Source organism: Hibiscus syriacus, unplaced genomic scaffold, assembly GCF_006381635.1.
Source record: "Hibiscus syriacus cultivar Baekdansim isolate YM2019G1 unplaced genomic scaffold, ASM638163v2 tig00111708_pilon, whole genome shotgun sequence".
NCBI lineage: Eukaryota > Viridiplantae > Streptophyta > Magnoliopsida > Malvales > Malvaceae > Hibiscus > Hibiscus syriacus.
This window is the reverse complement of record NW_024063159.1, coordinates 779,248-923,426: the sequence shown is the minus strand read 5'-3', so window position 1 is coordinate 923,426 and position 144,179 is coordinate 779,248. Positions and strand designations below refer to the sequence as shown.

General features: G+C 34.3%; 8 protein-coding genes, 1 non-coding gene and 3 pseudogenes across 12 annotated transcripts; 4 read left to right on the top strand and 8 right to left on the bottom strand.

Annotated features, from left to right (window-relative positions):
* Nucleotides 1-18,945: 18,945 nt before the first annotated feature.
* LOC120168109 (glucomannan 4-beta-mannosyltransferase 2-like) lies at nucleotides 18,946-23,324 on the top strand. 2 transcript variants are annotated; one of them, XM_039176937.1, is made up of 9 exons: nucleotides 18,946-19,102; nucleotides 19,177-19,508; nucleotides 19,592-19,690; nucleotides 19,812-20,064; nucleotides 21,626-21,736; nucleotides 21,832-22,082; nucleotides 22,159-22,358; nucleotides 22,445-22,663; nucleotides 22,753-23,324. In XM_039176937.1, exons 2-9 carry the CDS (start codon nucleotides 19,179-19,181, stop codon nucleotides 22,904-22,906), a joined length of 1,617 nt encoding a protein of 538 aa, XP_039032868.1. In that variant the 5' UTR covers nucleotides 18,946-19,102; nucleotides 19,177-19,178; the 3' UTR covers nucleotides 22,907-23,324. The 2 variants fall into 2 exon arrangements, with proteins under 2 accessions (XP_039032868.1, XP_039032867.1); XM_039176936.1 differs by having other exon boundaries at nucleotides 18,946-19,508.
* A 5,633-nt stretch (nucleotides 23,325-28,957) lies between these two features.
* LOC120168110 (histone deacetylase HDT1-like) lies at nucleotides 28,958-31,415 on the bottom strand. The gene is made up of 10 exons (XM_039176938.1): nucleotides 31,326-31,415; nucleotides 30,615-30,685; nucleotides 30,307-30,518; nucleotides 30,171-30,184; nucleotides 30,030-30,083; nucleotides 29,758-29,939; nucleotides 29,594-29,650; nucleotides 29,413-29,503; nucleotides 29,170-29,281; nucleotides 28,958-29,089 (listed from the first exon to the last, which is right to left on the bottom strand). Exons 1-10 carry the CDS (start codon nucleotides 31,336-31,338, stop codon nucleotides 29,029-29,031), a joined length of 867 nt encoding a protein of 288 aa, XP_039032869.1. The 5' UTR covers nucleotides 31,339-31,415; the 3' UTR covers nucleotides 28,958-29,028.
* A 7,138-nt stretch (nucleotides 31,416-38,553) lies between these two features.
* On the bottom strand, nucleotides 38,554-39,548 carry LOC120167918 (uncharacterized protein At4g22758-like). Of its 3 annotated transcripts, none has more exons than XM_039176800.1 (3): nucleotides 39,372-39,548; nucleotides 38,877-39,231; nucleotides 38,554-38,755 (listed from the first exon to the last, which is right to left on the bottom strand). In XM_039176800.1, exons 2-3 carry the CDS (start codon nucleotides 39,160-39,162, stop codon nucleotides 38,583-38,585), a joined length of 459 nt encoding a protein of 152 aa, XP_039032731.1. In that variant the 5' UTR covers nucleotides 39,163-39,231; nucleotides 39,372-39,548; the 3' UTR covers nucleotides 38,554-38,582. The 3 variants fall into 3 exon arrangements, with proteins under 3 accessions (XP_039032731.1, XP_039032732.1, XP_039032730.1); XM_039176801.1 differs by having other exon boundaries at nucleotides 38,877-39,225; XM_039176799.1 differs by having other exon boundaries at nucleotides 38,877-39,548.
* A 4,675-nt stretch (nucleotides 39,549-44,223) lies between these two features.
* Nucleotides 44,224-45,555, bottom strand: LOC120167891 (arogenate dehydratase 1-like). The gene has a single exon (XM_039176776.1). It carries the CDS (start codon nucleotides 45,524-45,526, stop codon nucleotides 44,231-44,233), a length of 1,296 nt encoding a protein of 431 aa, XP_039032707.1. The 5' UTR covers nucleotides 45,527-45,555; the 3' UTR covers nucleotides 44,224-44,230.
* Nucleotides 45,556-60,993: 15,438 nt separating this feature from the next.
* Nucleotides 60,994-61,076, top strand: TRNAL-UAA. Its single transcript has one exon. It is a non-coding gene; the product is annotated as a tRNA-Leu (tRNA).
* A 4,432-nt stretch (nucleotides 61,077-65,508) lies between these two features.
* On the bottom strand, nucleotides 65,509-66,153 carry LOC120168038 (plant UBX domain-containing protein 5-like). The gene is made up of 2 exons (XM_039176895.1): nucleotides 66,121-66,153; nucleotides 65,509-65,883 (listed from the first exon to the last, which is right to left on the bottom strand). The coding sequence occupies exons 1-2, from the start codon at nucleotides 66,151-66,153 to the stop codon at nucleotides 65,509-65,511; spliced, it is 408 nt and encodes a 135-aa protein (XP_039032826.1).
* Nucleotides 66,154-70,722: 4,569 nt separating this feature from the next.
* On the bottom strand, nucleotides 70,723-71,103 carry LOC120168037 (plant UBX domain-containing protein 5-like). The gene has a single exon (XM_039176893.1). The coding sequence runs from the start codon at nucleotides 71,101-71,103 to the stop codon at nucleotides 70,723-70,725; it is 381 nt and encodes a 126-aa protein (XP_039032824.1).
* A 1,141-nt stretch (nucleotides 71,104-72,244) lies between these two features.
* Nucleotides 72,245-73,645, bottom strand: LOC120168036 (signal recognition particle 54 kDa protein, chloroplastic-like). The gene has a single exon (XM_039176892.1). The coding sequence runs from the start codon at nucleotides 73,643-73,645 to the stop codon at nucleotides 72,245-72,247; it is 1,401 nt and encodes a 466-aa protein (XP_039032823.1).
* A 1,183-nt stretch (nucleotides 73,646-74,828) lies between these two features.
* Nucleotides 74,829-81,082, top strand: LOC120168035 (annotated as a pseudogene).
* Nucleotides 81,083-91,553: 10,471 nt separating this feature from the next.
* On the top strand, nucleotides 91,554-92,564 carry LOC120167976 (annotated as a pseudogene).
* Nucleotides 92,565-95,270: 2,706 nt separating this feature from the next.
* Nucleotides 95,271-96,254, bottom strand: LOC120167926. The gene is made up of 2 exons (XM_039176817.1): nucleotides 95,484-96,254; nucleotides 95,271-95,387 (listed from the first exon to the last, which is right to left on the bottom strand). The coding sequence occupies exons 1-2, from the start codon at nucleotides 96,190-96,192 to the stop codon at nucleotides 95,287-95,289; spliced, it is 810 nt and encodes a 269-aa protein (XP_039032748.1). The 5' UTR covers nucleotides 96,193-96,254; the 3' UTR covers nucleotides 95,271-95,286.
* Nucleotides 96,255-103,115: 6,861 nt separating this feature from the next.
* Nucleotides 103,116-104,117, bottom strand: LOC120167989 (annotated as a pseudogene).
* Nucleotides 104,118-144,179: the final 40,062 nt, after the last annotated feature.

The following is a 144,179-nucleotide window of genomic DNA, read 5'->3' as shown; positions in this document are numbered from 1 at the left end:
CTTAGTCCGTAGGTGATGGTGCTTCTACAAGATTTTGGCACGATAATTGGCTGCCAAAACTTGGACGTCTCTCTAACTGGAAGCAAGAGAGCATCACTATTGAAGACAACTTGATGGTTTGTGATGTTTCCCAATTGAACAGTAGCTGGAACTGGAACTTCATTCGGCAGACTCTTCAGCCTTCCATATTCCAACATATTTTGAATGTCCAGCCCCCTAATCCCAATGCTGGCACTGATCATTGTTCCTGGTTTCACGGCAAGAATGGTGAATTCTCCGTGAAATCCGCTTATAACCTTATTACTAAAGAACTTTGGAATCCTACAGACGTTAAATGGATTAAGCTCTGGCGTCTTCCTATCCCGGAGCGTATCAAGCACTTCCTTTGGATTTCCTATCGAGATCGATTACTAACGAATGTCAATCGATGTGCGCGTAACCTTACTGATGATCCTCTATGTCAAATATGCGGATCAGCTAATGAAACTTTGTTGCATGTGTTGCGAGATTGCAAACAAACTGCTTCTCTTTGGCAATTGATCATTCGACAGCAGCAACTTCAGGATTTCTTCACTCTAGAAACTAATGAATGGCTTAGGATGAATCTTGATTCCAATCGACTTTTTGCAGGTTCAAAAATCCCTTGGAAAACTTTATTTGCTTCCCTAGCATGGCAGATCTGGAAGCGAAGAAATTCATCCATATTCTCCAATCTGTCCCTCTCTAATGATCAATTACTCAACCACAGTAAAAACTGGGCTAATTATTTTATCACTATGACGCCTGATTCCTCGACCGGTACTGCTTTTCCTCGCCCGGAACTTATTCAATGGCGACCAGCGCCTGCTGGCTGGTTTATTCTCAACACGGATGGTGCAGTTCATCATACTTCCTCTCTAGGATCGGCAGGTGGCATCATCCGGAACAAGGATGGAGATTGAATCGTCGGATTTAATAAAGCGGTTGGTATTTCCTCCCCATTACAAGCTGAACTCTGGGGGATTCTTGAAGGACTTCAATTAGCGTGGTCCCAAAGACTCGAGCACCTCCAATGCCAAATGGACTGTGAGGAAGCTCTAACACTTATGACTTCTTCAACAGTCGCATCCAGCTCAGTATCTATTGTCAGATCTATCGCGAGCCTTATTTCAAAACAATGGAAGGTTGATTTCATTCTCATACGTCGTGAAGCCAACCCTGCAGCAGACTTCCTTGCAAAATCTACCGTTGTTTCAAATGATCAACCATGCATATACATTGAACCTCCCCAGGAGATAATACCTCATCTTGCTCGAGACCTTCATGGTCCTGCTTTTACTCGCTCTTAGTATTTCATTGTAATAGTATTCCTTTAATTCAAAAAAATGCATGAATTGTGTAAAGCGAGACTCGTCTCTCTCTCTCTCTTTTTTCCTTTTTTGAAAAATGAATTATTATTATTATTATTATTATTATTATTAATGTTGAAAAGTCAAAGGAATTTCGCTGGAGGAAAACTTTCGGTGCAATTTGCACCGAAAATTAGCAGCATTTGTTGAATTTTGCTAAAGGGTAAATTACACAATTTAGTCATTGTAATTTAGGATATTTACAAATTAGTTCTTAAGCTTCAACTATAAATACCCTAGCTCATTTAGCTTCAAAATCATCCCAAAACATTCTAGCTTTCTTCCAATACTAGAGAATTTAGGGAGTTTCTTGAGAGTTGTTTTCTTCTTTTTATCAAGAGAGAATTATCATTGTTTTCTCCTTGGTAGATCGAGAGAAGTTGTAATTCTTATTTTCTCATAGTGAAATTCTTCTACCGTTGCTCGTGGTTTTTACCTTATATTATTTAGGGGTTTTCCACGTAATTTTTTGTGTATATTTTATCTTTATTTTTATTTTCTCAAATTATTAATTACGATTTTACTCTATCTGATAGCCGTCTTTCGCAACAATTGGTATCAGAGCCAGATTAGAGTGTGTAATATCTACTTATTATCTTTTCGATTGCCACCAAAAGGTGTTTCCTCCAACATAAGAAAGTAAGAAGGTATTACTCATTCTTTGAAGGTTCCAAAGAACTATTCACGATAGTGAAATAGTGGGAGCTATCCGAAATAGAAGATATGTCAACAAAATTTAATATTGAAAAGTTCAATGGGATAAATTTCTCATTGTGAAAATTGAAGATGAAGGCTATCCTGAGGAAAGACGGATGTCTAGCAGCTATCAGTGAAAGACCGGTAGATTTCATAGATTACAACAAATGGATCGAAATGGACGGGGATGCTATGACAAACTTTCATCTAGCGTTAGCAGATGAAGTATTGTCAAGCATCGAGGAGAAGAAGACAGCTAAGGAGATATGGGATCTGTTGAGTTAATCGATCGTTGGAATTGACCAAGAGGAGGGTGAATTGGCAATTAAAATTTTGGTGGAAGCTTTTACAGAAAATTGAAAAGATTTGCACAGCGATTTAGAGTGGTTCGACTTTCTCAACCAAAGTCTACGTCCACTACCTTAGCTATCCACACTAAGGATTTTCCAACAAATTCACTAATTTATTCTTTCTTTTGAGGCCAAAGAGATAACCTTACAACTCCCTCAAGAATATACCCCAATTCTTGAGAACATTCTTTCTCAAAGAGAAGATTACAAATTTGCAAACTTATAAGGAAATCCTCACAAGGTAGATATTTTGCACAATTCTAGAACAAAGAAAAGAACATTAAAAAATAAATAAAATTGTGTACAAGTAGTGTTCTTGAAAGCAAAATGAATATTGAATGAAAAATAGGCTTGAAATGCTCAAACTTGAGGTTTGATGCTTTCTCTCTTTGATCCTCTCTTGATTCTTGTTTCTTGTGTTTTCTTGTTGTTGATCAATGGCTTCTAAGCTTATTTAAATACTCCTTCAAATGATTCTGAATGTTGGGGATAATTAGTGGAGTCAATACAGCCGTTTAAGTGTGAAAACAATTAATTAAATCAGTTGGGAGCGTCAGTGCATCGGTGAATACCCAAGGTGCATCAGTGCATCAAGTGTAAAATTCAAATATTTTGACCGTTGGACCCTTAATGCATCAGTGCACTAAGAGTGCATCGATGCATAAAATGCATTCGATGTTTCAAAATAGCCTGAGTGCATCGATGCATTGCTGGTGCATCGATGCATCAAATGCATTCGATGTTCTCATAAAACTCTGAGTGCATCGATGCATAGTATGTGCATCGATGCATGAAATGCATTCGATGTTTAATTTATTTCATGGTGCATCGATGCATGGATTGGTGCATCGATGTATTACTTTGAAAAATTGATTTTAGGCTTGATTTTGGTTCAAAATACTTTGTGAAAATTGTTTCAAAAATATATTAAGTATAAAACACAATTTTACACATTTAGTAAGGTTTGAAATTGATCTTGAAGACTTGGAGTAATAATTTGATATTCGAGTAATTAAATCGAATATACATAGAAAATCATTTGTAAAATCTTAAAATTCATTTATACTTAATTTGTTATATCGAAACATCAAAATGTTTTCAACAATCTCCCCCCTTTTGATATAACAAAACATGTGTGTAATTTTAAGATTTTCTTTGAAAATAAATTTTGAAAAAAAATTACTCCCCCTTACTCTAACACTTCTCTCCCTTTTTATTAAATCAAAAAGACTTTAAAACATTCTAAACAAGGTTTTGAAAAACATAGCCAATTGATTAATATATATATTATATATATATATATATATATATATATATATATATATATATATATATATATATAGCTTAAGCTGCTAAGATCAAAGATCAAAAGAGAGATTAACCATTAGCTTTCATAAACAATATTCATAATCAAATGTGAAATGGCATAATTGGTCATATATGTCTAATGATGCAAAAATAAGAAAATTCAACCAAACCAAATATGTATATATTAAGTTCAAATATCCAATCATCCAAATCTTAACAAATTCAAACATTTAACAAACCAAAACAAACACTCCAGAAACATCAAAATCAATCCAAGTTTTAAAATCAAGAAAGCATAACAAGGATAGATCTACTCCATCGGAGGATTGGGGTGAGGAGGAAATTGTGCTTGCATCTCAAGAGAGAGAGTATCCATACGTGCAAGCATCTCCCTTTGAAACTCCATCTGTCGAGCTTTCAAAGTGTCTAAGCGATGATTTACCACTTCGTGTATAGCAGTCAAGTGGGATTCGATGGAAGCATACCATAGATCAAATGTCTCCAAAAACGAACGAAAATATGGAGGCACTTGATCTTCTTGTAGAGCTTGTTCCGGTGCAGGCTCACCATCTGGTACGTGATCATCGATATCTTGCATAAGTTGTTGAAACTCGGGATCATCGTCAGCAGCCGGTGCCGGAGGCGGAGCACGAGAGGAGCTAGGAGCAACTCGTGAAGAACTCGCTCCCGGAGTTTGCTTACCGGGTCGAAAGACACAAAGATCGGTTTCCTCGTCTTGTTTCCAATCCACTTTCTTCAATGAAGTGAGATTGATTTGATTTTGGAGAGGGATGTGATTGTCGAGAGAGACGTTTAGACCGAGTTTGATAAAAAGGTTACTAAGAAGACATCTATAAACTAATGTTTCGATATGTTTTGAAGGAACAATGTTTATGATATCCACTAGTTGACTAAATATAATGTGGAGCAGATTTATTTTGTTCTTATTCTTGATACAGTGCATCCACCATAAATCCCTAGTACGAAGAGTGGAGTACCAACCTCCGGATGGTCTAAACCACCAAGAGATCATCAAATGAAGAAAACGATCATGATGAGATCGTAGAGTACTAACACTAGAGTTTGGAACATAGGGATATTCCACAGTTTCATTCTCATTATATAACCCATCATCATCTAGCCCGAAATGGAAAGCTATAGTCTCGGGGTCAATATTAATATATTGGCCTAAAAGATATGATATAATTGCTACAGTCCCACGTTGAGTTTGGTTTTGAATGCATACCGCATTGGAGTAGAAAATGTGGACTAACTGATGATAGACGATAGGTTTGAGGTGAAACATTTTATCAAACTTCTAAGTTTTAAGAATCGGAAGGTATTTGAAGTCAATATCTATCATGGCTTGAAGAGAATAAATACGCTCTTCCCAGATTCTATAGGGTTGGAAAGAATTTATGTACCTAGAGTACAAGTCGTCTCTACGACGTTCAGGCATATTAAAACAGGATCCCATAAGACTATTAGGTGGAGGAGGAACTAGATTATGAGGTCGGGTTGAACGACTAGATGAAATCCTAGGACGTTTAGGATTGGACATGGTTAAGGTATCAGAATAACGAATGAAACATACAATTTAAAACACATGTATGCACAATAATCAATCCCAAAGCTCAATTGAGTCTCAATAATTCAAGGTTCTCTAAACCGAATCCTAATGGGCAAGGTTTTGAAAACTATTTGAAAATAATTTTTGAAAAATCATAATATGTATACTTTTCATTAAAACAACATAATTAAATCAAAAACATCAAAATATGATAAACTAGTTTGTGAGTTTTTGATGAAATTGGTTGTGAAATCTAGTTTGAAATCATCAAACAATCAATGCCCGATATAATGTTCATCCTAGAACTAATTAAAACTAGTCCTAAGATCAAAATATGATAAACTAGAAGTTTTTAGAAAAATACCTTGAAAATTTCAGATTGATGAGAATGAGATGTTGTGTTGTACGATTTAATGATAGTAGCAGGACTTTGAGATGAAATGAGGATGAATTCCGATTAAAAATGATGATTTTGGAGTAAGAGGAGAATTTAGAGAGTGAAAGAGGCGTGTGGCTGATGAGGGTGTAGTTTTAGGGTTTGAAACAAATAAGAAAATAAGCCTTTTAAACCCAAAACCCGACGGATGCATCGATGCATGGCAGTGTGCATCGATGCACATTCAAGGCATGCATTGATGCACTGTTAAGTGTATCGATGAATGAAGCACAAAAATGTCAAAAATCCATTTTAAAACACTCATCATGCTAAATTAATTAGCTCTAGTGGTATTGGCAACTCATATATTGAAAATTAATCATGTTCAATCAATCAATTAATTATTAAACTATATTTGAATATAAAATTAATTTTCACCAAAGAACACATAAACTCCCCCTAACTAATAGCAATGAATGCAATAAAAAATTACTATTATAAGCATTTTTCATTTATTCTTAAAAGTGCTAAAATTATTTTAAACACTAAGTGAAGATAGGTCAATTAAACCTAATTCTCTCATAAGTGTCTAAAATCTTTCTTTGTCTAAAGGTTTTGTAAAGATATCCGCTAATTGGTGCAAAGTATCAACAAATTCTAGAACTACATATTCCTTAGCGACATGGTCTCTAATGAAGTGATGTCTAATTTCAATGTGCTTAGTTCTAGAGTGTTGGATGGGATTTTTAGTGAGACAAATAGCACTAGTATTGTCACACTTGATAGGAATAATATCTACTTCAATTCCATAATCAAAAAGTTATTGTTTCATCCATAAAACTTGTGCACAACAACTACCAGCTGAAATGTATTATGCTTCAGTGGTAGATAATGCAACACAATTTTGTTTCTTTGAAAACTAAGAAATCAGCATATTTCCAAGGAATTGTCAAGTACCGGAGGTGTTTTTTCCTATCTAATTTGTATCCTCCATAATCCGCATCAGAAAAGGCATGCAAGCTAAAGCTAGAGTCTCTAGGATACCAAAGTCCTAATCTAGGAGTGTCCTTAAGGTATCTAAAGATTCTCTTAACAGCTAATAAATGTTATTCCTTAGGGCATGATTGAAATCTAGCACATAAGCAAACACTAACCATAATGTCCGGTCTACTTGCAGTTAGATAAAGCAAAGAGCCAATCATTGACCTATATAATTTAACATCTACACATTTACGTCCTTCATCTATGTCAAGCTTTGTTGATGAGCTCATTGGAGTGTCATGAGGTTTCCCATTTTCCAGTCAAAACTTCTTGAGCATATCTTTGACGTACTTAGCTTGATTGATGAAGATGTCATCTTTTCTTTGCTTGATTTGGAGTCCCAAGAAAAATGATAGCTCCCCCATCATGCTCATCTCGAATTCACTTTCCATTAGCTTAGAAAATTCTTGGCAATGAACATCATTAGTAGAACCAAATATTATATCATCAACATAAATTTGAACTACTAATAAATCTTTACCTTTATGCTTTAAAAACAATGTAGTGTCAACCTTCCCTTTGGAAAAACCTTTTTTAATTAAAAAATTTGACAATCTTTCATACCAAGCTCTAGGGGCTTGTTTTAAACCATAAAGTGCTTTTTTCAATTTAAGAACATGATTTGGAAATTTTAAATCTTCAAAACCAGGAGGTTGTTCCACATACACTTCTTCTTTTATAAAACCATTTAAAAATGCACTTTTAACATCCATTTGATATAATTTAAATTCATGAAAACATGCAAATGCTAATAACATTCTAATTGCTTCCATCCTAGCTACGGGAGCGTATGTTTCATCATAGTCTATGCCCTCTTCTTGAGTATACCCTTGAGCAACAAGTCTAGCCTTGTTTTTCACTATATTACCACTTTCATCAAGCTTATTCCTAAATACACAGCTAGTACCTACAGTGTATTTATTACTAGGCCTTTCAACTAATGTCCATACTTTACTTCTCTCAAATTGATTTAACTCTTATTGCATAGCCATAATGCAATGTTCATCATTTAATGCTTCTTTAATATTCTTAGGCTCTATGCATGAGATAAATGCAACATAATTACAAATATTTCTAAGAGAAGATCGAGTTGTTACCCCTTTGGATGAATCACCTATAATCTCACCATCCTTGACATAGTTGTATTCCCTTGGGTAAGATACTTCCCTTTCTTCAATGGTTGGATTTTCGAGAGGATCTTGAGTTTCCTCATCTTTCGTTTCTTCCTTTGATGATGGTTCTCCAACGTCATGTCCAACGTCATTTATATTTATAATGCCTACATCATCATTCACACAAGAATTCTTCCTCGGAAGGGGATTATCATCGAAAACAACATGTATAGACTCTTATACAACTAAAGTTCTTTTATTAAATACTCGATAAGCTTTAGAATTTAAGGAATAACCCTGAAAAATTCCTTTATCACTTTTAGCATCAAATTTGCCAAGGTTTTCTTTACCGTTGTTTAAAACAAAACATTTACATCCAAAAGGATGAAAATAATTAATGTTAGGCATTTTATTTTTGAAAATTTCATATGGAGTTTTCTTTAAAATCAGCCTAATCATTACTCGATTTACATAACAAGCGGTATTTGTGGCTTCCGCCCAAATATTTTGGTAAATTGTTTTAATAAAGCATGGTTCTAGCCATTTCTTCTAAAGTTCAATTTTTCCTCTCAACAACTCCATTTTGTTGAGGGGTTCTAGGTGCTGAAAAATTATGGCTAATACCATTAGAATTACAAAACTCAGTGAATCCAAGATTTTTAAATTCAGTGCCATGATCACTCCTAACACTAGGTATAAAGTAACCCTTTCATTTTGGATTATTTTGAAAATGTGATGAAATGTTCTAATGCTTCATCTTTAGTGCTTAAAAATAGAACCCAAGTATATCTAGAATAGTCATCTACCAAGACAAATGCATATTGTTTTCCACCCAAGCTAGTAGTTCTAGTTGGCCCAAAAAGATCCATATGGATCAATTGTAATACTCTACTAGTTGATACATCATTAATGGATTTAAAAGAAACTTACTTTGTTTCCTTTAGCACAAGCATCACAGATTTTATTATTATCAAATTTTAGTTTAGGCAACCCTCGAACTAAATCTCCTTGAATTAGCCGTTGCAAAACACTCATACTAGCATGTCCTAGTCTCCTATGTCATAACCAACTATCATGCTCATCCTTAGCAACTAGGCATAAATTAGTCATATCAATAGAGTCTAAATGCACCATGTATATGTTTCCTATTCCATGACCAACAAGCACAATCCGATTAGATGCAATGTCAATGACTTTACAACCATTAATATAAAACATGACATTGAATCCCTTATCACACAATTGACTAATACTTAATAGATTATGATTTAATCCATTCACATATAAAACATTATTAATTTTATGGAAGAGGTATTACCTATAGTACCTATACCTTCAATGTGACATTTTGAATCATCACCAAAAGTCACTTCTCCTCTATTTTTGGCGTTGAGTTCTATGAACCGACTTTTGTCTCCGATCATGTGTCTTGAGCATCCACTATCAAGGTATCATGAGTTTAAATTTATTTCCCGTGCCTTGTAGAAATGCTTCTTTTCCTACAAACATAGATTAATTTTTTATTTTTGGTACCCAAATTCTTTTGGGTCCATATTCATTAGTTTCCAAAATCCTAGTCCCCTTAGGTATCCATTTGTGTAGGATATCCTTATCTTTAGTAGTAATTAGTCCTTTAGGAACCCATATACTTCTAATGATTTTTCCATTAGAGGTTCTTCGGGGACCTCTATGATTGTAGTTTTTAAAACTTTTTCTAACAAAGTTGTTTTTTTAAATTTTCCCCTTTTTCAAAACGTTTTGTTCCAACTTTATTAAAAGAAGTTTTAAGATCATTTATTTTCTTTTGATGATCATCATTGATATTTAAAAGTAAATTTTGCAAATCTAAATTTTTCTTTTCAAACTATTTTAGTTTGATTTGCAAATCACTAATTTTACTTTCAAAATCATTGTTGGTTTTGGATATGAGCTTATTTTCATTTTTTAATTTTGAAACATCATTTTTATATTTTAAAAACAATTTCTTATAATCCGAAGCCAACCCATTATATTCCTCTAATAACTCATCATAAGATAAATCATCTAATTCAAATGAGTTAGAGGTTACCTTAGAATCTTCCCCGAATGCCATCAAGCACAAGTTTGCTACTTCTTGTTCCTCTTCATTGGAACCTTCTTCATCGCTCTATGTAGCCACATGAGCCTTGTGCTTATTCTTTGATTGACCATTTCTCTTCAATCGTGGGCAATCATATTTGACATGTCCCGGCTTTTTGCATTCATAGCAAATGATAAGGTCATTCTCTTTTGGTTTATTTTGAGGCCTTTATTTCGTTTTAATTTTCTTCCTCGGTAAGGTCTCATCATTTTTTTGAACCGTTTGGCAAACAATGTCATTTCCTCGTCATCGTCATCGTCATCTTTATCCGAATCACTCTCATCTTTTGTGGATTTGAGAGAAACTCTAATGTTTTTCTTCTTCTTTTCTCCTTTGGTGTCTCGTCAATCTTATCGAGATCCACCTCATCTTCAAGCATCATTTCATGAGTGAGGAGGGAACCGATTAGCTCTTAAAGAGTTAAGGACTTTAGGTTCTTAGCCTCGATGATTGTCGTCTTCTTGGATTTTCACGATTTTGGAAGTGAGTAAACTAACTTCCTCACAAGCTTTTCGTTTGGAATGATCTCTCCATATGATTTGAGACCATTGACAATCGTTGAGAATATATCTGTCATAGCTTTGATATCTTCATTTGGTTTCATCTTGAAATTTTCATAGCTATGTGTTAGAAGACTAATTTATATTCTTTTACCTCGTCGGTTCCTTCATGAGTGACTTGTAGTTTATCCCATATTTCTTTGGCAGTTTTACAAGATGAAACTCTCCCATATTCATTTGGTCCAAGAGTACAAAATATGATATGGACGGCTTTGGAGTTGAGCTGGAACATTCTTGTCTCTCATTCACTCCATAATCTTGGATGAGTGAGAGGTTTGATATATTCGTCTTCTACAACATTTCATGCTCCCATGTCACTTGCTTGAATGAAATACATCATCATATTCTTCCAATAGGCATAGTTAGCTCCATTGAATAATTGAGGCATATTGACGGGCATCGAATCAAGACCGGAGTCGACGTTTGAAGTGGAGGCCATTGATGACTTAATTATCGATGTAACTCTTCCTGAATGGACTCAAGAGGCGATTAAACCTTCAAATAAGTGAGTCTCTAATATCAATTGTTGAGTTAATCGATCGATGAAATTGGCCAAAAGGGGGTAAATTGGCAATTAAAATTTTGGTGGAAGCTTTTGCAGAAAATTGAAAAGATTTGCACAGCGATTTAGAGTGGTTCGACTTTCTCAACCAAAGTCTACGTTCACTACCTTAGCTATCCACACTAAGGATTTTACAACAAATTCACTAATTTGTTCTTTCTTTTGAGGCCAAAGAGATAACCTTACAACTCCCTCAAGAATATACCCCAATTCTTGAGAACACTCTTTCTCAAAGAGAAGATTACAAATTTGCAAACTTACAAGGAAATCCTCACAAGGTATATTGTTTGCACAATTCTAGAACAAATAAAAGAACACTAAAAAATGAATACAATTGAGTACAAGTAGTGTTCTTGAAAGCAAAATGAATATTGAATGAAAAATAGGCTTGAAATGCTTAAACTTGAAGTTTGATGCTTTCTCTTTGATTCTCTCTTGATTCTTGTTTCTTGTGTTTTCTTGTTGTTGATAAATGGCTTCTAATCTTGTTTAAATACTCCTTCAAATGATTCTGAACGTTGGGGATGATTAGTGGAGTCAATAGAGTCGTTTAAGTGTGAAAACAATTAATTAAATCAGTTGGGAGCGTCAGTACATCGATGCATACCCAAGGTGCATCGGTGCATCAAGTGTAAAATTCAAATATTTTGACCGTTGGACCCTTAGTGCATCGGTGCACTAAGAGTGCACCGATGCATAAAATACATTTGATGTTTCAAAATAGCCTGAGTGCATCGATGCATCAAATGTATTCGATGTTTTCATAAAACTCTGAGTTCATCGATGCATAGTATATGAATTTATGAATGGATTGGTGCATTTATTTTAGGCATTTATGAATGGATTGGTGCATCGGTGCATCACTTTGAAAAATTTATTTTAGGCTTGATTTTGGTTCAAAATACTTTGTGAAAATCGTTTCAAAAATATATTAAGTATAAAACACAATTTTACACATTTAGTAAGGTTTGAAATTGATCTTGAAGACTTGGAGTAATAATTTGATATTCGAGTAATTAAATCGAATATACTTAGAAAATCATTTGTAAAATCTTAAAATTCATTTATACTTAATTTGTTAGCTCGAAACATCAAAATGTTTTCAACAGGATCATCTTACCAAATTGTACGAGGTCACATCGTTGCACAATAAAATTGTCCTTAAGAGGAAATTGTACACTCTCCGGATGTCAGAATCTACTTCAGTGATGGAGCACTTAAACACGCTGAACACTTTATTTTCTCAGCTTACATCCCTAAGATGTACAATAGAATAACAACAACATGTTGAACTTCTATTTCAAAGTCTACCTAATTCGTATGATCAACTCATCATCAACTTGACAAACAGTAATGTCACTAGTCTAGTCTTCGATGATGTTGCAGCTGCTGTTCTACAAGAAGAAAATCGGCGCAAGAACAAGGAAAATAGACAAGTAAATCTGCAACAAGCAGAAGCGTTGACAACGATGAGAGGGAGATCAACAGAACGTGACCAAAGCAGTAGTCACAAACATGGTAGATCAAAGTAGAGAAGTAAGAAGAATTTAAAGTGCTACAACTATAGAAAGATCACTTGAAGAAGGATTGTTGGAGTCTAAATAAAAATTCCAATCCACAAGGCAATACCGCAAACACTTCAGATGATGGAGATGCTCTATGTTGTGAAGCGTCAACCACCGTGGAAGGCAGAAAATGATTTACAGATATATGGCTCATTGATTCGGGAGCAACATATCACATGACCTCAAGAAGAGAATGGTTCCATCATTATAAATCTGTCTCAGGAGGATCTGTGTATAGTTGCAATGATCATGTCTTAGAGATTATTAGCGTGAGAACCATCAAATTGAAGATGTATGATGTAACAATTAAAGCTGTTCGAGATGTGCAGCACATGAAAGGCCTGAAGAAAAATTTATTATCCTACGGATTGTTGGATAATAATGCAAGCAATATTGAAACAATAAATGGAATCATGAAGGTGTTCCGTGGAGCGTCTGTGGTGCTGAAAGGTGAAAAGATAGAAGAAAACTTGTATATGCTGAAGGGGGAGACTTTGCTAAAAATAGAAGCCTCTGTTGCCTCATGTAGTTCAGATTCTGCAATGCTATGGAATCGAAAACTTGGACACATGTCAGAACAAGGAATGATAGTCCGTGTGAAGCAAAAACTACTTCCAGGCTTAACAAATGTATCACTTACTTTGTGTGAGCATTGCATAACAAGTAAGAAGCACCGGTTGAAATTCAACACATCAAATTCTAAAGGCAAAAGTGTTCTAGAATTGGTTCACTCTGACGTATGGCAAGCACCGGTTACATCCCTAGGCGGAGTAAAATATTTTGTCTCATTTATTGATGACTACTCCAAGAGATGTTGGGTGTACCCTATTAAGAAGAAGTCAGATGTGTTTTCCACTTTCAAAAACTTCAAAGCGCGGGTGGAACTTGATTCTGGAAATAAGATCAAGTGTTTCAGAACATATAATAGAGGAGAATACACAAGTGAAGAATTTGATGTCTTTTGCAGAAAAGAATGCATCAAAAAACAGTTCACATTGGCAAACACTCCTCAACAAAATGGAGTGGCAGAGCGGATGAACAAAACCTTGTTAGAAAGAACAAGAGCAATGTTAAGGGATACAGGCCTAGAAAAATCATTCTGGGCAGAAGCAGTAAATACCGCCTGTTATTTGGTTAATCGAGCTTCATCAACTGCAATAGAGCTGAAGACACCAATGGATATGTGGACTGGTAAACCAGCTGATTATTCAAACCTCCATGTATTTGGAAGTATTGTGTATGTGATGTACAACTCCCAAGAAATTTCAAAGCTAGATCCAAAATCCAGGAAATGCAAATTCTTGGGGTATGTTGATGGTGTAAAGGGGTATCACTTGTGGGATCCCACTGCCCGTAAAGTGATCATTAGCAGGGATGTTATCTTTGTAGAAGATAAGCTACAAAGAAAAGAAAAAGACGGTATCACTGAAAAGTCAGAGATAACACATATACATGTGGAAAAGGAGTTTAAACAAGGAGATTCTTATGAAGCAGAACCAACACATGATGAACAAGAACCAGAGAGTTCTGAAGCTCTAACAACTCGTCAATCAAATCGTGTGAGAAGACGTCTCAATTGACACTCAGATTATGTTATAGAAAGTAATATTGTATACTGCCTTTTAACAGAGGACGGTGAGCCATCAACATACCAGGAGGTAATAAACAGCTCAAATGTTTCACTGTGGATGATGGCGATGCAAGAAGAAATTGAAGCCCTTCATAAAAATAATACATGGGACCTTGTGCTGCTACTACAAGGAAGGAAGCCAATTGGTAACAAATGGGTCTTCAAAATCAAGCGAAATGGTGATGATCAAGTTGAGAGGTATCGCGCAAGACTGGTGGTCAAAGGATATGCTCAAAAAGAATGTATTGATTTCAATGAAATATTTTCTCCTGAGATTCGACTAACAACAGTTCGAGTAGTCTTGGCAATGTGTGCTACATTGAATTTACATCTAGAGCAGCTAGATGTTAAAACAACTTTTCTTCATGGAAATCTTGAAGAAGAGATTTACATGCTCCAGCCTGAAGGTTTTGAAGAAAAAGAAAAGAAGAACTTGGTTTGCAGGTTGAACAAATCTCTGTACGGTCTAAAGCAGGCGCCGATGTATTGGTATAAGAGATTTGATTCCTTCATTATGTGCCTTGGATACAACAGACTTAATGCAGACCCTTGTGCTTATTTCAAGAGGTCTGGTGATAACAATTTTGTTATATTACTGTTGTATGTGGATTACATGTTGGTTGCAGGACCCAACAAAGATTATATTGAAGAATTGAAGGCACAACTGGCTAGGGAATTTAAAATGAAGGACTTGGGATCAGCAAACAAGATTCTAGAGATGCAAATTCACCGAGACAGAAGTAATAGGAAGATTTGGCTTTCACAAAAGAATTACTTGAAAAAGATATTGTCACGGTTCAACATGCAAGATTGTAAGCCAATTTCTACCCCTCTTCCTATTAACTTCAAATTATCCTCCAGTATGAGTCCTAGTAGTGAATAAGAGATGATGGAGATGTCTCGAGTACCGTATGCATCGACAGTGAGAAGTTTAATGTTCGCTATGATATACATAAGACCAGACATTGCACAAGCAGTGAGAGTGGTTAGTCGATACATGGCAAATCCAGGCAAAGAGCATTAGAATACAGTAAAGAGGATCCTGAGATACATCAAAGGGACCTCAAATGTTGCATTATGTTATGGAGGATCAAACTTACTAATCAATGGGTATGTAGATTCTGACTATGCAGTGGATTTGGATAAAAGCAAATCTACTACAAGGTATGTGTTCAAATTTATTGGTAGAGCTGTAAGCTGGGTTTCAAAATTGCAGTCAGTTGTGGCTACATCCATAACAGAGGCAGAATATTTAGCAGCTACACAAGCCAGTAAAGAAGCAATTTGGTTGAAGATGCTATTGGAGGAGCTTGGGAAAAATTAAGAGTATGTCTCTATGTTTTGTGACAGTCAAAGCGCATTGCATTTAGGAAGGAATCCAGCATTTCATTCAAGGACAAAGCACATACGAGTTCAATACCATTTCATTCGTGAAAAGGTGGAAGAATGAACGGTAGATATGCAGAAGATCCATACCAAAGACAACATAGCAGATTTCATGACGAAGACGATCAATGCTAATAAATTTACTTGGTGTCGATCCTCTTGTGGCCTGTCAGAGACGTAAGTAACATGATGGTAAAAGGTAGAAAAAATGATGTGAAGATATGATTGTTCCAATCAAATCTTCAAGTGGAAGATTGTTGAAAAGTCAAAGGACTTTCAGTGGAGGAAACCTTTCGTTGCAATTTGCACCGAAAATTAGCAGCATTTGTTGAATTTTGCTAAAGGGTAAATTATACAATTTAGTCATTAAAAATTTAGGGTATTTACAAATTAATTCTTAAGCTTCAACTATAAATACCCTAGCTCATTTAGCTTCAAAATCATCCTAAAGCATTCTAGCTTTCTTCCAATACTAGAGAATTTAGAGAGTTTCTTGAGAGTTATTTTCTCCTTTTTTATCAAGAGAGAATTATCATTGTTTTCTCCTTGGTAGATCGAGAGGAGTTGTAATTCTTATTTTCTCATAGTGAAATTCTTCTGCCGTTGCTCGTGGTTTTTACCCTATATTATTTAGGGGTTTTCCACGTAAATTTTGTGTATATTTTATCTTCATTTTTATTTTCTCAAATTATTAGTTGCGATTTTGCTCTATCCAATAGTCGTCTTCCGCAACAATTAATTATTAGTATTATTTTGGTGAGAGAAGCAGCTCACACCGCTCTACACTCCTTCGACTCAGAGGCATGCGGCAGCCACTAGCAGGGGACTGAAGTCGATTGGAAGAGAAGTTTGTGTGAAATTAGGTTAAAAAGTTGATGGAACTTAAACGCCTGGTCGAGTGGCATTATGTGCGGAGAAATCACGTATAAAAGTACAAACGAGCCCACCATATATTATTCATCGTTTTTTATTATGATTGGAAATTACGTAAGTCTTGTTTATTAGACTATTTTCTCACGTCACTTTATATGGGTCTAATAATAAAGCATCCAATGATCATTTCTCACACTGTTTTCTTCTTTGTAACAGAGTAATTGTAATAGTTGTTGGACCAATCAAAGTTTTCAATTAAAATGGGAAAAAAATCAACGTAATAGACTTTTTATGTGAAATATTCAAAGAGTCATTCGTAATATTTCATTTTTCACATGTTTTAGTTATAAAATATTTCAAACCGTATTTATTGAATTCCAACAATACGAACTTAAATGAAAAAGACAATTTGGTTAGACATTAATATAAGGTTTAATTTAGTTATGTGGTATATTTAATTTATCATTTTCACTCTTATCGTATTTTCGTTTTAATTTAACCCTCAAAATTATTTATTGCATCATTATATACTCTACTCCTAACTTAAAATCTTAAATTATAAATTCTAAGTCAGGTTTAGGGTTTTATAAACATTGAACCCTAAACCCTAACCCCATAACCTCTGACCACAAGCCATAAAATAATTAAGGATTTCAACTTTTATAATTGAAATATTTATAAATAGAGATACTCCTACTAATTATATTTATTCCCTCCTAATTATTTTCAAACTATAAACCGTTCTCTGGACGTTATTTGCGTACATTGCTACTGATTTATCATTGAATCATTTTTTCTTCGACGCATTCATATTAAATTCCTTAATCAATCCATATAACATGAAATAATAGTCTTTTAAGCTTTCTTGAGGACAACGTAAAAGGCATTCATTCATGGTGTTTAAAAAACCCTAATTTACTACATTAATGTCACCAAAGTAAAGGTTACTTGTTTAAAAAGCATGAAATCATATGCTACATATGCTTATATAAATGGTAGTTTGTGTTGTAATTTCTTCTTGTTAAGCATATTTGGGATTTGAGTTCAAGGTGTTAAGGCACTAAAAAAAGCAAAATTGAGAAAAAGAAAAGGAAAGAAGAATAAGCTATTTCTAGTCATAAAAAAAAGTAGGAACCGAAGAATGGTTTTGGGTATGGTGACTCACTAATTGCATTTGATAATTTGATTTGGTCTAATTACGGAATTAGTCCTCTTACTATGATGAAAATTTTGTCTTCCATTTTAATTAGATATAATTTGATGTTATACTTTTATAATATTATGAGTATGTTCAAATTGATAATATTATTAATTTCTTGGGGTAAAGAAAAGTCCAGATTTTTGATTCGTCTCCTGTAATTTTTAACTAATAATCTGATGATGGTTTCTTGCCAGAGGAGGCAGCTTAAGTTAAACCCTTCTTCTTCAACCTTCCCCTTTTATTTTCTTACGTAAAAGAAGTAATGAGAATTTTCTTATAAAAGGTAAAAGTGATTTCTTGCTTGTTTTGGCTTTTCTCATCAGTCAATTTACATAATGACACATCCATATTTTAAAAGGGTAATGCAAATTTTTATTCTACAAGGACTATTTCGGTAATTCAATAAGACGAAACCATCTTTCCACTGTTCTCTATAGGGATATTTGGATTTGATTCTGCAATATATTCGCTTTTCAATTTTTTATATTAATTTTTAATTTTAATTTTATAGACATTATTTTAAAAAATGACTTTATTTTATTTTTATATTATTTAAAGTTTTAAAGTTGTTTTTATATATAAATATATATTTAGAAAATTAATATTTAAAAAAATAAAAATATCTAATACTTTTATATAATGTTTTTAAATTATTTTTGTTATTTAAAATATAAAATATTTATTTTTATAACATAAAAATAAAAAATAACTATAAATCAATTCAAAATTATAATAATACATTAGTAGAAGAAATGACTGCAGGTAAACATAGAACCAACAATTAATTAGTCTAATGGAATGATACATTAGATAATTCAAATCACGACGTTTATAAATAGAATAAATTGAGTTATAATTATTCTCATAATAAGATTCTACAAAATTTGATTCAAACTAATTTATTAATAAATTAGGTACCAAAAACTAAAATAATTTATTAATAAATTAGGTACCATTTTTTATATCTGTATATTTAATTTTGGGTCGTTTGTAGTATATTTTTTTCACAAAGTTGTTTGGTTGTCTGGACTAATAAAAGTGTCATTTACTCCCCCTAGTTGGAACAGTTAATGTACTGAACTATTATGCTCCAAAAGAAAATTAATAGGAGAAAGGAAAGACTGAAATTAAAAATCCAAAAATGGGACCGAATCTCACTATAAAAACACACCAGCCCTCTGTTTCTCATCATCCATCTTTCCATTGCCCTGTTTTTCATCTGTCTCTCTCCCTCTCTCTCTCGCATTGCCCTCGTTTTTCTTTCGTTTTCCATATTAAGAAAACGTAAGCTACATTGGCCGGCACATGTTGTATGAGAGATTTAAGAGGGGAGCAGCAGCAGATTTGAATTCTGTTATTGATCAGGTTTCATGTTTTAGAATAAGAAAACGCCTTTTTCGGTCATATTTTGTTTAACGGGGGAAAACCCGGTTTTACAGGTATGGCTCAGATTTCACCAAAGCTGCTGATTCCGGAGTCGTTTCAAGTGTCGAGAGATGATATCACGGGCCAACTGGGTTTGATTTGGGAGCTGATCAAAGCACCATTGATAGTCCCTTTGCTGCAACTCGGTGTCTACATTTGCTTACTCATGTCGCTTATGCTCTTCATGGAGCGGGTTTACATGGGAATAGTCATCATTCTCGTTAAGCTTTTCTGGAAAAAACCAGAGAAGCGTTACAAGTTTGAGCCCATTCAAGATGACGTCGAACTAGGCAGCTCGAATTTCCCTGTCGTTTTAGTCCAAATCCCAATGTTCAATGAAAAAGAAGTCAGTAAATCGGTGTTTTTCTCCTCTATTTTGGTATTTTCCTTTCTGGATTTCAGAGACGAATTCATTGTTCCTTGGAACAGGTTTACAAGATCTCCATTGGAGCTGCTTGTGGACTTTCATGGCCGTCGGATCGTCTCGTGATCCAAGTACTTGATGATTCAACTGACCCTGCAATCAAGGTAATGCAAGTCAAAACCCATCACTTTCAAACACTTACCAATACAAATTTTTCGGAAAAACTCATTGAATGCAATGATTAATTACCCATTTCTCTTCAAATTCGCGCAATGATTATCGCAGATGATGGTAGAGCAAGAGTGCCAGCGGTGGGCAAGCAAAGGGATAAACATAACGTACCAAATAAGGGAAAACCGGACCGGTTACAAAGCAGGGGCGTTAAAAGAAGGTTTGAAACGAAGCTACGTTAAACACTGTGAATACGTCGCAATTTTGGACGCCGATTTCCGACCCGAACCCGATTTCCTCCGAAGGAGCATACCGTTCTTGGTCAACAACCCCGACATTGCTCTCGTTCAAGCTCGCTGGAGATTCGGTAAAGCTAACCATTAAACATGACATTAATTTTGATTTAGGGTTAAGCTTCGCTGCTTAATTTCCTCAAACTGTCGGTGGTCTTATCTCTTGCGTTTTAGGTTGTTTTAATTGCGTTTTTGGTTTTTTGTCGGCGGAATTGGTTACAGACTGCATGGAGGGTTAAAGGGAGGGTCCACAATAAAATACCCACCAATCACGGGCTGTGGACCCCATCCCCTCATAAACCACCATCATCAGCCGTTCATCAATGGTCATGGGACCCATCTTTAGGAATATAGAATAGTGTCATAACACCTAAAAAAAAGTATAATTGAAAATAGTACTAGTATTGTAGTAAGCATATCGAAATTTTATTCCTATTTTTCATTTTGAGAAGTGGTTTTGTCACTTCAAGTGACTTATTTTTTTATAATTTTTTTCAAATTTAACATTGAAAGAAATATTTCACATTAGAATAAATTATATTTGCTGATTTGAATTTTGAGATAAGATCTGTTTGGTTCTTTTTTATTAGGATTAGGGTTTAGATAATGGATGATTTTGGTTTTTTTTTAATTTAATTTTCTTCATAGCAAACTGTATTACATTGACATTTTAGGGTTCTTTTTGTCTTTTTAAAATTAAAAAAAGGATAAATTACAAGTTTAATACATAAACTATTAGTTTATATATGTTTTAATAGCTAAATTTTCATTTTTTTAAATCATACATAAAGTTTAGTTTTTATTCATTTTAGTACCCATGTTCAAAATTTTACATTAAATTTTGAATTTTTTTTAAAATTTTAGTTACTAAAATAGATCAAAACTGATAGTTTAAGTACTAAATGTATTAAATTTTTAAAAGTGTGGTACTAAATTGAAACAAATATTAAATATTATTTAAAAAATTTAAAACTTAAATATTAAAATAAATCAGATAATTTAGATATAATTAATTAAAAAAAAAAGAAACGGTAGGAGATGGCTCCTTTGATTAACAACCCAGATTGAACAAGTCACGTGGTCTCTAAGTCCCTACTCCTCTAGTGGCTTGCGGGTCAAAATAGTCATTTCAAACCAATAACAGCCAATCCACTTTCCACGTGCCGTTTTAACCTTTCACAAGTAAAGAAATAGGGTCACAGGATAAAGCTAAGGTGCGGGCAGTACTATATATTCCTAAGCGGTGAGTCATAACTGGATTTCACCGACACCTGGATATTTTTTTTATTTTTTTAAATTAAATTAGAATAGCAGTAGAATTTTTTGTTTGGATTGAAGGAAGTAATAAAATTGTATAAAATATATGAGAGTCAGAGTCAGAGTTGCATAGATTTTAGATGCTCCCTCGTGTTGTTGTGTGACGTGTAGCATTATAATTTGGACCACACGAGGACAAAAAGGTCTAAACGTCTTTCTCTTTTGTTTTTACCAGCTTAGTTAACTGACTAATTAATGCCTTCAAATACAAATACAATGGAAACGATAATCATATGTATTCGAATCATCATAAAATCTTTAAAACAAATCGATACGTAGTGTAAAATGAATATAAGAATATCCGTATTTATTTTGCAGTGAATGCGGATGAATGCTTGTTAACAAGAATGCAGGAGATGTCGTTGGATTACCATTTCACAGTGGAGCAGGAAGTTGGATCAGCAACACATGCTTTCTTTGGTTTTAATGGTAAACAAATTTAAGTGTTTTATTTGATTCTGCCGATGGCTACGTGAATTTACACTAGTGAATCACTTAAGATTGTATGGATGAACCGAATGCAGGGACTGCTGGTATTTGGAGAATTGCCGCCATTAACGAGGCCGGTGGCTGGAAGGATCGAACCACCGTGGAGGACATGGACCTCGCCGTCAGAGCTAGTCTCCGGGGGTGGAAATTCGTGTACCTCGGTGACCTTCAAGTGAAAAGCGAACTTCCTAGTACTTTCAAGGCATTTCGGTTCCAGCAACATCGATGGTCTTGCGGCCCTGCAAATCTGTTCAGGAAAATGGCGTGGGAAATCATTCAAAATAAGGTACATTTACTGCGAATCGTATTTTAGAAATTTCACATCTCGGTTTATATCTTAACGCCGTTAATTTGTTTCGCAGAAAGTGAAATTCTGGAAGAAAGTATATGTGATCTACAGCTTCTTCTTCGTACGAAAGATCATTGCTCATATGGTCACATTTTCCTTTTACTGTGTTGTTCTTCCCCTTACCATTTTGGTCCCTGAAGTTAAAGTCCCAATCTGGGGAGCCGTTTACATTCCTTCAGTCATCACAATTCTAAACTCTGTCGGAACTCCGAGGTATGTCGATGGCCGCATCGGCCTACATTGTTCCTATGGTGATTTATCTTATTTATGCATACAATTTTTTCTGGTAATTCTTGCAGATCGATCCACCTATTGTTTTATTGGATTCTGTTCGAGAACGTGATGTCGTTGCACCGGACAAAGGCGACATTTATCGGTCTCCTCGAGGCAGGGAGAGCCAATGAATGGGTTGTCACTGAGAAACTCGGAGATGCTGTCAAGAAAGCAGCAGCAGATGCTGCTAAGAACAAGAACAACGCCAAATCAATCAGAAAGTTTCGATTCAAATTCACCGATAGGTAAAAAACATGTCATCCCTCTTAAACCGAATCGTCCTACTTATTTCGAACCATATACATCTAACTTCCGGTTCGTGTTCCATCGACAGACTGAATACCTTGGAGCTTGGATTCGCCGCTTTCCTCTTCGTTTGCGGATGCTACGATCTTGTTAACGGGAAGAACCACTACTTCGTATACCTCTTCCTGCAAACCTTTAGCTTCTTCATCACCGGGATCGGCTACGTCGGCACCATCATTTAGTAAAACATTTCAAGCGGAAAAGTTTATCTGCAACAACTGGACTGCAAAATATCAGTTTATAAGTTATTTTTAGTTGATTTTCAAACAGAAATAGCTCATTCAACATATTCAGCACTTTCGCTAAATCTCCCTCAAGAAGATTGCTGTTGATGGAAATCTTCAGCAGCAAAACAAAGAAGTGTTGTTATTGCCAATATATATTCATACGAGTCAAGGACAACAACAAAAAAAACATGCTTTTGGATAGTTGTCTTTAGACAATTCGCTTGTAATTGTGAGAATTTTTTCTTTTTGGGGTTCTTCATTTGTTAGTTTTACTGGAGCATTTTCAAGGGGAATAAAGTGACGAATAGAAGGGTGAACTTTGTAATCACAGTTAGTTAATTTATCAAATCCCAGTCTCTGCATGATTCAGTTATAATAGTATAGAGTTCTTTGGTCAAGTTATGGTTTTGGTCCCTATGTTTTGTTTAAGTTTGCAGTTTAATCGCTCTGCTTTCGTATAATATGGTCCCATCCTTTTATAGATTGCTCTCCCAGACCATGATTACAGCATTATTAAGAGATTAGAAACTATTAATGAGAACATTGGGTTCCCCCTCTGACATCATTTGCCTATTGTTTCTTTCATACATTCCCAGGATTTTCTTTTCTTTCTCACGTTAATACAACTGTAAAAAGCTATTACAGATCCTGAAATCATGTAAAGTACAGCTACAAATCAAATTACTGAAAATAAACTTGTTGCTAAAGTAACATGGATGCCACACTTAATTTATCTTGGAGTTCAAGCATTGACCTCAATTTCCTCCTTTCTTTAAGAATATATAAATAAATAAAACGTATAATATTGTATCCATCTGAACATTGGATTAAGCTTTTTCTAAGCTGTTCAGACCTGAAAACTTCCAACAATCATTTCTAGATCTGTAATTTTCAGACACTTTATCGCTAGGAAAGTTAATATAGAAACAATTTCAATGATAAACCTTATATGTCATGTCCCAATCATTTGCAGCTTGTGGGATGAAATTATGATTTCTGGATTCTTTTAATTTATCATATTTCTTTTCTGAATGCATGTTACTTTATGTACAAGCCTCATTATATCTCAGCCAATCCTTTTCTTTTTGTTACTTTTACTTCAAAAGAAAAAGAGGGGGACAAATAAACAAAAAGGGATAATATATATATATGGTGCTGCCTTATATATAATAGAGAGAGTAGGTTGAAGTTCACTTGAGTGAAGTGGGAGGCCTGCAAAATCTGTTTTTTAAGTAAATGTTGAAGGATTGGTACAACAATAATTGTATTATTAATTGCACGCCACAGATTAAGAGAAACTTCCAAATTAAGTTTTCTGACAGTTTGTTTAAAGGGAAAAAAAACAAGATTCTTCAGGCATTAACTGCCCTCTATAATCACTCTTTTTTTTTTATTTCCTTAACTTCATTTTTCATCTTCCATGATTTATAGGGATGAACTGAGGGAGTTAATGAGGATGGTCGTACCTTGAAAATTTGAAGTTCGTATATAATTTAGATATTTTTTATTGATAATCTATTTTTATTGGTAAAATTTTATAAATTAATCTCTCAACATAAAATCTTACATCCGTTCATGATGGTATATACTCACGGACAATGTTGATGAGATTATGAGCCTTAACTGGTGCAAACTATGTAGTGAGTGTAATCCCAAGACCCGACCTGAACTTTATATCTAAATCTAGGCGGCTACATATCGTATTCAGAAATTTCTTTTCATATTTAAAACAACGTTAAAATCCATATAACAGTATAATATGAAATTAGTCATAAGAATTGTTCATACGATAAACATATATATATATATCAGAAAACCGTATAAAACATATACAAAAATAAAATACCGGTAATACAGATATATCGAGATGGTAGCAAAAACACGTGAGACCAAAGTATAAAAAAAAGACATATAAAGATATACAATAGTACAAAAATAGGAGTAGTTGGTTCTCCTGATGCCAAGTCTGCTAGCTTACGGTCTATTACTATATGAAAAAGTTAGAATTTACACAATGAGCTAAAAAGCCCAATGTGCTCCTTACGGTGTATAAAAACATACAGATAAAATACTTCAGTAAAAAAATAGTTTATAAAACATATTTAAAAATATAACCACTACTCTATCCGATTACTAGAATGTGTAGGTTCCCCAGAACCATACACCCACCTGTACTCCCGGTATTGCCTTATACATATAGCATAAGGACTTGAGATAAGGACTTACCCTAAGTACAAAGCAGAGAAGCCTGCGGTAAGGACTTATCCTGAGCACAAAACAGAGTAGGGTCTTACAAGTCATAGACTAGGCCTGATATACTTCCTCCAATAATACCCCCAATGACAGTAATAAACATATATGTATTCGAGTGAAAACGATAATTTAATCTATTAAAACATGAAAATATTTCAGACTCCGAAATCATATACAGAAATACAAAAATCAAAGATCATATCAGAAATGTACAATAAATTAGATATCAGATAAACAATATTCAGAAAATCATGTATCATGTCATAAAAATATTCAGTATTATCATAAATCTAAAACAATTCATATTAATAGTTTAAAACAATAATGTAACACCATCAAGAAACATATATGTACCGGTCTGAGTAGTCTGATAAGAAAGCCTACTACTGAGTCTGTCAATCACGATCAGCAGCAGCGCTAGATCCTACGAATCAGAAAATCCATATCGAAATCCTAATATGAATAATAATAACCCATATTTAAACAATTTACATATACCTACGAGTAACTCTCAAAGAATGTAGATCATCTAGATCTGACGGACGGGAAGCATCGGATCTAACCGATCCTCGAACTGGTAAAACACGAGTACCTTCATAAAAATATAATCTCGAATCAATTCCATAATTAAATCCCAAATAAATAAGCAAAAAATGCTAAAATTACTAAGCATTTTCATATTAACGGGCTCGATTTGGGGCTTTCGGGTCAGAATTTGGTAAAACGAATTGTGGAATCGGAATCAATATGTCATAAAACATTAAGATGGAGGTTTTAAAAAAAAGTCAACATCGGTCAACAGTTAATAGTCAACGGTTAACGGCTGACCGATTCGGTTTGAATCGGGTCAGCCCATTATCAAGCAGCCCATCAGGCAGTAGAATTTTCCCACTCGCAACGGTGGCGCGTGCGGGGCCTTACGGGGTCAGAAAAAGTACGAAAAATATTTCGTAATATATTTTAAGGGGTTTTGAGACACTTACAAACCTCGGTTCACAGTGGTAAACGGCGGAGAGCTCGATTTTGAAACGTCGGAAACTTAACCTTTCTCACCCCTCACACGCCGGCGACAACAGAAAGAAGATGGACATCAGTGGACTCGGGATAACGTAAGGAACACGATGATGCAAGAGGTGTCGAAAATGAAGGAACGATCGGCGGCGAAATGACGATTGAAGTTTCTTGCTAAAAAAAAACTTGAATAGGGAGAGAATGGGGTTTTTAAATGAGGAAACTTTCTAAATTTGGTATTATATATTCCCTAAAAATAAAAATGGTAAAATTACACCATAGGTCTTCTAGTTTTTGATACCTTTTGAATTTGTATATGAATTTAATCAAAACTTCACTTTGGCCTCCGAATTTAATTAAAATTTTAATTTAGTCATCGGAAGAATTTAAAAAAAAATTAGGCCCTAAGTTAGGGTGTGACAGTGAGAGTGAATAGTATGATTCCATGGGCAATATGACATTATTATTGCGAAGCACATGGTCCTTCAAACCAATAAAAATTGCATTATAAATGGAACAGCCATGTTGTGTCAGTCAGCACTAATTTATGTGGGGAAATTCTGCCTTGGATTGAAAAAGAAAAAAGAAGAAAAAAAGCCAGTGGCTGGCCTTGTTTGTTGCAGCCGTTCATTTAAGAAATTTGTCTCCAGGACCACCGTGCAAAACAGTTGCAGCTTTCTTCATAGTTATTCATTTCAAAGAAAAGGAAAAGACAGCGTGAAGCAAAGTGGCAAACCGAAAATACCATGAATGAAGAAAAGGACCGATAATGAAAGACAAGTTAATTTGCAGTTACAAAACTGACAATTTAGGGGGTATTTGCATAATTTTCTTTCAATAATTGTCCTTGTAAAAAAAAAAAGTTCATTCCATTTTCTCAATTAAAGACCGGATCTTTAAAGAAAGACTGATTGTAAAGAGACAAAGAGATACAAGAATTGTTTGGTGGGGGAAATCAGCTCAACTGGGTGTCTTTGTGATATGATCTGATGTATAAAATTTTAACATGGAACGACGCACATAGGGATCCCCTTATGCAACACCCCCATCATTTGGGGACGTGTGAGGCCCCATTTTCTGAGACCATGGGGTCACCTTTTCATCGTTATGTTCCGCAGCATCAATCCACGATGCTCATTGAATAATTAGTAAGCCCCTCCGGCCATTTCCAAGTTTGTAACCCACTCAAGATATATGTGAAGTATAAAATAGTAAAAAGATTAAGCAATCTAAGTTCTCAGTCAACAATGCAGTTCATAGAGGTTTACAACTGCTCTAGAAGACAGAGATACAAAAACTTCTCAAGGTTTTATCTCCACATAGCTGCAAAAAAGCATGTAGTTGCATCCATCAAAAACTCATATCTAGGACTCCACTAAAGAAAGTAAGGAACACCCACAATGTATTATACCCAAACATTCTTATCCAATGAATGATAGATTTCTTGGATTCTAATGTAAGCTTTTGAAAAACAGTTCCTTGCGCAAACCATCACACTTGTTTTCCAGAGACAGGCAAGAGATGCAGGGTTGTGAACTGCTGTCCAATCCGACTTAAATGAGCTTAGGGAAGTTTTTGATAAGTTTGATTCCGACAAAGATGGGAAGATGTCTCAGATGGAGTACAAGGCCATGTTAAGGGTTCTATGGCAAGGAAACAAGGCTGAATATGTATTTAGGATCTTTTGGGTGGTCCATTTTGATGGAACCGGGATTATCAGTTTCAAGGACTTCGTAACAATGATGACTATTCAGAATGATTTCCGCACATTCCATCTCAACTCCAATAGAAAAATAAGGGTAGAAGAAGTGATGAAGATGTTCAAGAGGCTTGGGAAGAGTTGCACCTTGGATGAGTGCAAGAAAATGGTGATAGTGAACACCAATGACAAAAGTTGAAACAAGTAGAAAAACTTTTAGTCAAAATGCCATGTCATCACTCTGTTAATAAATTAACGGAGGAGTGGCCAAAAAAATTTAATGTATAAAGTTTAGTGATTAAATTAAAAACACTAAAAGTAAAATGAATGAACTAGAATAGAGAGTATAGTCTAGTGAGTAAATTTGTAATTTACCCATAAAACTTATATATTGCAAATTTCAAGTTCAAATCGTAAAATGCGACTCGAATAACTCAAAATTATTGGTAATTAGTGGATTTATTTTCAAGTTTGAGTCGAGTCCTTCAATTTTGTATGATATATGTATATCACATATGAAAAAAATGTATTTGTATTGTATTTATGGCTATAAAAAGTCATTTAAATTGGAATAAAAAATATTATAATATTATAAAATATGACTCATCAACTTGAATAACTCGAATTTTTTTTTACTCTAAGTTTCATCTCACGTAACATGATATTATTTAACAAATTTGAATTTAAAATAATTATCAACATTTATAGCTAATTACTTAAGTCTTACATTTATAGTTAATTATCAAAAGTATTACTAAAGGCCTTTGTGGTCCAAATGCTGATACACGTCGGATGTATGGCTGGTTAGTCCTCTGTAAAATCATGCGGAATTTGAGATTTTTTTCATTTGAGATAATGTTTTTCATTGTCCCAGCTGATAGTATAATAAAACATCGACATGCAACCCTTGGGCAAAACATAAATCTTCAATTTAATAAATTAAAATAGATAGAGATCCACAGCATAACGACCTACACATAATGGCCAAAATTATAAGCTTAAGAGTCTTAAATAAGGGCCTCAAAGAGACTTCTTTTTAAATAAATTAAAAAAAACCCGAATCCCTCATTTACTAGGAAAAACATAATCTACCAAAACCACGTTGGAATCAAGCTCATTTGCCACCATGTTTGGCCTTCTTGTGGGATTCTAGGCCCCCCTCTGAACCAAAGGACCTGTTAATAAAGCAGGGAGTTAGTAAAGCAAGCAAACTCGATCAAAATCGGAAGCAGTTTCGAAAGTTGTAGCTAACTACTTTTTACAAGATCCACAAGAGAATTGACCACCAGACTTGGGACTCTTTCCAGAAGATTTCCCAGCTTGTTTCGATGGGTGTGGTGTTGCAGCGTGACCGCCCTTCTTACCATCTGTCAACAGCAATGAACAATAATCAGAAGATCGTAAATGAATGAATGACCCAATCCTAGTTAACCATTCCCAAAAAGATGGAGAAATGATCGATGATACTGCAGAGTCTTCTGTAAACTACGAGAAAGACCTGTCTTCTGAGGTGTAGCTGCTGCAGACTTTGCCTTCTTTGCAGAAACAGGAGTGGAAGCTTCTGCCGGTCTCTTTTTGCTAGACTCAGCCTTGGAAACATAAGACATAAAATTGTATGTAATGAATCAGGGTCAGGCCAGATTAAACAATCAAATATTGCTTAAATCTACGGAATGTACCTTCTTAGGGGTCTCTTCATCCTCATCCTCATCATCTGAACTATCATCCATAGAAATCTGTCCAAATCAATTGACCATTCAGAATAAGTAATACTATAAGGAAAAGCATCTGTTTACAAGAATTAATGAAGTAAAGCTTTTGCCTTGTTTGAGGGGGGAAATACCTCGTCTTCATCCTCAGAGTCATCTTCATCATCAGAACCACTTCCATCTTCAGAATCACTATCATCATCATCCTCACTTTTCTTTTTATTGCTTGGTTCTGCTATCTTTACAGCTTGTTTTTTTACAGCTTCGGGTTTCCCAGCATTAGCCTTGGCTGTTTTAGCATCAGTCTTAGGTTCTCCTGGGACGGAGTAAAATGTTTGCCAGTTTAAAAATAGAAGTTAATAAAATCTTCGATATGTGACATAAATTACAGTACATGAGAACTAACCATTTTCAGCAGCAGCCACAGGAAGCTCATCATCGCTACTTTCTTCCTCACTATCTGTATATAAGAATAATATGCATGAGAAATACTTTATCAAACCAATTTGCAAGAGTGAAAGTAGGCCAAACATATAACAATACTCACCGAATCTGTCATCCGTGGTGGCAAAAGACAGCACTAAAGTCAAGGAAGCACAACATTGCACAAGCAAACTTCACTTTCATGAAGAACAAGTATGGTTATCAAAATTAATAAATAATTCATAGTAACAAATGGATATCCTTCCTCTGGCACCACAGTCTTGTAACCAAGGAAATATACGCTTCCGTTTTTCCAGTTGTGGGAGAGCTCAAAGTCTTGATCAAATACTAAATCAAAGTTTAATTGAGGGCAATTCTGGTGGGAAAGTGTTCCGAGAACAAGTTTCTTCCCATCAACATTCACATAGAGTGGAACAGACTCCGCTTTGTTCTTCAACTCACCAAGGGATGCCTAAATACAAGCATCATTGAAGATAAATGCAAACAAACAAAAACAAAAACAATAATCGAAAAGCATATGAACTTTTTCAAGTAAATCTTTTCGAACCTGGGATAGATGGATAACATGATTGGCACCAGGGTCTGTTTTAATAGGCTTTCCTGCTTTAACTTCAATACCTACAAATAACTTAAAGATTAATCAATCACCCAAACTACGAGTCCAATGTCATAAATATAAAGACAGAATCACATAGTTGCAAACAGGGTCTTTAGGGTTTGGACAATGGACTGAGCCCCAGAAATTTGAAATTCTCATATAGCTTAGGTATTTCTTTATATTTTCTATTGATCTAATTCGAAATCGCTCAAAATGTATAATTTCGCAACATTTAAATTTCTAATATAACTTCTTAAAAGCTCATACCCCTGGCACAAAATCTTGTTTGGATATAAACATAAGTATATGATCTTTTGCAACAAGCTTTCATTCAAAGACAACAAAATGAATTGAATGCAAAATCTACTAGCCACCCGACATTTGCTGAAATGTGTTTCAATGAACAACATTTAAAAAAAATCAACATATGTTGTATCATACCAATGTTCAGAGCAGTACACCCAAAACAATCAAGCATAAAATCGAAACAAAAACCACAACATTTAGAAAAACAAAAGAAACATGAACATAAAATCGAAGAGAACTAAGTAAAATAAAATATTATTGCAAGAAAGCGGCAACATCAACAACATAAAAGAAGAAACAAAAAGTGGAAGCAAAAGCCCAGAGCTTCAACATGTAAAGGGAATAGTGGCTTACCCCAGAACTCCATGGATGAAAGAAACTAGTGGAACGAAGGTTTTAGTGGCGTCGAACGACTAGGGTTTTAGGGGAAGCTCGACAGTGAATAAAATGGCATTTTAAAGAGAGTGGAAACGAGCGGCCATTGAAAAACTACTCGGGTAAACAACTCATTTGTTCACTCATCTATCCTCGCATTTATTCTTTGGTCATTCATTCAACTATTTTTGTTTTCAAAATCATAACTAAAATTATGTTTTGTTTTTGTTTTAGTCACCTACCTTTATGACATAAAAAAAATGGTGACGCGACATGCTATAATTAGAGGTGATCATTCGATCGAGCAGAGTCAAAAAAAATTTGAGTTGTTCGAGTTGAGGAGTCGTATTTTACAACTCGAACTTAACTTGAAATTTTTTCGAGTCGAGTTATTTGAGTTTTTGTGCTAATTTTATTATAATTATTTATAGTATAATGATAAGGATTGGTTCCAATTTTTTTGACTTTCTCTAACCATATATGATATATATATTTCATATTCTTTTCACATTATAATGTTATTTAATATATCAAATACAATCTAAAATTATAAAATATATTCACATATTATATTTTAAAAAAAGTATTTTGAGGGTAAAATGTTGTTGAGAATATAAAGTAGTCAAGGAATTGATGGGAAGAAAGAATTTACAAACAATTGCAGTCAAAAGACCAAATTGAGTAAAATGAAAAGTTAAGGGAATAAATAAAAGAGAGAGTACATTTTAGTTAAAAAAAATAAGAATTGAAGTTACATATGCATTCTATAATGGTGTATGAGCATGTGATTCAAATTTGGTAAAAGTGGACTTAAAATAAATGATGAATTGAAGAAATAAAAGAAATAATGAAAAATTAAGGGACTAAATTAAAAAAATAGAAAAATTATTATCAAAAAGAAGAATTGAAAGTACATATGTATCCTATGATGGTTTAGAAACATGATAGACTTAAAATGAAGGCAAAATTGAATGAATAATGAAATCATAGACTAAATCGTAAAATTGTCAAAATATTTAGTTAAAATTTTGATTTTTTGAGTAACTCAAAATTTCAACTCAATCGAACTCGAAAATCAAATTGATAATTCTAGTTGACTCGAATAATTCGAAATTGAAATATAAAATTTGATTTTCCGAGTCAAAACAAGTTTTACTCACTCCTAGCTAAAATAATAGTTTTACTCCCTATAAATTACACATTTTATCAAATGGATGCTAATTTAAAATAATTTAATAAATCCTCAATATTTAAAAAACTTAGAAATTTAATTAATCCCAAAATACACACTCTCAACCTTTAATCTTCCCCAAAACAGCGAATGACAAAACTCAACATTATCTTATGATGGGACCATTTTAAAAAATGTATATATTAACTAAATATTTTAGTGTTTTTATCAATATAAATTATATATTTATATATCAAAACATCATACTAATATAAGAAAATTTTATAAATCCTTAAAATTCTCATTTTCAAAAAAAAAAAAATTATCTAGTCTTTTATATAATATATCAATACAATTTTATAATAAACTCACGTAATATACAAATTTAATCAATAATTTTTAGAAATGTATCTATATAATCAAGATACTTAGAGACGTTTTGAAATATTTTCATATACATATATATATATATATATATATATATATATATTGTCTAAATTTTTATTTTTAGAGATGAAAATTCGTGAACTTGCATAATAAAAATAGATATTTGAAATAATATATATATATATATATATATATATATATATATAAATTCACTTGAAACATATTTAAAAAACTACTTTCAAGTAAAATAAAATACTTGATGACTTGATTGAAATCTCAACTTGAAAAAGATAAATAACTCAAAGAAGAAAACAATCAAGTATGAAAAATAGATTTTTTTTATTCATTGAAATCAAAAATAACAAATGCAAATAAATTTTCCTTCATTTATAAATAAAAATAAAAATACAAAAAAAATAAATGTTAACTCTTCTTAATAAATAATATTTAAGTGATTTTTAAATTCAGATAAATTTAATAATTTTTTATATGTTAGTCAGGAGAAATTATTTCATGGACCCGACTAACCACCTCATCCATGGTCCAGTGAATGACAACCACAAGTGTCAAAATAATTTCTAAATAACCACCCACATTTTATTTACATATAGGAAAGAGGTAAAAATTCACTTTAAAAATGATGTGGATAAATGTTATTCATTGAGACTACGGATGATATGGTGAGCCGAGACCATCAAATAATTTATTGTCATTTAGAGCATGCAAGTAGCATCTTTTAACTATAAAAAACACTTGGCCTGAGTCATGACCTTGTTGATGATCTAACGGTTGATGTTCATTCTCCTCTCAAGTACAAGGTGTTCTGCAACCACTTCACTGATAACATTAACTCGTTTTACTTGGATGAAGCGTTCAAACGAACCTTCTGCCAAGTCTGATTCTGGACTTTTGGGTTTGGGGCAGCCCTGGTTGCTCTTATGATCGTACAGAGACTTGCACGTGGCTATCAGTCTAAGCCATGTAAAGACGGGATGGGTTTTAGGCGTATGGTTTGTTTCTCAGGATCAACTATGGGTCTTCAACTCTGTTGATCCATACGATGGGTTCACCGTCTTGCCTGGTTCTATTTCTCCTTTGATAAGTCCTCGAGCTGAGTCTTCTCCCTGTTTTTCACCTATGGCTCAATCATTCAACTTGGGATTAGGTCAAACCTCTACCCTCTTCTTCGAACGTAAAAGTAGGTTGTTGATCTCATCTCATGTGTTTGTGTGAGAAAGGAGACATAGTGACCAAAAGATGAACGGAAGGTAAATGACACTGAATGAAAATGAGAAGCTGTGAAAGAGACAACTTTGTTTACTGAATGTGAAGAAATGAATTACAAAATGCTTGTGTCTTTAACCCATTATAAACATTACTTATATAGCACCACTAAACCAAGTTTAACAATTTGATCTAACAAACTAACCAACCTTTAACAAACCCAGTTAATTTTGACTAAACCAATTCCAATTATTCTATTATATTATATTTCTAACATTTTTCCTGCTGCTTCTTGGAAAAAAAATAATTAGCATGGCATCCAGAAGAAAATAGTGTCTTCTTCTTCTTTTTCCTTCATTCACCTTGCTTTTTCACTCTTCTTGAAATTCACCTTGTGATTTGAGAGTTGATCGAACAATGTTGCAAGCCTAGTGAGTTATAACTGTGAGCTAGAATTCATGTACATTGAACAATTTTTTTGTTGTTGAAAGAAGCTTTCTGCAACTTTTCTTTTCTTCAAGAGTTTTTTTCTCTTGTTCTTTATCTTTATTGTCATTCTTCTTCACTTATTCGGAAAATCTTTTTGTTGGAAGCAAGGCGGTTAAGCTACGAGCTCCCGAGTGTAATCTGAAGCCTTTCTTGGGCAAGAAAACACCCTATTTTGTCTGGTTAAGGAGAACAAGGTTGTTAAACTCTTGACTCTCCCTAGATATTTTCTACTATGGGCACTTGGTTGTTAAGCTTCAAGTTCCAACTACCTTGGAGAAGAAGCAACATATTACAAACAATACAAATTGTCAACAATTGAGCGAGCAATGTAATGCCATAGTATCCATTTTCGGCATTTAACAGCAATTTACAACCCACTCATATCACAGCTTCCAGAAACAAGCCACTAACAATGAGTGAACTACAATTCCATAAAATTTTCCAGAAACATGAAGATCAACCAACAAAACCAGTGCCAAGAACAACCCAAAACTATCACTAGATGCCAAACATTGAAGTAACTATAATATCCAAAGCAACACTAAAAATCAACCCAAAAACATAAGATGTGTTATTTAACAATTCGCAGGAGCAGAAATAGCAACTAGACCTCAACGCTTTACCCCTTTAAGAGCGAGAAATCCTGTAGAGAAAACAATTGCAATAGAAAGCAAGCAACGATAGTTGCATGCAACAAAGAATATGAGATCTGGTATTTTCTGATCATCAATGCAATCCGTGCATGTTAGACCACAGAAACGCAAGAAAGAGTCTGAACCACAAGGATGTCAAGCTATTACCAACGAATAACCAATTGTCAAGGAAGAACGAAGTCGATCGACGAACAAAAAGAGCGATGACAAAATTCATGATGGCTGAGGATGCATGATTTGGCGAATGAGGCGTCGGAGGAAACCTCGTTGTGATTGAGGAACCCAATAAAAGAATGGAACAACAACAATAGAATAAAGACGACATCATATTAGAGATGATGAGTGGCAAAGAAACAACGAAATCATGGATGAAGAAAGTGGTGGAGATGATAATTATGACGAAAGCAGCGGCTTCAGGATCTTCGGCGAATGCTACTATGTGATAAAGGAGACATAGTGACCAGGAGATGAACGAAAGGTAAATGATAGTGAATGAAGATGAGAAGCTGTGAAAGAGGCAACTATGTTTACTAAATGTGAAGAAATGAATTACAAAATGCTTGAGTCTTTAACCCATTACAAACAATACTTATATAGCACCACTAAACCAAGTTTAACAACTTGATCTAACAAACTAACCAACCTTTAACAAACTCAGTTAATTTTGACTAAACCATTACCAACTATTCTATTATATTATATTTCTAACAGATTGGGTCTCCAATATGGGCAGTGATCCAACCTAGTTTCTGCAGGATTGGGTACTTGGATTTATTGGATAAAGTGTGTGAAGAAGAACCATAAACGGAAAGAATTGAATTTACAAGGGATTTATGTGCAAATATGTTTAAGAAACTGAGTACAAAAAACCCTGTGGGAAGGTTTATCCCGAGGCAGTCTTCCTGTGGATGATATCATAGGCGCAACGAGGGTTGAAAATTTGCGATCTAGGATCACTTGGATTGATATGAAAATTTCATAGACTAATATTGTTATTACATCATGCCACATCATCATATTCATTAAATCAATTATCAAATTTAATTACAGATAACCAAAACATAAACAAAATGTATTGTTTAGCATGATTTTGAAAAATAAAATAGATAGGTGACCAAAATAGAAATGTAAAACAGATGAATGACCAATAGGTAGTTTACCCAAACTATTTTAAGAGAAAATTTAGGTTAGAGGAGAAACGTAACCCAATGTTTTGATATATTGAAAACCTAAAAGAAAGCCCATCATTCAAACTATTTATGGATATCTACAGATAAGCTGGGTTGACATAGCCTATATTCATAACGAATTTTTGTATGTTTATATCTATTTTCTTTTAATAATATTAATTTTTAAAACTTAGATTTAGTTTAATTTTCTAGCACACACTTAATACAAACATAGTGGCATAACCATGTTTTCTGCCAGGATTAACATTTTTCTTTATAAATTTGCATTTTTTGTATGGAAGGAGTCAACAGTGGAGGGTGATGAGTGAGGCAGAGTCGAAAACAAAACAGAACCCAGAATGTGCTGGAACAAAACCTACGAAGTGATGCCGTATAAACACGATATCTTTACTTTTCCACCCTAATTCTTGTCTCATCCATTCATTTTTTATTTTTAAAAGAACATGTATATTTGATCTATTTATTTCACACATATTCAAATATAAACATGTAATATTCTTTAGCTTCAAAAAATAGTAGTAATGGTTTCCTTTCCTCACAAAATCGTATCAAATATATTTGTGTTTTCCTCTTTAATCATGTTTACCCATCCACATGCACAAATGGCTAGAATTTGTGTTAACTTACATTATTTATTGTCATATACGGTAGTAAATCTTCCCATTGCTGCAAGGTCCGTTTCCTCTTCCAGGAAATAGCCCTAAGAATATCATTAGAAGTTTTTAATGCATATGTCTGCATGGCGGGAAAGGCCTCAAATATTCAAATCTACAAACAATATAATAACAAACATTAGTAATTGTTAAATAATAATTAATTATAATTTTGGAAACATTATATAAAAATTCTTACCTTAAAGGTCCAAATAAAGCCTGACAAAGTGTATTTGGAATCATCGCCACGCAAACTTTTTCGATCATCAAAGGCAGATGACAACTTATTCTATGTAGCTTTCCATAGATACGAACCCCACGGAAACAGGTTCCATGCATTTAGGTCCTCTACCAATTTAATTAGATCATTAGGAATAGGTTGTCTGGCCTCTCTACCTAAAAAGCTGGCATGCAAAAGTATTAGAAGGTATATATTGTAAAACACCATGAACATTCTCCTATGACCCTCCAAAACACAAATCTATTCAAACATGATCAACATTAGATGATTTCATTATTGTAAATTAATTTACTAAACAAACGAGCTGCGAAACTAAAACCTGTTGCCGGATGGGGAAGGATGTCGTTGGATATAAGAACGGATGTCGCCGGAGAGAGTGATAGATGGAGATGGAATGAGTTGCGATTTAGGGATTTAGGTTATGAGTTGCTTCTGCTGCGTAGTTATATACCCAAAACATTTGTGTTGCGAAACTAAAACCTGTTGCGAATTTGAAATTCAATGTTGCGATAGTCAGAATCGCGTTGCGATAGTCAGAATCGCGTTGCGATAGTCAGAATCGCGTTGCGATAGTCAGAATCGCGTTGCGATAGTCAGAATCGCGTTGCGATAGTCATAATCGCATTGTGATTTACATATTCTCATTACGATTTACATATTCGCATTGCGATAGTCGGAAAATCGCAAGGCGAATTTGGAAAATCGCAATGCGATAATCAGAATCGCGTTGCGAATCTGGAAACTGTTTTACGATACCGAAGATCGCGTTGCGAATTATCGATCGCATTGCGATTTAGTTGGTTATTTTGACAAATCTAAAAAAAGTTGGTTAAAATCATATATTATAAGGCATTTTTGGTCACTGAGGTTATTTTCTCTAAAAAAAACCTTTACTTTAAAGACACATTACATGCAACTCAATTGAAGTTTCCCACAGTTTCAGTCGGCAAAGATTAGGGTTTTGGAGTGGAGAGTCTTTGTAGCTTTGGATTAAAGACAAGGGAGTGCATGGGTAAGCAATGCCTCTCGGCCAATTGTACATCCATTTCATGATTAAGTATATAAAAGATACATGACATCCATTTCAATTAAACACTCTCTTCCCTTCCCAAGCAATTTCAAAATGAACCCTACATGCAAGTTTTACCCAAAATTGCATGCTTTTTAATCTAAGCTATTTTTAAATTGTTGTTTTCTTACAGAATACAATTCCCATAAAAAAATGCTTCTACAACAAGAAATCCATGAATTTGAGCCAAGGTATCGAGCTCTTTGTAACAATTTCAGCTTCATTGGAGCACGACGTCGTTCTATTCTCACCGTCCTTTGACGCCGCCGTTTTTGTGCACAAAAAGAAATTTCTGGACCCCAACGCCATCAGCTTCTCTTCTCTTTCCAAACCTGCGGCCAACCACACAAAAATATTTATTGGCAATCGATCTTGGCCGTACGTAAGTCTTAAAACATTATTAACTGATCTAACGGCTATGGAATCTTCGGAGATGGTTCGCTTTTCTCTTACTTTCTAAGCTGAATTGAGAATAATGGAGATCGAAAAGCGTGACGTCCGTTGGCCGCAAGATTGGTCTACAGCCTTCCTTGGAGTACTGCCTGATGGCGGCGGTTATCAAGTCTCTGACAGTGCTTTCCGGCGACATCACCACCTGAACGGCTCCGGGACTGTCTTGAATAGTCACGTTGAGTAGCAGCTTCGTCAACTTCGGCCTCACATTGGAGGAGGTGGAAATAGCCTTCTCTTGAAGTAGATCAGGCAGCGTCTTCGGCCACCTCAGCTCTTCCGGTGCCATCGTATGGATTCTCCCGTGAAGCGAAGACGCCTTTTCAGATAGCCTTCCCCTCCGGCTCCTCTCCTGTTCCTTTCGGTTATTTTTAGAATTCGGCATCGAATTGGATTTATATTCTGTAGTATATTATACAATAACACAAACAAACAAAAAAACAAGAAACTTTTCTTTGCTGCTGCTTGCGTCGGGTTGGCAAGTGGAAGAACGATTACCTTAATCGCCAGTGACGGTAAAACCCGAACCGAGGGAAACCGAGGGCGGGATCGGAGCGATAGCTCTCGGATTTCCAATCACAGTAAGCTATCATCAGCTGAATGGTATAGCCGTAAATAAACAGAGAACCTAAGGGCAAATGAAAAAGGTAAGAAAGCAATTAGATAGGAACCTCGCACCTCATTTATATTGGGAAGGAAAGCAAAGGAAAATAAAGAGAACCGGCTAAGATGAATTAATTGAGTACCTATTCTCTTGCGTTACCGGCTACGTCCGGTTGGTGAGAAATTTAAAGTATTGGTCAAATTTTAAAATGGTCCCCTACACTATGTTCTTTTGATGAATTTAGTCTCTCTATTATAATTTAATCATTTTATTTTTCGATTAACTACACTCATCATCACTTAACTATGGGAAGATTCTAATTTGGAAATTGATCATTCAAATTTGTTAATTAAACTATTTAATTGTTGTTAGTCAAATCATTAGTCCTTAACATTTAACGAAAATGATGATGTAATAATTATAAATTTTAATATAATTACTCATTTGATTTATCTAGGTATTTATTTGTGATATAAGCCTTTAAATAATTAATTTGCATGATTAATAAAATTAAAAGATTAATACTCAAGTTAAAATTTCCCCATAATTAAGTGGTCTTGGGTATAATTTACCCTTTTATCTTTTTGAACTTTTTTTAATTGTGTTTTTTTAGTTCAAGTAATATTTTCTTTATTGATTTGGTTAAATAGTTGTCTTAACATAAAAATAAGTGTCTAAATTATCCAATTTTTTTATTTAGGTCTCTAAGTTATTTTTCGATCAATCAAGGATTCTGATAATTTAAAAAATATTTGAAATAAAAACTTAAAAATATAATTTCAATTATCAAAAACCCAAAATTATCAAAAACCTTAAAAAACACACAACTTTGATAAACTTTTATATAAATCCCTATATACATGTCGACCATTGATACTTGTTGTTATTGTCGATCGAGCTTTCACCCGATCAAACCTCCACAGGTGACACAATCGCCTGATGACACAACTACTGTCACTAATATTTGAAATCATTCCAACTGCAGTCATCAAATATTAATATTTGGTAAAAAGGGATGATAGTATACTGTCACTAATATTTAGTTTTTTATTTTCACTTAATCCATTAAATTTTATTATTAAATTATATATGAACTAAAATTAAATATTTTGATTTTTTTATTAAGAGTTAATTTTGACATATTCTTTCATGGATTTTTCTTGTATCTTTAATGTTAAAATTAACTTTTAATACAAATAAATTTATCAAAATATTTAAATTTTAGTTCATATATAATTTAATAATAAAATTAAATGAATTGAGTAAAAAATTACATGAGAAAAAGATTAAAAAAAAAACTCATTTTAGCTTTTATCTCATATTACTAATAAACATAGCCTAAACATTCCACTATGTGTTTGTAGAAAATGAAGTCCTGGATAATCTTATTTTTTTCAAATAATGGATGATGAGGATTGTTTTCCTAATAAATGGTTTTTTGGGATTTTTTTATAATAAAATCGCCTTCAGTTTTACCATGAAAATGCATAATTCGGTAAATTTAATGTTGGAACTCCACAAGACTGCCACGTGGACTAATGGAGCTTCCTATTTTTATGTTTAAAATCTTAATTGTTATTTTTATTTTGTTTTAATTATTTAATAATTTTTTTTAAAAAAATGTATTTAATATTTTATTATAAAGGATATCAATTAAAATGAAAAAGTTATTTAATGTTGTATCTAGCAAGCTTAGACACCGAAATCAACTTTTTAGTGATGTGAGGAACATGCAGTAAATGATTGAGTTTTAACTTACGAGAAGAGGTTGGTAAAGAAGTTTGCCCTATTTGCACAATACTTAAAGCATTACTGTTACCAACTAGAACCTTACCAGCCCCGTTGTATGCCGAGCCATCCACAATTTCACCAGCATCGGATGTCATGTGGTGAGTCGCCCCCTAAGTCGACAAACCACTGAGTAGATTCCGCTGATACACCAGACCCTGAAACACGGTCGTTCTCATAACTTGCTTCTGCAGCCGAAGGTTGCACACCTCAGTGACCAACACAAGACCAACACATCTGAGCCGTATTAGCTTTGACTGAACTGACAGTAGCCGTGGGAGCTGAACTCGGGTGCTTGGAGGTGGAACCAACATTCCTAACACTCACCCCAGGAAAGGTTTTATCAAACCTATACCAGCACCTATCGACCAGGTGCCCAAGTTTGCCACATAATTGGCACTGCAGCTTGACTCGACCACGTCCTCGGCCTCAAAAAATGACCGAGGAATGATCATTCTGGACATTCGAAGCATCATCGGAGCCATTGTGACGTTGGTTTCCTAGAGATAGATTCGCAACACCTTGAGCAACATTAGCATTAGCAATAAAACTATCATCGTGTTCAAAGCTTTTCAACTAAGTTTCTGCATCAATAAAAATAGAAACAAGAGCATGTAGACTGTACGGTTCTCTATTCATCGTAATAACAGCAATAACAGGCTTGTTTTCCGACGGTAGACCACCCAAGATCGTCACCACTCGCTCATTCTCCGAAACTAGACTGCCACACGCCGCCAAAGCATCTCATATCTCTTTAATGTAAGAGATATAAGCCCACAATGCTTAGCTCACCCTTCTTCACCATTTTCAACATATACAATAAACTAATGACTGTGGTTGTAGATCGACTCGGAAAAAAATGGTTAACAGTTCGTCAGACATCAGTCGCCGATTCGGCACCAACAAATTGAGGTAACACCAAGGGACTTACCATGGATAGGAGCCAGGAGGCCAGAGCACTGTCTTGTGCCATGAAGGTCTCATAATCCTCGTTCTCAACCACCTCGCCACTGTCAAGAGTCACTGTGGCCGGAGGCGGCACAACAGCTCCAACCAAAAGCTTCTCCAAACGATGACTGCGAACGGCCAAGAGGATTTGCTGTTTCCAGAGAAGGAAATTATGCTCATTTAAATCGGCACCTGCAATCGAAAAAGCTCTCTGATTACCATGTTGAGAATTATTCAAGAATATAAACTTTGTTATTCTCAAGAAACTGCTTACTACGTACAGCTAGGAAAGGTGCTATTTAAGCTGCACGCGTGCATGCAGTTACCCAAAGGGCCTAATTTCCTAACAACCTTCAGCCTAAGATACAATCACCTTCTAGAACACGCTACCTCAACTACTAGAGTATACTATCTCAGTATACTACAATAGTTGCATATAAACTATAAATATATTATGAAAAAAATATGAAAATAAATTAAATATAAATTATTTTAAAATCCTACTCTAATGCATAAAATCAAAACTTCTAAACCTTGTGTCGTAACTAGACGACTCTAGCCTTATTTAGGCTAATGAGATCCATCCTAATGTCAAATAGAGAATCATTATAACTGATATTTTTAGATTTTATGGCCTAGTGCTATAATATATGAATTTATATGCCTTCATACTTAATTTTATTGGTAATTGATTTATTTACTTTTTAAAATAAATTTTAAATTTAATTCTAATCTTATTTAGAGAGTAGAGGATATGAGACTCTAGGGAAATGAAAATAAGTATTTCTAGTGGGTCTATAACCTATGACCTAAGGGAATATATGGGAACAAAGATTAACGGTATCGGCCAAATATATTTACTTAATAGTTGAAGTTCTCACAGTTGGAGTTCTTACTTGAGCAGAAAATGACCACAGAGCGCACGAGCGGCTCCAGTGGTGACAGGGAGTGATCAGCGGTGGTGAGAGCTTTTGGAATCTCAAACGGCAACAGCGGAGGATGATATCATCTATGGTTAAGAAGCCCTAATTTCCACGCAATTTGGACCATTAGATCTCAGACATATCCAACGGCTAGGGAAGGGCGGCGCCACATCAAAGCTAGAAATCCTAGCTGTGTTGAGTTTTGCACATGGGCCACCGTTGGGCTAGGTCTATTGAATTTCATATATTGGACTCGGCTTCTGTAATAAGACCTGTACAAATAAATAAAATATATGTTAGTATTTATTTATTTATAGCATTAGTATATGTATTCAATATTTATAAATATTACTTAAGCTAAAACCGGAACTTACAACTTATAAGCATATATAGTTATATAATATAAAACTGAACCATAATGTATATTTATAATTAATATTTAATATAATTATAATACGAATAATAATAGACCTATATATGATAACTAATGGAAATAAGTAGTAGTGCAGTGATACTAAGTAATAATATATAATATAAATAAATAGTAGTGGTGGAAATAATAGTAGTGCAGTGATAATAATAATAATAATAATAATAATATAATAAACCATATATATATATATATAAGAAAGTGGATCCAGAAATGAGTTCTACAAGCTTTATATTTTATTATTCAATTTATATTATTAATAATATTAAATTTTAAGTTTTAAATAATAATTTACAAAATAAAATCTTATATTTCTAAACCAAATGATAATGAGTATGATTGTAATTTTTAGTTAATCATGTTATTTTATTATTTTATAATGTAAATATTATCAGCCATTATTAATTATTTAACCCTTAAATATTAGATTGATGAAAATGATAATTTCAAATTTAGAAAATGAAACATAAAAGAAATAAAGAATAAAATACAGATTTGTGTGAACAAAAGTAAAGAAAGATGGGGATAATTATTAATTTTGGAAGGACTTAATTAGGGAAATATTTACCAAACAATAACATCAGGACGGCAACAACAAAACCTTTTGGTTTGTTGTGAAATCCATTGATGAATTTATAATTATTAAAAAAAAAGAAATTGATTTTCATGGGATTTGATCATCTCCCCTGGAAGGGCACCAAGGCGTCATATCCATTGGGTAACTGCCCAATACCCTCAAAAACGAAGTGAATTCCTGAACCTCAGCCAACGCGTTCTGAGCTCTAACCTCCGCCATTGAAGCTTCGAAATCCACGTAGAACATATACTCGAAATGCTTGGCTGTTCCGACATTGGCGTCGTCAACCAAACGGATCGGCCTATTGCGGTGCGGCCGCGATTCGATTTTCGTCAAACTGATATTCCTAAACGCAAACGCCGATAGCACTTTGAAAAGCACGCTCGTCCCTTTATCGTGAGCGAAAACGATGCTCGTTTTGAACGGCCGGTCCGTGCGTGGGATAATTGGATCCCGAGCTAACATAACGAAGCGCGTCACGTTACTTGAATCGTCTTGGATACCGTCGGCTAGGATTTGGAGTCCGTAAAGATCGGCGGCACGTGCGCTCGCTATGGCAGCGGTGTCACGGAGGTTGTTGGTAGCTATGTACTCCGCGGCTCCGGCGGTGTCATCGACGGCTTCACGCGTGACGTTGAGTCCGAGTTTGGTGAGCGTGTGTTCGCACTGGGAGAGAGCTTGTGGGTGAGAAATGACTCGTGAAAGGTACTCCTTCCTCACTCCTGGTAGAGCTAATAGACAGTGGTGGACTGGGAGTTGCACTTCGCCAACGATGTGGAGACGGTGCTGGAGGAGAAGATCATAGTTCCGATGAATAGAACCGCCTAGCGAGTTTTCCACCGGTAAGACAGCTCGATCTGCGATCCAAAGCTCAACGGCCTGGAATGCGACTTCGAACTGGTCACAAGGGATAGCTTCACAATTAGGATAAGCTTTACCCGCTGCAGCTTCGGAGTATGCTCCGGGAACTCCTTGGTAAGCCACACGCAGCTGAGATCCGTGCATCGGGGCAGGGGAGAGATCGGTGATGGACAACGGTTTCTGCGCAGGCGGTTGCGGCTTGTTGTTTTTGTCGATTGGGACAAGGTTAAGATCTATGGAAGTCTTGTGGCCGTTGACAGCGGCGGCGATGTGATCGGAGTTGGAAGGAGGGCTCGAGTTGTCGCCGGAGCCTTGATCTTGAGAGAAGACTTTGCTGGAAAGAATAGCGCAGGAGCTCTGCCAATCGGCACGGCTTGAACCGACTCCGTTAGGGAATTGAACCGATTCATGGCGGTAGACGCAACGGATGGCGAGCCGAGTAAAGTGGTTGAGCCGGCGAGGGTTTGAAGGACGAATGATAGAATGAGAATTGAGATTATGCGAAGGAGAAATCGCCTGCATATTCGATCTAATTCGTAACGAAAAGGAAGGGAATTAAGAATTGTAGTTAAAAGCTTGGTGTTCTGTGGAAGAAGCGAACGTCAAGCTGAGGGAAAAGGAAGGGGTAGAGAAGGGATTTTATATGAATAGAAGAAACATGTGCAGCGGATGGTTCTGTCAGTCTCACACCAACCTACCCTTTATTTATTTATTTTACATTTTCCATTCTTTGAATTTAGTTTTACAAAGTAAATAATTTCAATTTCACACTTACCTACCCTTTCCTTGGCATATTTACTGAAAAATCATTCAATTTTTTTTATTTACATATTAGACATTGTTAGAAATGTTTTTATATACCTGGTAGAAAGGCGAGGATGATTTAATGTGGCACACATCATTGTAAGTCGCGGATGATGATTCGAGTCTTTTTGGAACGAGTGGTAGATTCTTAAATTTTTTTAAAACAATGTTTAATTGGTAATTAATTTTTGTTAGGTGATATTTGTGTAAAAAGGCCATGAAATATTAAGAAAGTAAATATGTTTTGTTTGTTGGGAAAAAATAAAATTTAATTAGCCAATCATTTTTATTTATTGTTTCAATTATCAAAATAAAACGAATTAAAAGTATGATAATAAAAAATAATATTTTAAAAAATCAATGATGAAAATAAAATATATTAAAATATTTGGTATAATTTTAACACATGTATTTTCAATTATCATATTAAAAATCAATTATAAATTATGATAAAATATTTTTCATTATTTCTAAAATAAAAGTTAAAGATTTTCATTTATTTTGTGTTACTTTTTAAACTTATAACAAAATTCAATAAAAAAGAAGGTAAAGATAAAAAAAATATCACATATATATTTAAAATATTCTTTCTAATATTAATTTTAAAAAATATTAAATAAATATTAAATTTTATTAAAAATAAATATACATTATTAACTGTTGTTAAAAATAATAATTAATGAATAATAATTCATTTGATCCCTCCATTGTAATTAAAAGTTTATTTTTAATATTTTTAAATAATTAATTTTAAAAGTCAAGAAAATTTTTCAAAAATATATTAAATTTATAATTTTTTAAATTATAAAATATTTCTTATTATCATCATCATCATATTCATCACTATTTTATAAAAGAAATACTAGTTATAAAACTTTTATAAAATTATTCATATTTTAAATTACTTACCCTCAAAGTTTTCCTATACTAGATTATACGTATAAGATTTTGAAAGGGTCAAAAAGACATTAGAAAGTGACAAGTGGTCATTGGTAGACATAACTATATTATGTAATTTCATGCAAAAACCAAAATTTGTCGAGTTATAAAATAATTTGAAAAAGAAGATTTAATGATTTTAATGCAATTATTTTTTTGAAAATAAATAAAGTTGACATTTTACAAAAAAAATCAAACTAACATAAATTAATTATCTATTAGGTATTGTTTTAAAAAAATTTACGAATCTAGCATCCGTTCAACACGTGGCACCTATAGGTTTTTTGCAAATGGTGCTAGATTCATAAAAAAATTTCTAACGGTGTCTGACGTAAATAAAAAACTGGTATTTTTTTGTAAATACGCCCTTTTCCTGGCCTTATCTTTTCCATTTTTCCTTTTATGGAAAAAATCCAATTTGATTAAATTTAATTATAGCTCTAATACTTTTATTATACTTACATTTAAATTAATTTAATTTAGTTTTTTGGGTTCTTTGATTTATTAATCAATAAACTTCACTCGTAGGCCTGTAAATGAACTGAACGTTCAGTGAACCGTTCATGAACTGTGCGGCAGGAAGTTCGGTTATGTTCGTTCGGTTATGTTCGTTTATGTTCGCTTATGTTCATTCATTTATGTTTAACCCAATCTTCTTAAATCAATTTTGGTGACCAATCTGTAAGTATCTTAAAAATATTAATTAATCTGATATTCTGATGACCAATTCCATAATTAACCCAATTTTATTCGAAGATTAAATCCAATATATTAACCCGTGAGGAACCTCACACCTATATTCATTTCCCCCATTTTTCCCAAACCCTAGTGTTCACTAGAGAGTGGAGACGATCGCTGAAAGCTTCAAAACAAGTTATATTATAGTGCAATCTGAAGTTTTACAGATATGCTTTCATCTCTTTCTCTGTTTTATTTGACTTAATAGTTGATATGTAAAGTTATTGCTGGTATCTTCACATCTAAAACTCAAGAAAACATTATACTTCTTTCTAGAAATAGATGGGAAGATAAAGGTGACAATCGGAAGTATATGAGCATCAGTAAAGAGAAAAATATATAGAATTTTCCAGAAAACAAAACAAAGGTTTCTATGTAATTTCTGCAAAAGAGTGTAATAGCGGAAGTAATGAATTTTCTAGGAAGAACCCATTAATAAGTAGAAAATACACTTTGACAATGAACTTTTGTTTTCATAGTTCTTGTGTGACATTTAGTTGTGGAGTAGACTTTAGGTACGTTAAAATTTTGAATGGTGATTTAGCAATAATATCAGTTACGATATGTAGCATCGAAGGGATTTCGGATCTATGTTTTTGCCTTGTAGTCCAATTTGTACCGTTCGAAATCTTCATGCTGTTAAATTTTCTACTCTTCCAACGGAAATGACATTATTAACAAACCTCACTAAAGTCTGACATTGATGTCACAAAACTTTTAGCCGACGAATTTATTAGAATAACGTAGTGGAAAATGATTGTTCATATGTAATCATGGACCACTAAGATAAATGTTATATCGTTAAATTAAAGTCGTGTGAATCATTTAATATCTTTAAAAGATCGATCGAAATATTTGATATCTTCAAATATTTCATCACTGCTAATCAACTCTTACGCTATTTATCACTGTAGATTTAGTTGATTTGCATTGTCGACTATTTTTCATGAAAGAACAATGGAAGGTAGGGTCTCCAGCGTTTATGTTCGTTTATGTTCGTGTTCATTTATGTTTGTGTTCGTTTATGTTCGTGTTCGTTTATATTCGTTTATTTATTAAATGAACGAACATGAACAAGTTATATTCCTTAATAAACGAACATGAACAAAAAAAAATTTATTCGTTTATGTTCGTGTTCGTTTATGTTTGTTTATTTATTAAATGAACGAACATGAACATACCTCCGTTCGTGTGCGTTCGATTCGTTTACAGGCCTATTCACTCGCGTGTTAAGGAGGCGAGTGTGATTCTCTCTATTTGGTTTGTTTCATTTGCAAACATTAAGATTTAAACTATTGATTTTACTTAAATAATTTATTGTTCTATCTCATTAGATTAATTGATTGTTAATATTAATTTAATTTAATATAATAGGATTTTACACTATTTGATATTATTATCAAATCTAAATTAATAACGGCATTCATTATTATTGTTGATGCTAATGTGTTATTCTTTACAATTTCCTTATAATAAAGTCAAATCAGATAATTTTTTATATTTAAAAAATGTCATCAGAACCTTTAAACTGACTTTAGTAGAAAAATATTATTCTTTGTAAAAATTATAATTTTAAACAATTATATTTAGAAGTATGTATTTTATCAATAAATTAATAAAATTTTAAATAAATATTATCTTTAAATTATTCTAAATTATTTAAAAAATTATCATCATTATTCGACAACAAATTGAGTTTGTTAATAAATAATAAATTTACAAAAGTGAATTGTTAAACTAAAATAACATGGGTAAGTTTTAAATTATTTAAAAATATATTTAATAAATAGAAAGTTTAATTTCATTTTATTTTGGTTAAATTATTCTATTTAAGATATTAATTATTTTCTAATAAAGAGTTTGATTTTGATTTTAAATTTCATTTTTTAATTATAATTCAAATAATAATTATCATATGTTTGGAGAGTCGATTTAAATTTGATTTTTTTTAATAAAAGTCGCTAGTTTTATTAAAAATAGAAAATATCCAAATTACAATGTAGAGTTACCACCACAATTATAAACTAAACATGTAATAAAAATATTTTCCTAAACATGAGAAAACTGACCACTTAAGATCACAAGGACAATAAAAGAAAATGTTAAAAAATCTAACCAAATAAACTCGGATAAAAGGTACATATGAACATATCTGACTGCATCAGCAAACGAACCACAAAAAGGGATGAAACTATTGAAAGATCACCGATAAATCGTAAATCAGAATTGAGTGACGTGAAAATACCATCTACAAACGTAAATCACATATCCAAATCCAATCTAAGTGTCAAAAGTAGGGAAGATCAACATAAAGTACCATCTCGATCAGTCGTGTTATGTCAAATCCAACCTTGAAAAAATATAAACGAAATGATCGAAAACATGTCATAAAGGTAGAGAAAAACGTGTCATAAAGGTAGAAGAATACATGACATAAATGCAAAATTATTAAAAATAAAAAAAATAAAATACACTATAATAAAACAAAAGAAAAACAATGAATACCGATGGCCGACGATCAACATCAAAACTGATGCCGTCGTCGATCATAAAAGTAAAGACAAAACTAAACTAATTAACACTAAAAAAGGAGAAAAATAGTACAAACCCTAAATATACATTAGAAGTAATATTTATATATAATATTTAAATATAAAATGATGGCTTTAAATTTGATTTGGATGCATTACACACTTATGGTGTATATAAAATCATTATAATTTGATTGAATCAAATGTAATTATAGATAGTTAATTTTTTTAGAGGTGAGAATAGGTATAATTACGTGTGTAATTATAATTTTTAACGTAACACTTTAAACTCGATTCATTGCATGATGGATTTAAATTGTCACATTGGATCGTCAAAAAAATTAGTCAAATTAAAATTTCTTTCTCTTTTCAATATTCAATCATATCGTAAATTTCGTATAATAAAATAATGACATTCATGTAAGTTATAAAAGTGTTATTATAAAGTTGGAGCTCCCTGACAATTTAATATAAAATCAAATAAGTCAAAATATCAAAAGAATTACAAATAAAAAATATAAATAAGGATCTTTTGAATACGCATGTCCTTTAAAGTAATCCAATATTATACTTAACAGAGAATGTGTTGGAAGTCATGTTGCGACAGTGCTTCTCACACAAGCATGTTATACTAACTTGCAAACGAAAAAAATCAAATGCTAAGCTCAGTATGTCACTTCTACTCTTCTATTCTTCGTGAAATTCATAAGCGTATGAATGCTAGGAAGTATAAGCAAAGAGGAATATATCTAAGCATACAATGTCATTAATAAGGTAACATGTTTACCATCATCGTTCTATGATTTGCACGATAGGAACATCATTCAAGGTTTAATTTATAGCTTTAGGTCTTATACCCACAATATTAATATTCTCTGTCGATTCTTAGTTTCACATAGCATGAATTAACATTCAATTGATATATTAAGCATATGTATATAAATATTATAAACAATATTAGTACATGATGTCACATAACAATCAAGTACTTATAATAGAAAGGGAAACCTAATTTCACTAATACATCGGTAACAATTTTCACCAACATAATGCAAGAATCTATTACACGATCTCACATAAGCAATCAAACATAGATAATAGAAAGGAATCACGTCTCACTAAAGCAATTAATAATAATTCTCACATTCAGTCAAGAAGAGGTTTACTGATCTCATTAAACAATCAAGCTAAGCAAGTATAGATATCTAATAATATATGGACATACATTGTTATAACATACATAAACATGCACATACCACACATATCAATATTTGTCATATAATGGCAATCAAGATACTTTAACAACACAATCACATCATTATACATCAATCATGTGAAAACATTTCCTATCATATCACTAGGTGACTCATTTTTTCTCTCTTGTGATGATGTTATGCAATGGCATAATAGTCTTTTAACACTTTATAACATTTTTAGATGATTTAGGCATTAAACATTTTCATTATTTTTGACCCATATGATTCTCTTAACCAATTACGAGTCTTTAAAGGTATATTACACGATTTATACATCAAATACTCATTTTTTTTGTTGGAACATTTAAGGATATTTTCCTAATTTTATCTACATAGCAATATTTTAGTAATTTATCCCTTTTAAGAATATTTTAGTCACTTGATGTATTAAGGCCTTCCTTTAGGTTTATTCTCTCACTTTAAGTGATCCATCATTCCCTTGAATATTTTAAAAGTTAAACTTTGATATTTCAAGCAATATGTATCGATATCAAGGTAATGAGTATCAATATTCTTAGATAGTATCGATATCACAATGACACGCCAAAATTTCAACTTTTATATTAGTATTGATAGTTATATTTTAGTATCGATATCGAATGGTCAAACTAATATCTCAAGCATGTGCGTCGATACTTCTAGAATATTTTACCTAGATATTAAATATAATTTCATACACCATCAATACCATAAGAACAATATCAATATCAAAGTTAAGAAATAGCCATTCAAGTTCAAAAAACACTCCAAAACCTCTCTAAACACTCAAGTTAAGGTATCACTCTATGTAAATGATTTGTATTCAGATTTCTTTGATTGTGAAACAAGATCCCATGTGTGATTGCACATTAAGGAAGTAAATCTTTATAGCTTGCCTCCATAACATATCTTTAAGAGCCTTAGAAACATTTTTCGACTCTAATGTGAAAGGAAAATGGTTACATGTAGTGGTATTAACAAATGAATTACCAAAATACCTTGAATTTAGCCGATAAATACACGGTTGTTGAGTATTTTCCTGTGGAAAAGATATGTTCTAGCAACAGATACATCATTATGCTATGATATATAAACTAAGAGTGCTGGTGCATCAGGTAGACCATTAGGTTGTTATGTCGGCACTGCAACTGGTTCATTATTTTGCCATAACATCTCAACCAATAGAGTTAGAGGAGAGGATGTTGAGTTAGCAAAAAATAGTTTCAGAGAGAAATAATGTGGCATAGTGATTGTACTTCTTGCAACAAACGAGAAAATGTGAGGAACAAATTGAACATGATGAGAGACATAAATTTTGTTAGTATCTGGATCAAATATTTATAACCACACTCCGTCATGGAGTATCTAAGAAAAACACATTCAACAAATTGTGGTTCATATTTATGATGTGTGTAAGGTTGTAGCCAAGGAAAACATAATCATTTGAATGGTTGAAGTTTATCATAGTTTGATGATTGTTGATAAAGTATGGAGTATGTTGACATGTTATCCAGTATTGGTGTTGACATCTGATTGATGAGATAAACAATCACTTGAAAAACATGAGGTCAATACTTTATTGGAAGGGATGCACAAAGAAACAGATAAAGACAAACCTTCACTATGTGACGATATCTCTGTTTAGCAGTCCCTTTTTTTCATGAGTATAAGGCGGTGAAGTGAAGTATGAAATACCTTTTAAATTCAGAATGGGCAAAAGCTTAACAAACTCAACTTTATTGTTAAAGAATAGGGACACAATGGTCCGATTGAAAAAGTTTTCAACAAGCCTCTTAAATTGAGAAAAAATTGCTACAACATTAGATTTTTTCTTCATCGAGTATAACCAACTATACTTGGTGAAGTGATCAACAAACACCATGTAATATGAATATCCATCATATGCCATATGTTGCTCCAAACATTAGAATACAATAGTTTAAGAAGGTGTGAGTTTGCATTAACATTTTAGCCAAATGACAATTTATGACTTTAATTGATAAAATATGTAGAATAATAAAATTCTTTCAAACTGGCAGAGTCATAAGGTATATTACATATACGTAATATAGAGACCAAGATTTTATCAGAAGGATATCCAAACTTGTGATGTAACTGATGCACAGACAATCAACTAAGTGAATTGACTTAAGAAAGAAAATATTGTGGAGCATATTAGACACCACCAATTTTATTGCCCCGGAGAAGAGAAGTTCCTGTATATTGATCCTTAATAACAAAATATGAGTCAAATAATTGAACATATACACTATTAGTATGGTATAATTGAGAAACCGACATCAAGTTTGCATGTAATTGAGGAACAAATAAGACATTTATAAGAGAGAGAGAAACTTAGTAGTGGTAGGAACAGTGCATCAACCAATATGAGATATAGGTAAATAATTTCCAATACCCAATTGAACTATATCAGGATTATCATAAGTGGAGAGATCCGTAAGAGTTGTAGTAGTAATGGTGGTATGACATGAAATACCACTATCAAACATCCAAAGAGCATGTTCAGATGATGGACAAGTTGCAACAACATTGATAATTGGTGAATTAGTCATTGATTGTTGATAAAAGTTGTTGTCCTGAAGAAATTAAATAGGCTTAAAACAATCCCCAACAATATGTCTTGATAAATTACATAATTTATACACAAAATTATTCCCTCTAGAATAACTACCACCATTTCCTCAAGAGTGGTTGATCGAATAACTACGAGTCTAATTAGGTTGTGACAACGTATGAAATGAGAGGTTGGAGTATATCATCACAACTGCTAAAAAGAGCATTGATAAGGATTTGATTCATACGACACCATTACATATATTTTGGATTAGAAATCTTTGTTGTAGCATCAGTAAACTGAGATGGGAAAGTCTATGAACCATCAATATAACCGATGATCCCAAAACCAATGAGAGTGGCCTCCACTCATAAATGTCAAACAAGAAAATTGGCAGACATAAGTTTTATTGGAAAATTAGTCAGTGCATTGAGATGTAAAAGATTGTTAGTGGTGGAAAATAGGCCATGAAAGGATATCTGATTTGAAAGAGAAACAAAAAATATATAGAAAGATATCAAGTTGATAAAAAAACATGTATAGAAAGATAACGTTCCATTTATAAGTGAATAGCTCGACTTTGCTATAACATAGAACCTTTCATATATTTTGGATAAGTGAAGAAAATGGTAAATAATAATAAGATCATTTTTTTTCTATTTTGGTTATTTTTTTAGATGTATAACAATCCGAGACGAAAAGAAAACATAAAATCAAATACTTAATAGATTCATAATTTGCTTCTATGGTGATTCACACAAGTTGTGGTAAATAACATTTAATTTCACGGCATGATCTCGTCGCAAAATTTGTGTACATGAAACAAGAATAAAACAAAACAATTAATAACATGGAAAGTATTCGATTAAATAATACGAATAGAAAACCATAAATATATAAATAAGTTGAGACCTACAATTATGTAGTTTTCTTAAGACAGATTCCTTAGTGCTCAAGATCTTTGGTCGTCTGTCTCCTAGGATACAACAACGAGATGAACATCGCACAGTAGCACAACTGCCAAGATCACGAACTATTCCTTGTCTTCACCTATCATCAAAAACTAGAGAAAAAAATTCATTTGAATTGGTTTTTGAGTTGTTTTTTTAATTGTGTTTAACCTAGTATGTTAACAAGATATTTATAGGGAGTTCACATTGTGAACAATTGGAATTTTTTGACCTAATGAAACATTAATGAGAATCAAGCAATTAAACAATTTCCAAAATACTATTTTGATTAAATGAACCTTTTAATATTTATCTTTTAATTCCAAAATAGATTTTTGAAAAGGTTTTCTCTATTTAAGGAAAATATCTCATATTTGGGTTACAATATCTGCAAGCCCACAAAGAGCTAGACCGGTTCTGACATTCACATTACCCACATCGTGCACATTTACGAACCAATAATCGGTTCCACATTTTCCTCAACAACGTTTGGATCAGTTTTTCATTCAAAACTCCAAAATTATCAATTTTTTCCCAACAATCGCCCACATGAATAAAATTGATCATTTATCAAAATCATTTTGACTCGATGTGGTGATAGAATCTACGATCGATAGTTGCATAGGATAGGTAGGTGTCCTCCTTTGAACCTCCCTTTGTGATATCATATTTACTTTACTAGCAACCAGTAGACATGATGTCCTTGAACTGTTTTGCCGTTTGTGTAAACAATGATATACTTCACACAACTAACCCTTTGAAAAGAATTTTAGTTCTCATGGATATATCCTTAAAGCCATGTACATCATCTGGCTCTGCAAGAGTTTGAAATACCTGTGCCTAATAGTATCCTTGAAGTGGCCCCATTTCACTCTTACATAGGTGACTTATGTTGCTTGACTCACCGAAGCACACAATGGTCATTAAAAGTTTTACTTAGGGTTTTTCTTCACATAAACCCTTTCATTTCACTGGCTTTAGTCACATTCCTTTTGATGTTTTCTCAATTTGATCTCAATATTAACCTTTCGGTTAGTGAATCTGCGATGTTATCCTTTGATCTTACAAAGCTAACAGTGATAACTTCATTTGAGATCAGTTGTCCAATTGTATTGTACAGATGATGTATAAATCACAACTTACCATTATACATAACGTTTTATGCTCTACCAATATATGAATATTGTGGGCACAAATTTTTGCCATTCAACTTATTCTCTAGACTTGTCTAGAGCTACAAACGTTTATTCCATTTTGGATTTGGCTATAACCATTTTCTTGAGGATTTCTATGACATGACTCCTCTTTCCAATATGAAACATATTCACTTGTGCCTTTGATATCATGAATATCAGACATTCAATTGGCATCAGAATATCCTTTTAAAGAAGCATGATCTTGGGATAATACAATCCATACTCTTGAGCATATATGAGATATCTCATTTCTCTCATAATTACTTTTCAGTGGTTTGTCATAGTAACAATATATTTGTTTCAACCTTTCGTTGAACATCTAGACTTATCTTTATTGATAGTCTTCAATCATCTTCCTTAGTTATATAAGGAAATATATTTTCAAAGAATGAGATATTCTTTGATTTCGTTAACGTGTTCTTGTGAATCTCGGGATTCTTTGATTCATACACAAGATGTCTATTTGTCTTGCTATAATCTACATAGCCAATATAATCCACCAATTTGGGATTTCGTTTCCTTTGATAATGAGATCATTATCTTTACAAGACACCCCACATTTTTAAGTAATTGTAAAAAGATTTTCTATACTTCCATAACTCATATGTTGTCTTGTCAATTTTTTGGAAGAACCTTATTTAAAAGGTAATTATCTGGAAAAACAGCTTCCCCCACATGTTCTGTGATAATCGAGAACTTCTTAGCATTGCGTTCATCATTTTCTTTTTAAGAATTAATTCTTCCTCTTTGTTATCCCCATGATGATGTCACTTTATGAATAATACCATGTTGTGTACAATATTAACCAATTAATGGTTCAATTTATTCACCACTATTATCACTTCTTACTACCTTAATGATTTTATTAAGTTGGTTTTCAACTTTGAATTTATGGAGAACATATTACTCTCTAGCTTCACCTTTGCTCTTTAGCAAATATATAGTAATTTTTTTTGCTATCACCAATGAAGGTAATAAAATATTTATTCATCCTTGTTTGTAAACGTAGATAAGGTAAACTCATTATTACGACAATAATTCAATTTCAAAAATATATTTACTTTCAAGATCTCACTTTACAAACATATTGAGATTTTAAAAAATAAATTTAACGATTTATTTCTTTCCTTCAAAATAGAATCATACTTGATTCCCAATAAAATAAATTTAATCCACTGATTTATTTTCTTTTGCAAATCATGAAAATAAATGCAACGACCTTCATAAATAAGAATCATACAAAATTCTCAACAAAAAAATCAAATGATTTATTCCCTTTTACAAAATAGGAAAATAAATCCAACAATTTATTTCATTTTATAAAATAGTAAAAATAAATTCTACGATTTATTTCTTTTACAAATAAGAATTATATAAGATCCACAGGAAAATAAATCCATCAACTTATTTCCTTTCGTAAAAGAGGAAAATAAACTCAATGATTTATTTCCTTTCATAAAAGATTTATTTTCTTATACAAAATAGGAAACTAAATTTAACGATTTGTTTCATTTTCCAAAATAGGAAAATAAATCTGACAATTTATTTCATTTTAAAAGATAGAATCATATAAGAAAATAAATTTAACAATTTATTTCTTTATTCAAGATTCCTGAGAAAATAAATTTAACAATTTATTTTTTTAACAAAATACAATAATTTAAGATTCTAAAGAAAATAAATTTAACAATTTATTTCTTTTTAAATGATAGAATCATCTGTGATATTCAAGAAAAAAAAATTCGACAATTTATTTTCCTTACAAAGTTAAATCATTTAAGATTTCAAGGAAATAAATTCAACAATTTATTTTTCTTACAAAGTTAGAATCATTCAATATTCTCAAGGAAATAAATTGTTAAATTTATTTCTCTAACAAGGTTAAAATCATTCAAGATTCTTAATATTTCCATTATAAAGTTAGCATCAACACAAGATTCTACGATAAAATAAATACAGTGATTTATTTCTTTATATTCTGTTAACCGATATGATTAGTAACACTAAAACCCAAACAAATATATCACAACGACTCGATTCTTTTTAACAAACAAAAATCAAAAGGAATTGATCATTTAATTTTACCGACTCAATAATCACAAGGAACTAATCCTTTGATTTTAATTTTCACAATCTAATAATCAAAAAGGAACTAATCATTTGATTTTACTTTTTGCAACACAATAATCAAAAGTAACTAATCTTTTGATTTTACTTTTGACAACCAAATAATCAAAAGACTTGGATTAAACTTTAAATCCGTTTGTATCTACAAAATTTGCTTCCATGCTGATTCACACAAGTCACGGAGAATGACATTTAATTTCACGGCATGATCTCATCGCAAAATTCTTGTACATGAAACAAGAATAAAATAACATGAAAAATATTCGATTAAATAATTTGAATATAAAACCATAAATATAGAAATAAGTTGAGGCTTGCAATTACGTAGTTTCCTTAAGACATATTTTCGACCACTCCTTGGTGCTCAAGATCTTTGGTCGCCTGTCTCCCAAGATACAACAACGAGATGATCAGCGCACAGTAGCATAACTGCCGAGATCACGAACTATTCATTGTCTTCGTCTATCACAAAAAACTAGAGAAAAGAATTCATTTGAATTGGTTTTTGAATTTTTTTAATTGTGTTTAACCTAGTAGGTTAACACGATATTTATAGGGAGTTCACATTGTGAACAATTGAAAATTTTTGACCTAATAAACCGTTAATGAGAAACAAACGATTAAACAATTTTCAAAATTACTATTTTGATTAAATGATCCTTTTAATATCTATCATTTTAATTCCAAAATAGATTTTAAAAAAGATATTCTCTATTTGAGAAAAATATCTTATATTTGGGTTAAAATATCTGCAAGTTCACACAGAGCTAGACTGGTTCGGACATTCACGTTACCTACATCGTGCATGTCTGCACATTTACGAACCAACAATTAGTTCCACATTTTCCTTAACAAATGTTTGGATCAATTTCTCATTCAAAGCTCCAAAATTATCAATTTTTTTCCAACGTATTCTTTTTGAAATTATTTCTTTTATTAATATTATTATATTTGTATAAGATGAATCGTATATTATTAGAAATAAGTTAATATTATTTTTTATAAAATTATTTAATAGTATATAAATTACGTATTATTGATACATTAAATATAAGTGTTAATTATATAATTAATAATTAGAAAATACGAAATGTAAACTAAATATAAGTCTCAATTATATAATTAATAATTAGAAAATATTCAGAATTTTAAAAATAATTTTTATTGACCTTTATTTGACTTTTCCAGAATCTCTTTGGTACAGTATTTTAATTATTTAAAAAAAATTAAATTTCCATTAAATAAAAAGATAATGTCTAATTATCACAGTATAATCTCAACATGAAAATTTAAAGAACGTGAAGGAAAATATAACCTTCCCTTAACTACATGCTTTATTTTCCACAAAAATCTGACAACTATAAATAATTTTTCTATCTATTGAAAAGTAGATATAATATTGATGTAGATGTGGAGAACGAGAGAATCAATTTAATATATTGTTTTGTGAACGATTTTAAATGCATTGATAAATTTCCATGAAATGAGGTCCAATTATATAAAACTTCAATAATTTCTGATCATGAGATGCATCTTAATGAATGTAAGTGAAACGCTAATAGATAGAAACGGTGTCATAAAAACAAAACAAACATACTATAATAGCAGACAAAAATTAACACTTTAATAATATGTGAAAAGAAAAAAAAATTAAGGCTTATATATGTCATATGAATCATTGAATTGCGAGATTCAGACCACCCCGATTAAATAGGCCTACGACTTTGTTGTGACCGAATCATGGTCAATAATGGTGCCCTACATTATTACTCCATTTATTATTAGTTAGCACCACTTATCAGACCAACGTATATAAATACAAATATTAACATACAAATACTTTGTTGTAACCGAATCATGGTCAAGTTCTGTTGTTATTATTCACGACGATGATGAGAAATATGTGATTCAAATTTAATCGAAATAAATTTTGAAATAAAATTAAAAAATTAAAGATTAAATTATAGAATAATTAACTTAATTAAAAAAATTTTAAAATAATGTTGTAAGTGGCATTTTCCTGTTAAAACAAAAAACACATCAATGAATTGAAAAGCAAACATAAGAAAGTAAGAAAATGATGAGAGTATAATATATGCTATAATACAAGCTAGCTTTGATGGGGGCCCAAATGAAATATGCCCATTTTGGTACAATGGACAAAATGTCATGATGGGTCAGCCCAAAATGCAAATTCAATAAAACTACAATCAGATTGAATATGCATCCATCATGATATGCTTTCTTTTGCTATGAGCCGATCTCCTGAATTTATGGAAAATAATTTTTTGCTTATGCAACTGCACTAGTTCTTTAGGCAGGATGGATCGAGTGGGGGCGGTCGGGGCAGTCATCTTCTTTAGAATTTTATATGTTCATCATTTCATAAAATTTTAAAAGTTCGACCCTTAATATAAAATATTTCGTCCGTCCCTAGTTTTAGGGAACTGCAACGACTGCAAGTTTTTTAACCTGAAAGCAACAGCATAGTTAACGGTCATGCAGAAAAGCATTGATTTGTCAACGTTAAAAGAAAAAGAAAAGAAGGTAATAATGCATTATTAGTATTTTCATCTTTGTTGCTGGAAGTGCAAAAAGTTAGGTGGCAAAGTTTAAGTAATAGAAAACATTTGCAAATGGTAGGTGTTGTACTGCATGCCAATATTGAATGATACGTCTTATTCAACAGCATCAATGACTCTCTTGCTAAATCCCGTTCATGTTGCGACAAAATGAGAGTTCTGTTTGCAAATTCCCCTAACGCAATTTGGTGGATAATTGTTTGGGATATTTAAAAAAATGTATTAATGGTTGCGATATAAATAAAGGTAGTAAATCTTTATAATTATTTATTTTATTAATTAACTTGTAGTTAAATAAAATATAAAACATCGGCTGGTTTGCCCGAGAGGTTAAGGGGGCAGACTTAAGATCTGCTGCACATAAGTGCGCGTGGGTTCGAACCCCACAGCCAGCAGTTTTCTTCAAAAATGAATCCTTTTTTGATAGATTATGATATGTATAATTTATATTTCAGTTCTTAGAAATTAGCTGCTTTGCCCGACATGTTACTGGACGGAATTTAGATTGTTATCGTCTATGAGTTGAGGGTTTGTGTTCCTCTGTTTATTTATTGTTTGGTCTATTCCTTGTTTTGGTCCCTCTGCTAAAATTGGTTTAATTTTAGTTTTTAATCCTTCAACTTTGTTTTATTTTCATTTTAAAAATTGGTGTTCCCTACTTCCTAAGGTATGTAAAGCTTTGATTAAATAACTCTGGCAATTGAGCATTTAATTCTTTGAACTTTGTTAATCTGAAGTTAATTAGACGTAGGTTCTAATGTTGTGTGATTCAAGTCTCATTCGATATATATCTAACTTTTATGTGGTTCGAGTACTTATCAAATGATAATTATGATGTTGTGTGGCCAAGGATATCACTATCAAAATCATGTGGATTTGTTAGATGTAGATCTTGATGTTGTGTGATCTGTCTCATCTGATTTGTATCTAATGTTATATGGTCCAAATACATATCAAATGATACTTCCAAATGATGTGTGGTTTGAGACATCGTTGATAGTATATTTTGATGTCGTGTGATCCACGATCTATCCTTACTTTTATGATGTTGTGTGAAATTGTTATAGTTGCTATGTTTTGTATTGTGTGAATTAAAAATATGATGTGCTTTTACCTTAATGCTTATATTTAACTAATATGCTTATATTTATGAATCTTATAAAATATAGTAGGTAATTGTGTATTACTAAATTTTGTTAGTTTAATGTTCGAATTGTTTTCATGTGCAAGTTATAGATTTCATGGTTCATGGTAGGACACCAACATTATCAAAGAAGTCTTATTAATATTACCCAAATATAATTACTTAGGTGGACTTGTAATAGTTGTTTTTTGTATTGAATAGATTTATAATTTATTGTATATATTATTTTAGAAAATAAAGGAATTTTGAAATTTGTTGTAACCCCTTCAGACCGATGCGGGTAACCCGATCCGATCTGGAGTGTCACATTAGGGCCACCGGAGTGACCCACTGTAAATATAGCAGAAAATTTAAAACTTTTTATCAGAACATGTAAACTCATAAAATCATTTATCAGTATTCAGAAATAAAACATATTTTCAGACTCGTATATAAAACAAAATACAATTACATGCCCCCTAATCACAAGTACCATACTGTGCAAGTGACGCCGGAAGAACTCTCTTACTTAAATCGATAGCTGCACTGGTACAATTCTTTTAACATGCAATGGTGAGTAATAGAGTGAGCTTCGGAAAGCTCAGTAATACAGAACTACCAGATGATGCTATAGGTCATGCAGATAAATGAAACACCATATAATTTCCTTTTAAAATTAAACGTATACTGGTTTCCAAAATAATCTCGAGTTCCACTGGAGATTCATCAAGTAGAAGTCATGAAGATCTTAGGTCATAGGAGCATTCATAGTATGACATTTTCAGGAGATAGAATAGGATGATAGTGTGTTCCAACAATACAATAAAATCATAATAGGTACACTTATCAAATGATAGCTTAACTTTTGAAACTCGTAGTTTAAACCATTCTCTTGTACACCATCCGCAGTTCCCAGAACTGCGTCCATAGGGCTTACCTTAAGCACACGGCAAAAAGGAAGCCAACTTAAGGATATGCTTTGGGGCCTGTATCCTTAAGTCTGTAAGTCCATAGGGCTTTCCCTAAGCACACAACAAAAGGGAGCCAACCTAATGGAGTATCTTGGGGCCCATGAGCCTATCCAAGAGTCACATTAGGTCCGTAAGGTTTACCAGCTTGATCAAAGCTATACTCAAATCAATCCATCCAAAATCAGTATTTCAAAAGTACAATTTATGCAGTAAGCATATTTTCCATAAATCCGAAATCATCGTTATCATATATCATTGAAAACCAATAATCATATATCAGTCATAGTCTATAAACCATCACCAGTAAGTCGGTGTATTAATAGGCAGTAAACCGTAGATTTCAGTGTACCATATTTCAAAACAGATAAAATAATTAAATAGTACTTAGGGAACACACTAGAGGATCCAAGTATTTTCAGAGGCCATGTAGTTATCAGTATGGATAACACGAAACTTATGCAATTTGATTGGATTCCAGGAACGAGGTCATATTGAAGAGAATCGATTAATAATCAATCTAATCCGACATTTAAGGTTGATACTTTCAAATCCTTCTATGATTCATATATCTCAGGAAAGTGTTCAGGTATGACCAGAGTAATTTGAGCTGATAAAGGAGAAACGAATATTCAGGGCACTTACCATCCATGCCAATCGATCAAACTATCAACAACTCCTAAAACTGATGTATTTCAACTGGTCAATTCAATGCCCTTCTAGGGTATTCACACTTTAATACCAACAATTCTTGTTTATAGATCATCTTCAGAATCATCGTTGAATACATCTAAAGGAAGCAATAAAGGATCCAAATAATCTTTATTTCTATCCACATGGCAACAATATCACGAATTGTCAACGTATTTAATTCTTGGTTCATAACCCATAGTAATCATACATCATGCAATATCATTGGAGTTCTCAGACTCATTCAATCACTTACTAAATTCTCAGTCATTAAAGTTACTTGGTTCACTTAGTAGTCAAATCAATATCTCATTTACTTTAGAGTCTTTCCGAGTAATTCAGATGCTTTTGCGTTTCAGATACATGTTGTACTTCTGTTTAGTTCACTTTGGTCATTTATTAAAATCATTATTTTGTATTCCTGGTTGATTTATCTCACGAATATCCACTTCTTAATATTGAATGTGCTCTAGCGTTGAGCTGAGTACTTCCACAATTATCATCAATCCCAATTTGAGGAGACGAACAAACTTTCAAATGGTATTTATGTCATTCATGTACTGATATAGCATTAACGTTGGTCGACCGACTTAAACTATGTTCCATAACTTTTAAAGGCAATGCAATATCCATGTTTATTTAGATTCCTTAATGAATCCAATTCATTTACATATCATGGGTCATAAGGGTATTTTAGTCATTTTGGTGCTCAATGTTGTTCCTGACATTTCATAGCTTGAAGATATCCAATCTTTTCTGAACTTGATGAAATTCGTGGGTCATTTGCATTCCAAGGGTATTTTGGTCATTTTACAAATACAAGATATTTCACTCATTTCTTGCCGTCCGATATTATTATTTAATTCATACTTATCATCTATTTCATTCCCTTCCAACAATTCTGACATAAGAGCACCCTTGATTAATTTATTCTTCAAGTATTTACTCATAACTCGGAGATTTACGGATTATTAGGAATTTTCTGTATAAACGTATAACTTAACGATGAAACTAATAATTCATCGATTTAGACATGACTTCTTAAGTACTTTTCCATTAAGGGTCAATTCAGGCTATTTTCCCTCTCAAGGGTAATTTTATAATTTCTTAACTATATAATTTCGGTATTAAAAATCTTAACAAAGATAATTATAATTTAGAGATTCTAGGGTTTATCTCTTTTCCGGATAATCTTTAAACTTTAAATTATTCCATATCAAACTTCTAGTATCTTGTACAAGCCATCTTGAGTTTAGAAATCGGTTATCCAGATCTTCTAAAAGAACTAGTATTTTCTATACACATCAGTAGTTTCATCATATTAATATGTCTTTACAAACTTGTTATCCAACTTCCCGGGTTAATTCTTGTCTTTTTACAACATAATGGTATTTTCGTAATTTTACCAAATCGAAGTATTCTCATAATCTATCACTTAAATTGTATTCGGTTCGAGTCCATCAATAATCAAACATGCATAACAATCTAATCATATACATCCATGCATTTATCCATTATCAACATGTTCCATAAAGCATAAAGAGGTAGTAATGTATTACCTCGATTTTCGTGCCATACCGATCGACCATTTAAATTCCATTTGAACGCCCTCGATCTTTAATTCAACTTCCAATATTTTCCTAACGATCCAAGCCATTAAAATTACTAACTCGTATCCAAATAATTTCTCTCGCCCTAAAAAATAACTTATTAGAATCTAAATAATAATTTGAGGACTCAATTGATAAAATTGAAAATTGACGTTGCCATCAGAATAGTTAATTACTTAAATTAGTGACTAAATTGATCTTGAAAAAAATATTATATCATAACTATAATCACTTGGAACTAAGAGACAAGGTAAAGATCTCACCAAACTTGGGTGACTTACCTTGTGATTTACCACTTTATTTTCCTAGACATCTCCCACATGATTTTTCATATTGGAATCATAACCCCATTTTCCTTTGTCTTCATGTGCATTCATAAACTTATCTCTTTCATCAAAGGGTATTGAAGCACTTATCACCAAGAATAAGTTTGACACTAACTCAAGCTTTGCGGCAGAAACCATGGCCGTTGTGCATCAACGAACCCACAGACATCTCTGATTGTATGATGGTAATTGAAGCGTGAGACCATGAGCGTAACCTCCGAAAACCTTATCTGAATAGAGGTTGTTGGAAACGTTGAATCCACAATAAGCCCCATAGATGGGGGTAGTGCATTGGTAATACTACTGGCAGCAACAGTTGGCTTAGAAGGAGTAGAGCTTGAGTTGTTACTTCCAAGAGTTCTTCCAATACCATGAAACACACTTTGGGGCTTATTCGGTTCAAAATAGTTTTCATCCCGTCTAAGGAAATGAAGTTCCACTTTTGTTCTCGGATTAGCTGGTTGAAACTCTTTTGGACATTGAGACTACATCACACTTTTGGTGTGATCCCATAACCGAGAACCAACTGGTTATGTGTTGAGACATGAGCAACTCTCAATCTCCCTCCAACCTCGCTGGCGACTACCTCGTGCTCCCACTGTCAAGGTAAATTTTGATACTTTATTTTTGTTCCATCAGAAGACAGCTTGGTCATGGGTGCTTGTAAGAAATGAATGAGGTCATATAATGGGAGCTTGTCGTATAAGGGTGCCGAGGGTTACCTCCGTTTTCATGGCCGAGGCATATGCTGCCATGCCTGTGATAATTTTCTTTCTTCTTCACGAATTTGGTTTTCGATGATGTAGAGATTGAAGGGGACTCACGAACAGTGGTTTCAAAGCTCTCCTCGCCTACTCAAGACATATCAGAGATCAGTGCGCTGTTTTGGGAGGCACGATAGCAGGCGTTAGCTTTTCGTCGGTGTAGTTTTCGTCATACTCCTCGTGCCGATAACCAGGCAACCTATCAGTTAGCTGCTGCGAATGGATTAAATGGCGAGAATAGCTACTGGATTGAAGAGGCACCTCGAAGTGTTGAATGGCAAGCTTATGAAGACCGACGATGGTTGGATCCCCCTAGCTGCTCTATGTTTTGTGGAGTTCTTAAGGCTCGATTCTTGTTTGTTTTCTCTCTTCGCTTATCTCTCGATTTTTTTCTTTTGTCAACAAATTCACATGTGAATCAAACATGTAGGAAATAAAATAAAATTTCTTCTAAGATGGAAAGTAATGGATTCCAACCATGCCGACAATGCCATTATCCTTAATTTAATCCATCTCACCCAACAATTTGTCCACTTTTACCTACTCTATCATCCTCATTCACAATTTTCTTTTAAAATTAATTTACCCCATTATTGAGGTGTGACAATTCTCCCCTTCTTAAAAGAATTTCGTCCTTGAAATTCATTCATGTCACATAATTGTAGAAATGGAAATTCCATCAGTTCTTTCATATCTTTCATTATCTTTTAGAGAAGTATCGATACTGTATTAATCTTTAACCAGTTAAGTAGACATTTTTTTCAGAACTCTCCATAATTCTAAGAAAATAATCAGAACAAATTTATCCTTGTGAAATCAATTCAACATTAGTTACGAAAATAGGCTTATAGAGCTATAACATATCCCAATTTATTTCTGGAATTAGTTCAGAATTTCTCCAATGAGTAACTATCACATGGCTTGTGAAGTACTTTACAGAATTAGACATACGTTTCTGATATTTCTTTATGCCATGGTAGAGTCCTAACGAATAGAAAACTTAGGCTCATTACAGATTAGGGCTCAACCTTGGAGTTTAGACTCAGAGAAGTACGAATGAAGTCTAAGGGCATGTATTGATCAAACATCTTTTAAAGTTCGACCGACCAGTTTATCATGAAAATTTTGACTCAAACCAAAGCTCTGATACCACTAAATGTAACCCCTTCAGACCGATTCGGGTAACCCGATCCGATCTGGAGTGTCACATTAGGGCCACCGGAGCGACCCACTGTAAATATAGTAGAAAATTTAAAACTTTTTATCAGAACATGTAAACTCATAAAATCATTTATCAGTATTCAGAAATAAAACATATTTTCAGACTCGTATATAAAACAAAATACAATTACATGCCCCCTAATCACAAGTATCATACTGTGCAAGTGACGCCGGAAGAACTCTCTTACTTAAATCGATAGCTGCACTGGTACAATTCTTTTAACATGCAATGGTGAGTAATAGAGTGAGCTTCGGAAAGCTCAGTAATACAAAACTACCAGATGATGCTATAGGTCATGCAGATAAATGAAACACCATATAATTTCCTTTTAAAATTAAACGTATATTGGTTTCCAAAATAATCTCGAGTTCCACTGGAGATTCATCAAGTAGAAGTCATGAAGATCTTAGGTCATAGGAGCATTCATAGTATGACATTTTCAGGAGATAGAATAGGATGTCTAGTGTGTTCCAACAATACAATAAAATCATAATAGGTACACTTATCAAATGATAGTTTAACTTTTGAAACTCGTAGTTTAAACCATTCTCTTGTACACCATCCGCAGTTCCCAGAACACGGTAAAAAGGAAGCCAACCTAAGGATATGCTTTGGGGCCTGTATCCTTAAGTCCGTAAGTCTATAGGGCTTTCCCTAAGCACACAACAAAAGGGAGCCAACCTAATGGAGTATCTTGGGGCCCGTGAGCCTATCCAAGAGTCATATTAGGTCCGTAAGGTTTACCAGCTTGATCATAGCTATACTCCGATCAATCCATCCAAAATTAGTATTTTAAAAGTACGATTTATGCAGTAAACATATTTTCCATAAATCCGATATCATCGTTATCATATATCAGTGAAAACCAATAATCATATAGCAGTCATAGTCTATAAACCGTCACCAGTAAGTCAGTGTATCAATAGGCAATAAACCATAGATTTCAGTGTACCATATTTCAAAGCAGATAAAATAATTAAATAGTACTTAGGGAACACACTAGAGGATCCAAGTATTTTCAGAGGCCATGTAGTTATCGGTATGGATAACACGAAACTTATGCAATTTGATTGGATTCCAGGAACGAGGTCATATTGAAGAGAATCGATTAATAATCAATCTAATCCGACATTTAAGGTTGATACTTTCAAATCCTTCTATGATTCATATATCTCAAGAAAGTGTTCAGGTATGACCAGAGTAATTTGAGCTGATAAAGGAGAAACGAATATTCAGGGCACTTATCATCCATGCCAATCGATCAAACTATCAACAACTCCTAAAACTGATGTATTTCAACTGGTCAATTCATTGCCTTTCTAGGGTATTCACACTTTAATACGAACAATTCTTGTTTATAGATCATCTTCAGAATCATCGTTGAATACATCTAAAGAAAGCAATAAAGGATCCAAATAATCTTTATTTCTATCCACATGGCAACAATATCACGAATTGTCAACGTATTTAATTCTTGGTTCATAACCCATAGTAATCATACATCATGCAATATCATTGGAGTTCTCAGACTCATTCAATCACTTACTAAATTCTCAATCATTAAAGTTACTTGGTTCATTTAGTAGTCAAATCAATATCTCATTTACTTCAGAATCTTTCCGAGTAATTCAGATGCTTTTGCGTTTCAGATACATGTTGTACTTTTGTTTAGTTCACATTGGTCATTTACTAAAATCATTATTTTGTATTCGTGGTTGATTTATCTCATGAATATCCACTTCTTAATATTGAATGTGCTCTAGCGTTGAGCTGAGTACTTCCACAATTATCATCAATCTCAATTTGAGGAGACGAACAAACTTTCAAATGGTATTTATGTCATTCAGGTACTGACATAGCATTAACGTTGGTCGATCGGCTTAAACTGTGTTCCATAACTTTTAAAGGCAATACAACATCCATGTTTATTTGGATTCCTTAATGAATCCAATTCATTTACTTATCCTGGGTCATAAGGGTATTTTAGTCATTTTGGTACTCAATGTTGTTCCTGACATTTCATAGCTTGAAGATATCCAATCTTTTCTGAACTTTATGAAATTCGTGGGTCATTTGCATTCCAAGGGTATTTTGGTCATTTTACAAATACAAGGTATTTCACTCATTTCCTTTCGTCCGATCTAATTATTTAATTCAAACTTATCATCTATTACATTCCCTTTCAACAATTCTGACATAAGAGCACCCTCGATTAATTTATTCTTCAAGTATTTACTCATAACTCGGAGATTTACGGATTATCAGAAATTTTCTGTATAAACATATAACTTAACGATGAAACTAATTATTCATCGATTTAGACATGACTTCTTTAGTACTTTTCCATTCAGGGTCAATTCGGGCTATTTTCCCTCTCAAGGGTAATTTTATAATTTTTTAACCATATAATTTCGGTATTAAAACTCTTAACAAAGATAATTATAATTTAGAGATGATAGGGTTTATCTTTTTTCCAGATAATCTTTAAACTTTAAATTATTCCATATCAAACTTCTAGTATCTTGTACAAGCCATCTTGAGTTTAGAAATCGGTTATCCAGATCTTCTAAGGAAAACTAGTATTTTCTGTACAGATCAGTAGTTTCATTAGATCAATATGTCTTTACAAACTTCTTATCCAACTTCCCGGGTCAATTCTTGTCTTTTTACAACATAATGGTATTTTCATAATTTTACCAAATCGAAGTATTCTCATAATCTATCACTTAAACTGTATTCGGTTCGAGTCCATCAATAATCAAACATGCATAACAATCCAATCATATACATCTATGCATTTATCCATTATCAATATGTTCCATAAAACATAAAGAGGTAATAATGTATTACCTCGATTTTTGTGCCATACCGATCGACCATTTAAACTCCATTTGAATGCCCTCGATCTTTAATTCAACTTCCAATATTTTCCTAACGATCCAGGCCATTAAAATTACTAACTCGTATCCAAATAATTTCTCTCGCCCTAAAAAAATAACTTATTAGAATCTAAATAATAATTTGAGGACTCAATTGATAAAATTGAAAACTGACGTTGCCATCAGAATAGTTAATTACTTAAATTAGTGACTAAATTGATCTTAAAAAAAACTATTATGTCATAACTATAATCACTTGGAACTAAGAGACAAGGTAAAGATCTCACCAAACTTGAGTGACTTACCTTGTGATTTACCACTTTATTTTCCTAGACATCTCCCACGTGATTTTCATATTGGAATCATAACCCCATTTTCCTTTGTCTTCATGTGCATTCATAAACTTATCTCTTTCATCAAAGGGTATTGAAGCACTTATCACCAAGAATAAGTTTGACACTAGCTCAAGCTTTGCGGCCGAAACCATGGCCGTTGTGCATCAATGAACCCACGAACATCTCTGATTGTATGATGGTAATTGAAGCGTGAGACCATGAGCGTACCCTCCGTAAACCTTATCTGAATAGAGGTTGTTGGCAACGTTGAATCCACAACAAGCCCCATAGATGGGGGTGGTGTAGTGATAATACTACTGGCAAAAACAGTTGGCTTAGAAGGAGTAGAGCTTGAGTTGTTACTTCCAAGAGTTCTTCCAATACCATGAAACGCACTTTGGGGCTTATTCGGTTCAAAATAGTTTTCATCCCGTCTAAGGAGATGAAGTTCCACTTTTGTTCTCGGATCAGCGGGTTGAAACTCTTTTGGACATTGAGATTGCATCACACTTTTTGTGTGATCCCATAACCGAGAACCAACTGGTTATGTGTTGAGACATGAGCAACTCTCAATCTCCCTCCAACCTTGCTGGCGACCACCTCGTGCTCCCACTGTCAAGGTAAATTTTGATACTTGATTTTTGTTCCATCAGAAGGCAGCTTGGTCAGGGGTGCTTGTAAGAAATGAATGAGGTCATATAATGGGAGCTTGTCGTATAAGGGTGCCGAGAGTTACCTCCGTTTTCATGGCCGAGGCATATGCTGCCATGCATGTGATAATTTTCTTTCTTCTTTATGGATTTGGTTTTCGATGATGTAGAGATTGAAGGGGACTCACGAACAGTGGTTTCAAAGCTCTCCTCGCCTACTCAAGACATATCGGAGATCAGTGCGCTGTTTTGGGAGGCACGACAGCAGGCGTTAGCTTTTCGTCGGTGTAGCTTTCGTCATACTCCTCGTGTCGATAACCAGGCAACCTATCAGTTAGCTGCTGCGAATGGCTTAAATGGCGAGAATAGCTACTGGATTGAAGAGGCACCTCGAAGTGTTGAACGGCAAGCTTCTGAAGACCGACGATGGTTGGATCCCCCTAGCTGCTCTGTGTTTTGGGGAGTTCTTAAGGCTCGATTCTTGTTTGGTTTCTCTCTTCGCTTATCTCTCGATTTTTTTTTCTTTTGTCAACAAATTCACATGGGAATCAAACATGTAGGAAATAAAATAAAATTTCCTCTAAGATGGAAAGTACTGGATTCCAACCATGCCGACAATGCCATTATCCTTAATTTAATCCATCTCACCCAACAATTTGTCCACTTTTACCTACTCCATCATCCTCATTCACAATTTTCTTTTAAAATTAATTTACCCCATTATTGAGGTGTGACATTTGTACAATTTCTTAAATTAAATATATATTTATATTTAATTAAATTTTATTTTGATATTACTCCGATGAATGAATGTGACATTCATAGATTTATAATGCATAAAAAAATATTGATTATCATATTTGAAGTAAAAAACAATACCATATTTTATGAATTAAAGCTATTCCTAAAATATATGTTTAACAAATAGATAGATTTACCGAGCCATATTGATTATAAAAAAATATTACTATTTTGTTTTTGAAAAAAAACTCAAATTTAAATAATTATATCTATGAGATATACGTGCATCAACAATTGTGCATCATCAATCCCTCTCTTGTAGAGGAACCTTGTCCTCAAGGTTCGAAGAAGATGTTGAACACGATTTGTTTTTCCAACAAAGATAGTGGAGTGACTTCTTGTTGATGAATGCGTTAACATGACTTCAAACATCGACTCCCTTAAGTTTAAATTCTTCTCTACTTCTCGAACTTGGGCTGAGGTAACCTTTCCCTTACCAGGAATCATACCAATAACACGAGTCAGAGAACTCATCCGAGTAATTGCATGAGTCTGCTTTAAGAAATAATTGAGGTCAAACTTTGTACTCCTTATCTTCCTTTGCAAATTTTCAGCATCTTCTTGGCATATAACTTCTTGTGCCTTCTCAACCAATGAGAAAACATCTCCCACCCCCGAGAGGCATCCAACCATTCGATCAAAATAGAAAAGTTTAAGGTCCTCCATGTGCTCTCCATATCCTGCAAGTTTGATTGGCTTTCCGGACAGCTCTTTATCACTCAAAGCTGCATCATCTCTAGAACCTCTATCTAGCTTTGTTAAAATGGCACCTACAATCCCTATCTCAACATTGAATGTCGTGACTTTAAATATGTCGGTCATGTTAAGGACATCTTGTCGAGCAGCAACATTCACAAAAATCATTGTTAACATCAATTCTCGTTCAGCCAATGACAACTGGTTACTATCTTGTACCTCATGAATGTCCACAAGCTTATAGAGTTGTTTCACCAATTTGCAAATTGATTCATCAATATCAGGGACAAATGTTGTTATGAGGGATAGTCTCTCTGTTTCAGCATGCCCGAAAGCCAAGCTAACATTGTTAAGAACTCTGAAAAACACATTTATACTCATAGAAAAAGTGTGAGATTGAAGTACACTTTTCCCGGCTGGTGCACCACCAAAATTTGTAAACACAAATTCAATAACCTGTTCTCCCATCACTTTTATCAACTCATCACGTACAATTTTAAATAATTGTTGATTCGGGTTCACCCCTTGAAATAAAACAACTCCCACAACCAGGTCACTTATAGCTTGGACAACCTGTCTAATAACAAGACTCGCATCTACTTCAAAAAGTGCTCTTCTAATGTCACACATTGGTCCCATAATATTTTCATTTGTCAAAACCTCATCTCCTTTAAGTTTGATCCAAGAAACTTCTAGGCCACTTGTCAATTGACCAAACATTTCAGCTCTCACAACCCCTCGTGTTTCTTTTTGGAAATTTTTTGGATTGCGACGAAGGCCAAGCCATAACTTTCGATTGGGTTGTAACGTGTCAAACTCCAAATCTCTTGTTACATTTATGTAATGCTTGACATTATGAACTTCGAAACTTCTAATGAATTGAGTCACACTCTTTCCCATTAACAAAGGCCTAAACTTAGAAGGATCATCAATCTTAACCAACACTTTCACATGAGTAAGCAGTAATAAATAACCCCTTATATCTAACACCTAAAAGCTGTAATTTATCCCCGAAATTAGCAACGTGCGGTGTACACAACATCAAAGAGTATAATCCCAGATATTTGGCAGTATGGAAATTGAATTCAAAGCGAAGGTTTTCGCACTTACTTCCATTAATATGATTCAGAATGCCAATTACATGCAGATTCCCAATTTTCTTCGATGGTTGCTCTTGTATTTTAATATTCTGATCTTGAACATCATTTTATGTTGTCTCGACGGGTTTAGATGAACCTATGATTCTCCTGATATCACTTGAAAAATTAACTCTATCACTGCTTTGATTTGTTTGGTCTTCAACATCATTTTCCTTTGGTGTTGACAAATCGTCGAACACTTGGGGATCTTTGTGCTTGAACTGTCTTGCTTAGTAACAAGTTTACCCGACAGTCCCAAATGCAATGATATGACTTCCAATTGACGTTCCACATATTTAAGTGTTTGTTGGATCTCATCGTTCACCTGTTTCTGCTGATCAGCATGAGCTTGAAGAGATCCCAATAGTTTGTGTTATCTGAGTTTAAAAACAGATGTTAAATACGAATATTTTGTATATGTATACATATTTAATTTTCCATTATATACATAGAAAGAGGATCTACTATTATATTCATACTAAAAGATATTTGAATATATACGAATATTTTTAGAATGAATGAAAGATAATTTTGTACAATGCTATGGAAAAGTCTAAGAAACGATAACCTATAAAAAATGTGATAAAAAAATAACATTTTAGGTCGAACACAACCTAAAATATTACATTTCTCATAATATTTTCAGTTGAACTTAAAATATTATTTTCTTCATAATATTTTCGGTTACGTTCTTCATAAAATTTTAGGATCAATCGAAAATGTTTGGGAAAAGAAAACATTTTAGGTTCGAGTTTGCCCAACCTAAAATGCTATGGTTTTATCACTTTTTAATTGCATCTATTTTCACCTGTTTTTAACTTTAATATAGGGTGTCGTACTGCAGAACTACCGTAATACTATGCAAAATGACCACATCAATTATATCACGGGGAATTTGACCATATGAAGATAGGAAAGTAGGCATGTAAACGAATTGAATGAACATGAACGATGGTATGTTTATGTTCGTTCGTTTAACTTTAATCGAACAAACGAGTAAACACAAACAACTAAACGAATGGAGTTTCTTGTTTATATTCGTTCATTAAGAAATTTAATTCATTTGTGTTCGTTCATGTTCGTTCATTAGAATGATAAACGAACACAAATGAACTGACATAAACGAACGTAAATGAACATAGACGAACAAATACAAAATTATTAATTGGATTATCTTTGAGAAGATTTTTTTCTTTCCAAATAATTTTAAGATTTATATTTTTTTTTAATTGATTTGAATATAAACGAACAAACATAAATGAACGGATTACCAAACGTTCACGGACGTAAATGAACAAATGAGTCCTTTTTCCATGTTCTTTCATTTAATTGAATACAAATAAAATCTTATTTATGTTTGTTCGTTCATTAAATAAACGAACATAAATGAACTTCCCTTCGAACAATTCGTTCAGCTTTCGGTAGTTTACATGCCCATGAGAAAGGAACGTTTTATTTATTTTTGCGTCTATATTTGGTATTGTCAAAACTAAAATTCGATAGTCGCAATTAAGTATTCTATTAACTAAATAAATTATTGATTTATTTTTTTTCTAGGGCAAACTATGTCAATAGTCCCCATTATTTTTTATTTGACTGACTTTAGTCATCGTTTTTAATTATATCTGATCTTTTATATTATCAGTTCGTTAGGTTTAAGTCACACAACCGTTAACTTTCGTTAACACATTAACAGAAGTTTCCTTTACTCGGTTTGTTCAGTTTAAGTCACCTAAGTCTGAGTTGTAATTAAAATTTTAAATTTTTTAAAACCCACACTTCTTCTTCTTACATGGATTTGGAGGAAAAAAGCTACGAAGAAAATCATTCTTTCAACTGACAAAGTAAACCTGTCAGCAGAAGACAATAAAGACGAGGTGAACTGTTTTCAACGAATCTCTAAATTTAATGATGTTGAGGATTTTCAAAATTGCATTGACATTCTTGGATCATATTAGAATGCCTGTTTTCTGGGGAAAATTATAGTTTGGAATAGTTTTATTATACTGAAGTTTTTTTCTGGTGATTTGGGGTTTATATGGTTTTCCCCCAGATACAGACACTTGTTGAGGATAGAAGAGCATTGGAGAATGAGCTGAAAATTTTGAATAACAAGCTTTCTTCTGCAGTTTCTGAATGTAATTCTAAAGATGAATTTGTGAAGAAACATGAAAAGATGGCAATGGAAGCTGTCGTTGGTATTTTTTGTTATCCTTTTAAAATTTTGATGTATTAATGATCCACATTTACTTGGCCGCTTTTTAATCAACCAATTATATGAAGGCAAGGAAAAGGTAGAAATAGAAGCAGTTCTTCTAAAGCAAGAAGGTGATGAAGCATTGCATATCAGGGTTGCTTGCGAAGAAATGCTAACTTGTGTCGATGCAGCCCTCAAGGGATGCATGCAGCAACTACGGTTCGTTCGAGAAGAGTAGGAGCGAAGGATCCATGATGTTGTAACGAAGGCCTCGAATGAGTTCGAGAATCACAGAAAATTTTAGAGGTGCGATTGGCGAAATCTAGCAAAAGGGTTACGAAATTAGTAGCTGAGCATACTAATCTCAGTAAGGCTCTGTTGGCAAAGGAAAAATTGATTGATGATTTAAACAAGCGAAGGGCTCAAATGGAGACAGATTTAATGCGCTGATGACAGAAAGATAATGCCTCTCTGAAATACGAGATTCGAGCTCTTGAGAAGGAACTCGATATCAGGAATGAAGAGAGAGAATTCAATCGTCAAACAGTCGAGGCATCACACAAGCAACATTTAGAAAGTGTGAAAAAATTGCCAAGCTAGAATCGGAATGTCAAAGGCTACGGCTCCTAGTCCAGAAACGGCTGTCAGATCCTGCAGCATTGTAACATCTTAAATTCCGGGTTAGTAGTTTCGAATTTATCCGAAGGATAAGTGGACCCCGTGAATTTTATATTTTAAGTCGTTGGGCTGAGTTGAGCTTAATTGAGTTGGTCTTAGGCCCAATTACCCATAAAAAAGAGAGTTTTTGAATAGTGGGAAGATGGAAAGGACCAAGAGTGTAATTTTCCCATTTTATAAAGATGAAACCCTTTTTATTTCATTCATCTTTGCTCCCCCATTACTTCATTTTTACTTCTCCTTCTTCATCTCCAAATTCCATAGCTCAAAGGTAAGCTCTTAAATCTTTCTCATACTTCAAATTCGTCCATATTGCTTCCATCAACGTTGTTTTAAGGATTCAAGCCTTAGGTTTCTCATTTTGCAAGAGAAAATGGTTTTAGAGTGTTCAAATGCAAATGGAGAAGAGAAAGACGAGTAATTGAATAAACAAACTTCATTTCAAATTCCTAAACTAAGGTAGTGTATTTCTAATCCTTTGTTGTGTTATGAAACTCCTAACCATGATACTTGTTGGGGGATTTAGGTTTTGAGCATATTTGGGGGGTTTTGTTTAATTTATGTCTAGATGATGTTTTTGTGTAAAAGTAGTGTTCTTAAGGTGCTAAATAACCCTAAATAACTTCCTAAGACATTATCATATGATTTGAAACCAAACTATGACCTTTAGAGTGATTTTAGGTGTTTTCTTGAGCCTAAATAAACCATTTTAGGGTTTGAGTGTCGATACTAGATGAACATTATCGATATTGGTTAAATTGGGGCAAAATTTAGGGTTCAAGCAAGAAATATTGATACTACCCCTACATTATCGATACTCAGGGTGACAATATCGATACTAAGCCTATTTTTCAGAAACAAAATGCATTTTTGGTACCGATACTTATTGGGGTATCGATACTGCAAGTAGAGTATCGATATTACTCACTTTGAATGGTAGATTTGACCCGATCAAGACCCGTAAAAGCTATGGACGATCCGTAATAGTAAGACATAGTTCTTGGGGGACATAAATGAACAAACATACCTAGAAACACTCATAGGAGTGGATTACAACTGATGTAACCATACTAAGCATAATACGTCGAAGTATCTTCAGTAGAGCACGTATCTGAATAGTTAAGTACGAGGACGTTGTAAAGTATGTACCAAAAATGGCACGATGAGTAAGCCAGATTTAGTAATGATGAAAAGCGTGGTGCTTCGAAAACATCAGTGAACCGAGAACATATAAGTCTTTCCACCATTTTAAGGGGTATTGGAAGAAGTACGATAAGAGCGTTGGGAGTGTTGCTGCCCAGCTGAACCCGAGCCAAGTATTGAGCTAACTAATGATACAACCATTGAACAACAAGCACAATAATCGTCATAAAATCATGAAAGCTTAGAGATCTCTATGGAGACGTAGATGACTAAAATACCCTTAAAGTGCTAATGATCAGAATAAAGTTGTTAAATAAATTATCAACAATAACATACTAATAAACCTTTCCATAACATCCTAGGTAAGATGATGAGCGAGATAGTGTCGGGTGAAGGGGGATGGCCTCACCTAACTTCAATAAGTTTGGTAGCGAGTAACCGAGCTACTTCGATTACCTTAGTGTGGCATCAGTTAACGTGTATTGAGACGTTAGCTCTAGAGAAAAAAACTTATAATAATTTTAATTGTGTGATAACCATCAGAATCTTATGAGGTATGATTCCATAAGACTTATGCTTTTGTTTGCCACTCGGAAAACGATGAGGACACTCGAGTTACTTTATCAATAGGATGATCGTTTTGTGTGCATAAAATATGCAGATATATCCAAGTCAGTGCGATAGCACTTTAGTCGCTAGTTGAACATTGTACTGATGCTATGTGACCCATACACATTTTGAGTACTCTAGAGGAGTAGACTAACTTGGCATGGTACGGACTCTATGTGACTCGGACTTAGCTTATGATACCATTGAGGTGCTGATGCTTTTTGATCCAGACCTCACCTAAGTTACTCGTGAGATGCTGATGCTATGTGACCCAGATCTTACCTAAGGTACATTTAGTAAGCAAATAGGGGTGTCAGTTTCGTGATGCTATGTGACCCCTGAGCTATATCATGATGCTTATTTGTTGTTTGTGTGATGGTACCAGGTGTCTTTGTGATACCAGGTACTATCATTATGTGTTTTATGGTGATGCATTATAAGATGATACTGAGGTTAGAGACCTAGTATATGTTTACTCATGGCGTGACCCTTAGCGGAGACTAAGGGAAGCGTGAGACTTACACTAAAGAGGTAGAACTATTGAGCCTTAAGTTGGTAGCACTTGATTAGGATCATGTTTGTACCTACTGCTTATTGTCATGTCTTCTAGCACACTTATGTTTATGAGATTCATATGATGCTCTAGATTAGCGATTATACTGTTGGGCTTCGTAAACTCAACCTTCGGATGTTTTTCGTTGGTGGGTTAGTAGCTTGAGTAATTCGTGGAGCACTGTCGCAATAAGACTTCCAGCATCTCCTTCAAAGTACTATATTGTAGCTTTAGTGAGCATGTGTATTCATAGAACCTTACTTATGTATTTTAGTTGTAAACCTCAAGATGTATTATTTTGGTTTAAATTATGTGTCATGGAGCCCCGTTTTATAAAATGCTTTTTAACAGTTATTTGTGTTTCATTTATGATACCATTCAGTCAGGATTTCAAATAGCCGCTATTTTGCGGTAGTGCCGCCGTACAAAATTGATAATTGTGATTTTAGCAATGGGTAGCGGCTTCACGCCGATAGCAGTCCATCGCGCCCGTAATTTAATGGCTAACGGTGGATGGCGCCGATAACAGGACATTATTACCGTTATCATCCAGTGATTGTGGAAAAAATAGAATTAGAAAAATAATCCAAAGTGCAAGGATCATACTCCCCTCTAAAAGCAAAAGAAAACCACAAGCAAAATCCTAAGGGTATGAGAACCAAATCTTCATCGGAGCCAAAATCTTACATACAAGCCAAAATCTTCAAGGGTTTGAAGCAAAGTAAGAGAGGGATAATCAAATCGAAGGTAAATCTTAAAAATCCATAGGCTAAAGATGTAGATTGGGACTCGAGAGTTTGGAATTTTAGGTCATCTTTTGAGGAAGAAAAAAACCCATAGAAGCAAACTAAGAAGAGATTTCACCCAGCTTCGATTTATTAGGATTAATGGCAACATAAAATGAGGATTATGTGAAGAAGAAAAACCATAGAAGCAAAGTACTTTGACAAGCAACAAAAAATCCCGTGGGATTTTTGAGACTGTAGAAGAGAGAAGTTAGAGAGGGACTGAAGAGATTTTCTTTATTTCTTCTTCCAGGCAGCATAAATGAAGAAATAAAATAAGGATAAGGGTTAATCTTAGCCGAAAAGGGTTAATCTTTACCTTGTTTTCATATTTATGTTAATATTGTGATCATGTACCTTGATTTGAAAAATATTCATATTAGTCACTTGTTTATTTGAAAAAATTATATTTTATGTTTCTGATCCAATATCCTGCTTTGTATTCAATTTAACCACTATTCTTAGTTTAGTATTCAATATAGCCATTTACATTAGTTTAGTATTTGGTTAAACTATATTATATATATATCATTTTTGCTTAGAAAACATTTTAAAAATCATTAAAAATGATTCCTTATAATTATAACTATAATTATTATGTTCTAGGATAAGTTATGCGAAATTTAAAAAAATTCACGACCTCGACACCCGCAGTGAACGCGATAACATCCGTTATGTCTACAATCGCGATAAACGTGACGTGATCACGAACGTTATTTAAATCCCTGCATTTAGTATGTTTGGAAAGAAATAAACAAAATTTTAAAATCATGGTTGCCTCGATAGCCCAATGGGGATTAGGGTGTTACAACCTTGGCTAAGATGAAAAATGAAGTTGAAGTGCTGGGAAAGGACTCTATTGAAATGAGTAAGAGAAAGTTAGATACTAATCTCAGACAAGACTTCGTAATCAACAGTTATTTAGACAATCCTAGGAAGATGATTAATGTCCTAAATAAGTAGTTATGTGCTATGGAATAAGAAAATAAGGCTCTCAAAGAAGCCCTAAATAAGAAAACGGGTGAACTTCAATTCTCGAGAGTCATGTATGAACGCACAACTTCAAAATTATCAGAAGTCGAGACACAGATTGAAGAATCATCAAAAAGTGAGGCAAACAATGAAGCAACCAGGAATATTGCAATGCTAAATGAGGTTTCTCTGGCATCAATGTCTGATGTTGGTATCGATCGTAAAGCCGAATCTGCAGAGGCCTGGATTTTTTTGTTTTAAAGAATGAGAAGAAGGAGACACGGGGGTTTCTTTGAATTATTTTATGTTTTAATTACAAACTCAAACTTATGTTAATATATTAACGGAAGTTAACGGTCGAGTGACTTAAACCGAACGAATTGATAAAGTGAGAGACCAAACGTACTTAATTAAAAATTGGTAACCAAATTCGGTCTACTATTGGTACAATTTACCCTTTTTTTCTATTATTTCCAAAGTCTCTCTTTCAATTATGCAGTTAATTTTTTGAGCAAACACTGATGGATGGTGTGGGTGTTGAATACAATTAATTGTCCTTGAATCCAAGTTACAATAAACAAGTATGGTAATTCATTCCCTCAACAGATTTATTATAAATCTGTTAGCTGTCTTCAACTGATTCATAACCACTTGACTAACAGTGCAGTTACAATAGAAATCTAACTTGACTATCCCGCCACTACAGTAAAAGTGTAATGCAGCGGCATTTTTAGCGGCGTTTTTAGGGAAAACGCCATAAAATTTAAGGATGTAGCGGCATTTACAATCGAAACGCCGAAAAATGAAACTTTAGCGGCGTTTTTTCAACAAAGGCCGCAATAGGGTGGTAAGTTAGCGGCGTTTATAGCTCAAACGCCGGAATATAGTTGTTTATAGTGGCGTTTTCTAAAAAAACACCGCAATAGAGTAGTAATTTAGCGGTATTTTTATATAAACACTGCAATAGAGTTGTTAATATTGGCGTTTGTGCTAAAAACGCCACAAAAGAGTAATAATTTAGCGGCGATTTTCCTACAAACGTCGCAATATGTTTGTCTATAGTGGCTCTTTTATAAAAACGCCACAAAAACATGTACTACAGTGGCGTTTTTATAAAACGCCGTCAAAGGGTCAATATATGCTTCACCCTTTTCTCCTGCCCGATCCCTAAAATCATTTTTACGCTTCTTCCCTAAAAGGGATTTCTCTTGTACTACAACAGCCCTCACCTATTTCCAGGGGACGTCATCTTCTGTCTGTCTCGGCGACCAAATTAGGCCTCTCACCGGCGAACAGTTATCTCATGATTGCACGGTTTGATCCCTTTTCTCACTACTGAATTTTTTCATTTATTCTTTGTTGGTATTTTAAAAATGGGGAAAACCCAGAAAGCTAACATAATGGAGAAAAATAATAGCTTTCGAATAGGCAAAATAATAATTTTCGAATATCTATACATATTGTTTTACTGGTTTACTACTTGGGAGCAGTGTTTTTATGCTTTCGTGGAGAAAAATAATAGCTTTCGAATAGGCAAAATAATAGTTTTTCAAAACGTGAACAAATGGTTGTGATAAAAAGAGCAGGTGTTACATTCAGTAAGAGAAATTTTCGTCGGAATGTCCACGTGGCGTCTTTGCTCTGACGAGTGACTTATGTTAATATATTAACGGAAGTTAACGGTCGAGTGACTTAAACCGAAAGAATTGATAAAGTGAGAGACCAAACATACTTAATTAAAAAATCGGTAACCAAATTTGGTCTACTATTGGTACATTTTACCCTTTTTTCTATTATTTCCAAAGTATCTCTTTCAATTATGCAGTTAAATTTTTGAGCAAACACTGCTGGATGGTGTGGGTGTCGAATACAATTAATTTTCCTTGAATCCAAGTTGCAATAAGCAAGTATGGTAATTCATTCCCTCAACAGATTTATTATAAATCCGTTAGCTGTCTTCAACTGATTCATAACCACTTGACTAATAGTGTAGTTACAATAGAAATCTAACCTGACTATCCTGCCATTACAGCAAAAGTGTAATGCAGCGGCGTTTTTAGGGAAAACGCCACAAAATTTAAGGATGTAGCGGCGTTTACAATCGAAATGCCGGAAAATGAAACTTTAGCGGCGTTTTTTCAACAAATGCCGCAATAGGGTGGTAAGTTAGCGGCGTTTATAGCTCAAACGCCAGAATATAGTTGTTTATAGTGGCATTTTCTAAAAAAATACTGCAATAGAGTAGTAATTTAGCGGCGTTTTTATATAAACGCCGCAATAGAGTTGTTTATAGTGGCGTTTGTGCTAAAAACGCCGCAAAAGAGTAATAATTTAGCGGCGATTTTCCTAAAAACGCCGCAATATGTTTGTCTATAGTGGCTCTTTTATAAAAACGCCACAAAAACATGTACTACAATGGCGTTTTTATAAAACGCCGCTAAAGGGTCAATATATACTCCACCCTTTTCTCCCGCCCGATCCCTAAAATTATTTCTACGCTTCTTCCCTAAAAGGGATTTCTCTGCTACTACATCAGCCCTCACCTATTTCCAGGGGACGTCATCTTCTGTCTGTCCCGGCGACCAAATCAGCCCTCTCACCGGCGAACAGTTATCTCACGATTGCACGGTTTGATCCCTTTTCTCACTACTGAATTTTTTCATTTATTCTTTGTTGGTATTTTGAAAATGGGGAAAACCCAGAAAGCTAACATAATGGAGAAAAATAATAGCTTTCGAATAGGCAAAATAATAACTTTCGAATATCTATACATATTGTTTTACTGGTTTACTACTTGGGAGCAGTGTTTTTATGCTTTCGTGGAGAAAAATAATAGCTTTCGAATAGGCAAAATAATAGTTTTTCAAAACGTGAACAAATGGTTGTGATACAAAGAGCAGGTGTTGCATTCAGTAAGAGAAATTCTCATCGGAATGTCCACGTGGCGTCTTTGCTCTGACGATGGATCAAATTATCGTTGGGAGGCTATCAGTCCGAACTTGCCGTCGAAACTCGGTGATGACCCAAAAGACCCTTCTATTGCAAAATACCCTTCCATGGCCGATCTCCTAATTGAAGGTAATAATTAATCGCTGAAAGTTTATGCCGCTATATTTTTATTTTATACTCTAAAATTTCATAGATCGCACGCATGTAGGATGTTCAAAGCTTATTGAGAACGATGATGATAAAAGAGTGGATAAATACCCGATGTTTAGAACCGAAATTGGTAACTCTGTGTCATTGAAAGAATCTTCAATTGCAAAAGCAATATCTATCCTAAATGAAGACGACGTTGCCTCTACTGATACTCCAAGTAAAAGTTTCTATCTTCTATTTATTTTTTTTAATGTTTGATTCAGTTCCAAAGCCACCTCCAATCAAGTTTCATACTGTAGGTGTAAGTTCGTTATATGTTTCAAGTGAAGCAGTGTAACGCGCAAGGAGTCTTCTTGGTGAACCGGATGTAGGGGATTTATTTGGTGAAATGGATGAAGAGTTTTTTCATATAGAGTATACACAGAGGAAAAACTTAACGATGCGTCGTCAAACAAAGAAAACAACTTTCCTACGTCCTTTCCCCACGAAGGAGCACAATTAAATTCTAGTTAACAATATGGTGGAGACTTTTTATGCAACACTTTAATGTTTCTAAATTTTATGTATAACTTATGTCTTATATTAAAATGTATGGTTGTTGCTAATTAGATAAAACTACATGATAACTTCTGGCTTAATTAGAATGTATGATTGTTGTCAAGTTTTTTTAAAACGCCACTATGTAGTAGAGAATAGAGGCCTTTTTATAGAACTTTAAGCATATAGCGGCGTTTGTAGCTCAAACGCCACAATAGAGTAGTAATATAGCGGCGTTTGTAGCTAAAACGCCGCAATAGAGTAGTAATATAGTGGCGTTTATAGCTAAAACGCCGTAATAGAGTAGTAATATAGCGGCGTTTGTAGCTTAAACGCCGCAATAGAGTAGTAATATAGCGGCGTTTATAGATCAAATGCCATAATAGAGTTGTAATATAGCGGCGTTTATAGCTCAAAACTGCAATAGAGTAGTAATATAGCGGCGTTTATAGATCAAACGCCGCAATAGAGTTGTAATATAGCGGCGTTTATAGCTCAAGCGCCGTAATAGAGTTGTAATATAGCGGCTTTTATAGCTCAAACGCCGCAATATGGTTAACATATAGTGGCGTTGTTTGATAAACGCCGCCAAAAATTTATAAATTTAGCGGGGAGCTTTGGTAAAAACCGCAAATGGGTCGGACTTTAGTGGCGTTTTACAAGAAACGCCGCAAATGGGTCGTACATTAGTGGCATTTTTCTGTAAACGCCGCAATTGATTTTAACAAACGTGGCATTTTTTAATTAAAAACACCGTAATTAGTTACACATCAGCGGCGTTTGTAATGTTAAACGCCGCAAAGCCAGTTTTAAAACTCCTGAAGCCCTAGCCATTCTTCCTTATTGATTTGTCTACGATTTTCCGATTACAATTTACCCAGAAAACACCAGTAGCCATCTCCTTCACTGCGTCGTGCCTTCTTCGTCTCCGGCATCGTGCCTTCTTCGTCTCCGGCGTCGTCACATTTCGCCATACCCAAGTTAGGCTTTCTTTCTCTCCGGTCGTTTGCCCTCTCAGCGGCGTGTTGATTCCTTAATATTTTTTGCCCTTTTCTCTTAGCCTCGGTTTACCTAGCTAAAATCAAAGCTTTACTCTCAAGGCTTGGCCTTGAACCCTCCAGAAGATGCGTAGCTGAAAGAGACGATGAAACAGAAGTGAACACGCTCTTCACTGGTAGACTACATTTCTCTCATTTTCCTCGATTTTTCCTTCCATTTTCTCGCTCCTTCAACCCCGTATCTTGCATTACCTCAGTGCATTTCTTTTCTTATTCTTAATTTTTTTTTGTCAAGATTGCTCCTTGAGTGGCTGGGTTATAACTTGTATTCTGCTAAGGATTTCAACTGAGAAGAAATCGGGAAACCATCGGTCTTTAACTGGGTTATAACTCAATCAATTTGATTAATCAGTTTTCACCTTTTATCGTTGAATCCTTGTTTTACATGTCAGTGTCATTTGTGTGTATAATCTTTATGCTAAACTTATTTGTGTACTTTGTACGATGATTGTTGTATGCCACTGCTTGTATTCTTAATATGTAATTATGATAATATAATAACACTATATGTCTGATTGAGTTGTATGAATGATGAGTATATTTGCTTAAATTATATGTATGAATGAAATGCATGTTTAATCCATACCATTTGTAACTGTTTATGGTTGACCACATATCTGTTCCAATTGCACAATTGATAAGATTATTCGTTCAATCTGTATTACCTCACATCCTTATGTATAGCACATAGATAACTTGATTAAATTGGTATAATTTGGAACATGTATGTATGACATTTTGTATTCTGCACTAGGATTGGTTTAAACTGAGGAAGTTACTGTTTTAGTTTGTTTTCTCTGTTTCATACATTGTTCCTCAAATTTTTGTCAAACACAGATATGTATATGGAAGTCCAAATTAAAAAAAAAAATAGTTTGTTTGCCTCAAGAGTAACATGTGCATCGAAACATGAAGTCAATAATAATGTTGCTTATGAACCCATGGGGTCGCGTATAGAGAATGGGTTAAAATCAAAGCAATTTTTAGTGGTGAAGAACACAAAGAGGATGCCAAAATTTTAACTTCCTTAAATTGATTCCTTGGTTAAATTGAATTGTCATATGGTTTAGGGGTGAAATAAACTTAATAAACCAGTTAAATTCCTTGTTTAAATTGAATAATCATATGACTTTTGTTGTGCTGCTCCATTAGGAGCTTGAATTCGAAAAGAGGGAATTGTTTATTCTCTCATGTATTTATTGTTTTAATTCTGTTTTTGTGTGTATGCTATTAAAATATTAACTTGGTAGGGAATTGGATTATCTTCAAGTTATGTACTCTCATTTTGTCGTTTTGATGGTTAGAAATATTATGGCTTTTGCTTGTAAGATACATTTGTTTAATTTATTTAAGAATCTTATAATATTTGTTTAGTAATCATGTTTATCATGTACGATTACTGCATGTTTATAATTGAAGAGGAGGTGTGAAACAAATGAAGAGTCAGAAGAAATTTCAAGTTAACTCTTAATCAAGGATCCATCTTTGGTTCTGTTAACGACATGGTTAGTGACACAAGACGAGGGTCTTCTAAAATTTGCATGAACTCTGCTATATTGGAACCATCTTTTCTGTCCTTAACGATCCCTAAATGGTTCTATTTTTATTTCAAAGACATGTCTACTGTGTTGTACACAATAAATGGCTCTTAATTCAGTTCACTTCACTTGTGAAGACATGTATTCGTGCTCACCTCTTTGGTTTAGGTTCTTTAAATCATTTAACGTATTAGCCCCCTTTTCCCTTATGATGATATATAATCGTGGTTTATTTGCTACAATATACTTGCTTTGCCTGCATGGTTGTCAGAATTTGCAAAAAAAGTTACATAAATCACTGTTGTTGTTGGAGTTTGATCGAGTTGCACAGGTATTAGTGACATGCATATATTATTCTGATTCAGATTAATATATTAAGTGGTTCTAATTCGAATTCTCAAGTTCATGATAGATAAATACAAAGTGGCATGCAATGTTTAATTCTGGCCTTTACTTTAGAATTAAGCTTAAATGTAACTATTTATGCTCTCTCAGGAAAGCCTCTGTAAGGTTAGTTGTGGATTGTCCTTGGAATTCTAACTTCTAACAATCATAATTAATCACTGAGATATAGTAAGCATTTCACTGAGAAATTGTTGACTACGACTTAAGTCGGTTGTCCTTTTGTGTTATTCTTTTTCTTTATTTCTTCAACCCTTCGCTAATGGGTTAATTGGGTTTATATTTCGTTCTAAGTTCTTAATGCCTCTCTCGGTAACAATGAAACATGAGTCTGTTTAGATGTAAATGCTACATTTCGATGAAACATGTGTAAGTATTTAGTTCTATAGTATGCAATTGTATATAATTCTCGTTATAATTTTTATAAATTAACTGAGATACATTTGCTCCCATACAATTTTATCAATTTAAAAGTTGTATAATTTAGGAGTGATTAGTTTTATACTATGCAAATATTATTATGCACTAAATATGATAATTTAATGCTTCTGTTTAGGTTCTAATTTTATCTATATTATTAGAAATTAACATTTGAAATTGAAACTCCAGAAATACGAAATGGATAAGAGTTGGATGGATTTCTCAAGGGTAAGCGTCGAATATCGAAATGGAGTCGAAAACTTTATAAATTTAGCTTTTCTGAATGCAAGCCAAGAAAATATGATTCTTTGCCCTTGTAAGAATTGTGTGAACATTAATTGGCACATTCGTGAAGTTGTGTACGAGCATCTAGTTATTTTTGGATTTGTTCGGGGGTATAGAAAATGGATCTTTCATGGAGAGATTGTATCAGATAGATCTGCTTCCACGAGTTACTCGACTTATCATGCTCCTTCTCCCCATCCAACTTTTAGAGAAGATGACATGGAAGAGATGTTACGAGATGCATTTAATATGCACAATCATCAGTCGTATGATACAGAAAATTATTGTCAGGATGATGTTAATGATTTCATTGAGATTGGAAGAAGCGGATGTGATGAAGAGCCAAATGGAGAAGCAGCAAAAATCAACACCTATTGCGGCGTTTGTCTGCCAAATGCCGCTAAATATCAACACCTATTACGGCGTTTTTCTGCAAAACGCCGCTAAATATCAATACCTTTTGCGGTCAACAAACGCCGCGAACTTTAACAGCGCTATTTTCAGCGGCGCTTTTAGTGGCGTTTGTCTTTACGCCGCAGGTGTTTTTAACAGCACTTAAAAAAGGCGCTATAAATAAAAAAAAAACGCCGCAACAAGCCACTTTTGTTGTAGTGTGCACTCGTTGCAATGGAAAGCAACTAACCTATATTCTTATACTCATAACATGGCCAACTAGTTTTGGTAATTTCTTGCGGGATTTTCCTTTCCCAGAATTGCAAGAAAACCAAACCATGCATGCAAGTAAATTAGTGATATTAGGCATCTGCTCCATATATCTTCTTTAATTAAAACACTAATTAAAAAATTCGAATGCGTTGAAAAGTTTTAATAATAAAAAGATAATATTGTTTTCCTTAAAAAATCTCATTTCGAGCAATTACTCTGCAAGATGTATGTACATAATTAATTTGATTAAATTTTTTTAACATGTATTATCTTATAGTCATTTAGCTAAAAAAACAAATTATTCTTTTCCAAATAATACGAGAATCTAGGGAAAAATCTCAAGCCCCACAATGAAACAAATAACTTTCATCTTGGAACGTGTCTATTGAAGCCTGTGAAATACCTTTTCCTGTTTCTTGTGCAGATTCAGTTTTCATTTATTTGCGCAAATGAAGGAACATGCCCTAAGGCCAGTCCTTTTCTTGGGGTCCATACCCCACAAGGAATGGCAAACCCCACTTAATCAATTCTAAAAGCATAATATAATTTAGAAATCGTTTGTTTAATTGTTCAATATTTCTTATTCAATGAAAGGTGTCTCCATTCCTAGTTACAACATTTTTGAAAAAAGAAACTCTTGTCTTTTCTTTACATAAAATAAAGGGTAAATTATGCGTTTAATATCTATCAGTTTTGATCCGTTTTAATACCTAAATTTTTAAATTTTTCAGAACCATTCCTAAAGTTTAATTTTTGTTTCATTTTATTACTGGTTAAAAACTCAACATTAAATTTTGAGAAAAATTAAAAGTTTAGATACTAAAACGGACAAACATTGATAGTTTAGATACTAAACGCGTTAAGTATTTAATGACTGCGTACTAAAATAAAATAAAAACTAAACGATATGTATGATTTTGAAAAAAAATAAAAATTTATTTACTAAAACAGATTAAAATTGAAACTAATTTAGTTGTTAAATGCACAGTTTACCCTAAAATAAATATGTTTGATTAAAAACCTAATCATAGTATAAAAGCCACATGCATGTTCCAATTAACAGGCCTTTGCCTCTCTCCTCCCTTTTTAAAGCACTCAAGTGGTGGGTTCTTTCTTTTGGTGACATATCAACAAAGCTTCAACTTTACTCAGTTTAATAAAAAAATATAGGGCATTTATTTTTATTGACCTAAAAGCCAAAACCCTAACTTGATGGGTGCTTTGAAGCATTGACTTCAATGTTGCTGCTTAACTGTAACACCATGCTTTAATTAAATTAGTCATAGAATAAGGTGTAGTTAGTTCGATATATTTAATAGTAAGAGGGTAAATGTATAAAAAAGAGAATAATAAAAGGATGAGAGTGGTTATTTTTCCTCACACACCATGCCTTTCTTTTTGCGGATCTCTCGTTCAATATCAATCATTCCACCGTCCATACAATATTATTTTTAGTAAAATATATACTTTCAAATTATATTCTTTTAAACGAGTTCATGTTTTTTTTTTTTATATTTAAATATAAATATAAATATAATAACATTAGTAAATACATTATGATTTACATAAGAAGAACACAAGATAGTACACCACTAGCGAAGATATAACTTCATAAGTAATATTGAAACAAAAAATGTTTAAATATATCAGTAACTTTTGTCCTATTTACAAATTTATTTTAAATCTTTATATTTTAATTTTATAATATTAAATTTTTATTTTGTTTTTATCTAAAAATATTGTCATTTCTATAAAATTCTCATCAATTTACTATTAACTGTTGATTTAATAATTATAATTTTAAAGTGATTTTAATCTATCTTTCTTTATCATTTGATCATTAATCCTCAATCCTTAAAATAGATAAAAAGTATTATTGTTTAAACAAGATCATTTTTAAATTATTTGTGTTTATAGTTTCTTAAAATTTAAATTAATAAAAAATATAAATTTAGAAAACATAATTTTTTCTATTTTAATATTGTTAAACCAATAATTATAACAAATTTCAAAATTAATAAATTAAAAGATTAGATTTTTAAATAAAAATATAATAAATAATAGATATCATAAAATAAAAAATAGAAAAATGAAAAGTTAAGTTATTATAACAACTTTTCAGTTGTTTAAATAGAATAAATATAATAAACTCCATAGCATTTGGTTAAAATCTATAGTTAACACTCCCTTAAATGCACGAACCAACTTATCTTAGTAGTTAAAGAAATCGTTGTTATTTTTAAAAATTACGAGTTCGAGTACAAGTAGCTGCAGCAAATTAATTGAACGTTTACTGTCAAATAATTATTAAAATAATTATAACATATATAATTTTATAATCATTTAGCTTAATAATAAAAATTCAAATAAATACCGCTTTCCAAGGAAAATAAACCATTTCCCTTTCCATGTTAGCAGCAGTATCTTTCTACACTTCAAAAACAGTAATCACTTAGTATTTTTATTTACTTTTTAATCACTTAATAAGTCACAAAAGCCAATTGTAAGGAATTAAAAGCATCCATGATCATCTCACAACCAGACCAGCACCATGTCCAATTTCTCCTCTTTTTTGAATTCTTTAATATATGTGATGAACTGCCAAAATAGAGTAAACAAAACACAGCTTCACCTTCTTTTACCTTGAGTGAGAGACCCATATTTGTTTAATACGCATGCAGATGCACCTGAATTCCCTTGCTGCTGCTCGTCTTCATTTTCTTCACAATGAGAGATATGGTTTCTTGTTTCAGTGAAAACGCAGTAAATGTTTCACAATCTTCATGTTCTAGCAGCTATTCAAGCAATGCTTGCATCTCTCCGAGCCTAGCGCCTTCGGTCCAGAATTCCGTCACTGGCGTTTACAAAGTCATTCTTTCAACCCAGAAGCAGTGTTTAATCAAGGTCACTTGGTACAAGAACCAAACCGGTTCTGGTCAAGGCCTTGCCATAAACTTCGGCGATGACCACCCTTCAATATGTTTCAAACTCAACACCAATTTAAGGTTCTTCAGGAAGAAGAAAGGAAGCAAGTGATCGAATCCGACCATTCGAAGATCGAAGTCTTTTGGGACCTTACCACCGCTAAGTACGACACCGGACCCGAACCGGTCGACGGGTTCTACGTTTTAGTCATGGTTGATTCAGAGATAGGCCTTGTTTTAGGCGATATGGACGAAGAGACAGTCACCAAGAAGCTCAAAAACACAACCCCAGTTGCTAAAGCTGCCCTCATTTCCAGGCAAGAACATTGTTCGGGGAATACACTTTATTCCACCAAGGCTCAATTCTGTGATACGGGCATTGTACACGATATTACAATAATATGCAGCGGGGAACATGAAGGCTTAAAGCACCTGGTTTTATCGGTTTGTATCGATAAGAAGACGGTGATAAAAGTTAAGAGGCTGCAATGGAATTTTAGAGGAAACCAGACGTTATTCGTTGATGGGTTGCTAGTTGATCTGATGTGGGATGCGTACGATTGGTTCTTCAAGCCTGTTTCTGGTTCAGCCGTGTTCTTGTTTAGGACAAGAAATGGTTTGGATAACCGGCTTTGGTTTGAGGAGAAGATGGTGAAGAAAGACCAAGACAGAGTCGAGTTCTCGTTGTTGATTTGTGCCTGTAAGAACACATAAACAAACTCATGATCACTTGTTCATGTTAGGTTTCTTGTTCTATTTCAGTTTTTTTTGGTCCAAATTTACTTAGATTCTTTGTTCATGTGAGAGAAGAAATAACTTGCGCTGTAGAATATTTTAGTTTCTGAGAGTTGCAGGCTGGATTTTCTTTTGTTTGTGGTAAGAAAAGATTTCGAAAATTAATTACAGGAAATGGAGCTGCTAATAATGACTTTGTTGCGAGGTTGAAATAATTGAAAAGCTGGTGAATTTTGAATGAAATGACATCTCAAATGGAAGGGCATCAATGAAGATTTTGCTAAAAAGTAGTATTTGGATATATTGAAAGATATGAAGGCAGATTTGTAGCTTTTGCCTTTAAAAGGACAAAATGAAGTGGGGAATCTCCTGCTAGTGTTCGGTAACAATTTGACCATAGAATATTTTCATTTAAATTATATAAGATTTCATGGTTTATCAGTCATAGAGTATGCATTTGTTACCTTTATAATGAAGATACATAGTGATCATAATTCTAGCTTGCTTTGGTTCTGCTAAGACTAATGTGCATTAGGCTATGAAAACAAGTGAGAGCATGTGCATGGGTTGTTTGAACCAGTACATGCTTGACACCTTTCATAAAAGGATAGCAGCCCATGTTTTAGGATGGTTCTATTAATGGTCTAATTTTGCACCTGCTTAGGACCCTTATTTAGCAAGAAGCACGTTCCACAGGCAAGAAGCAAAAGCTTAGCAAGGGTACTTTGGGTTCATTCAGATGCCACTAAAAGTGCAGGCATTAAGTACCCCTATAGTCAAGCTCTTCTTCGTTGGACCATCAGGAAACCAATTAGGATAGAGAAGGCATACATGTGCCCCTGATAAAGAGAAACATTAATTTAAATGAAGACAGCTAAGAAATCCTCATGAAATTGAACTGTTACTGGACCATCTGAAAGAGAGAGTTTGAATTTAAGGATACAAACATGGGGTGGCATCGATTTTTTTTATTAACACATAAATTAGACAGATATCTTTTATGGACATTCAATCTAAAAATAAGACAAACTAGAATTGAGGTGGCCAACACCATGAATCAATGTCCCATGTTGGAAATGTATTGCAAAATTCACACATTACCAGGACAAATAAAAAAAATGAACAATCGAATTAGATGAATCGTGTAGTGGTGATAACTACTACCTTAGAAATAAATTCACCCTGATATGTGTAATCGCTATTACAGGTCGATTGTCGCCCGAGGTTAACACGGTCGCTCCGAAATTTCGTACACCTGAAAACGTAGTGAATTGTGGTTGTATTGCTCCTCTGATTACCTGAAATATTTAAAAGCTTAGAAAGCTTTGAGAGAATGAGAGATGTTTGAGAGTGAATTGGTAGGTTGAGAAGCTTGCAAAGCCTCTCTATTTATAGGCTGAAGTTCAGGGACAAAATAGTCAAACGAAAATCAGATACAATTCTGATTTAATTGCCGGAATTAAACTCTGTTGTAATAGTTGAATTAAACAAATAAATATGGCCTCAAAATAGTCTAGATTCGTAGTCTAATTTCCAGCCATTTGTAACTCCTTATATTATTATTGTAACTCCTGTAACTGGCAAAATAATCAGCTGTTAGTTCCCTTTGAACAGAGATGTAAAATAGTCCAGATACATCCAACGTTACACATGTTTAAATTCCAGAAATTGACTATTTATGTTTTAAATTTCAGAAATCAAAACGACAACTAATTAATCTCATCTGTTACACTCTAAAATTTAAATCAAACGCAACCTATAAATATCAGACTAAAAATTATTTCACATTTTGTTTGCTCATAAGGAATTTTCTCCAAAAAGATAAAATCGTGGATGTGTCGAAGATCATATTGCCATGTCCACGAGCCAAGATAGATAGCAGTGACACACAAGTTTACCCCTTGTTCTCTATTACTCAACAAAGGAGGGAATAATGCACACTATAAATACCCAAGTCAATTGTATTTTCCACTCAACGTGGAATGGTATATTTTCGCGTTACCAACACCCCAAAGTAAAGACAAACTTGCTTTATGGTACATAAAAGAGTGTTGGAGGGGAGGTTTCAAACAGCCAACTAAACTCAAAAACAGCAAAAACTTTGAAAATCCATCTGCCATTCTTCTTTTCTTTGTCTCGCTGCTTTAACTGAAAAGGGGTCGTTCTAAGATCTTCACAGCATCAGACTTTCCTTTTTGCTTTGTCTATGGTTTCTTTTCTTCATGTGCATTTAAAAGATTAAAAACCAAGGTGTTTCTGGGTTTAAAGTACAAAGTGTCGGAGGCTGTGCGTTCTTGGATCTGCCTTGTGGCTATGTCAGATTCTTCATGTGAATTTTACAGGTGCGGAGTGGAGAGAATTCTTTTACATTTGTTAGTTGGAAAGTGAAAGTGATGTACATAGCCTGTGAAGATAAATTTAATATGTACTTATGCAGTTAACATCTCAGTTTTCTAACCATCATTTTTTCCATATTTACCATATCACCTATCAAAATAATCTCACGGAGGGTCACATTCATAATGAGTATATGCGGTACTGGATTCGAATTAAACGTTTATCTATTTTGGTAAATTGGGGAATCATGTGTTTGTCACTGCAGTAACCATGTGATTATAAAGGTGTAAGGTCTGCTTTCATCGGGAATCATTTCATACTGGAACTCCAAGCTAGGTGCATTTTCTGTATATATATGTGCACATAGAGATGACAAAGCAATTGTGTGGGAAAATAAGCATGTAATATACCTATTTAACAACCATGAAGAAGAAAATAACATACATTTCAAGTTCTCCAACTTCTCAAATAATCCATAAATTCATCTGATCAATGATCGAAAACGAAAGAAACAATAAATTTATACCAGTGTTCAGTGATCCGGTAGCTGAAAGGACCTTATCTTCTACAAAAGAACACCATCAAATTAAATCAATCAAAACATAGTAAGATCCAGAAAAAATGCAATATCGATCAAATATAAACAATAGGGGGCACTTACTACACTCTTTTGCGTGACAAATGCACTTCAGCCCAACACCACAGCTGCCATTAGGCTTTCTACATTCATTGCAGATATCCGGTACATGGTCGGGAATGTCGAATGAAATCCTTGTCCCCAAATCAACTCCTCCATACTCTTCCTCACTCAAAGACCTTCTATAAACCCTCTTGTAACTTGAGCAACCCAAATCTTTTGGATGAAAATCAGGGTCAAGCCTTTCAATATCATTAACTACTAGACAATAACGAGAATCTTCAGAAGAGGGTCTACACATGTGCAGGCGACTGCAGTTACGGATAAACGCCGCTGCAGGATGCCTTTTGTGTGAGCAGTTGAAGAGGAGGAGTGAGTTGGGGTTAGGAGGAGAAGGGAAACCAGCTGAAAGGAGTGTTGGGGATACAAACTGCTCTGAAGAAGAACAACTACCGTGAAACACTGTTAGTGTTTTACTTGTGTAATCAATTGAAGAGATGGGAAAAAGACCCAAAGAGGTTCTAAAGTATAGCTTCTGAGATTTGCATATGATCATGCGGTTTAATGGGAATGGTTTTGTGGAATTTGGAGACAAGAAAGGCCCTTGAAGCTGAATATTACCACAGTGCATAGTGGGAGTGTGTAGGGCTGTATAGGCGTTCAAAAGGAGCATCTGGGAAAGGAGAAAATACTGAATCTGGAGGTTGTTGAATGTTTGCATGATCTTTTCCATTGTTCCTTTGCTTGTTTGACTGTTTCAGATGATATAAATGAAATTGCAGAGATGGTGATAAGATAAGAATATATGAAAACAGAGAATGTTAATTTTTATATTTTTCACATGGACCATTTTCGTTTTACAATGTTATCTTTTTTTCAGTGGTATATTGCTTTTCTTCTTTAAATATCCTTTTGCATCTTTCTACTTGTTCCTCCACGTGGCTGATACTTGATTTTGATCGTGCTTGGTCGCTTTCTTCATGTATATTCGTAGACCATCAAGTACATGTCCTTTGGTGCCAATTACATGCAGAGTTAAGAGGGTGTTGATGAAAATTGTGGAGTCTTTTGAGCCTCTTTTTGCCATTGTGGGATGATTATGGCAGACATGATTATGGGATGGAACCAACTTGATCATGCCTAATTAACCTATCCGCATCGTAGGTTATCGATTAATGTGGAAAAATCTTTTCATACCCATTTGAGCTAACAGTTCTACACGATATAGGTAACTCAACTAAGAAAATCAACAAGTATTTTCCAAACAAAAATGATATAAAGGCAACACCTTTTGGTCATTGTCCTGGGAACTTTGCTGGTGAGGACATCAATACCTTTGATAGACTTTCCTCACCCAGTTGGGCTCATGATTACTAGTACCTTATATTCTCCTTCCTTTTAAGGGTTCTATTGTTAAAAAGAAGCTAGCTTTATGGTGGGCTTGATTTGGGGGCATTCTCACAAATTTAGCCCAACAGAAAAACATAGGTTTTTTCTTCTTCAAAAGAATCTATCATGTGTATGCGAGTAGGAGTCCGTCGTATTTTCTGGATAATTTCTTGGTTTTGTGTTTTTATATGTATAATTATTCGAATTTGAGATCTTTTAATCACTGAATTCGTATAATGGTTCAGCCCATCAAAGCCATAAGTAGGATGCTTTCTTATACAACAGAATGTCAAAGTTATCCTCCAACATTTATTGAAATAATCATTTTGGTCTCTAACGTTTTATGTTGAGGAAAACTCTCTCTATGAATGAAAATCGTTAGTTAACACACGATTAATGCTCTAAAAAAGAGTCTTTTATCTTAAAATGATTCAAAATGCTCTAGAAAAAAAGAATAAAAGACAGTAACTATTTTACCAAATGATAGGATTTTTTATCCTAAAATAAAACGTTAATGGATCAAAATAATCATTTTAATAGACGTCGATGACCAATTTCAACATTATACCTTTTTTCTGTTGTTCTTGATTTTGTTTAAGGATCTTACAACTTCAATACAATAAACTAATTGATAATTGATATTTATTTAATTAATTCTAATTGAATTAAACTGATCATACAAATTTTAACGTTAGACTTTTTGATAATATATTATAACTAGAGAAATCCATTTACTTAATATCTAGAGTATAAATTTGATTTCCAACGCAATATGAAGGTTAAATATAAAATGGATTTAGTGTGCAACTGCATAATCCAAAGAAGATCTTTGTCGCGAATCGAATACATGATTCTTGCTGACAATTAGTAACATCGACCTTAGCAAAACATCTGCGGGAATTGCTTTCATAAACCACAAATCATGGATGCACGTAATTGCAATATAGTACTAATAATAAGAAGAAAAAAAGTCATTCAAAGTCCCTGAACTTTTTAAAGAAAATAATGTAGTCCTCATCCTATTTTTAGATCAATGTGGTCCTCTAATTCAAAAAAAAATCTAATGTGATATTTTGATCAACGGTTTAATCATTTCCTACTGTTATAAGTTGGGTAAATTACATCATTCCTCATTCAACTATTTTCTTTTCTTCTATTTTGGTCAATAAATTTTAAAAATTTTCAATTTCGAAAACACTAAAGAGTTCAAGGATTAAGCTGTAGTCAACCCAACCCGCGTTATATCCTCCGGCTGCATTATATATGTCCCATCGACCGCGTGCTAGTTTCATTAATATTTTTGGTAGTCATGAACTTAAATGCATTTCAAGTCAATTACATTATAGACCTTCAAGTATAATGTTTTAAAGTTGATTGGACTAATAAAAATAATGTCAGAAAAAGACATTAATAGTTGATGTCGAGAAAATACTAATATCTTCGAATCATCGATAAGTGATAGTGTTTATTTTAGTTAATATTTTACTTTTAAATTATTCTTTAATCATTAATTTTTATGGTTTATTTGTTTATTTTAATTCATTTTTTGTCCAGGACGTACGATTATGAAAATTACACAAAAATGATATAATTCTACATATTTTTTATTTTCTAAATAAAAAATGGCTGGAATTCGGATTTGGATTAAACTCATTTTAGGATAATATTTTAAACATTATATTTTATCTTTGTATTTTAGTTTAAATAGGTTTTTGTATTTTAATTAAGTTTTAGGATATTACTTTTATATTTTATCTTTGTTTTAGGTATTTTAGTTGAAATAAGTTTTTGTGTTTTAATTAGGATTTAGAATATTATATTATTTTTTAGGTATTTTAGTTTAAATAGTTTTAAGTGTTTTAATTAGGATTTAGGATGCTTTAGATTGTTTTTAGGAATTTCAAGGCTATAAATACCATATAAGGGTGAGCCTAGAAACATATCTCTCTCATTTGAGAATAAAATCTTCTTTTCCTCTTTAGCTTTCTCTCGATTTTTTCTCATACTTTTCTATTATGCTAAGTATGACTTTGATCATGCTTAGCTAATTCTCTTTCAAGTCGAAGGCTAAAGCGAAGGCTCAATTCCAAACGTGAGAATTGTAAGGTACTTAAATCGCTTCGGATTTTCTCTATGTTTTCTGAGCTTACTTTTCAAATCAAAACGATTTCGACATTGGTCTGTATATTGTTATGGTTAATGTTTGAAGAAAATATTTTCTTATTGAAGCATATTCAACTTCCCGAGAATACACTTAGCAAAATTGTTTGCTAAGAAGAAACTAAGATCGGAATCAGTTGTTATTGAAATGGCACAATCCGAGTTGGCAACGAAGAATTGTCCTTGTAAGCTGACGTGAATCTTGAAGTAAAAATTTGTTTCGATGATCCGAAGAATTTGAGACAAAGCTGAAGTCTGAGGCTGCTTTCACAATAAGTTTCTCTTTATCTCAATCTCTTTAATTTGTTTATTTAATTATTTTTCTTTATTTAATTCTTATTTTTTTATTTTAAAAAACTTTTAAAAATCCCCCTTTTATATTTATTATTATTAATATTTATTATATTATTTTTCCTTTTTTTATTATTTATTTTATTTTAATATATCTTTTCAACTTCATTTAGAATTCTATCTTCTTCTAAAATCAAGAAAGAGTTTTATTAAATCAGAAACACCACAGTCCTTGTGGATCGACCATGCTTCTCTATACTACATTTTCCTTTTTATTTATTAAGAAACCATGAATTATTTTGATAGCAAAACAACGGTTATCAAATTGGTGCCGTTGCCGGGGACTAACGACAAGTATTAATTTATTTTTCTAGTTTTTTATTTATGACCAGAAGAAACTCAACTAAATTAGTAGATCTAGATCCGGAGATAGAAGCACTAGCATGAAGAATCCACGCACAAACGCTTCGAGAAAAGAGAAAAAAACAAGAAGAATAAGAGCAGAAATCAGAAACAGAATCAAATCCGGACTCTAAAGCAGACTTATACAACATTCCGATGGAAGAACAAACGATCCGAGAGTTAGCCACAACTCTTGTCACTCAGACGCCATTATGCATCAATTTTCCTAGTGGTGTGACTCCGTTTCAATTAAAGACTGGACTTATTCATATTCTTCCCACTTTTCACGGCTTTCCCACTGAAGATTCATACAAACACTTGTTGGAATTTCACATGGTTTGCACTAGCATGAAACCACATGGAGTTATCGAAGATCAAATTAATTTGAGAGTTTTCCCTTTCTCTTTAGCCGACTTGGCTAAAGATTGGTTATTTTATTTACCTTCAATTAATTTGAAAGTTTTTATGACTATTGGGAGATATTTAAAAAGCTTTGCACATGTTGTCCACAACACGGATTAAGTGAGCAAATGTTACTTCAATACTTTTATGAAGGTCTTTTGCCAATGGAAATGAAAATGGTGGATGCCGCCAGTGGAGGAACATTAGTCAACATGACCCCAACAACAACAAGGGAATTGATTTCAACCATGACAGCTAACTCTCAATAGTTTTCAAGTGAACCCAGTCGAAGGGTTCACGAGATAAGTACTTTTTCCCTTGAGAATAAGTTAGACAAATTAACTGAAAAAGTTAATTCACTTTATTGCAGGAAAATCTGGAGCAACAAGAGCATGTGGGATATGCACAAAGCTAGACCATCCGATGGATTGCTGCTCACTGATACAAGAATGAGGTAATGCAGAAATCAATGCCATAGGAAACTTTCCAGGTCCTCCACAAAGACAATATAACCCATACAGTAATGCTTACAATCCAGGATGGCGAGACCACCCAAACTTCAGCTATGCGGTAAATCAAATACCAACTTATCAACCAAGGCGTCTTCTTCAACAGAAAACGCAAAACTCGTCATTGGAGGAACTCATAGAAAAGTTAGTAATTTCACAAGAAAAGCTTATTGCATCCCAGGAAAAATTCCACAGCTGAACCGAAACACATCTTCAAGAGCTAGATAACCAAGTAATCCGACTAGCTCAAACTATAGGAAAATTAGAATCAAAAGGAAGACTACCTTCTTAAATGGAGTTAAGTCTGAGAGAGAATGTTAGTGTCATCACACTCAGAAGTGGAAAAGTTATATCACCCGAAGTTCCAGCAGAAAAAGACTCACATCAGGAAGAACAAGATGAAATACCACCTTTAGAAATACACTATACATCTGACTCACATCATTCTCTTTTTTCTCATGAAATCGCACCACCACCCTTCCCATTAAGGTTGATGAAGCGTAATAAAAGAGATGAAGAAAATGAGATCTTAGAGGTGTTCCAAAAAGTTCAAGTCAACATACCTCTTCTTGAAGTAATTCGACAAGTACCAAGGTATGCTCGATTCTTAAAAGAACTTTGCACTACAAAGAGGAAATTAATGGGACACGAAAAGGTAAATTTGGGAGAATACATTTCTGCAATTTTTCAACGAAAACTCCCACCAAAGATGAAGGATCAAGGTATGTTCGCTATACCCTGCAAAATAGGTGATTTTAAAATTAAACGTGCAATGTGTGACTTAGGAGCTTCAATTAATGTTATGTCATTTACTATATATAAAATGATTACTAACGAGCCTTTGAATGAATTAGGAATAACCATACAGTTGACTGATCGATCTGTGATCTATTCAGTGGGAGTAATGGAAAACGTCTTGGTAAAGGTCGATATATTATTCTTTCCTGCAGATTTCTATATCATTGACATGGAACATGATAAGTCGGATTCTTATTTCGAGGCACTCTTAGGCCGACCCTTCCTAAGCACATCACATACAAATATCGATGTTAGAAGTGGTATACTAACAATGGAATTTGATGGTGAGATTTACAAAGCAATGAAATGCCCTGATCATGTTGAAAGAATTAATTTTGTTGATTTTATAGATCCTTTAATTAATGAATATATTGAATCTAATTTTTCTTATGATCTTTTTAAGGATCCTGAACTTTGTCACGAAGAGGAAGAAAGAGTTTGAAAATATTAATTCAATCAATTCTGATTTATCTTTATCTTCCTCTAAAACTAAAATTTTACCTTCTGTTTTGCAGGCACCTGAGGTAGAATTGAAGCAATTACCGAAGCATTTGAAATATGTCTTTTTGGGCGAAAATGAAACTTTGCAAGTGATCATCTCAAGTAAATTATCCGAAGGAAAAGAGGAAGCTTTGGTAGCGGTATTGCGCTCTCACAAGAAGTCATAGGATGGACCATTTTCGACATTAAATGATTAAGTCCCTTGAATTGCATGCACAAGATCAAAGTCGAAGAAGGAGCAAAGTCATCACGTGAAGGACAACGCCGATTAAATCCACCGATGATGGAAGTAAAATCGTTTCGATGATCCAAGGAATTTGAGACAAAGCTGAAGTCTGATGCTGCTTTCACAATAAGTTTCTCTTTATCTCAATCTATTTAATTTATTATTTAATTATTTTTCTTTTATTTAATTCTTATTTTTTTATTTTAAAAAATAACTTTTAAAAATCCCCTTTTATGTTTATTACTATTAATATTTATTATATTATTATTTTTATTTTTAATATATCTTTTCAACTTCATCTGGAATTCTATCTTCTTCTAAAATCAAGAAAGAATTTTATTAAATCAGAAACACCACAGTCCCTGTGGATCGACCATGCTTCTCTATACTACCTTTTCCTTTTTATTTATTAAGAAATCATGAATTATTTTGATAGCAAAACAACGGTTATCAATAAGGCTTCAGATAAATTGTTAAAACTTTTAAGCCATATGTAAAAGTCTTCATATGATGAAATCGTTAAAGACATCTCTAATTACTTCAAATTAGAAGAGTGATTTCAAAGAGTAATTAAAAAGAAAGAAAGAAAAAGAACTAGTCATTTGTGTGTATTTCTCAAAGTAAACTTCACCAAAAACAATTTTAATAACTCAAAATACTTATATCCATAAGCGCGTTGGCTCTGATCTCTTGTTCTCGAGAATTTTCGCTTTCAATTTGGATTTTGGAATTGGATTCGCGCGTTTCCAATTTGGCTTTGGATTCTTCATGATGGATCTTAACTGTAGTTGAGTGGTCCAAACGAGCTTTGCCTCTATTCTTTTTCACGTGCCTGAATTCCGTATTGATTCTAATAAATGTATAACTTATTCGATTTTTAATGTTTCTTTACAAAGAAAACTCTCATCATTTTCAACCTATACGATAAAAAAATCCAAAAAGAAAGAAACAGATCAACACACAGAAGAACTATTCTTCTGTTGAATCTGTACATGAGTGATTGGTCTTTTATCAAAAACGAAAAAACCACCACAAAAATCATCAAAACCATATAAATATATAAGCAGATGCTGCAAATTTGGAAATTGTTGCTATGACTTTATACATAGATAAACAGACAGATGGTGTTCTGTTAAAAAAAAAGCAGGAAAAAAGATGGTTTATCGTCTCGAAGATCCGAACATTTGATCAAGAAGGATGACGAGAGCCATGGCAAAGTCCGTCCTGATATGACCAGGCTGAACAAGAAGACGGAAGATGTCGGTTCCGTAGGTAACTCCTTGAACAGCTTCTTTTCTCTTTATCTCCGCTACTAATCTCCTACTGTCGTCGTATACCGAACACGATCGTTGCGAATATGACCCTTCGATATCGAAAACGATGTTGTTTCGGTTTGCGGTGTTGCCGGGAATAACGTAGGCCAAGCAGTTTTTGTTTAGGATGTTCATCGATTTCCTCACACAAAGTGTGGGAATCACAAAGGTTTCTCCCTCGTAAACCAACCAGCTATCCCCCAGCTCATTTTCTGACAAAACAAACGTCAAAAATCATCATCATCATTCGATCGCAAAACATTAGCCGAATATGTCGAAACAAACGTAAAAAAGAAGGTACCTTGCGGCGGATGGTGAGGAGAGGGTTGCCGGTGGCATCCATGAGAAGAATCTCGCCCTTGTGGCCGTCCATGTAATTATCCACCCTGAACACCAAATTACCTTTACTATCAACACCGTGAATCCATTGCAGTTGAACAGCAAGGACTTTTTCCAGACGGTGAGAACCGCCGCCTCCGTGACGGACGTCGATAACAGCTTCGGCTGCTGCCTGTGGAAGACGCCGGTGAAACCAGCATTGGGGTAAACCCTAGTCATTCTGGTAAACGTTTCCATCCTTTTAACACTGGCTTGGAAACAAGATGGCATGCCAAAACCAACACTAAAATCTCAACAACTCAAGACGAGAGAGAAAATCTGGTTTGAGTGGAAGAGTTTGGCGGACTGAGAGTATTTTTATAAAGGAGAATAGCATCACTTCGTGGGGCATGAATATATAATTGAGAATGATGAAAGGGACAGGGATGAATGGGATTGATCGGATGATGTGCAAATGAGCCATCCACGAATTTTCAGGAATAGAAGTTTACATCTTTGCTTGAAAGCCAGCCAATAATTAATGCCAAATGCTTAACGTATATAAAATGTTTTGTCATTTGTATTTGACCATTGTTTATATATCCCGGTCATATCTCGGGTGTGCTATTCTTAATATATTATTAAGAAAATATATTATTAGAAATGTTATTATTTTTTAATATTTTTAATAAAATGTTATTTAAAATATTATTATTTTTATCGAAAATATTAATATTGGGCGTTACTTAAAATGTTTGACATTTTCAGTAAAGTGTTACCTAAAATATTATTTTTCTACCGTAAATATTAAAAAAATATTAATATTTCCGAATAAAAAATATTAATATTTTAGGTAAAAAAATAATTTTTTAAATAATTTTTTATCGAAAATATTAAAAATTTAATATTTTTGATAATATCTTTTCTTAATCGCATATTAAAATGATCGTATGACATAACTAGCATATATCCTATTATAATTATTTCATATTTTATTCTCTATGTTTGGTAGTGTTAAAATAAGGTTAAATTGTGGCTGAGAGACAATAAGCGGTGGCGGGCGAGACACTTGTCCACTCACCAATGCGATATCTTTCTGACGACGAGAGCATTGACTTTGGCTTTGATATTTTTGTTAATAAAAGAAAGGAGTAGTGTAGTTATGATATTATTATTAGCTTGTAATGATAATGTAATTTGATTGGAGCAGAACGGCATATTAAATTATCATCATGCGCGTTTAGATTAGGTTTCCGCACTCAGACCTCGGAGTTGGAAAATTAATATAATAAAGAGAAAATAATCTTAGTGATCAAAAATACCTTATAAATTATAATATACGATTTTAACTATTTTTTTTAGATTCGCTAAAATGACCAACTAAATCACAATGCGATCGATAATTCGCAACGCGATCTCCGGTATCGCAAATCATTTCCAGATTCGCAATGCGATTCTGATATACGATTTACTATTGCGATTTTTACGTATTCGCGTTGCGATTTTCCTAATTCGCAATGCGAATACGTAAATCGCAACGCGATTACGTATCGCAATGCGCATAGCGAATTAACGCAATCGCATATGTGAATATGTAATCGCAAATCTGACTATCGCAATGCGATTTACATAGCGCATTCGTATTACGGCGAAATCCGTCCCATCTCCGAAGATTTCCGCTCCATCGCCGGCGAAATCCCTCACAACCATTCAAGGTCAGAAATCCCTCACAATCATTCAGAAATGGAAAATCAACCTCCGAGGGTTAGTTTTTTAATTATTTTTATTTTGAAATTTTTTTCATTATTTTAGGTTTTTCATATTGAAATTGATGATAAGTTTACTGGTAATTTCAATATAGATTAACTATTTCACTTAGATTTCTTATTAAATTCATTCGATTGCTGCCAATACTGCTAAACTGTTTAGTCTTTAACCCTGTGAAGTTAGTATTTGTCTTTGTTTTGTCTTTTGGTTGAAGTAATGCAGAAGAAGAATAGTTTCTAAACTTAAAATCGCAACATGAAAATGAAATCGCAACACAAAAATGACTATCGCAACGAGAGGATGAAAATCGCAACGAGAGAATCACAACGAAACCAAAATCGCATTGCGATTTTCATTTCGCGTTGCGATTCTCTCGTTGCGATTTTCATTTCGCTTTGCGATTCTCTCGTTGCGATAGTCATTTCCCGCGTTGCGATTTTCATTCTCTCGTTGCGATTTTCATTTCAACCAAAAGACAAAACAGTGTTGCAAATTTTAGTTTCAGAATAAACTACTATTTATGTTTATTGTTTTTGGTATATCTTCACAGTGTAGTTTTTGGTATATCTAACTTGGTATGTTTATGTTTTTGTAGAAATTTTTTTCGGCTTTATTGACATTAAGGAATAAGTTAGCCTAGCCACTACAATTGCTTCGAAGCTTTCACCTGCACAAAGAAAATTGTTTGAGAAACCTGCTTCGGGCCATGGCTGAGAGTACAGCATCCGGGTGGAGATGCTAATTTGACCCATTTGTGGTTTCAGACCATGACTAGCGATCTACCCGACAGTATACAACGTGGTGAGGAAGAGATATGGTTTCATTTTCCACCGGCGTATACTTGTTTTGGGCGGAAGGAGTTCTGCTAATCACTGGTCTACGATTCGAACACGATGATGTAGGCCGGTACACTCGTCATATCACCCGCCCATCATGGTTATCCAGGGTTTTTCCTGATGAGTCAATAGAGAAGCCAACTTACACGTCGACGACCTGAAGAAACTGTTTAATAAGAAAGATGGTTTTACTCGAATGAATACGTCAATGTTGTCCGAGTATGCCTTCTACTACTTTTGTATGCCGGCTTTTTAGGCAGAGAGGCCAGACAACCTATTCCTCAGGAGCTAATATTATTGGTAGAGGACCTAATGCATGGAATTTGTTTCCGTGGGTTCGTATATATGGAAAGCTACCTAGACTAAATTGTCGTCTGCCTTGATGACCGCAAAAGTTTGCGTGGCGATGGGTCGAAATACACTTTTTCAGGCTTTGTTTGGGCCTTTAAGGTAAGAATTTCTATATAATGTTTTCAAATAATGAATTATTTAACAATTACTAATGTTTGTTATTATATTGTTTGTAGATTTGGATATTCGAGGCTTTCCCCAACGGACATATGCATTAAAAACTTCAAATGATATTCCTAGGGCTATTCTTGGAAGAGGAAACGTCTGTTGGATTGGGAAGACTTAATACCATATGCGACAATAAATAATGTAAGTAACACAAATACTATCATATATAAACAAATTATTAATAGTAGACGTTTAACTTTGTTTGAGTTTTTATATTTTTAGGAGGCCAACACTCCATTAATGAGACTGACACCCACGGAGGCTGATCTTGCCATTGATTGGTGGCAAGCTAGTCAGCGTTTTCTTGATGGCACGAATGATGAGCAACCTCAAATTCCTCCACTTCGAGAGCCATCACCTCACCTAGAGCCATCACCTGATCGACCCGACTATACACCTCTACAACGAGAGCCATCACCTATCCCGTCACATCATCGAGCCTCTTCTCCACCATCACCTCATGATAGGCGACCGACAAAGATGCCACAACTTCTATCTCCCTGTTCTCTATCTTCACCTCCACGGGATGAGTCAAGGGAGTTACGTGATGAGGTCAATGCCTTGCGTGAGGAGATCGGTACTCTACGCGATAACGATGGTGCATGGCGTGTGGAGGTGTCTACTTTACGTGGTGAGGTTGCCGCTCTACGTGAGATGGTAGTATCGTTGCAGAATGAGGTTCATACTCTACGCAACGAGGTAAGTTTAAGATTTTCCATATTTAACTTGATGATAAATTTACTCATAATTTCACTTAGATTAACCATTTCACTTAGATTGCTTAGTAAATTTATTCGGTTGCTGCCAATACTGCTAAACTGTTTATTAACACTGTGAAGTTAGTATTTGTCTTTTGGTTGAAGTAAATTTATTCGGTTGCTGCCAATTCTGCTAAACTGTGTATTCTTTAACATTGTGAAGTTAGTATTTGTCTTTGTTTTGTCTTTTGGTTGAAAGTAAATTTGTTCGTTTGCTGCCAATTCTGCTAAACTGTGTATTCTTAATACTCTGAAGTTAGTATTTGTCTTTGTTTTGTCTTTTGGTTGAAGTAATACAATCCATTCAAGTTTCAATTTGCAGAAGAAGAAGAAATAGTTTATCTTGAAACTATATTTTAGCAACACTGTTTTCTTTTGGTTGAAATGAAAATCGCAACGAGAGAATGAAAATCGCAACGCGAAACGAAAATCGCAACAAGAAATGAAAATCCCAACGCGAAACCAAAAATCGCAACGTGAAACCAAAAATCGCAACGCGAAACTATAATCGCGTTGCGATTTTCATTTCGCATTGCGATTCTCTCGTTGCGATTTTTATTTCGCGTTGCGATTTTCGTTTCGCATTGCGATTTTTATTCTCTCGTTGCGATTTTCATTTCGCGTTGCGATAGTCATTTTTCACGTTACGATTTTAAGTTCCAGAAACTATTCTTCTTCTGCAAATTGAAACTTGAATGAATTGCATTACTTCAACCAATAGACAAGACAAATACTAAGTTGACAGTGTTGCAAGTTTGAAACATATTTGCCATTGTTATCTGATGCATTTTGTGAACTATGATAGAAATGACTTGGGTGAATTCATGCAAGTTTGAAACATATTTGTCTTTGTTTTCACTGTTAAATATCATGTCTGTTATTTACTGATTTTTATATTTAATTATTTAGCGGCCTGATATGGTGGATGCTTTACGTCGGGTTTTTCTTGCACGATAGAGTTCACGCATCAGACGGCGTGCACGTGCTATTAAGTCTCCGTACACCCCAATAGTGCGAAGACACCACAAGAAGAAGCCCGACTCGCCTGTCATCCCTCAAGAGTCCACTCCTATCGTTGAAGAGGCCCTATCATTCCTCGAGAGTCCCCTCCCACGTTCAAGAGGCCACTGTCATCGTTGAAGAGGTCCCTCCCACCATTCAAAGCCCGATTCACATGGCGTCATATGTAAGATTCTTGAGAACCCTTTGACGTGCCGGACATGATGGATGAGAGTTGGCTCTCGTATGAGTTAACGATGATATCTATTTGTTGCTTGATCGGTCTTGGTAGGGCGTATTATTAGGGGTCGAAGACAATGGCTATTTCGATGGAGGGTAAGTCTTATATTTTTCTTATTCAATTTGATTATTTTTTTAAAAAATTTATGTAAGTTACTAATATATGTCTTTTTTTGTAAAACAGCATATCGATGCGTGGGTGTCATGTCTTCTAATAATTTGGAAACTTAAGGAAATAAAAGAAATATGATATACAATTATGCCGACGTTTTAACGCCGTTCACTTGAAGAATCAACGAGATGAATCATTTGCGTTGGGCAATGGACAAGCTAAACTTTATCCTGCATGGTGGGAGGTCGATAAGGTTAGTATTATTTTAGATTGAGTTTAAAGGTATTCATAAATAAGTGCGCAAATGAATGAATTATTACTTATGATTGCAGGTGTTTATCCCTGTTTTGGAACATAAACATTGGCTTCTCTTCGAGCTTCAGCTCCTATCCCTTAAGGAAATAGTATATGACAGCATGATAAATTACATATCATTGGGCTGATTTAAGAGATATTATTAAGGGATGGAGCTCTCATTTGGCTAAATTCTTGGATGCGATAAATTATTGGACTCGTTCTGGAAACAAGAAGCCAAAGAAGCTCAATATTACAGTTAGCAGAGACGAGCGCACCACAACAAACGAAAGGACCCAGAGGGGATTGTGGTCCTCTCGTATGCTTGGCGTTGGAGCGTTTGATCACAGGAAGTATAAAGTATCTACCTCCCACCGATAGAGATAGAGCTGCAGTAGGCTTGTGTTTTGGCATTATATGGCTAGATCGATATACGAGACGCTGCCTACCTGCATCCGCGTTATAAAAATGTCCATAAACAATTGGTAAGTTTATAGGCTTTTGGTTTGAAAATGTTTGGTTAAGTACCTAGAATTCAATAATTTGCTGTTTGTAGGTTTTAGATGTGTAGAAAGTGTTGTTTGAGCAAATGTTTGGTTTCTGCAGGTTAATCTCAGAAGTGAGCTGCGTGAAAATGATGTATGGCTGCAAAAGTTGATTCAATAGTAGATGAGGAAATAAGAATTATTGCTTATTTTTTTATAGTTTAATTGATTTGTAAAAGATGATTGTAAAGTTGATTTGTTTAATTGATGTGAACATAATTCTTATTTGTGCTTGTTTAATTGATTGAAATGTAATGGTTGATTTTGTTGATTTCAATCTGTATTATGTTGAAGGCAAAAATGACAATCGCAATGCGAAATGAAAATCGCAACGAGAGAATCGCAACGAGAGAATCGCAACGCGAAATGAAAATCGTAACGTGAAACTAAAAGATGATTGCGATTTTGATTGCATTTTGCTTGACACCATATGAGCTTTGGATTTTGATGAGGATCCATATTTTGGTAGAGGAAAAGATGATTGTGATGGCACTGGTGATCCACATGTCAACCTTGTATGACCACTTTCCTTGCACCGACTACATGTCGATCTCTTTTCTTCACCCTTAGACGGTATACGATCGTGACTTTTTGGTCGGCCAGGTAGCCTTCTATCCATGGCTGGTGGCAAAACTGTTTGTAAGTCATCTGGTATGTCCCACTCAGAAGGATGTGGAATAGGGTAGACAATCTCGCCATAAGTCTGTCGATATACTTCTGTAGTGTAGCAATCCATAGCGTATGCGCTTGAATCATCTTGGTTTAGATGAAGAGAAAATTTTATAACATGGCCACACGGATAACCAGATGTTTGTCATTTCATACAACTACACGTCTTTGCATTTAGATCGACAAGCCCATTTAAGTTATTATCCAGTACTTCAAACAAAGTGTTTGAACATAGTTCAACTCTCCATGACGTTGACTTCACAACACGTTTCGTTATCTTTTTTTCTGTCCATGGTGTAACACGATGTTCCAATGTTCCTGTAAATTTAAATAAATAATACTTAGTAAAATATATGATAAGTTACGAATTTAAAGAAATAATACCTGCATGGTTTCTTTTCTTGTAGTACCACTGTTGAATAGAGGCTCGAAAAAACTCCATTATCATAGTAATGGGTAATTTCCGGGAATGACGACTTAGAGCGTTGATTGATTCTTCACTATTAGACGTCATGAAACCATATCTTGCTCCAAGTTGATGTACTCTTGACCATTTCAAACCCGACATCTTCTAGTGTTTGAGCACACTGAGGCAAAACACGTCTTAAACAGTTTATATGCTTATTAAAATCCACTTTTCGATAAGCTTTTACAGCATTCCAGTATGTCCATTTGTGATTTTTTATACCAGCAGACCTTGATTTTAGATTTCTATACAAATGAACACCACAAAGTCCATGAAAAGCAAAACACGTCTTAAACAGTTTATATGCTTATTAAAATCCACTTTTCGATAAGCTTTTACAGCATTCCAGTATGTCCATTGTGATTTTTTATACCAGCAGACCTTGATTTTAGATTTCTATACAAATGACACCACAAAGTCCATGAAAAGCATCTGGGAAACACCTTCTAACAGCGTTGTCAATTGAGTTTGCCCTATCGGATATGATTGTCAGATTGCTAATAGGACCTATGCAATCCCTAAGATGCCCCATAAACCATGTCCATGAATCAGAGGTTTCAGATTTTCCAACCCCGTAAGCTATTGGCAGTATCCCATTGTTAGCATCCATGGCTACTGCTAATAAGTTTACTCCAAGATATCGACCTTTCTCCGTCAACTATACTACCAAATTCATATATACAGAAATATACATTTAAATGTGAAATGCATGTAACTAACAAAAATGAGTCAACAAAATTATATGTTTACTAACCACAGCACAATGGCGATAAACAGCAACTCAAAGCGTCCATCTCTATAGTTTTGATTTGAGTTATATCGACCCGGATTTTTCAGCTTTAAATTGTGACAATAAGCCGGCAGTTGGGCAAACGATGCTTCTGGCGACCCCCTCAACAATTCCAAGGACATAACATTTGGCTCTCCAAGCTTGAGAATGAGATACTAATCTTGAACCGAGCATTCATGTCAGTCATAATTTCATGTCCCCGATATACCCTACCATTCAAAAACATTAACTCAGCCAGAAAACCACCCAACACCTTTTTGTTTGCCTGTCTATGGTGAGGAAAAACTTGGGTTCTTGAACATGTATGTTTATCAATAAAAGTCTTAACTTGAAACATTTCGCAATCTTTTATCCTCTTTGCAATCATACCACATACAGTTTTTGTCAATCATACACCTTGTTTCGAAACGATCTTTGCTTGATTTGTTAACTTTTAGTTGATAGCATCTTCCACACATTTCGTATACAAAGCTATCTTCAAGTCTTCCTTTGTATCAAAACAATCATCTTTCTTGATACGAATATTTTGTGTAACAATCAACGCTATATTTACCACTCTTCTTCCGGTATCTGAAGTAATTCTGGCATATTCCAGTTATACTCCCGTGGCATTTTCTTTGGGGACTTTTCTTTGGGGATTTCTTCTTCAGTGTTATATGAATTACAGAATGGATGTTCAACATGTTCATTTACAGTCGTAACTTCCTCCTCATTATCATCAACAACATCTTCCTCGGCAACGGTTGTTTCATCATCAAATTCGGGTTGACCAATATCAAATCATTACACGCATGGTCTGTTTCTTCTTCTGAAAAATCATCAAAATCCGAGTATTGACCAAGATCAAAGTTCGGGTTGACCAAGATCAAATTTCGAATACTGACTAGTACTCACAATTTTTTCTGTTGGTCATCATCGTCTAACTGGTCAATACGAAAACCGGAATTTGGTGCTGAAAGTTGATTGGGATTTGGATTAGGGAAAGGTTGTGGGTTTGAGATTGTGTTTGGTATTGGAAATGTGGTGAAACAATATTACTTGGTGATGAAATTGTGGTCGAACCATTAAATTTTGAGCACCATAAACTGGGGTTGAAAAGTTAGTTGATTACTACCCGCTACTGACCCAACTTCACTACTTCTAGGTTCAACAACATCAATGTAACATCATCACTTGAAACACTAATGTAAGCAATGAATCGTTCAACATCTTCATTGTCGGTTAACAAATAAACTTTACCATTTCTCTGATAAGATAGCCTAAATCCACTTGGGGGCTCTAAATTCAATTTATTTGCAACACGTAACATTAGAGTTTCATAAGTTAACTTTCTTAATGACAGTTTTAGTTGAAGATTCATGGGTAAAGGCATATATTGTAAAACACCATGAACATTCTCCCATGACCCTCCCAAAACACAAATCTATCCAAACATGATCAACATTAGATTATTTTCATTATTGTAATTAATTTACTAAACAAACGAGCTGCGAAACTAAACCTTTTTTCCGGATGGGGAAGGATGTCGTTGGATATAGGAACGGATGTCGCCGGAGAGAGTGATAGATGGAGATGGATGAGTTGCGATTTAGGGATTTAGGTTATGAGTTGCTGCTGCTAGTAGTTATATACCCAAACATTTGTGTTTCGAAATTAAAACCTGTTGCGAATTCAGAAATCGAGTTGCGAATTTGAAATTCAGTATTGCGATAGTCAGAATCTCATTGCGATTTTCCTAATTCGCATTGCGATTTTTCTAATTCGCATTGCGATTTACGTAATCGCATTGCGATTTACGTAACCGCATTGCGATTTTCCTAATTCGCATTGCGATTTACGTATTCGCATTGCGAATTAGGAAAATCGCAACGCGAATTTAGGAAATCGCAATGCGATAGTCAGAATCGCGTTGCTAATCAGAAAACTGATTTACGATACCGGAGATCGCGTTGCGAATTATCGATCGCATTGCGATTTAGTTGGTCATTTTGGCAAATCCAAAAAAAGTTGATTAAAATCGTATATTATAAGACATTTTTTGTAACTGAGGTTATTTTCTCTATAATAAAAAGCTCCAACCCATGGAATTGCAAATACGGGTGTGAGCGGTCCACGAGTACACTAAATATTTTATACCAGGTCATCATTTTTATTTCATAATTTAAATTTTATATAAAAAAAATTCAAATCGAATTTTCTATTTTTTATTTAAATTTAATTATAAACACTCATAATTTTATCTAATTTTAATTTAAATAATATTTTATAATCATATACTATATATATATATATATTATATCTAATAAACTTAAAAATAAATTTACTCATTATTAAAATATTTAAATTATCCCGTTACTATTTGATTTATTCGAATTATATTTTATAGGTCAGTTTGAATTTAATTTTTTCAAAGTCGAATCTATTTATTTGCAAGTGTTCACCGGAACCATTTGGACCCAAGTCCCAATACATAGAAGCTGGGGTTTCATAATGATGGAGTCAGATATGGCATGGAATTGGAAAAGCTGAACTTAAAAAGAGACGATTTCCGACTCTTCAAGAGAACTTTAAATTTATTTATTAATATTTGATGTCTACACATATGAATATGAAACAGTTCTCCTTGCACTTTCTTTGAGGCACCAGAGATTAAAATATTAAAGTAGATTAGTATTTAATATTTAAACTATTAATTTTAGTTTTTTTAATATTTAATTTTTTATTTTTTTAAAAAAAATGTTAATATTTAATATTTGTTTCATTTTAATGTTCTTGTTCAAAATTTAACGTTAAGTTTTTTTTAAGAAAATGAAAGTTTAAGTACTACAACATATCAAAATTGATAGTTTAAGTATTAAAAGCATTAAGTTTTTTTACAAAGAAGTACTAAAATAAAACGAAAAATAAACATTAGGTATAATTTTAAAAAATATTAAAGTTAGATACTAAAACATATTAAATTGTTAATTTAAGTACTAAACCGTAGTTTTACCCAAAATATTAAAATGAAAAGAAAACCATTTCTTTTACTAATCGTAGCTCTTAATTAACGATATAAATATTTATATACTTTATCTTAACTAATTAATTATTTGTTTAACTGCCTCTCTACACTTCCTTCAAGTCAACGGTTAAAATGTGCTCTCCATCCTCAACTTATATATCAAGTAATTATTTGTTGAGCTAAATTCATAAATACTTACGAATGTTCTGTCGATGAAACGTATTATGCCCCGAATCAGTCCTTCTGTATATTCTCTATGGTAATTTATCTCGATGAATTTAGTTTTCTCATGGAATATTAAATTTGTTGATATTTGTAGAACTCTTCTTATTATCATTGTACAATTTAGTTGGTTTTATGATTTAGTCACTCAACTACACAATCTCAATCACAATTATCATCATAATTTTGCATTTTTCTATGCGCAGAAGATTCAACAATTTTGTTTTATTTCTTACACTTTCGAGATTTCAAGGAGTTTTCAATTTCTCAAACTCATGATATCTGAAAATAATAATACTCCTTTGAATTATTGAGGCCACTCGATGAGTTTGATTCATCGTAATTTTTAATGTACAAGATAAGATAGTTATACATTTCACCTTAACTAATTAACCAACTAGCCTTGTTTAATTAACTCTGATTCCTTCAGTCTGTAACCCCCTAGACCCGGCCTATGCGTTTCGACTAAGTCTAGTGGATCACATTATGATTCTTTAAGACATTTTTCCGAAACTGTTATTCAAACAATGAAAAATCACATTATAAATGACATGAAATTATAATAAATCATACTATCAAAACCTAACTTGTAAATATAATACCAATAAGTAATAAATTAATTTAAAACATATCTTAAAAATCAAATCACGATAAACCGAATAGTAATAGTAAAAATGTCATCATATTAAAATCCCATACTTTAAAATAAGGTCCATGTCAACAAAATAAAGTCAACTTGCAAGGTAAAACATTACAATCAGATATACTTCAGAGATTGTTGATCCTCCAGTGCTCAATCCAGGGTATCTAACCAACAGTATCTGAAAGGGGAAAAATATTTTCGAAAGTGAGCTAGGCTCAGTGTGTCCCAATATTACCATAAATCACTATAGTACACTAACAAATCATAGTCCAATAAGTCTCATAAAATTACTGCAGCAAATCTCTTTAAAAAGCGTTACCCTAAGGGAACATCTTAGGGCCTGAGAGCCTACCCAAGATAGATTTCGGGGCCGTGAGGCCTACTAAGAACACATCTTAGGGCCGCAGGGCCTACCCGAGAATGATCTCAGGGCCGCAGAGCCTACCTAAGAGTCACATTAGATCTGTAAAATTTTCCAGCTTGATCAGAGCTGTAATTTATAAATTCGTATTCCAAAATTCAATTGCACCGTGTTATAAATTCCATAAATCCATAAACATGGTAATCATATACCATTTCAAAACAAATATCAGATAACAATCATATCCATAAATCATCACATTAATCGGTTGCATCAACATACGTAACCAAGAATTCAGTGTACCACATATTAAAACAAATAAAACCGTTCAGTAATAAATAGGGAACACACCTCGATAATATGTTCAAATCGTGGATCTACTGTTGCTGGTTTCACCACGCTCTGCTACAGTTTTCGAACCTAATTTATAATATCACTATATTACTAATGGGTAACATAAATAAATCTCTAAAATCATAAAATTACGAGTCTTACGAGTGAATACTGGTATACGTGGTTTAACTGATCTAGAAGAGTTGGGTCGAGATATCGAACGATCCGCGAGTCTCTTGTACCTTCAAACAATATAATAAATCAGCCCCAAATCTTACTTAATTGTTCAAAGCTAGAATTCTTAAGTATATAAGCATTTTTCGGGTTTGACTATCATTTTGGGGTATTTCGAGTGAATTTGGCCAAACGGATTGCGGAATCGGAATCAGGACGTCGAAAAACATAAAGTATGACTTTTTGAAAATTCAGATTCTTGGTCAAAGTCAAAGTCCACTTTGACCGTAGATTTGGAGACCTTCGGATTCGAATTTGACAAAAGACTACGAAACGGATTCGGCACGTCGAAAACTATCAGGATAGGTATACTCGGAAAAGATTAACGGTCGTTTAATGCTCGGTCAAGCCATTTAAGTTTGGTCAAAGAAAGTCAACGGTCAACGGTCAACGTCGGGTCAACGGTCGGGTCGGGTCAGACCGGTCAAACCGGCTCAGACCGGTCAAACCGGTCAGAACCGGTTGAAAACCGGTTAAACCGATTTTCAGCACCACTCGCCCTGCGGCGGCGCGTGTGGCGCGTGAGGCGTCCTCCGGGGCCCTAAAAATCCCGAAAAATTTCTAAAAATTATTTTGAGCGATTTCGAGATACTTACAACGATCGGTTCAAATTTTGAACGGCGGAGAGCTCGATTTCAAATCGGCCGAATCTTGACTGCACCACCTCCTCACGCGCCGCGTCTACGGCGACAAGGTTGACACCGTGAACTCGGAACGGCACAAGGAACACGATGGTGCGGGAGGTGTCGTAAACATAGCAACGATCAGCGTGAATTTAAGATTTTCCCGGCGATAGAGCTAACAAAACCGTCACTACTTTGACTGGAAATTCCCGACGTTTGGCCGCGTTCGCTTCAATTAATTTGAGGGTTTGCTCCTCGCTCGATGATGAACACAACGGTGGTTTCAAAACAACGATCGGAATTCGACGGCGTCGGAATCGAGTTTGGAAGTTGTGTGCGTGAGGAAGATTTGTGAAATTGATTTCTGTTTTCAAAACAGAAATCACGCATATATCAATGTCTGCCGACACTCCATGGTTAAATTCAGGGCTTGGTCCCTGAATTTCTTTAACTTTAAAACAGCTCCAAGTTTTAAAATCTTTCAATTCAGTCCCAAATTTTCACAATTAAACCCTCAAATTTAATTAAATATTATTTTGAAAATCGGGTTGTTACAATTCTCCCCCTCTACAAGAATTTCGTCCTCGAAATTTACTTATGAGAATAGTTGAGGAAACTGAGCCTCCATTGACTCCAATGTCTCCCAAGTACTTCTGAGGGGCCTCGATTCCTCCACTGAACTTTGACCATTGGAATTCGTCTATTCCGAAGAACTCGTTCATCTCTCTCCAAGATCTGAATGGGCTCCTCTTCATATGACAAATCAGGTCTCAGCTCTACTTCTTCAACCTGAATAATGTGACCTGGATCTGGACGTATCTCCTCAACATTGATACATGAAAGACATCATGAATACGACTTAGCTCAGAAGGCAACTCAAGCTGATATGCAACAGGTCCTACCCTCTTCAAGATACGAAATGGTCCAATAAATCTTGGACTCAATTTACCCTTACGCCCGAATCTTAATACTTTCTTCCAGGGTGAAACTTTCAAAAAGACCCGATCTCCCACTTCAAACTGTATATCCTTCCTTCTTTGATCTGCATAAGATTTCTGCCTATCAAATGCCTCTTTCAGACGGTCACGGATTAATCTGACTGTGTCCTCCGTCTCTCGCACTAACTCAGGTCCCAACGTTTCCTATCACGCAACTCAGTCCAACAGATCGGAGTGCGACATTTACGCCCATAGAGTGCTTCATAGGTGCCATACGAATACTGGTCCGATAACTTTATTGTAAGCAATTCAGCCAACGGTAAAAAGTTCTCCCAACTACATGAAAATCGATTACGCAACCCCGCAACATATCCTCCAGAATCTGAATTACTCTCTCAGATTGACCATCAGTTTGTGGATGAAAGGATGTACTATAATCCAATCTTGTTCCCCAAAGCCGTATGTAACGCCTTCCAAAATCTCGAAGTAAATCTCGGATCTCGATCAGAAATAATAGACATGGAACACCATGCAATGACAATCTCTGAAATATACAATCTTGCCAGCTTATCCAAAGTATAATTTACTCGCACAGGAATGAAGTGAGCTGACTTTGTAAGTCTGTTAACAATCACCCAAACTGAATCCTTTTTTCGAAGGGTCATAGGCAAGCCAGTAACAAAATCCATAGTAATACGCTCCCATTTCCATTCAGGAATCTTGATAGCTGTAACAAAACCTGATGGATGTTGATGTTCTGCCTTAACTTGCTGACAAGTCAAACACCTAGCCACAAAGTCAGATATGTCTTTCTTCATACCAATCCAATAATACCTCTATCTCAAATTCCGGTACATCTTATCTCCTCCGGGGTGCATAGCATATGGACTGCTATGAGCCTCAGTAAGGATAGTCTGCCTCAATTCAGCATCAGGCACACAATATCTACCTTTAAAGCATAAAACTTCATCCTGATCAATTGCGTAATCTGTGTTTGTCCCTTGCTCTACTTGCTCAAAGATGGAAAGCAAGGAGCTATCAAGGGGCTGTTTAGCCTTGATCTCATCAACCAAGGTCGGTTTAACTTGCAATTCTGCTAATAAAGTGCCATCGTCATATAAATTCATCCTGGCCATTAAGATCTCAACTCCGATACTGCCTTTCGACTCAAAGCATCCGCTACAATGTTAGCTTTACCAGGGTGATAATCAATCACACAATCATAATCCTTCAGAAGCTCTAGCCAGCGCCGTTGTCTTAAATTAAGCTCCTTCTGGGTCAGGAGATACTTTAAGCTCTTATGATCCGTGAAAATATAACACTTTTCTCCATAAAGATAGTGTCTCTAAATCTTCAAGGCAAAAATCACTGCTGCTAACTCCAAATCGTGAGTAGGATAATTACACTCATGCGGTCGCAGCTGACGGGGATGATAAGCCACCACCTTACTTTCCTGCATTAAACACAACCAAGTCCTGAATGTGAAGCATCACTATACACTGTAAAATCCTTCCCGGACTGTGGTTGAATCAACACCGGTGCTTGAGTCAAAACCGCCTTTAATTTCTCAAAGCTCTCATGTTGTGCCTCGCCCCAGTCAAACACACATTTTCCTTAACAACTTTGTCAAAGGAGAAGCAATGATCGAGAAGCCCTCAACAAACGTCGATAATAACCAGCCAAGTCCAAGAAACTGCGGATTTCAGATACGTTCTTAGGTCGTTTCCAATTCATAGCCTCTATCTTGCTGGGATCAACCTGAACACCTCGCGCAGAAATAATATGCCCAGAAATGACACTTCTTGAAGCCAAACTCACACTTGCTTAGTTGGCATATAGACGATGCTCTCTCAAAGTCCGTAGAACGATTTTCAAATGCTCGTCATGCTCTGCCTCAGTACGAGAATAGATCAGAATATCGTCAATGAAGACCACCACAAATTGATCCAAATATGGTCGGAACACCCGATTCATCAAATCCATAAAAGCTGCAGGAGCGTTCGTCAAACCAAAAGGCATCACTAAAAATTCATAATGACCATATCTAGTGCGAATGGCCGTTTTTGCAACATCAGATCCTTTAACTTTCAATTGATAATACCCCGAACGAAGATCAATCTTAGAGAATACAGTAGCTCCTCGCATTGATCAATAAGTCATCAATCCTGGGTAATGGGTATTTATTCTTGACCGCATCTTGTTCAATTTCCGATAGTCATACATAATCTTAGCGACCCATCCTTTTTTCACGAATAGAACTGGAGCTCCCCATAGTGAAGTACTATGTCAGATAAATCCTCGATCGAATAATTCTTGCAATTGGACTTTCAACTCTTTAAGTTCCCTTGGAGCCATACGATAAGGTGCCATAGAAATAGGTGACGATCCCGGATAAGTCTCTATCTCGAACTCTACCTCTCTATCAGGAGGTAACCCAGGCAACTCCTCAGGAAAAACATCAGGAAACTCGCTAACTGTACGAATTAGTGTTCAAAATACAGGCAATGAACGTCTCATATCCCTTTCAGATCATACGATCAATTTCCATCGCTGAAACTATATTGGAGAGATAGCCACGCCGTTCACCAATTAACACAACAGTCCGACCATCTGAAGTCTTCAGAGTAGCCCGCTTGTATTCGCAATCCAGCTTTACCTTGTGTTTATTCAACCAATCCATTCCAAGAATTAGATCAAACTCCTCTAGAGGAAGCTCCATAAGATCAGCGAGAAATATTTCTCCCTGCACCTCCAAAGGACAACGCCGAAATACCTTATTCACTAATACCGCTTGTCCTACTGGACTTGTAACTGTAACAGTATTTTTAGTGTTCTCGATCGGAATCTGAAGGTTTCGAGATACTGAGCTCGATACATAGAAGTGAGTGGAGCCATTGTCCAGTAATGCAAAGTATGGGATAGAATAAATAGTAAATGTACCTGCAATAACCTCTGGCTCATCTCTGTCATCACGTCGTCTAGTGGCATAAACCAAAGCTGGCTGTCTAGCCTCAGAAAATGTTGGCCCTCTATTTTGCTGAGGTCGAGCTCTACTGTCTGTCCTGGACGCTGAACCACGAGCCTTTACTTGGCTACGATCTCTAATTGGAGTCTGTATTGTAGTCTGAGAACGCACAGGAGTCTGGGTAACGATCCGCTCAAATGAAGCTAGCTGAGGACAATCCCTCCGAAAATGTCCACTAGATCCACAATGAAAACATGCTCCGGTCTTCCTATAACACTCTCCTCTGTGTCGTTTCCCACAAAAGTCACACTGAGGCACTAGAATCGGAACCGAAGAACCACCTCTACTAACAGCTGAAGGTGATGATGTTGTAGGCCTGAAGCGTGTATTGCTCCTCTGAGGGGCTGAGGTACGAGTCCTCTTACCAGACTGTCCGGACGATTCAGTAGGGTCAAAAGATTTCCTAGATCGCTCCTGATCAACACGCTCTCTGCCAGAAGCTAACGCCTCCATCTCCTCAGCATCCTTGGCTCTGCTTACCAGCACATCAAAAATCTCATCTTGAAGGGCTACCACCTGCCTACGTAGCTCGTATCTGAGTCCAAAGGCAAATTTACGACATCGATCTCTCTCGGTAGGCACCAGACTGATTCCATACTTTAACAATTTCAAGAACTCTATCTCATACTCTGAAACAGTCATGTCACCCTGAACCAAGTCCTGAAACTGCTGTCGTCTCTGGACTAAGTAGCGCTCACCCAAGAATCGGCTCCGAAAGCGCTCCTTGAAGAAATCCCATGTCAAACGATCAGTAGAAACACTACTGGTCACTGACTCCCACCATGTGTGGGCATTTCCATCTAACATCGCTACTGCCCCCAAATATCTCTTTGCTGAGTCCAAACCCAACTGATCCATGCGTCTTTCTGTATCCTGTAGCCAATCTTCTGCTTCAGTAGGAATTCCTCCAAGCTGTCCTCCAAAAGTCCTGACCCCATTAGCAATTAGAGTATGTGAAATAGGAACCTCAGATACAACACCAGCAGCTCTGACTGCTCCCTGTATCAACTGTAGAAACTGTCTACCAAAATTCTCATCCAAAGCAACTCCGGTAGATTCTGACTCAATATCGGTCGCTCCTATGATCGGTGTAGTCATGCCAATACCATCGGTAGGAGGCAGATTCGTTGGGGTCGTAGGAGTAGGATCACCTATCGGAGGTGGGTGATCTACTCGTATCTCATCGATCAGATCTGCAAATCTAGCCACTCGACCTCGTCCACGGCTAGTTCGACGACCACGTCTAGCACTCATTTTTTTTTGTGGATCTCAAGTTTGCTACAGAAGATAAAACTTAGGGTTAGATAAGCACTTGGAGTCTCGAACACAGTTAAAAATTTAATAACTTTGTTGCATGACCTTAGTAACTCGTTTTGTAAATATTTCAAAATCGTATTTTCAATTTGGACTCATACACAGTCTGAGGTTTAAAAACCAAAAGCTCTGATACCAATAAATGTAACCCCCTAGGCCCGGCCTATGCGTTTCGACTAAGTCTAGTGGATCACATTATGATTCTTTAAGACATTTTTCCGAAACTGTTATTCAAACAATGAAAAATCACATTATAAATGACATGAAATTATAATAAATCATACTATCAAAACCTAACTTGTAAATATAATACCAATAAGTAATAAATTAATTTAAACATATCTTAAAAATCAAATCACGATAAACCGAATAGTAATAGTAAAAATGTCATCATATTAAAATCCCATACTTTAAAATAAGTCCATGTCAACAAAATAAAGTCAACTTGCAAGGTAAAAACATTACAATCAGATATACTTCAAGAGATATGTTGATCCTCCAAGTGCTCAATCCAGGGTATCTAACCAACAGTATCTGAAAGGGGAAAAATATTTTCGAAAAGTGAGCTAGGCTCAGTGTGTCCCAATATTACCATAAAATCACTATAGGTACACTAAACAAATCATAGTCCAATAAGTCTCATAAAATTATACTGCAGTAAATCTCTTTAAAAAGCGTTACCCTAAGGGAACATCTTAGGGCCTGAGAGCCTACCCAAGATAGATTTCGGGGCCGTGAGGCCTACCTAAGAACACATCTTAGGGCCGCAGGGCCTACCCAAGAATGATCTCAGGCCGCAGAGCCTACCTAAGAGTCACATTAGGTCTGTAAAATTTTCCAGCTTGATCAGAGCTGTAATTATAAATTCGTATTCCAAAAATTCAATTGCACCGTGTTATAAATTCCATAATCCATAAACATGGTAATCATATACCATTCAAAACAAATATCAGATAACAGTCATAATCCATAAATCATCACATTAAATCGGTGCATCAACAATACGGTAACCAAAGAATTCAGTGTACCACATATTATAACAAATAAAACCGTTCAGTAATAAATAGGGAACACACCTCGATAATATGTTCAAATCGTGGATCTACTGATTGCTGGTTTCACCACGCTCTGCTACAGTTTTCGAACCTAATTTATAATATCACTATATTACTAATGGTAACATAAATAATCTCTAAAATCATAAAATTTACGAGTCTTACGAGTGAATACTGGTATACGTGGTTTAACTGATCTAGAAGAGTTGGGTTGAGATATCGAACGATCCGGAGAGTCTCTTGTACCTTCAAACAATAATAATTAATCAGCCCCAAATCTTACTTAATTGTTCAAAGCTAGAATTCTTAAGTATATAAGCATTTTTCGGGTTTGACTATCATTTTGGGGTATTTCGAGTCTGAATTTGGCCAAACGGATTGCGGAATCGGAATCAAGACGTTGAAAAACATAAAGTATGACTTTTTGAAAATTCAGATTCTTGGTCAAAGTCAAAGTCAACCACTTTGACCGTAGATTTGGAGACCTTCGGATTCGAATTTGACAAAACGGACCACGGAAACGGATTCGGCACGTCGAAAACTATCAGGATAGGTATACTCGGAAAAGATTAACGGTCGTTTAATGCTCGGTCAAAGCCATTTTAAGTTTTGGTCAAAGAAAGTCAACGGTCAACGGTCAACGGTCAACGGTCGGGTCGGGTCAGACCGGTCAAACCGGCTCAGATCGGTCAAACCGGTTCGAACCGGTTGAAACCGGTCAAACCGGTTCGAACCGGTTAAAACCGGTCAAACCGGTCAGAAGCGGTTGAAAATCGGTTAAACCGGTTTCCAGCAGCCACTCGCCCTGCGGCGGCGCGTGTGGCGCGTGAGGCGTCCTCCGGGGCCCTAAAAATCCCAAAAAAAATTCTAAAAATTATTTTGAGCGATTTCGAGATACTTACAACGATCGGTTCAAATTTTTGAACGGCGGAGAGCTCGATTTCAAATCGGCCGAATCTTTGACTGCACCACCTCCTCACGCGCCGCCGTCTACGGCGGACAAGGTTGACACCGGTGAACTCGGAACGACACAAGGAACACGATGGTGCGGGAGGTGTCGTAAACAGAGCAACGATCAGCGGTGAATTTAAGATTTTCCCGGCGATAGAGCTAACAAAACCGTCACTACTTTGACTGGAAATTCCCGACGTTTGGTCGCGTTTCGCTTCAATTAATTTGAAGGGTTTGCTCCTCGCTTGATGATGAACACAACGGTGGTTTCAAAACAACGATCGGAATTCGGACGGCGTCGGAATCGAGTTTGGAAGTTGTGTGCGTGAGGAAGGATTTGTGAAATTGATTTCTGTTTTTCAAAACAGAAATCACGCATATATCAATTGTCTGCCGACACTCCATGGTTAAATTCAGGGCTTGGTCCCTGAATTTTCTTTAACTTTAAAACAAGCTCCAAGTTTTAAAATCTTTCAATTCAGTCCCAAATTTTCACAATTAAACCCTCAAATTTTAATTAAATATTATTTTGAAAATCGGGTTGTTACACAGTCTCTTCTTGCTTAGGAGTTAAACATTTAGGATTAATACTAAACAAACATTAACTATAACCGAAACCTACTTTTTTTCCCGTAGTGTTTGTGTACACGCTGTAATATAATATTAGGATAAATTACACAAGTAATCACTCAACTTTCTTATCTTTCCTATTTTGTGGTTTTCAATTTAATCACTCACTTTTGAACATTGAATTTTTTTTATTACTCTACTGTTTTCTTTCTAACCCTGTGATGACATGATGTTTTTTTATTAACTTTTAAACTGTCATGTAGGAACCAATAAATATTTTTATTAATTTTATTTTTTCTATTCCATACTCGCTTGAAGTCGAAGATGACCCAATTATCACCTCCACACGTTCAACCTCCACCGCCATCACTCAACCTAATTTTTCTTCAATCGTCAAACCTTCCACAAGATCACATAATCTAAATAGTATTACAAACTAAATTTTAACAATCACACAATACCAAAATATGAAAAAAAAAACCAGGAACCAACAAAAAAAATCCTACCAAGTGATTGAAGCAGTGATTTGGTGAAAAAAATCCGTCTGGAAAGCATTTGTTGGTTGATTGGTGATGACAGCTTGACTAGATTCTGAAGTGATAATATGGTTGCATGATGTTGGCTCGCTCCATGATGTTTGCAATGATACTTTTACTGTTAATGCAAATGTAATGGTTGCTTCAAGTAGCAAAAGTGGTATATAGGTGCTTCATATTAGTTGGGTTTGAAAATCGATCGATTTTTGTAAAACTGAACTCAAGAAACTTGCCTGAATGAGACTTCATAAGAAATAAGTGCGCTATTGGTTCTGGGATAAAAGAGCACAAATCAAAGTTATTTGGTCGGGATTTTGATTTTAATTATTGTGGCTTTTGGTTTAATTTCATGAAAAATATGTATTTTAAAATTGAATAAAATGAGAGGAAAATCTTTTATTCGTGTTATATATGACTCATAAATATACTGGTAAAGAGGACAGGGGATGGAGCAGAGTGAGCGAGCCAGAGAAGGCAGGGTCTGGGAAGCGGAATTTCAGATCTAAATCTAGGGATAAAAAGACAATTCATTGTTACAAGTGTAAGGAGGCGGGACATATGAAGCGAGATTGTCCGAAGTTGAAAAAGAATACTGATGAGAAGCGTGATGACTCATCCAAATCTGTGAATGTGGTTAAGGATGACAATTCTGATTGCAGTGAGGGTGATATGCTCTCTATTTCAACGACTCAATTAATGGATGTTTGGATTCTTGATTCTTGATTCTGAATGTTCTTATCACATCACGCCAAATATGGAATGGTTTTCAACATACAGGTCGGTTAATTCTGGTTATGTTTATTTGGGTGATGATCGATGTTGCAATATTGTTGGTATTGGTGAGGTCAGAATTAAGATGTATGATGGCTCTGTTTGGACATTGAGTGGTGTTCAGTATATCCCAGATTTGAAGAAGAATTTGATTTATTTGGGCACTTTGCATAAGAATGATTTTATACCTAAGGCTGATGAGGATAAGGAAATCATTCGGATTGTTAAAGGAGCTTTGACTGTAATGAAACGAAAGATGACTGCAGGGAATATTTACAGATTGTTAGGGAGTACCGTTGTAGGTGGAGTTCATTCGGTTGAGTCCTGTGATGATACTACCAAACTGTGGCATATGCGTCTTACTCATCTTAGTGAACATGGTATTGTTGAATTACATAAAAGAAATCTGTTGCATGGTGTTAAAAGTTGTAAGCTCGATTTTTGCAAGTATTGTGTTCTTGGTAAACAGACTAAAGTTCGTTTCAAGACTGCGAAGCACACAACTGAAGAAATTCTTGATTATGTGCTGTCGTAACCGGTTTTTGTCCGGGCACAAATTTTTTACTTGGCGGGAAAAGTGATGTGAATAAATGGTTTTTAAAAATAATTTGGGAGTCGCCATCGGCCGTTTGGATCAGGTAGGTCGAATACCTAAAAATCATCCTTTAAAAGAGATTTTAACAAAACATCGATTAAAAGATAAACTGATCTGCGTTTTAACCAAAAATTCATTCTTTTTAATAACAAAAAGGGATTCGTGGTCGGTTACGTTTAGGGAAGGATTAGCACCCCTACAATGCCCAAAATTGGTACTTTTTAATTATAAATTGTCTCTATTATTAGAAATTAAAAATTCAAAGATATATTTAATTTATAATCTTTTTTATTTCAAATTTATGATTTTATGAAAATATATTAATATAAATAAGATATTTATTTATTTAGAAATATCAGAAAAGGGCTTATAGGTGCTTTAAGACAACTCTTTTCTTTGATATAAAAATAAATAAAACATTTATTAAAAGTTAATATATGATTTATAAAAATAGGATATTTAGTAAAAATATCAGAAAACAGACTTCTAGGTGTTTTAAGACAGTCATTTTCTTAATATTGAAAAATAAATATATTAAATATGATTATTAAAAGTAATTTATGAAATATAGGATTTTAATATAAAACAAATAGAATAAATAAACAAATATTATATATATATATATATATATTTATTTATAAATAATAAAAATAAAAAATAATATAATGAAATAATAATTAAAGCAATAATAATAAAAAAATATTGCAAATAATGATTAAAATAAAAGGAATTACAAATATAGTATTAAAATGTAAATATTAAAAATAATAGTCAAAAATGAAAATTTAATGATTAAAATGTAAATTATAAAACTAGAATTCTAATTCGAAATATATAAAAGGTGGGCATTAAAAGTGTAATTTAACCATAATTCATAATACGAGATTAAAATAATAATTACTAAACTATGAGGGACTAAATTTGATATTTACCTATATATATATATATATATATATATATATATATATGCTGATAAGGACTAAATTAAAATAAAATAAAATCAGAAGACTAAATTAAAATAATCAAAAATTGCTTTCAGTGACTAAATTGCAATGTATACAAACTTGGAGCACTGCGGACGGGGTTTACCCTTTATGAAATTATAGAAATACCCTCCCCAAAACGACATCGTTTGGGAGAGGGTATTTAAATACCTGAAACGGCTGGCCCGAAGGGCCAGCTCTCTCATTTCTTCATTCCCTCTTTTCTCTCAAAAATGAGAGAGCCAAAATTTGTCTCTAGCTTCCCTCGCCGGAGTGAATCCGACAGTCGTCTGCCACCGTACACCTCCGTCGTCGGCCACCGTAAATGGTGGCCAGAATTTCCAAAATTTCCCAAAACATAGATCGGGCCGTCTTAAAGACGATTTCGGTAACCTTTTTTCTTAAATAGCCCCCGATTAGAGCAGATCTAAGAAGATACCTTCGGTTTTCGAAGGTTTCCGGTGACGTGTGAAGGCTTCGGTGAGTATCTCTACGTCTTTTCCTTACTATTTTGGTGTTTGTGGTTGCTGGTTTGCTCGCTCTTCTTGCTCTCTCTTCGTCTCTGTCCCTCTTTTTTCTTCTGTTTTCTCTGTCTTCTTTGTTTTGCAGGATCCGGTGGCTTTTATAGCCACCACCGGTGATGGCTTTAGACAGGTCCAGAAGATGAAAGCCTTGGTGAGTCACCAAAGCTATGCTGGTGACTCACAGTAGTGTCTTGACGTGGATGGGGCAGCTGGCTCTCTGGAAAGCTCGGTGAAGGCTTGGCGTGCCAGCAACAGCGTCGACATCAGTTGTTTGGACCACTTGGCGGTGGAGACGGCGTCTGGACGAGGCATCTGGCAGAAGACAATCGGTGGGTTTGGTTGGCTTCAAGGGCGGCGCCGCGTGGTCCCTAGGGTTATGATAACCCTAGGGTTTCTTGATAGAGCATCTGGGGACCGTTGGATCAAGGACAGATCCAACGGTGGTGAGCAATGGCGGCTGGGAGCTTGTGATACAAACCCTAGAAGGGTTTTGGGTCATGTTTGGGCCTGGATGTAACCGGGTTGTAAATGATTTATAATTGGGCCTGTAATAATAATAAATTATTTATTTAATAATAATAATATAATATAATAATAATATTAAAACAAAATAATAATAATAATAAAAACAAATGAAATAAAAAAAACTAGTGTCTTCAGCCGCCCCTCTTTGTTCATTCTTGTATTAACGAGAATAGGGCAAAGACGAAAAGACAATAAGTTTTTTTTTTCATTTGACTTCACTTGATTATGATGGAAATGTTGAACAAGTTCTTCTTCTTTGGGATTAGTTCTTCTCATTATGAACTTTTCCACTGGGGATGATAATTTGTCTCCTTTTGTAATGTAATTTAGCAAAAAGTTAACAAGTTCTTCTCATTATGAACTCTTTCATTGGGGATGACAATTCATCTCATTCTGTGATGTAATCTGGAAATGTTGATGCTGATCTATCTCCTTCTGTGATAGAATCATGCAAAAGATTGAACAAGTTCTTCATTATGAACTTCTTCTTCCTTCTTCAGATGAGTTCTTCTCATTATGAACTCTCTTTGGAAAAGTTGATCCATCGAGTGATGAATTCGAGTAAAAAGTTGAACAAGTTCTTCTCATTATGAACTTCTTCTTCCTTCTTCAAATGAGTTCTTCTCATTATGAACTCTACCTGGCAATGTCGATCCATCGAATGATGAATTCAAGCGAAAAGTTGAACAAGTTCTTCTCATTATTAACGTCTTCTTCCTTCTTCAGATGAGTTCTTCTCATTATGAACTTTCTCTGGAAAAGTTAGTCCATCGAGTGATGAATTCAAACAAAAACTTGAACAAATTCTTCTCATTATGAATTTCTTCTTCCTTCTTCAGATGAGTTCTTCTCATTATGAACTTTCTCTGGAAAAGCTGATCCATCAAGTGATGGATTTGAGCAAAAGGTTGAACAAGCTCTTCTTATTATGAACTTCTTCTTCCTTCTTCAGATGAGTTCTTCTCATTATGAACTTTCTCTTGAAAAGTTGATCCATCGAGTGATGAATTCAAACAACAAGTTGAACAAATTCTTCTCATTATGAATTTCTTCTTCCTTCTTCAGATGAGTTCTTCTCATTATGAACTTTCTCTGGAAAAGCTGATCCATCAAGTGATGGATTTGAGCAAAAGGTTGAAAAGCTCTTCTCATTATGAACTTCTTCTTTCTTCTTCAGATGAGTTCTTCTCATTATGAACTCGACCTGGCAATGCTGATCCATCGAATGATGAATTCAAGCGAAAAATTGAACAAGTTCTTCTCATTATGAACTTCTTCTTCCTTCTTCAGATGAGTTCTTCTCATTATGAACTCGACCTGGCAATGATGATCCATCGAATGATGAATTCAAGCGAAAAGTTGAACAAGTTCTTCTCATTATGAACTTCTTCTTTCTTCTTCAGATGAGTTCTTCTCATTATGAACTCGACCTGGCAATGCTGATCCATCAAATGATGAATTTAAGCGAAAAGTTGAACAAGTTCTTCTCATTATGAACTTCTTCTTTCTTCTTCATATGAGTTCTTCTTATTATGAACTCAACCTGAAATATTGATCCATTGAATGATGGATTTGAACTTTGCTAAAATCTTTGAAATTCTTGTCAAATATTCAACATGGATAAAATGAATGAAAATGCTCCTATTTTGCAAATGTCTAAATATGATGCATGAATGTTGATGCAATCTTCATTTGACTTCAAAATGGTGAACTCGATTTTGCTCTACTTCATCATTTACTGTCAGGGTCACCTCTGGATATCAGTGTAGCAGCTTATGCTATCAAGCTTGCATTTCTGAAGAACCATCTGATCAACTTGTATCTTTATGTCTTCTTTGCTTCATGAAAGTCTCAGAAGAATTGTTTCATTTGTGGAACTCTTGTCGTAGTCAGAACTATGACCTTGATGCCCCATTTTGTCTTGGATATAACCAACTTTCTTTGCTTGGAGTTGTGCAGAAATCCGATAAAGATTTCATCTTTGAAAAGAGAATCTGTCATCTTTAAAAAGAGAATCTATCATCTTTGAAGAGTGTAGATATAGATATGCCTGACTCAGCATGGATTAATTAGGAGAGTAGAGTCTGTTCTGATTTGACTCTTGAAACACACATCATAAGGAGAATTTATCTCAATTCCTTTCATGTCTCCACATCTAATCCAATCTCGAATACGACAACTTGGACCATATCATGTCGAGATGTTTAACAACAACCTGTCGTTTAACCTTAGTTGGTGCCATTAGTTTCTTGTTGTTAAAATTTCAGCTCTCTTTCTGTGGAAAGAAATCTTCATCATATCTCACTTTTAATCTTGGGGTTGAAGAAGACAAACTTTATCTTGGATCAATAAAGGGAAACCATATGATCGCAACATTGGTTCAACATCAGAATAGTAGGTTCGTAAAACATTTGACAGCGCATTCATCCTTTCCTGTGGCTTCTGCTCAGATGTTCGTAAAACATTTGACAACACATTCATCCTTTCCTGTGGTTTCTGCTCGGATTTCTGGTCAGTGAGGCTCTTTTGTAGCGCTCAGAACTTTCGTATAACGTCACAAAACCACTTGAGAACAAAACTCAATAGAAATACAAATGAGATGCTGGTGTGACCAAAAAGTTGATCAAATTCGCAAGATATACTAGTGTCGTACTGAATAAGAGACACTAACTACTCTTGATATCATCTCGGGCAAGGGCAAATGTAATATTGATCACGTTTTCTTCTGTAATGAGCATTATAGAAAGTAGAAACACTTCAGCTATAGGATCCATGTACATAAAGATATCCGTGGAATTCTTGCTGCTGGGGATGAAACGCACATAATAAAACCCAAAATAGATAAAAATTCAGTTCAGCCTGGCTGGCAATGATGACCCCAGTAACAACGGGAAAGGGTAATATATGTAAGCTGAGCCTCTTTCTTCAATGTCGTAAAGTAAGCAAAACTGATGTGAAAAACAGCTTCGTAATCCTAATAGTATGGTTGAAACTAACTGCTAGGAATCATCACCGACACACAGAATGCAAAATCGAGTAGTCTCCTGGGGACCATCTTATCCATGCAATCATGATGTAGTTTATCAAAGAACACACTGTCATGTGACACATGTTTAAGAATATTGGGTATTTGAAACCATACTTGCTGAGTAGATATTTGTTCAACAACATGATCATAATATAACTGCTTGATGAACGAAGCAATTATGTATAGTCAGCTCGACTATCACTGTTTCACCATTTTCATTCTTCACCTTTCTATCTCATTGGAAATATTTGTTCAAGTCAATGATCTTGACACAGGATGTTGTGGGCCTTCAGCATGCCCCAACATTGGCTAATACAAGTGTTCAAGATGCATCAACAGTTCTGATTCTGATTGAAATGGGCTTTCAGCATGCCCCAGCATTTTGCTGATAAATATTCAGAATATTTCAACATTTTTGATTCTGATTGACAAGGGTTTTCAGCATGCCCCAACATTTGCTGATAAATATTCAGAATATTTTAATATTTTTGATTCTGATTGAAAAGGGTTTTCAGCATGCCCCGATATTTTCTTCTTGCTGATCTGAGCTTTCAAAATGCCCCAACATTTGCTGATACAGATGTTAAAAGTATGCTCAACATTACTTCTTGTTGAGATGAGCCTTCAAAATGCCCCAATATTTTATTTCTGGTTGAAATGGGCCCTCAAGATGTCCCTCTGGATCTGTCTGAATTGGGCTTTTGAGATGCCTCAATATTCTGCTTCTGATTCACTCTCAATGTATGTTTGACTGGAATATCATGATCCTCATGAGGTCTAATTTTGACAATGCACTGTTATGGGTATTTGTGGCTTTATTCATGCCCCAAATTTATTTATCTTAAATACTCTCATTCTGGTGTCACTAAACAGTAGTATTGTCAAGTAACTGGAGGAAATCTCTTCATGTTGTCACAAACTTAAGAAGTATTCAATCATTCTGACAGAAACGTCTGAGATATGTATCTTCTGAATGAGGTGACCATTTTCTATATCTGGAGGGATTTAGTTAGACAGAGCAGTGAAAATAGCTTGGTAATCCGTTCCAGGCTGACACAGTGGCTTATCATCTTTCAGTGAAAGCCATCTCTGAAATATACTTTTCTGTGGGAGAGAAACCAATTTATGCAAACAGTAATCTGATGCAATAGCAAGACTACATATACAGTGGTACAAGCTTATCAAAAATCCACACCCATGTAACATGTTGATTCTGATAACAACTCATCTGATTATGAAGCGATCTTTCAGGATGATTTCACAGATATTGATAGTTCTTTCTGATACTGATGAAATCCTGAATTCTGATTCTGATGAGGAGAATAAACTGTTATACTTGACAAAAATAGGATATTCATAGGTTGAGGCTTCAATAGCCATGGAGAGATGTGGTCCGAATTCATCAATTACAGAGTTGACAGATTTTATATGTGCTGCTCAAATGGCTAAGGCTGCTGACGCACTTCTTATGGTAGAAGATAGGAAGCCATTATGCAATGACCCTAATAACAAGCAAATACGAAACTCTGGCTATGATTTTTGGAAAAGGAAGAAGTAGAGGAAGCTTGAAAAGAAGCTTCTTAATGAAGACGATCATGCAGTTCATCTTTCAATTTCAATGATTGGTTCTGGGGTTCCTACCGAACGAGATCAGATAACTCAAAGAATACTTCCAGAAGATGCTATTGGTCTTCTTATTTCTACTATGAGAAAATTCATCTTTCAAATCCAATGATTAGTTTTGGGGTTCATACTAAACCAGATCAGATAACTCAAAGAACACTTCCAGAAGATGCTATTGGGTCTTCTTATTTCTACTACGAGAACGTGGCACTTGCTCCAGTTAATGTTTGGACTGGAATATCACAGTACTTATTCGATGTAGAGCCAGAATTTGTAGATTCAAAGCATTTTCATACTACTACACTGAAAAGGGGCTATATTCATAATCTGCCAATTGAGAACAGATTTCCTCTTATCTTGTTTTTTCCACGCACTATACATGATATTTTTCCATTGACAAAGATATGATGACCTTCCTGGGATCCAAGAACAAAGTTTAACTGTTTACAAACATGTATAGGAAGTGCCAAATTGACAGAAAGAATCTGTAAGGCTCTTGAAGCTTATGACGATGAGCCACCTTCGAATGTCCAGAAATATGTTCTTGATGAGTGCTGAAAATGGAATCTGGTATGGGTTGGAAGGAATAAAATTGTTCCACTTAAACCTGATGAGGTGGAAATGCTTCTAGGTTTCCCTAAAAACCATACACAAGGATCTGTATAGAGACATGTTCCATGGTGGTATCAATGTCCTGTCTCTTTTCTCTAGGATCAATGATGTAGAAGTTGCCTTTTACTGTCTTGGCATACTTTTGAAAATAGATGTGCAAGAACTGAATGATGATCGGTTGGAGAAATTGATGAGTAGATTTGGTGAATTCGACCTTGTCGTCGATGGCATCCAGTGTAACAACCTTACTGGAACAAATAAACATTATCAGGATGAACTAGAAGATTTTTGTTGGTGTATTTTCTTGCAATGACTGCTACAGTGACTGTCTCTTTTGCTGCTCCAAAATACACATTGACATATTCTACTTTTTTCGAATCATGGAACAATTTAGTTGACAGTAAAACTGGTCATCTTCAACTTTTGGAATCCTGTAACCAATGTTACCCTATATAAAAGGCCTATAAGGGTAGATTCTGTTCCAATGTCTTATTCTGTGCCATAAGTCCTCAAATTCAAATTCAGCAATCTTCTGAAGGACATAATGAATATCATCTTGACAAAGAATATGATCGACATAGAAGAAGTAGGAATGATGTATCAAGACTTGAGCCAACATCACGGTATAACCAGAGTGCAGGTAGTGACTTGTTCATGGCTTTATGATGTAATCTTCTAGAGAACATGAATTGATGGTTGGGGAAAATAATCTGTCTGGTGATGCTTATCGCCCTCAGCATGAGATAAACGATAATCTTTCTTGATGAACTGCTAATAATGTCATAGGAGAGTGTCACAAGTTCAATTCTCCAGACTTTCTGGCTTTTTGGACCACTTGCCTTTAAAAATGTGAAGTGTTTCATCATTCTGGCCTCGTTCATTCTTTTTCTACAACAGAGGTAGAATAAGCAACAATTTCTTTAAGGACCTTCCTTATTTGAGACTGTCCTGTTTGAAAATGTTTTTTCTCCTTTCTTTATTGAAGAATGAAAGAATTTTGTAAAGTATTACCCCTTTCAGGTTCACAATATAATCAAATCATAAACAATGAGTTTAATGAATATCCAATAAATCAACTACACTTTTAAATCATTCAAAAATCATAGTCCTATGGCAAGTGTCAAAATTATTGACTGATTCGAGGTGTAGGTTGATTTTGGTAAAGTAGGTTCTTTCAAGTTGGTTCAGTATGTCGCTTCGGCTTCCACTAACTTGAAGAAAAGGTTGTTATGCTCATCTTGTAAAGATGCTTCTCGTTTTCAAAATCTCAGGAACGTCTTTGGGATGTGCGGTGCTTCATTTAAGAGTTTAAAATCATCTCTTATGTCGTTATTGCACCATTCAATATTTGAGCCGCCTTTTCAGGTTTTCAATACGAATCCTCCTTTGGTTTCAAGATGTTATTTAAAAATTTACATCTTGAACCCCCCTTTTATCATTTTTTATATCATGCATTAAAGATTTTAAAAACCAATTTTTGCAAATAAAAATCAATCTTGAGAGGCGGAATGAATTCTAAAGATATTCTCTCTTAATTGGATGCCTTCAATTTTGCTTTTCTTGACTTGGATCTGCTTTGTTGGGGATTTTTCTATCATCTGGATCCCTCTAGACTGCCAAATTTTGGATTCATTTCCATTTTCTCATATCTTCATCATTTCTTGCTCTTCTTGTTGAATATGAATTAATTGTACTTGATCCATCTTGTAACTTGAGGCTCCCTGGAGTCACCCATCTTGATTCAATTTCTCCCCTTTTTCTTTTTTCCTTTTTTTTTTCCTTTTTTCTCATTTTTCCTTTTTCATCTTTTTTCTTTTTTTCTTTCTTTGCTGGATTTTTCTTTTTTCTTTCTTTACTGGATGAGTATAAGACTTCAACTGTTTTGAATACCTCTTTTTCCTTTTTGTCCTTTTTCCTTCTTCAAGTATAATATTTCTTGACAGAATTTAAGTTTATTTGGTTTCTCAGAACTTTCTCATCCATTTTTGCCAAGATCAACGCTTCTCCGGAAAAGGTCTTCTTTACAACTTATGGCCCTTCCCAATTAGGCATCCATTTCCCCGGAAATCTTTATGTATAGGCAAAATCTTTTTCAGCACTAGATCATCCTCTTGGAATTCTCTTGGATGTATTTTCTTGTCCATTTCTATTGCATTTGCTCATGGTAAATAGCTTTCAATTGATTCTCATAAATAAGGTTTAATTGATTAAATCGAGCTTAGATACATTCAGTATTCTCCAATTTGTCCTCCTTTAGGATACAAAATGATGGGATCTTAACTTCAATTGGTAATACTGGTTCCATCCCATAGACTAAACAATAAGATGTTGCCCCAGTAAATGTTCGCACAGTAATTCAATATGCATATAAGGCAAAAGGTAGCTTCTCGTGCTAATCCTTGTAAGCTTCAATGATCTTTGTAATGATCCTCTTAAGGTACTTATTTGCTCCTGCAAATGCCCCATTCATCTTTGGGTGATATGACACTGAGCTGGCGTGCTTGATCGGTGCTCGAAGTTTAGTCATCTCATACATAGAAGTTCTTGTAAAAAGAGGTATCTCCAGGGGGATGAATATTCAAGATTAACTTTACTTACATGAAAAATGTAATTAATGCATGATATATTTATTTCAATCAATCAATTTTTCTTCTCTGAGTATGCTCCAATCACTCGAAATTATGTTCGATAAGCTGGTCCATAATGCCTCATCTCGTCTCCTCTTACAGGAAGATTCACAGATAATTGAAAGTTTGGTTCTTTTGAGGTTATTTGGTTTATGGTGATTTTGTGTTTGGAATGACAAATATGTGACTTTTGAAATCGTATATATGGTGGAAGGTAGTATAATGAATTAACTCTACCCGAAAAGGTAAACATCTGGAGTAGGTGTCTCAAAAACAGGTGGAGACATTACTTCAGAGTCTCAGATAAATGTAGTGTCAGGATTTGGTAAGGGTCGAGTAATTGGCGTTGAATGGGATATGGAAGATATAATTTTACCACTTGCCAAAGATCTATAACTCTTGAAAAATTAAAAGAATATTTAATCTACTTGATACTTAATAATCTCAAGTTTAAAACTTGATTCCTTGCTCATAACCATAAAAGCAACACACATTTATTTATTGTACAAAAGGTGTAGAAAGGAACAAAAAACAAGTTCAAACAAGATGCTGAAAACAGAACGTACTACAGTGGTAGATAACACTTCCACTTATTTATCTTATCATGCCTCATTACTCCGATAATGTTAAGTGTGCAATTGGACCAGAGTTATTGTCCTCATTTGCCCCTCATTTCTTGATCATCTTTTGTGTCAAATTCTTTGGATAAACCCTCAAATGCACAAATCTTTGCTTTTTCCTGATTAGTCTCTATCATCATCTTCTTCTTCCCCGAGTGGAAATTGGGCTCAATTTTATATTCAGAATAGCTTCCTTTGGTGATGAAAGTTTTGTTCTGATTCTGAATGCATCTTGCAGCTGTGATTGGAGTAGTATTCACTAGACTCTTTATATTGCCCATTGCTTCACTTGTCCTCAGAACATTTGATACAAATGTTTGAGGTTTTTTCAGAGTTATATTTTTCCCATTCATTCTTAAACTGGTGGGCCAATCTCGAATTACCTCTCTTTTCATTTCTTTTTCATTCTTTAGTATCAGAGAAGTATCAGGAGTTGAATATGTCATACATACTTCATATTCCTTAATTTTGCCTTTTTTCTTTTCAATATCTTCTGCTGTATGATCTTCATTTGCCTTGATCGTGTTAATTTCATTTTGGGGTTTGAATCCCGGTTGTTTGATCAAAATGGATTGACTGTTAACATCCACTCTTATGATTTTATAAACCAAAAGGTCTTGAACTTGTCTTTTGAAGTTACCACAGTTCTCGATGGAGTGTCCTCGGATTCCAGCATGATATTCACAAAAGACTTTCTCATTATACTATCTCGGGTAAGGAGGCAACAAAGGCTTAGCCTAACATGGGCCAATAAGATGGGCTTTGAGTAACTCAGGATATAACTTGCTGCATAAAACTGAAGGAAACTTGGGTAGAATTTCCCTGACATCACTGTCACATTACAATTATTTTCTTTGCTTTCTTGAAGACCTTGTGACTTACGATCTAAATGTTTGTTTTGTTTAGCTTTCTTCAATGGTACTGAAATTTCGTCTATGTTTCTCTTCAACTTGATCTTTGTATCATCTTCTGGGGTCATACCCAATTTTTGGAGATTTATCGAATTTCCACATTCCTTGGCAAAGTTCTGGTCATTTGTTTCCATTATATCATCTACATTATTCATAATCCTATTCAAATCTTTCACAATAGGATCCTCTAAGGGTTTCTCTCCATGTATCACAACATTCATCAGGTTCATCAGCTTGGTCATTTGCTCTTTTGAATCATCCTGAAACTTTTTTGCATGATCAGTCATTTCTTGTTGAGTCTTGATAAGTTGTTCTTGCAATTTCTCAATTCTACCAACTCTTGCTAAAATCTCATTCATGGCTATTATCCTTCTTTAGGAAGACCAAGTTAGCTCCACTTTGATTTCAAAAATTCTATCATGGAATTCTCCACGAATTATTCCACGTTGTCATGATTAAATGTATGAAAAATAGTTTAAAATAAAATGTAATTATGCAAAGATGCAAATGCAAACATGAAAATGTAAATACAAACGTAAAAATGCAAATATGCAAAATGCAAATGTAAATATGTGAATGTAACAATAAAAATGCAAATTGTATAGTACAAAAACAGATATAAAAGTATAAATGCACAATGAAAAATGCAATGATGCAAAATGCAAATACATGTATGAAAATGTGTTTAATCAAGAGTGATCATCTTAGAACAGATTTCATTGAACAAAAAAGTTTAGGTACATCAAACAAAACTTTACATATAAGGATATCTTTCACTTCTAACTTCTCCAAAGCCCAGTTAGTTTCCATTCATGCTAAAAAAATTGAGTCTTCAGTCTGCTTCATCTCTTTGTAAAATCAGCTAAATCTATTATTTAAGAACCGTATTGCTTGTCTGGACTGCAACTTCTTCCATGACATTCTCTTTCATCTTCTGTGTCATTTCTCGGAGTTGCTCATTTTCCCTTGTAAGAGAACCTTTCTGTCCAAGAAGTTCTTGAACAAGATCCTCATATATGTTGCAGCTCTTTTTCAGCTTGGTGACCCCTGTGATCCACTCTTCTGGGGTGCTTCCTAGGCCAGCATTTTGAAAGACTTGACTGATCTTCTGAAAATCTTCATGCATGGTTTTCATTTCTGTGCTCAATTTCTTATTTTGGTCATTCAAGTCCTTCAAATAACATGCCTGAGCTTCATAAAAACCTCCACTACTCTGAATGCCCTGATTGTTGTTCTTACCATAGACTGCTTTTGGTATCAATCTGGCAGAATCTTTGTGGAGTACTTTTGGTATTAATATAACAGGATCTCTATGTGCATTGCTCATTTCTATCTTCAGAGTTTCTTCAGGATGTCTTTCCTTGACCGCATCATATTTTGTTTGATCATAAAACTTTTTGTCCATTTACGATTTCTTTCCAATTTGATGAACAGTCTTTCAAGTCAACACCTTTTGGTTATGCCATGATCATGCAATGCAAACAAAAGAAATCAATATAAACAAGTTTAGAGCAAACAATATGTATGAAAAAAATGAGAAATGAAAAAAGAAATTGGTTAGTACCAATTAATGGAAAAAATCTATCTATCAAGGTATAAATCTTAACCTCAGGCTTTCTAGTTCCATGCTTTGTTTGAAAAAATTAACCTAACCGCATGATTTCTAATTCACATGCATTTATTCAGGAAAAAGAAAAAGGAAATAAAATAAATTAAAAGCTAGAGCTTATTTCTCCTTTGTGTATACCTATTGAAAAAATTTCGGCATGGTTTTAAATCGGGAGAGTTTCTAGGGTTTATTATATGCAAGGTTTCAGTTCTAGGAGTAAAGGTACTCAAACTGTCCTTGTTGATGCCCCCTTGGGCTGTCAACCCTCAATCCTAGTCCATTACAGACTTAAACAGATCGAGTTCAATTCGAGGGGACACATTTCTCTATGTCTGACACGGAGAATAAATTCTCACGAAGATATAGAGCATATGAACCCCAAAAGTTACTTGCTAGGTCTGAAACAGAGAATAAATTCTCACGAAGGCGTCGCTTTCACTCCCACTTAAAAGGGACAAACTCAATTATAGAGCTTTATGTTATGCAATGCAAGTGTTGTGTGTGAGGAGAAATGTTCAAACATCTGACAGATAAATAATGAAATAAAATACTTGAAAAATAAAATGAAACATAAAATAATATACATATAAATATTATGAAAATAATAAGTATATATAAAAATTTTGAAAAGAAAGAATTAAAAATTAAATATATGAATTTTAATTTTTAATTAATAGAGACAATTTATAATTGATTTTAAAGTTTGACCACATCCCCAGCGGAGTCGCCAAGCTGTCGTAACCGGTTTTTGTCCGGGCACGAATTTTTTACTTGGCGGGAAAAGTGATGTGAATAAATAGTTTTTTAAAATAATTTGGGAGTCGCCATCGGCCTTTTGGATCAGGTAGGTCGAATACCTAAAAATCATCCTTTAAAAGAGTTTTTAACAAAACATCAATTAAAAGATAAACTGATCTGCGTTTTAACCAAAAATTCGTTCTTTTTAATAATAAAAAGGGATTTGTGGTCGGTTACGTTTAGGGAAGGATTAGCACCCCTACAATGCCCAAGATTGGTACTTTTTAATTATAAATTGTCTCTATTATTAGAAATTAAAAATTCAAAGATATATTTAATTTATAATCTTTTTTATTTCAAATTTATGATTTTATGAAAATATATTAATATAAATAAGATATTTATTTATTTAGAAATATCAGAAAAGGGCTTCTAGGTCCTTTAAGACAGTTCTTTTCTTTGATATAAAAATAAATAAAACATTTATTAAAAGTTAATATAGGATTTATAAAAATAGGATATTAGTAAAAATATCAGAAAACAGACTTCTAGGTGTTTAAGACAGTCATTTTCTTAATATTGAAAATAAATATATATTAAAATATGATTATTAAAAGTAATTTATGAATATAGGATTTTAATAGAAAACAAATAGAATAAATAAACAAATATTATATATATATTTATTTATAAATAATAAAAATAATAATAATGAAATAATAATTAAAGCAATAATAATAATAAAATAATATTGCAAATAATGATTAAAATAAAAGGAATTAAAAATATAGTATTAAAATGTAAAATATTAAAAATAAATAGTCAAAAATGAAAATTTAATGATTAAAATGTAAAATTATAAAACTAGAATCCTAATTCAAAATATATAAAAGGTGGGCATTAAAAGTGTAATTTAACCATAATTTATAATACGGGTTTAAAATAATAATTACTAAACTATGAGGGACTAAATTTGATATTTACCTATATATATATATATGCTGATAAGGACTAAATTAAAATAAAATAAAATTAGAAGACTAAATTAAAATAATCAAAAATTGCTTTCAGTGACTAAATTGCAATGTATACAAACTTGGAGCACTGTGGACGGGGTTTACCCTTTATGAAATTACAGAAATACCCTCCCTAAAACGGCGTCGTTTGGGAGAGGGTATTTAAATACCCGAAACAGCTGGCCCGAAGGGCCAGCTCTCTCATTTCTTCATTCCCTCTTCTCTCTCAAAAATGAGAGAGCCAGAATTTATCTCTGGCTTCTCTCTAGCTTCCCTCGCCGGAGGGAATTCGGCAATCGTCTGCCACCGTAAATGGTGGCCAGAATTTCCAAAATTTCCCAAAACATAGATCTGGCCGTCCTAAAGACGATTTCGGTAACCTTTTTTCTTAAATAGCCCCCGATTGGAGCAGATCTAAGAAGATACATTCGGTTTTTGAAGGTTTCCGGTGACGTATGAAGGCTCCGGTGAGTATCTCTTCGTCTTTTCCTTACTATTTTGGTGTTTGTGGTTGCTGGTTTACTCGCTCTTCTTGCTCTCTCTTCGTCTTTGTCCCTCTTTTTTCTTTTGTTCTCTCTTTCTTCTTTGTTTTGCAGGATCCAGTGGCTTTTATAGCCACCACCGGTGATGGCTTCAGACCGGTCCAAAGGATGAAAGCCTTGGTGAGTCACCAAAGCTATGCTGGTGACTCACAGTAGTGTCTTGACGTGGATGGGGCAGCTGGCTCTCTGGAAAGCTCGGTGAAGGCTTGGCGTGGCAGCAACAGCGTCGGCATCAGTTGTTTGGACCACTTGGCGGTGGAGACGGCGTCTGGACGAGGCACCTGGTAGAAGACAGTCGGTGGGTTTGGTTGGCTTCAAGGGCGGCGTCGCGTGGTCCCTAGGGTTATCGGTTTCTTGATAGAGTATCTGGGGACCGTTGGATCAAGGACAGATCCAACGGTGGTGAGCAATGGCGGCTGGGAGCTTGTGATACAAACCCTAGAAGGGTTTTGGGTTATGTTTAGGCCTGGATGTAACCGGGTTGTAAATGATTTGTAATTGGGCCTGTAATAATAATAAAATTATTTATTTAATAATAATAATATAATATAATAATAATAATATATAAACAAAATAATAATAATAAATAAAACAAATGAAATAAAAAAAACTAGTGTCTTCATGTGCATTTTGATGTATGGGAGCCTTCCACGACATCGTCTTTGGGTGGATCTAGGTATTATGTTACTTTCATTGACGATTTTTCACGAAAAGTTTGAGTGTATTTTTTTAAACAGAAATCTAACGTTTTTGAGAAATTCAAGCTGCGGAAAGCTGAGGTAAAAAACCAAACAGGACGAAAAATCAAGTGTTTGCGGTCTGACAATGGTACGGAGTACACAGATTCATAGTTTCTACATTTCTGTAAGGAGCATGAGATTAAGAGACATTTTACAGTGTGCAAGACACCACAACAGAATAGTGTCGCAGAATGGATGAACATGTCGTTAAATGAAAGAGCCAGATGTTTGCGGTTGAATGCGGGGCTTCCCAAACATTTCTGGGCTGAGGCTGTTAACATGGTGTGTTATCTTATCAATAGATCGCCAAGGGCATCATTGGATGGGAAAGTTGCAGAAGAGGTATGGACTGGTCATGATGTTACTTTTGATCACTTACGGATTTTTGGTTGTGTGTTGCTTATGTACATGTACCTGCTGATGAGAGATCCAAACTTGATGTAAAATCGAATGAGTGCATTTTTCTAGGTTACAAGAAAGGTGTCAAAGGATTCAAATTCTGGGATCTATTAGCGAAGAAAATTGTAATAAATAGAGATGTTGTTTTTTTATGAACATCCCATGTTGCAACAGAAGAAAGACACGACAGTGGTGGATTTCGAGCAGTTTGCAGTTGAGAAAATAGAAACTTCTCATCCGACTTCTGGTGGTTCCGCCACGGATGATTTGCAGGATTATATTCTCGCCAGAGACAGGGTGATACGGACGAATATAAAGCCTCTGAACAGATTGGGTTTTGAAGACTTGGTCTCTTTTGCACTTCCTGTTAGCAATGATGATCCAATTACTTTTCATGATGCAGTTACTAATCAGGAAAATGACAAGTGGATGACTGCCATGGTTGAGGAGATGGAGTCTTTGAATCACAATCGTATATAGGAGTTAGTTTGCCTCCTTGAGGGTAAGAATCTGATTGGTTGCAAATAGGTGTATAACAAGAAACCAGCAGTAACAGAAAAAGGGGGGAGAAGTTCAAGGCTCGTTTGGTAGCAAATGGTTTTTCACAGCAGAAATGAGTTGATTATAATGAAATTTTTTCTCCTGTGGTCAGGCACACTTCAATTCGAGCAGTACTTGCATTGATGGCTAGTTGGGATTTACATTTAGAGCAGATGGATGTGAAAATTTCTATTTTACATGGTG

Excerpts from the sequence above, each read along its gene's own strand:
- LOC120168109 (XM_039176937.1), top strand. The coding sequence starts at position 19,179 with ATGGCTCAGATTTCACCAAAGCTGCTGATTCCGGAGTCGTTTCAAGTG. Across the intron at positions 19,691-19,811 it reads CAACTGACCCTGCAATCAAG|ATGATGGTAGAGCAAGAGTG; the intron begins GTAATGCAAGTC and ends TGATTATCGCAG. Across the intron at positions 20,065-21,625 it reads TCAAGCTCGCTGGAGATTCG|TGAATGCGGATGAATGCTTG; the intron begins GTAAAGCTAACC and ends TTTATTTTGCAG.
- LOC120168110 (XM_039176938.1), bottom strand. Across the intron at positions 30,519-30,614 it reads ATGTTATCCATCTATCCCAG|GCATCCCTTGGTGAGTTGAA; the intron begins GTTCGAAAAGAT and ends GCTTGTATTTAG. Across the intron at positions 29,282-29,412 it reads AGCTACACCTCAGAAGACAG|ATGGTAAGAAGGGCGGTCAC; the intron begins GTCTTTCTCGTA and ends TGCTGTTGACAG.
- LOC120167918 (XM_039176799.1), bottom strand. The coding sequence starts at position 39,258 with ATGCCGAATTCTAAAAATAACCGAAAGGAACAGGAGAGGAGCCGGAGG. Across the intron at positions 38,756-38,876 it reads TTCTCAATTCAGCTTAGAAA|GTTTGGAAAGAGAAGAGAAG; the intron begins GTAAGAGAAAAG and ends GGTTGGCCGCAG.
- LOC120167891 (XM_039176776.1), bottom strand. The coding sequence starts at position 45,526 with ATGCAGGCGATTTCTCCTTCGCATAATCTCAATTCTCATTCTATCATT.
- LOC120168038 (XM_039176895.1), bottom strand. The coding sequence starts at position 66,153 with ATGGCAGCATATGCCTCGGCCATGAAAACGGAG. Across the intron at positions 65,884-66,120 it reads CCTCGGCCATGAAAACGGAG|TCTCAATGTCCAAAAGAGTT; the intron begins GTAACCCTCGGC and ends AGTGTGATGTAG.
- LOC120168037 (XM_039176893.1), bottom strand. The coding sequence starts at position 71,103 with ATGCAATCTCAATGTCCAAAAGAGTTTCAACCCGCTGATCCGAGAACA.
- LOC120168036 (XM_039176892.1), bottom strand. The coding sequence starts at position 73,645 with ATGGGAAAGAGTGTGACTCAATTCATTAGAAGTTTCGAAGTTCATAAT.
- LOC120167926 (XM_039176817.1), bottom strand. The coding sequence starts at position 96,192 with ATGGAAAAGATCATGCAAACATTCAACAACCTCCAGATTCAGTATTTT. Across the intron at positions 95,388-95,483 it reads TTGTCACGCAAAAGAGTGTA|AAGATAAGGTCCTTTCAGCT; the intron begins GTAAGTGCCCCC and ends GTTCTTTTGTAG.